Genomic DNA, 122,515 nt, shown 5'->3' on the forward strand with positions numbered 1-122,515 from the left:
AGTGGCTCAGTGGTAAAGAACCCACCTGCCAAGCAGGAGACGTGTGTTCAATCCTTGGGTCAGGAAGATCCCGTGGAGAAGGAAATGGCAACCCACTCCAGTATTCTTGCCTGGGAGATCCATGGACTGAGGAGGCTGGTGGGCTACAGTCCACGGGTCTCAAAGAGTTGAGCACGACTTAGCGATTAAAACAACAAAACCAAATTTCTTTTTAAAAAAGAAGCATTAGACACACACCTCTCAAACATTAGACCTGGATGCAAGTGAAGTGAATACACAAAGGCAAATCAAAGTAGTAAGTCCAGTGAATATGTAAGGCCAGAATACACAAAGAAAAAAGATGAAGACCTAGCCATGAAATTAACAAAATCCAGAGCAGTGATCCAATCTGAACTGTGACCACCATTCTCAGACCCCCAGTTGGGCCAACTCTTTCCTTCTTGGAAAAAGTGTTGAGAGGATGTGAGCAGGCAGGCGTTTATGACTCAACTAGCACCACCCAAGACTTTCTCCTGGAGAAGAAAACTGAGATGTGAATAGCTTTGGCCAGCTGGATTCCATGGTGTTTCATGCTGTGAGTGTAGAACTTAAAATCCCCCTTGGGGCCTCCCAGACATCTGGATGCCACACCTGGGGACCCATGGTGATGGTGGTAGAAAGCCTCTGGCTTGGGGAGCTGAGGCAAGGGGTCTGGATGGCGAATCTAGGTGTGTCCCAAGGTCCTTGACTCAGCAGAGCCCCCATCTGGTGGAACATCCTCTGTCCCTTAAAATCAGTAAGTCTCAAGAGGCCCCATCTGTATCAGGTAGGAGGTAACAGATGCCAGATTTGAAGATTGTCATTGAGTCCCCAGGTGTGTGCATGCTTGTGTGCTAAGTGTAGCCCTACCAGACTCCTCTGAACATGGCGTTTCCCAGGAAAGAATACTGGAGTGAGTTGCCATGCCCTCCTCCAGGGGATCTTCCTGACTCAAGGATCAAACCCAAGTCTCCTGCTTGGCAGGCAGCTTCTTTACCATCAAGCCAGCTGAGAAGCCCCACTAACTGTCTATAAGAGCTTAAATAGAGAATGGCTGGGTTTGGAGAGTTAGGGAAAGCAGCTTGTGTGGATAGGTGACAGTCGCACTGTTTAGCATAGCATTGTCTGTGGGCACCCAAAATAAAAAGCAACATCCACGTCCAGCCAGGGGGAATAGACAGAACTCACATGCCATCCTTCCGCCTCCCAATACGCTCCTTGGATAGCATTCTATTTTGAAATGGTTATAGGTTCCCAGGGCGTTGCAAAGACAGTACAAATAGGTCCATGCACCCTTTACCCAGGTCCCCCAAAGTGATCACATCTTCCATAATTACAAAACGTTTTCAAAATCAGGAAACTGACATTCTACAGTCCACTGATCTCTTCCATACTTTTCAGGTGTGTGTGTGTGTGTGTGTGTGTGTGTGTGTGTGTGTGTGTGTGGTGTGTGCATAGTCTTTACCATTTTATCACATGTTCAGGTTTGTGTGACCACAACCACCATCAAGATTCAGAACTTGTCACCACAAAGAGAAAAATGCCATTTTAAGAGAAGTATTTGAATAGCCCATCCATCCTACCACTTGTTTCTTTTGGATGGTCGTGGTAGCCTGGATTTATAGATGTGCAAATATATGCATTTGCTCATTTTAAATGAGCTCTTTTCAGCTTATTTCCTTATAAGCTGAAAACACAGAAGGTGGAACGTGATAATCAAAGCTCTCCACAGGCATTTATCAAGAACAAATTATCTTATAGATCCTTCCTCATGGGTCCATGCTACCTTTCCTTTTTCATTGCTGTATACTACTCCCAAGTTGGGTCATACCTGGTTAATTCATGCTTGTTCCCTTCTCTTGGATACTTGGATTCATTTCTTTATACTTCCCAAAATAATTATCTGTGACATGGCTTATTTGACCCTCACAGAAAGTCTGAGAGGGGTTGGTCTAATTATACCTGATTTCAGGGCAAAGAAACTGAGAATTACAAAGAGACACATGGTTTGCTTAGACTCACGTAAGTCAGGGGTGGCATAGCCGAGAGTTTGTTTAATGTCTTTTAAATTTTATTTAATTTAATTAATTAATTTATTTTGGTTGTACCTTGTGGCATGTGGGATCTTAGTTCCCAAACCCAGAATCAAACCTGTGCCCCTGCAGTTGAAGTGCAGAGTCTTAACCACTGGGCCACCAGGGAAGTCCCTAATGGTTTAATATTTTTATTTTATTTTTTAATATTTTAAAATTTTCATTTATTTTGGCTATGGTGAGTCTCAGTTGTGGCAATGGGATCTTCAGTCTTTGTTGCAGCACATGAGCGCTTTGGCTGTGGCATGTGGGATCTTAAGTTGCAGCATGTGAACTCTTAGTTGTGGCACGTGGGAACTCGTTCCCAGATCCAGGATCAAACACATGCCCCCTGCATTGGAAGTGCAGATTCTTAACCCCAAGACCACACTGTCTTGATGCCTATAACTTTGCAATAAGTTTTGAAACTGGGAAGTGTGAGCCCCTCAACTTTGTTCTTTGTCAAGAGTGTTTTGGCTATTCTGGGTCCCTCTAACTCCCATATGAATTTTAGAATCAGCTTGTCAATTTCTGCAAAGAAGTCAAATGGGATTTTGATAAGGATTGGGTTGAACCTATTTGGGGGAATATTGCCATTTTAGCAGTCCTAAGTCTTCCAATCCATGAACATGGGATGTCTTTTCATTTATTTAGGTCTTCTTTAATTTCTTCCAGCCACCGCCTTGTTGCTTTCATAGTATAAGTTTTGCATTTCTTAGTAAATGTATCTCTAAGTATTTTATTCTTTTTGATATGTTGCAAATGGAATTGGTTTCTTGATTTCATTTTTCTTGTTTATTACCACTGCTTAGGAAATACAATGGATTTAGTGTATTGATCATGTATGCTGTAGCCTTGTTGAACTTGTTTACTAATTTTAATAGTTTTTTTTTAAGTGAATTCCTTAGGATTTTCTATCTACAAAATGATGTGCAAATAGAGATTGTTTTAATTCTTTTGGATTAAATTCTTCTGGACACCCATCTGGATGCCTGTCCTCTTGCCTAACTATCTGGCTATAACCTCTGGTACAATGCTGAATAGGACTTGTGAGCAGGGACGTCACTGTCTCATTCTTGATCTTAGAGGGATTAGAGGAACATCATTCAGTCTTTCATTATTAAGTATGATGTTGCTGGTTGATGTCTTTTATCAGGTCAAGGAAGTATCCTCTATGCTTAGTTTGCTGAGTATTTTATCATGAAGGGATGTTGAATTTTAAATGTCACAGCCAGGATTTGAAGCCATGTCTCTCTGACTCCAGAGTCCTAATGATTACCTGATAAGCTAACTCAGGGGGACCCCTAAGGAAGCCGCACATTGAATGCAGAAAAGAGCAAGCTGTCAGCCAATGAGGTGTTTCCATCTGCCCCTTTTCTCTTTGGCATTTGAAGTGAACTTGGGTAGAGACAGAAAGGGAAATGTTTAACTTGAAGGAATGTACAAAGACAGTGGACTCTGGCATAGGGCAGAGTTGTGGGGGAGATGTTTTCAAAGTGGCTTTCAAGAATTCAAGGCTGGGTTCTGTGAACTTGGCAGGAGGAGTCCTGTACATGCAGTGATGGGCAGTTGATGGTTCCTCTGGAGTTGTCGCAATAAAAACAAAACAAAGCTGATTATCATGTTCTGGGAGATGCTGGATTGGAGACTGTGTTGGCAGAGAGGGAGGGGGAGGGAAAAATGGAGAAAGCCCACCACTCCCCTGCACAAGGTGGCGATGCTCAATGACTGAACAATTCACCCCACAAACCATGAGTCACCTCCACAGCTTGCCAGTCCCTGTGGTTGGCAGACACAAGAGACTCAGAACCTACCATGCCCCACCTCCCGATTCTAGTATTTTCCACCTTGTGGAGCTTTGAGGCTTAAACCATGCCCCAAGGGAGAATATTCTCTCCTATTTTCTCTTCAAGCTTTGGCTTGCAGAAGTCTTGGTTACTGGATCTTTAATGCCCTCTGACACTTGTCTATATTCCAGGGCTGGCAATAATATCAGACTAGAATGTTCTGTTCCCCTTGTATGGATTTTTATGATCACCTGGCTAGTCATCCTGGCTTTCCCATTTACAGTAGTCACATTTATCAAGCAATCCCTTCTAGAATCTAGATGAAGTAACTCATCTCACCCTCCCAAAACCTGAGGAGATAAGAGACTCTTACTATCCTGCATTGGCAGATGGGCAAACTGAGGCACAGATAAAGTGGGGAGACAGAAAACAAACAAACTGCCCCCAAATAGTAATCACTCCAAATCATAATAAATAATCTGGTACCAAGATGAAGATAAGCTTTGGCAGGATGGTCAGGGAGGGTCTCTCAGAGTTTTGAAGGATGAGGAGCCAGCCTTGGGAACAGCATTCTAGGAAAAGGGAACAGCCAGCACAGAGGCCCTGAGGCTGGACTGTGCCTGATCTTTGCAAGGAACAGTGAGGTGGCTGGCACAGGTGGAATGGAGTGAGCAAGGGTGGGGGGAGCAGATGGAGGAGGTGAGAGCAGGGAGGTGATGGTGGGTAGGCAGTGGAATACCTTGTGGGCTGCAAGGAAGGCTTGTGTTTTTACCCCAAGCGAGACATTGTCTATTTCCTCCCCTGGAATCAACTCCTAGAGGACAGGAATTTTTTAGCCTGTTTTGTTTCTTTCTGTGCCCCAGCCCTAGAAACAGCCTGGCACACAGATTGATGGCTTGAATGGTTTGGTGTCCTGAGCACACACTGTACCATGTTTTGCAACTGTTTTCCTTGCCTGCTCACAAGAACTCTCAGAAGTAGATGAGGTTGTACCCTTTCTGAAGATGGTAGCAGTGAGGCTCAGAGGGGCTTTTTCAAAGTCCTTCACCTAATAGGGGGCAGGGCTAAGTGTGGCTCATGCCATGTCCAGCCCCTCTAGAGCCAGAAGTCTACCTTGATCGAGTATAAGGGCTTGAGCACCTATTGTGTATTTCAGATCAGCTAAGCATTTGTGCACAGACCATCCCATTTGATTCTTCAAGATGCAGTGTGTCTCCATTGCTTGGATGAGAAAACCAAGGTCAGATTGTCAATGGCTAGGTCAGGGTCACACTGCCAGGAAGTAAGACAAATAAGTTCTGCAAACCTGCGCTGGCCGCTGGGGAACTCCAGGCTTAATTTAGGTTCCTTGTTTAATTATTCATCCTCTCCTCTCTTGTCTCCTATTTATGACTTCCGCCTTCTTGTTTTGTTCCCTGGGTTAATGCCTTTTGTTTATATCTGCATCTTTGGCCAGGAATGAATGAATCAATGATTTGGGAGGAAAAACCCCCCAAATTCTAAACTTGAGTCCTTTTATGGGCATGAGGCCCTCTTCAAACACATACCTTGATGAAATAAAATGCTTCCAACGGGTTCAAAACACAGTCATTTGATGTGCAATCTTGAGCCCTCCAGCCCTCCATGGTAATCTTTCCCTTTTTTCTTTCTTTTTTTCCTCACTGCTCCATTTCCAAGTGCCAACTATGGGCCCGGTGGGCAGCCTATCACACTTCATCCTTACACTCTCTTGTGAGCAACGGCCACCTTGCTCCATTTCACAGATGGGAAACTGAGACTCAAGAAGGCGGGGCAAACACATTTTGCAGGTGGAAAAGCTGAGATAGGGCCCCACACAGCAAGCCAGTGTTTGAGCTGGGGTTCCTACTGTGGTTTGCCCTGCCTCAAGGGCAGCAGGTGATGGTAATTAGGTGAGAGGTTTGGGAAGTGCTTACTCTGCAGGAAATGTTCCCTCATTCATGCAATCAATAAGTTAGGATCTCCAGGCCCCACGGAGGCACACCCTAGCATGATCAGAATAAAATCAGGATGATGGCATAGATAATGGAGCTTAATGTGGCTGATGGCCATGGTCAAGGAGGGCTTCAACCAGGTGTTGCCGGTTGAACAGAGACGGGAGACAAGAAATGGGGAAGATGTTGTGCTAAGTCGCTTCAGTCCTGTCCAACGCTTTGCCACCCTATGGAGTGTAGCCCACCAGACTCCTTTATCCAAGGGATTCTCCAGGCAAGAATACTGGAGTGGATTGCCATGTCCTCCTCCAGGAAATCTTCGCAACCCAGGGATCTAACCCTCATCTGTTTACATCTCCTGCATTGGCAGGCGGCTTTTTTTTTTTTTTTTTTTTTTACCATTAGTGCCACCTTGGAAGCCCCAGAAAGATCCCGGGGCGGGGGGTGGGGTAGGGGCGGGGTGTGCCGCGGGGAAGACTACGCCAGGTGAAGGAACAGCAGGAGCAAGATCTTGTTAGGAGTAGACTGGAAGAACTGTAAGATGCTGGTTTGGCTTAAGCATGGACACCTGGAATAGGGTGGTGGGTGCCAGTGAGAAGTGAGTCTCACAGAAGAGGTTGGATTTTATACAGAAGGCTCTGGGAAGCCAGGTCAGAGTCTAGATCAGGGGATGGCAAGCACCATGACCTTTGTGCCAAATGCCCTGGGGCTAACGGGGGGACCAGCGGCCAGAGGGGTCCCTGGTGCTGACGCCGCCACCCACGTGTCCCTCGAAGCCCCACACCCCCACGTGCTCCTACAGCCCTTTAAAACGCCCCGGGCCACGTGCCCCCACCAAGCCGCCTCATTGGCCGAGGGGCGTGGCGGCTGCGCGGCTGCGCAGTGACGCGCCATAGCGGGCCCCGCCCCCGGCCGGCGGCGGCGGCGGCGGCGGTGGCGGAAGGGATGACGTCACCGGCTGGGGGGGCGCGCGAGCCGGCGCGAGGGGAGCGCGAGCCGCAGTGAGTGTCCTCGCGCCGCCCGCCCGGCAGCCCGGCCGGCGCGCGCACGCCGCGAGCCGCTGGCGCTCGGGCTCCGCTCGAATCCCATGCAACAGCCAGGATGTGAAGCGGGGCAGAGCCGGGGGAGCCCAGCTCAGCCAGCCTCCAGGTAAAGGGGGGAAAATAATCATGAATTCGATTCAAAGAAATGCTGGCGCTCCAGTGGGGGACTTGGAGACGGCGGAGTGGGCAGCGCGCCGGCTTTGTGCCGGGGAAGCCTGTACGGCCATTGTGCTCGGAGGATGCTCCGCTGCAGCCGGCTGCACGCCCAGCCGCTGCGCCGGGCCGGCTGCGTCCGAACAATGCCCCTAAGGGGCTGGGCCGGGGCGGGAAGGGGCTGCGAGGGAGGGAGCTCGGCGGGCGGGGCTGGGGGCTTCGCGGCGGGGAGGGGGCTGGGCTGGACTCGCCCGGAGCGCGGCGTTGGAAGCTGCCCAGCGCCGCCGGCTGCACCACCCCGGTCTGCGGGCGGGGCAAAGGCGCGGAGGGAGGACGCGCGTGTGTGCGGAGGTGGTGCTGGCTCCGGCGGCGCCCAGCCAGGCTCCCCGGCCGGGTCCCGGAGGCAGGGGGCGCTGTGCTTGGGATTGGGGGCGCGCGGGCGCCCCGGAGTGGAGACTAGCCCGGGACAGGTGCCTCCAGGTGAGAGCGAGGGGGCCACCGACTGGACGGTGCGCCCAGGGCGGCTGCTGTGCCCGCCGCCTTCGCTCTTTAATCCCCCTCCCCTAGAGACCCCCCTACTCAATGCTGTCTCCCCCTAGCGCCCTCTCGGTCTCATCTATTCTTTGGTGGGGGGTGGCCCTCCGCTACCTCGTCTTGCCCCACCCTTTTGCGGACCCAGCGCCCCCTCTCAGATCCCCCAAGTGGGGCAAGACTCAGCTCCCAGCCCCAGGGACCCGGGCGGGCGGGCGCGCGTGCCGGGCGCCCGACCTCCCCTGGGAGCTGGGGGCCCCGTGGGGATCCCGGGAGAGGGGAAGCCGCCCCTTCAGCTGCCAGCCTCGCGGGTTCTGCACGCCCTGGGAGCCCCCTTGGGGGCTGGGAAGAAGGGTGGTGACGTCATCCCTGGGGGGCGGAGCCGTCGGAACCAGGTTGAAGGGGCGCCGGGCGCCCCTTACCCAGAGGGAAGCCCTCCCCCCCTAGTTAGAGCGCCGGTACTCTGGACGCGAGGGTTTCGACCGAGTTACGGCCAAGTTCACCGCTCCTTATGGAAACACTGCCACATTTAGGATTCCACCTGTCCACAAATCCTGGATGCTTACCCCTACGAAACTCCCCGTAAATCAGAGAAACCCCCCCCTCAACTGCTTTCTCTCTGAAATTCTCAAATCAGAGAATCCCCCCAACCCCAAGTGTAATATATATATATATTTTTTTTGTCAGCCACCCCCCCCCCCAATCTGGAATCTCCTCTTATGTGATCCTTCCCCCGATTTCAGACCTTCCTCTAGTAGCTCCGTAAATATGCAGCTTTTCGGAATGTCCTTTCCTCTGCAGTCTTTCCTCAAATTTAGCCCCCCACCTTGGGTCCTCATCCCCCAAACGTACGAACCTCCCCAGCGCTTCCATCTAGGGGGTGGTGCCTCCCTTCCCCTTCTCGGGCTCAGCTGGGATTCCCCTGTTCCCCCCATCTCCATCTGCGGGAGTCCTCATTCCGAGCGTGGGGCCCTTCTGTCTCCCGCCAGACCCCTGAAAAACCAGCCTGGCCAACAGCTCGTGAATTGGGGAGGGAGGTGTCTGAGGCGTCCAGGCTGGGCTTTAGGACTCTGAGAAGCAGGGACAAAGCCGAAGGGTCCTCGAGGGTGTTGAGGTCGGGGTCCCACCCGCTCTGGGCCCCCGGTGGTCTCCCGCGCTGGACTTTGGCGGTTGGGGTTCTGGCCTTCCATCAGTGTTCCCCACTGTTGCTGTTTCGAGGTGTGGGGCGAGGGTCCCTTTTGTTTGGGGTGCCCTGCTTCCCCCTCTTCCACGCGTGAGGAGAGCCAGCCAGCCCGTGCCTCTACCTCTGCCGATAGCAGCTGCTGCTGCTGCTGGAGCTTTTATTAATGGCCAGGGACTGGGTCGATTCTGCCATTTGCATAACGCCCCTCCCCCACCCAGGGTCCCCTTCCTTTGTGCCCCCTCCCCCTGCCAATCTCGCCTGCCTTCTGTCCCTCAGCTCTCTTCTTCCTCTGCCAGCTGATACTTTGGCTACGGAAGGAAGGCAGCTGGGGCTGGGGGCGGCTGCTTTCCGCCCCCGGTCAACCCCAGAGCCCACCAACTTGGGCCTGGGTCTCCGGCTGGATCCCCACCCCCACTCCCCCGCAATGCCCTTCGAGGGGGCATCTCCGGATGCCTGCTGTCCTGTCTCCCTTCCTCCCCCCACTTCAGAAGGCTTCATCTTGCCCCGTTCCCTGGGCCCGGGGGACACCTTCAACGTGACGGTGCACTTCTATGTGGGGCCCTGGTCCCCCCAGCCCCCTGGGGGCAGCCACCCGAGATTGTCCTGAGAGTTGGTATAATTGGGCTCAGGCAAACAAAACGTCGAGGGAGACCCAGCCTGCTTGGTGAGCTCATGTGCTTTTCTATTCCTGCCACCCAGTCGATGACATCGGCCCCCCAGGGGGTGAAGAGGGCTGGTGCAGTCAAGTCACTACCCTTCCCGCCAGGAGAGGCCAGGCCTGGCCCACTCCCCATTCTCTGCGGGAAGTCGGGGGCGGGGGAGGGGAGCGGAGGCATGGGTCATCCTGATGTGGCCGGGGTATGGCATTGGAGGGTGCTGCTGGGGTGCAGGCCGGCCTCCTTGGGGTGAGCCCTCCTCCCCCATAGTCCCGTGCCTTGAGGTGGGCACAGAGGGAGGGCGCTGCCAGCCAGGTGCCCGCTTGCCACCCGCACAGGAATCGTTATCCACTGACGGTGCCTCTGTTTCTAACTCCTTGAATCATTCCTAGCGCCTTTCTTTTTCCCCTGCTTCCCTGGGGGATCCCGGCCTTCTTTGCCTGTCTGGGGGCCCCATTCAGAGACCTGAGGCATTTTTGTCTGAGCACCAGAGTGGTGGCTCTGGGCTGAGTTGTCAGAGCAGGTGGAAGGGGAGAAGCTCCTGGACATCAGGAGTTTAGCGGTGGCATCTGGGGGGGACAATTCTGGAACCATGACTGTGTGTCCATTTTCTTTGGGCCACTGAGAGTGTGGGGGTCTGCCTGGCCTCCCCTAGATCAGGATCGGTCTAGGGGACAGCTCCACCTCTCCTCAGCAGACGGCTTTCCATGGATGACTCAGTTTCCCCTTCTGCCACCTGGGTGGGCACAGAACAGCCTGTCACAGGTGTTGGAGCACCTCGCATCTCCAACTGCCGCTCCCAGGAGCCAGGCGCTGGGAGACCTGTGGCTGTGCTGATTACTCCAGCCTGAAGGATGGTCAGAGAGGTGGCCGGGCAGGGAAGGATCGGGTAGGGCCTACGTGGCTCCGAGACTCGGCCCCCCAAGTTTCACCTGCTTCCTGTGACTTTAGTGCAGCCGCTGCTTGGAGGGGGCGGGCGGCGGGGGCGGGGGGCGCCGATAGAGTTCAGGATGGAGAGGAAAACCCTAAAAATAAAAACGGATATTTATAAACCTGGCGGGTTTGGGGGATAATTGACAAAGCTTAACGTTTTCAGCTGAAAGCAATTCCCACCCCCCACCCCGGCTTCACAGCCCCGACTGCATTAGGTTCCATTTGTAGAGGCATCCGGAGCCAGAGGAAGGTTCTTGGGAAGTGCAGTGGCCCGGCAGGCTCCTTGTGGGCCGTGGTGTCCTCTCTGGGGGGAGGGGGAAGGGCTTGTGCTTCTGGAGAGAGGCAGGGGGCCTGGCCAGGGGCTGGGAGACACCACCCCATTTTCCTCTGCACCCAGAACATTCTTCTGGCACACCCTCCGTGGGCAGGCGTCCCGTTTCCCAGAATTTACAAGGAGGAGGCGCCCCTGTCTTGCCCTTGCTCTGTCCTTCCCCGCTGCAAAAGATGCCCAGCGGGCAGCGGTCGGGGAGGGGGGATGTGGAGAGACCCCAGCTGCCCACCAGGCAGGGGCCTCACAGTGGGGACAGGCGACATGATCCAGGTGCCAAGCCAACAAAACCCCATGTGGGGCTATGGACAGAAGAAAAGTCACACCAGTGCGCTGGGGAGAACAAGCGCTTTTCAGATGGTTTTAAAAATTTGGTCTGACTTCTACCTGGAACCAGAAAGCCTCCTGGCTTGCGGCTGGAGAAGATGAAGTGCTGGACGGGGCAAGGGATGATTTCAAGTGCCTGTCACCCCATCACCAGGACAAATAGCCTGGACCCAGGCAGATCATAGCTTGAGATGTACAGAAAGTGGTGACATCTGGGTCTTTGAACCCCGCGGTTCAATTTGCCATCCCCTCTGGGCTTCTGGACTTTTACGGGATTTGAGTGTAGTATTCAGATTCCCCCCTGCTCCCTTCTCTCTTTTTTCTTTAAGGAAAGAAAAGGCGCACACACACACACACAAAGGAAGAAAAAACAAAGAACCCCACCGTACCAATTCTGTCTTGTCTCTGGCTGATATTTCAGAAGTGTTGGGGTGGGGGGTTGTGCGTGGGGAACATGAAAAATCCAATTGGCTTACACTTCTGCAAAGGCGAAAATTAACGAGCGGGTGGGAGTGACTCACGGACAGGCCCCGACTTTCTGTGTTGCTTTATTTTTGTCTCTCTTCCCGGCTCTGGGGAACTGCCCTCCCTCTCCCCCCACCCCTCCCCTGGGTCTGGCTAGGGTAGACCTAGAAAGAAAGAAGGAAAGTGAAGTCACTCAGTCGTGTCTGACTCTTTGCGACCCCATGGACTGTAGCCCACCAGGCTCCTCCATCCATGGAATTTTCTAGGCAAGAGTATTGGAGTGGGTTGCCATTTCCTTCTCCATGGGGTGGGCCTAGGGATTGGTGCTATTCTGGGCTGGCTATGGAATCCCATTTTGGTTCCCCCGGTCCTGCGGAGACCAAAAGGATTCCATACCTGAAAACACACCCAGGTTTTCTCTTTTTTTTTTTTTAGGATCCCTGCACTCTCATGTTCCCATGGATTCTCCCCTGATCCAGGGGCTTGGAACTCAGGTTTCTGGGTCACAGGACCCCGCTCCCATAAATATCCTGTTTTTGAAGGAACAGATTTTGTCCAGAACTCCCTGGATGGTCCCTGTGGCTTTTGAGGTTTTTTCGTTTTTGATTTTTTTTTTTTTGAAATCTTTACAGTTACATTAGTCCCTTGTTGGAAGGCCAGGCCCTAACCCTCCTAGGAAAACTGAAAACTCCCGATCTTTGGTTTCCCAGTCATCCCTTTTCTCCCTCTCCCTCTCTGTGTGGCCTCGGCTCTGTTCCTTAGCCTCTCCGTGTACGAGCCTCATCTCTTGCAAAAGGAGGACGTGCCTCCGGCTCAGGGGGTCCTGGGGCTTCCCTGGTGGCTTTCATGGCAAAGAGTCTGCCTGCAATACAGGAGACCCAGGTTTGATCCCTGAGTTGGGAAGATCCCCTGGAGCAGGGAATGGCAACCCACTCCAGCATTCTTGCCTGGAGAATTTCACGGAGAGAGGAGTCTGGCGGGCTACAGTCCGTGGAGTCGCAAAGTTGGACACGACTGAGCGACTGGCACTTTCAGGGGATCCTGACTTCCAGCACCCACCCTGCTGTGCATATTTGGGCAGGTTGGTTGACTTCTCTGTGCTCCTCCGTCCCTGAGATCAGAGAGCAATTGCAGCCTGCCTTATGGCGAGCCCCGACAGGAGACGCTGTTGGTAAACAGCCTGCCTCGGCTCTTGGACGTGGCCATTGCCATCTGCATTCATCCTATGACGGCCCCGGCCCCCGAGGGGTGTCTTGACCTCTGTCACAGAGGGCTGGGCCCCTCAGATGGAGGCGGGCCAGGTGGAGAGAAGCCAGGAAGATGCTCTATTGCTGTGCTGTTGCGTGGGTAATTGAGTGTTGGTGAAAATTCAGGGGTTCTGGGAAAGGGAGGTCGATGCGTCTGTGTGTGTATAATTTAACGCCACTTATAATTAACCCCATGATCAGCAAATGAGGGGATGTCGGGGAATAATAATAGCTGATCCGACTTATTTGGGGCTGGCGTACATTCCAGGTCCCGTGCTGAGTAAGCACCTGAGGCGCGTGCTGGGAGCCCCATTTCACAGACAGGAAAACTGAGGCACACAGAGAGGTCTTCACTGGCCTCGGGTCACACAGCCCACATGTGAGAGAACCGGAAATCTTACCCAGGACCAGCAGCTGCCAGAACCTGAAGTCTTAACTCCTGGGAAGGAGTAGGGGGGCTCTAGTTGCCCCATTGTCAGAGAAGGAGCTTTGATGACCGTTCCCCTGCAGGGTACCCTGGAGAGTCACTGTGGAGACCCTGGGGCCGCCAGCTGCCTTCCTCAGAGTGTGGACTCTGTTCTGAGGTGGCTTGAGTTCAAATTACGCCTCTGCCACTCGCTGGCTGTGTGACCTGGGGCAGTTTGCTCAGCCTGTCTGTGCTTTCTGTTTCACATCTGTAAAGTGGAGTAGTGATGCTCTCCACCCTGTAGGGTTGTTGGGAGAATCAAAGGAGTCAGTGTGTGTTAAGTGATGTGTCAATATGTAGCCAGACCTGCCTGGTGAGGGCTCCCCAGCAGCATCCCCCCCACCCCTGGAACCCTCAGCCCCTCATGGGGTCCAGCATGGGAACAATGTCAGGATGACTCAGCCACTGCAAACTGGGGCGTTCCCCGTCACTGGCTGCCTAATCAAGGCTGCCCCATATCTGCAGCAGGACTGGGCCAGGCGCCTTGCAGGATCTGAGCCATGGGAGGCCAGGTGAGGCAGGCAGGGAGGGCAGGTGGTTGCCTCGGGGATCTGGGTGCTCCTGAGACCCCAGGCAGTAGCCCCCTGACTTCCAGAGTCTGTGGTGAATCTAGGTGAGTGCCTAGGGGGAGGTCCCTGAGGATTCAGGGCTGTGCAGGCTCAGCTTTGGCTTCAGCTCTGCTGGGAGGTGCTCAAGTTTATCAGCTTGGTGTGCCAGCCTTCATTCATTCATTTGCCAGTTCATTCAATCGTTCATTCATTCAGTCAGTATTTGTTGAATACTGGTGGCCAGAGAACTTGAGAGCCAGACCCTAGGTTCAAATCCCAACTCTGCTGCTCACCAACTATGGAACCTCAGACTATTGATGTAGACCTGTTGGGGAGCCTTGAACTGGGTGTGAAGCCACCATGTGCCTCAGTGTCCTCATCTGTAAAATGGGACCTTTGCTTCACTTATGAGCATATATTGTGCCGGTAGACTGAAAGGGCTTGGTATGTTCTTTCACTTGCTTCCTTTTTGTAAATAAAAGCAAATGAAAATAGAATTCAGGAGATACAGCATTAAACAGGCTGGCTTGGCCCTCCATCCCTTGGACCCTGTAGTTTCTCGGGAGAGACAGTAAATAAGTACATAAATAAGCAGGAAAAAGACTGGCTGCAGTAGGGTTCTGTGGAGATTGGAAATCCAGTGGCCCCCAGCAGGTCACGGGGCCACTATTTTGTCTGGGAGTGGAGGGGGGCCTTCTGAGTTGAACAGGTATTAGGAACACCAAGTGCAAAGCTGAGAAGGCAGGCATGTGATGCTGTGTGGCGGGAGATGAGGGAAACAGAAAAGAGAGGTAGGTGACCTCGTGGGGTCCTGACCCTGAGGAGTTCGCATGGCATTTTCTACACATGCAGCTAGAGTTTGCTGAAAGCCCCCCAGAGCTTGGGTGCAAAGGTCGTTGCTAGTGGAAACCTGGGAACTCTGGAAGCACCTCCAGGAACAGCTCTCAGGCTGTGGCCCAGAGAGGCAGGGCGACTTGCCCAAAGCCACACAGCCGCACCAACCTTGCTTGTGTGCCTGCTGGGCTGAGCCTCCTACTAGAAGGTGGACTGGGTCTCTTCACATTGGTCTAGAGAAGAAGACTTGGCAGAAACTTGTCTTTTTTTTTTTTTTGCTGCACTGCATGGCATGTGGGATCTTCCCCAACCAGGGATCAAACCCATGCCCCCTGCAGTGAAAGCTCGGAGTCTTAACCCCTGGACTACCAGGGAAGTCCAAAAATGTCATTCTTAAGCCCTAGGGCCCATCATGGCTGGAGAGGTCGTGCCGAAGGGGCATTGGACAGACCCCCCGCCCCCAACCCTGGTCTTCCTGGTTCTCCAAGGAAAACCAGAAATCTAGATTTTTTTTTTTTTTACATGAAATTGCCCTATTTTTCCATTCTCGATTGTTCTTTTCCTTACAACACCTCCATTTGTTGCTTGCATGGGCTCAACCCCCTCGCTTGCCATCCCCAGGCCTCAGTCTCCTGGGCTGTGAAATGGGCTGAAGACTCGCAGCCACCTGCGAGGGGTTATTTGAAGGTAGGGGTGCTGTTCCTCCCGGGGAGGGCTGAAAACAGGGCCTGGGCCAGCGGGCCACGCTCAATAAACATTGGCTCTGATTATATTAATATTGGTCATAGTGATAAACTTGACTGAAATTAAATGCTGCGCTGGCTGGTCCAGCAGGGCAGTGCCGTGAATTCCTGCTGTCCGCAGGACCCGTTCCTCTCCTCTTGTCTTTTCTGGAACGTACCTATTTGTTCTCGGGGCTGGGTCACTGGGTCGCCAATGTTATCTGTGGAGTTCGCCGCAGTGGCTCTCAGCCTGGAGTGATTGTGCTCCCACCACCCCAGGGGGACACAGGGTGAAGTGTGGTGATATCTGTGGTCATCACAGCTAGGGGATGCTCCTGGCATCCAGTGGGCAGGGCAGGGATGCTGCTTCACACCCCATAGCGCCTGGGAGGCCCTCCACCACCACCCCCTGCAACAGAGAATGACTGGGTTCTAGATGTCAGTCATGTTGAGCTGTCAAAAACCTGCTATGCGCTCCACAGGCCAGGCGGTGAGAGAAACCAGGCAGCTGGGGTATTATGGGCTTATCTGTGAATGTCCGCCTCCCTCGCCCTGGACTGCCTTCCTGGACTCGAACGCTGAGATCCCAAATGTTCCCGCGGCCCACCTGTCCTGGCCCCCATGGCCCAGTTGATCATCGCAAGCGGGAAACTGCCCCTGACGCATGGGTTCCTGGGGTTTTCCGGAGATAGTGGTGGATCTGGGATGCCAAGGGGCTGCCATGGCCAGATCTTTCCTCTTCCCTACCTAGTCTTTGGAGGCCAGAGTGCTAAGTTCGAATCCTGATACAGGCCCTCCCTGGCCGTGTGAGGTCACCCCTTCTTCCTTCCCCCAGCCTCGCTTTTCTTATCCAGGAAATGGGGACATGTCCTGCCTGCTGCATCAGGAATTAAACACCATCATGTGGATATGGGGTCTGGCACCCAGGGTACACGTGTGTGTGTGTGCTTCTGTTACGTCCGACTCTTTCCAACTCCACGGACTGTGGCCCACCAGGCTCCTCTGTCCGTGGGATTTTTCCAGGCAAGAATACTGGAGTGGGCTGCTATTTCCTCCTCCAGGGCTTCTTCCCAACCAGAGATCAAACCCGAGTCTCTTGCGTGTCCTGCATAGGCAAGCGGATTCTTCTTTACCACTAGCGCCACCTGGGAACACAAGCAGGGACTAAATGACTGTGGCTTCACCTCCCCTCCCCACCCCCTCACCCCCACCTGTCTTCACATACCACTGGGGGAGACGTGGATGGAACCCCACATCCACAATTTTCCAAACAGTTACAACAGTGGGGAGATAAACCAGTATTACATGAGGTCCCTGGTTGTGGAGTCTACACTGCGTGTCTGACCCAGGGCTCAAGCTTCGCTGAAATTTGTCCTTTCATCCTTAGAACAGCTCCGAGAGGTGGCAGATGGGGGCAACTGAGGCACAGAGTAAGGACGAGGAACTGGCTCGCTGGAGCCTTTTCCAGGGTTGCCTGTGTGCGTTTTTGTGCTCACAGAGGGTCTGAACTTGGTTGAATGATCTGCTGTTGCTTTCTTGAAATGGTTAATAATTTTTGCGAAAGAAGGCTCTGCGGTTTCATTTCGCAGGTAGCAATCTTGTAGTCAGAAGGTCAGTCGCAGATGAAGAGGTGTCATTGTCAGCCGGTCTGGGTTCAAGGTCCGTCTTTGCCTCTCACGAGCTGTGTGGCTTCAGGCAAGTTGCTTTGCCTCTCTGGATGGTGCGCCCAAACCCTTCTTGCCATCCGCTCCCCTGCCGGCTTCTCTACCCTTTCCCTCCTCGCTCATTCTGCATCGGCCACGCTGACCTTTCATCTCTTTCCACCTCCAGGCCTTTGTCCTTGCTGTTTCCTCTGCTGGGTATTCCATTTCTGGCTGGGCCAACCCTATCCGGCCAGTGTTCCCCAGTAGTCTTTTTATTGGCCTGGCCAAAAAAGGTTCATTCAGGTTTTTCTGTAATACCTTATGAAAAAAACCTGAACAAACTTTTTGGTCAATATCTCACTTTCTTAGCTGCTGTTTTACAGCCTGTCTGACCCCCTTTTCAGGATGGGAGCTCCACCAGGCTCCCTCCCCCAAGACCATCCTGCCAAGCTTTTGAAAGCTGCCCTCCTGCACTAGAACCAGCATGTCTAATTGTCCAGATTAGACAGGTCGTGGCTGGGAAAACCCCACATCAGCAGCTCAAATGCCCTGGCTCAGCTCCCTCTGTCCTGGGCAGGGCTGCTAGGACACCCACGACCCCAGTGGAGGTGCTGTGTGACTTCAGCCACTCGCTTGCCCTCTCTGAATCGCCTCATGCCTGAGCTGTCTGTTGCAGAAGCTATGATGAATGGCTATTGAGAGCCAGAGCCTCAGAGGACAAGTGCCATGGGGTCAGGGAACCCTGAAACAGTCCAGGAGGTTTCTTATCTCTTGAAAAGCTGAGAAAACCAGAGGAACACAGGGGATCCCCAGAGGGCATAGTAGCTGGGCCAGGAGATTTTAAGACTCCGCTAACTCTGCTGTCCACTGACACCCTGTACATTTAGCCGGAGCAAACTCCAAGGAGAGGGTGAAGGACAGGGAAGCCTGTTGTGCTGCAGTTCATGGGGTTGCAAAGAGTCAGATAGGACTAAGCAACTGAACAACAACATTCAGCCAGAGAGGTAGAGAAGTCACTGAGATGCCCCTAGGAATGGGCCAAGCTTTCTATGGGGGATCACATTTGGCATTTGAAGAATCCACGTTCGAGCCTTGGCTTTCTGCAAAGCATGACTCTGGGCCCCTGGAGTCTCCTGACTGAACCTCAGTCTCCTTGTCTGTAAAAGGGGAACAAGACTGTTTTGAACGATTAGAATGGTCTGTACCGAGTCTGCTTGGAACGCGCTGGCACGGTGAAGATGTAACAGGCTAAACGTCGTAAGACACAGTATGGTGATGAATGCCTTCTCCGGGCACATCAGGGGACCTACAAATGGAGCTTTGGAGCGGGGGCAAAAGGTTTGGGAGTCCTGGGAGCAATTGGGCTCAAGTCTGGCTTCTCCCAGCAGGGTTGAGTCTCCTGCTGCAGTGCCGCCAGGAGCTGGGGACCAGCCCCAGGCAGATAGAACCACAGGCCATGCCGGTGCTGTGATCCATGGTGACAGGAGGCCCACCTCAGGACCACTGAGCCATGATGGGGAAACCAAGTAACGCTTGTGTGGCCAGAGCCCTAGGCAGGTTTTGGGAGGGGGATCAGTTCTGTGCCACAATCACCCGATGAGGTGCAGTGACCTCTCTAGATTCCCCATCCAGAGCTCTTCTGAGACACCACCCAGACATGTGCCTTTTGTTAGTTGCCCAGTCATGTCCGGCTCTTTATGAGCCATGGACTGTAACCTGCCAGGCTCCTCTGTCCATGGGATTTCCCAGGCAAGAATACTGGAGTGGGTTGCCATTTCCTTTTGCAGGGGATCTTCCCAACCCAGGCATCGAACCCGGGTCACCTGCATTGCAGACAGATTCTTTACCATCTGAGCCACCTGGGAAGCCCCATCAGGGAAGACTTGGTAGTTTTCTTAAAAACCCATTCTCTCTGAAAACTTAAAAAAACAAAACTTGATTTATTTAGCTTCACCAGGTCTTGGTTATGGCATGTGGGATCTTTGTTAAAGCATGTGGAATCTAGTTCCCTGACCGGGGATCGAACCCGGCTTACCCCCTGCATTGGGAGCATGGAGTCCCACCCATTGGACCACTGGGGAAGTCCCTCTTTGAAAACTTAGAGGGGAAAAATTTTACTCTCATCATTGGGCAACCTGGTATGTCCTTGACATAAGAACCTTTAAAATAAATGTAATGAGAGCAAAAAAAAAAGAGAGAGAAAGAAAATGACATTAAATCATCCTGCTGCTGCCACAGGCTTAGAGCAGAGGCCAAGGGCTACTGAAGCGTTAAAGCCCAGTTAGCACCCACCGGAGACTTCCAGCCTTGAGGATGCTGGAAAAAGCCCGGGAGGGGAAGGGTCCCCTTACTGGTGGATTCCATGTTGCTGCACACAGCTATGACTGTCTGGGGGGTCTCTACCTTCACACCAGGGTCCTGGGACTCTCCTGTGTATCTGAGTGTTCCTTCTCAACAGCCTCGGGAGAAGGTTATTTCTCCCTGAATTCAATTAATGAGCCTATTAAAAACTATTTATTTTCCCTGACAGTTGTTTACTGAGGAGAAGGAGATAAATTGGCTGGGCAGCCTCACCAGGCAGGCACGAAGTGGGATGGGAAATGCCTGGCGCCTTGGGCCCGGGTGCTTAGCGAGGGTGGACCACAGGTGGAGCCCTGCCTTCCGGACGGCCCCTGAAACAGAGCCTGAACTTGAGCTGCAGCCGCAGTTTGCAACCTTGGAGTCTTTGGGGAAGCAGAGCCTGGGATGAGTGAAAAGCATGCTGGAGTGGAGGGTTTCATGTTTGTGGTGGGGGAGAGTCTCTCAAAACCCCTTCTTTCTCCTCCACAGCAGTTGGACCCTTTGACTTTTGGGGGTACATAGCTACCTAGTGGAAAAAAAAAAAACCCCAAACGTTTCTGAGTATACCTTGCAGCTGTCTGTGCTACATGATTCAGTTCTGACCAGTGGGATAAATGAACAGAATTTCCTGGAAATGCCTTCAAAGGGAGGTAGCACATGCTTCTTTCTACCCTACTCCCCTCCCCAACTGGAATATGGAGGTGATGGTAGGCAGTGAAGCAGTCATTTTGAACTGTGAGGCAGGTTCATGGCTAAGAATGGGAGATGAAAGATGGAAGGAGCCTGGACCCTGATGATCAGAGGTGGGCAAAATAGCCCTGAGAGGCCCACCTGGGAGCTTCCTTTATGTGAAGAGAGAAATTATGCCTCTCCAGTGAGTTTTGTTTTGTTTTTGTTTTTTGGACATCTACAGCCCAATTTGATCCTAATAACATCAGTAGGTGAGCCTTGGGACAAAGCACTTTTCTTCTTTCTCTCCTTAGGTCTCTGCTCATTTTTAAGTGAGGCCTCCTCCCCATCTCTATTGAGGTTTGCAAAGTTATTATTTGTGAAATAACTTGTAAGGTTGTTAATTGCAAAATTCGCCTCTCCACCTGGCTCCCCATCTTTCCTGCTCTGGCTCTGCTTTTACTAGAAGCACTGTTGCCATCTCTACTTCACTCTCCTCTTACTTACCATCTACCCCCTTTCTTCCTGTCTTCTCCACTGTGTCCACAGCAGCACCTGCGCACAGCAGGACTCCCTGAGAGTGTTGCATACACAGGTCTCCATTCACAAGGCACGAATGGGGCTCTGAGACGCCTCAGGTCTTCAGCTGGCTGGAGGCAGTGCCTGCATTGGTAGCAACTGAGCAGGTGGCTCCCGAGTCCTTCCTTTCCACTTGTTTGTGGCCCGCCCCACAGTCGGCCAGTTCAGGCCGTTCAGCGGCTGCTCCTGATCCTTCCTCTCGCCCCCGCGTTCTCACCTCAGCCTCCAGAAATAGCCCCTTTAAAATAGCCACGTCCTTGCGTTCTGGGTTTCTGCATGCCCACGGATGTGACGCCGTGCTGACGGGCCAACCTCCTTATTGCTGTGGGATTTTTAAAAATACAGTTGGTGTTAGGTATCCTCCCCCCGCTCATTTTTACGCCTGAAGCAGCCCAGCCACGCACAAGGCTGTTTCCATCCCAACACTTGTCATTTGGGGTTTCGCAGTGTTTGTCCCCGTGGATACTCCATCACGGCCATGGGGCGTCTGGTTTGCAGAGCTGGGAGCTTCCATTGCAGGCTCATGCCAGCCCACAGTTCCAAGTCTGGTTGGGAAGCCCTGAGTTTGAGTCCCGGTGCCGCCTCTTGCTGGCTGTGTGGCCTTGGGCACATAGAGGAACATCTCTGAGCCTCAATTCACCAGTCAGTAAACATCTCAAGACCTCAGGTACATGCCTCAAATTCTTGAAGCCTCAGTTTACCCACCTAAAAATGATACCCCTGAGGGTTTTCCACTTGGGGCCCGGATCACACAGTGGGTATTCTTGAGGTATGAGCCAGCCTCATTATAGCAAGTGAGTCATCTCTGAAACAGTCTCCGTGACCCATCCCAGGGAAGGATGGAGTGAATTTAGCACCAGCTTTGGGCACTGCCATTTCTGGGAACCTTCAGGAAATCACTTCCTCCTTTGTGGACTCAGTTTTCCTCATCCATAGAATGGGCCCATATCAACAGATTCTGGGCAGGTGACCAGGAGATGAGGCACCCACGCTGTTATCCCTCTTCCACCTTGGGCTGAGGACACAGCAAATGCTCTGTAGATGTTGCTGATGTTTTCCTGCCGTGTTTTATACTTTGAGACCATGTCGATTAGTGGTTCACAACCAGACGGGCCTGGGTTTGAATTCCAGCTTGTTGCCCCCTGCTGTGATGTCACCTCCCGGCCTCAGTGTCCTTACTTGTATAATAGGGGAAATGATGACGCTCATCTTCCCGGGATCCTTGGGAGGATCTGATGAGTTAGTAAGTGCGAAGCCTCACTTTTGGGCTCGGAGTAAGGGTGACATGGTGGCCGTCATTAATACATCTAGGACTTTACTGGTGGTCCAGTGGTTAAAACTGGGGTTCTAGTGCAGGGGGTGCAGGTTTGATTCCTGGTTGGGGAACTAAGATCCCACTTGCCGTGTGGCCGAAATAATAATAATAATAATGTATCTGTTCCCTAAATAGTTATCAGGCACCTTCTAACATGGCACTTCTTCCTGGGAGCAGGATCAGGGAGATGGTCTGTTTCTTTGGCTGGAAGACCCTGGCTCCTCTGGGGCCTCCCTCCCACCCTGGCAGGGATTAAGCTGTCCAGAGGAACATGCCTGGCCCAGGCCACAGGCACCACGGAGGCCGCCCCTGCTTCCTGCGTTTTCTCAGCAGGTGTTGGCTGGAGACTCAGGAAAGGGGGCAGAGGGCAGAGTCCAGGGATGGCTCAGAAATGGGGACAGGAAGGGCCCTGGAGGAGGCGTGGGGCTTCCGCTCCCAGCCAGCCCCAGAGGCCCGATGGATGGCTGGTTCAGCTGTGGCTACCACCCCCACATCTGTGCCTTGTCATCCGGGCACCTACTGTGTGCCGGGCTCTCCGCTGGGGCCCTGCCGAGAGGAAGTGCGTGCTTCTGTGGTGCTCAGGTTGTGATCAGGAAGAGATAATAAGCAAATGATGTGTCATGTCAGGTGGTGATAAGAGAACAGAATGAAAGAGGAAAAGGGATACGTGAGTGAAGGGATGAAGGCTGTCATTATTTTATTTTTTAAATTTATTTATTTTTGACTGCCCTGTGTAGCAAGCAGGATCTTAATATCCCAACCACAGATCGAACCTGTGCCCCCTGCAGTGGAAGGGGCACTTAACCACTATGAGGGTCTTAACCACTGGACCACTAGGGAAGTCCCAGGGCTGTCATTTTAAATGAAGTCATTGGGATGGCTTTTTATTGAGGAGTTGACAACTTGAGTAAAGCCCTGATGGAGCTAAGGGAGGGGGCCCAGTGGGTATGTGGGGGAGAGTATGTTGTGGGGAGTGAGCGCAGCCTGTGCAAAGTACCCGGGACAGGAATGTGCCTGGGGTGTTGGAGGAACAGTGAGGAGGCCCGTGTGTCTGGAGCAGAGTGAGCCAGGGGGCCAGAGAGAGGAGGGGAGGGCAGGGAAGGACAGGTGGGGGCAGGGTGGGCAGGACCTTTGGGCAGGGCAGACGTGGGCTTTCACCCAGAGGAGGGAGGTGGGTGCCTGACTTAGATGCCATGGGAGCCTTCTGGGTTTCTGGGTGCTGCGGGGAGGCTACATCATGGGGGTGGGGTGGGGGGAGCAGGGCAGAGGAGATCGTACTGGTGGTCCAGGCAGGGTAATGGGGTGAACCATGTGGAGACTGAGGATAGGGGAGAAGTGGGGAGAGCAGGCAGGGTAATGGGGTGAACCATGTGGAGACTGAGGATAGGGGAGAAGTGGGGAGATTTGGGATAGAGTCTGAAGGCAGACTTGTCATGGGCGACTGTGATACCCATTTGGCAGGCAGAGAAGCTGAGACCTTGGGAGGCTGGGTCTTCTGCCCAGTGTCACAGAGCTAGATGTTGCGCAGTGGCTGGAGGACCTGGCTGGGGTGCAGCTTGCTCCCTAAGCACGCCATGGCCGTCACTTCTTCCTAATTTATGTGTGTGCTGTGCTTAGTCACTCGGTCGTGTCTGACTCTTTGTGACTCCATGGATTATAGCCCGCCAGGCTCCTCTGTCCATGGGGATTCTCCAGGCAAGAATACTGAAGTGGGTTGCCGTTCCCTTCTCCAGGGGATCTTCCCAACCCAGGGATTGAACCCAGGTCTTCCACATTGCAGGCAGATTCTTTACTGTCTGAGCCACCAGGGAAACCCATATATAAATTGACCCAATTTATTATAATTAAAAAAACAGAGACATTACTTTGTCGACAAAGGTCTATCTAGTCAAAGCTATTGTTTTTTCAGTAGTCACGTGTGGATGTGAGACTTGGACCATAAAGAAAGCTGAGTGCTGAAGAATTGATGCTTTTGAACTGTGTGGTGTTGGAGAAGACTCTTGAGAGGCCCTTGGACTGCAAGGAGATCAAACCAGTCCATCCTAAAGGAAATCAGTTCTGAATATTCATTGGAGGGACTGATGCTGAATCTCCAATACTTTGGCCACCTGATGAGAAGAACTGACTCATTGGAAAAGACCCTGATGCTGGGAAAGATTGAGGGCAGGAGGAGAAGGGGACGACAGAGGATGAGATGGTTGGATGGCATCACTGACTCGATGGACATGAGTTTGAGCAATCTCCTGGAGTTGGTAATGGACAGAGAAGCCTAGCTTGCTGCAGTCCATGGAGTTGCAAAGAGTCGGACACAACTGAGCGACTGAACTGTATAATTTATATTTTTACATGTATATTTAAATTATAATAAATTTTATTGGAGTATAGTTGGAGTATACTGTTAGTTTCAAGTGTACAGTAAAGTGATTCAGTTACACATATTGTTGTTCAGTCACTAAGTCATGTCTGACTCTGCGACCCCATGAACTGCATCTTGCCAGGCTTCCCTGTCCTTCACCATCTCCCAGAGTTTGTTCAAATTCACGTCCCTTGAGTCAGAGATGCCATCCAACCATCTCATCCTCTGTGCCCTCTTCTCCTCCTGCCTTCAGTCTTTTCCAGCATCAGGGTCTTTCCCAATGAATTGGCTCATCTTATCAGGGGGCAAAAGTATTGGAGCTTCAGCTTCAGCGTCAGTCCTTCCAATGAATATTCAGGGTTAATTTCCTTTAGGATTGACTCGTTTGATACGTATACATATATTCATTCTTTTTCAGATTCTTTTCTCATATAGGGGATTAAAGAACATATAGTGCCCTGTACTATACAGTTGGTTGTCTATCTTATGTATAGTAGTGTCTGTTACGTTCTTTCTAAACTCTTGCTTTATCCCTCTGTGCCCTGTTTCCTCTTTGGTAAGGCTATGGTTTTTTCAGTGGTCATGTATGGATGTGAGAGTTGGACTGTGAAGAAAGCTGAGCGCCGAAGAATTGATGCTTTTTTTTTCATTTATTTTTATTAGTTGGAGGCTAATTACTCTACAATACTGTAGTGGGTTTTGTCATACATTGACATGAATCAGCCATGGATTTACATGTATTCCCCATCCCGATCCCCCCTCCCACCTCTCTCTCTACCCAATCCCTCTGGGTCTTCCCAGTGCACCAGGCCCGAGCACTTATCTCATGCATAGAATTGATGCTTTTGAACTGTGGTGTTGGAGAAGACTCTTGAGAGTCCCTTGGACTGCAAGGAGATCCAACCAATCCATCCTAAAGGAGATCAGTCCTGGGTGTTCACTGGAAGGACTGATGCTGAGGCTGAAACGCCAGTACTTTGGCCACCTCATGTGAAGAGTTGACTCACTGGAAAAGACCCTGATGCTGGGAGGGATTGGGGGCAGGAGGAGAAGGGGATGACAGAAGATGAGATGGTTGGATGGCATCACCAACTTGATGGACATGAATTTGGGTAAACTCCAGGAGTTGGTGATAGACAGGGAGGCCTGGCATGCTCCGATTCATGGGGTCGCAAAGAGTCGGACCGGACTGAGCGACTGAACTGACTGAACCATAAGTTCCTTTTCAATATCGTAAGTCTGTTTCTCTTTTATGAATAAGTTCATTTGTATCTTTTTTTCCCCCATGCATGTAAAAGCTTGGGTGAGTTTGCATTCTCTTAGTCAAGAAGTTGGTTGGAATCCCCACTATACCCCATTTTAGGAAAGTTCATTGTCAATACTGTCGGCAGATATACCAGGACAAAACCAAGGATCCTGGATTTGAATTTGTATGATGTTATTTAGCTGTGTGACATTATGGCTTACTTAGCTGTGTGACGTTATGGCTTTTGCCCAACCTCTCTGAACTCCCCATTTCCGGTGGAATCAGACTCAGCTCTTTCCTTGTCATCCCAATAATATTTTTTTAGCTCCTGCTGTGTGCCAGGCCATTTTAGGCAGACTGGTTATCCCTGTCTTGACCACTATGACCCCCAAAACGTTAGTTGACCAACTACAGTGCTTGGGCCACGTGAGAGTGGATGGGAGCCTTCCATGGATTGTCAGCGTCTTTCGTGGATCCCTTAGTACGGATGTCAGAAGCCCGGAGGGAAGTCTTGAGGCAGCCAACCATGGGAAATTCTAGTTGTCTGGAGCCTAGCCACATAGGGCCAGGTGCCATGCGCAAAACCCTGAGTCAGCAACACTGGGATGAAAAGCAGTTCAGAAGACCTGGGCTTGGAACCAGAGATGTTTTCGGAAAACTTGTACATATATTTTACTTACACTTTCCACTTATGTTCAGGAGAGAAAGGTGATCAAAGTCTGTGTCCAAAGAAGTCTAAAAAACCCTTTCTTTCGGTTGCTGTCAAATGATAATTCTGTGTGATAAGAAAGTTGTGTCTAGGGACTGCCCTAGTGGCCCAGTGGTTAAGACCGTGCTTCCTCTGCAGGGGACATAGGTTCGATCCCTGGTTGGAGAACTAAGATCCCGCATGCTGCCTGGTGTGGCCAAAAAAAAAATGGCAAGCAGTCATGTTCAGTTTAATTGGCAGCATTTTTTCTTTCTTACTGACACATAAAATAATGATGCAGCTTAAATTCAATGCAATACAGAAATTGTCAGATCTGGAATTTGGATGAGGACGAGGGAGAGAAGATAAAAGTCTCCAAGAATGAGCAGTGGGAGGGGAGGTCAGGAAAGACTTCCTGGAGGGAGTGGCAGCTAATCTGAGATGTGGTGGTTGAGTAGGAGTTACCTGGGCAAAGACAGGAGGGGATCCAGGCATAGAGAACAGCGTGGGCGAAGACTCCTCACATGGTCACTGTGAGCCCTCAAGGTGGAGCAGTTAAATCCTGTGTCTTGCGTGAGGCCCAGCACATTTTAGGTGCTCACTAAATGGATCGTGGTAGATGTTAGACCAGTGGATCCATGATAGGCAGCCAGTTAGCGGACGCGAGGTAGGTGCTGGTGCTCAGTAAACAGGCACTGCCCTCTGTCCACGATCTGGATGATGCCTTGTGGGTATTGCATTCCAGCATCTGCATTCTGAGAGACCTGAGACCCAGAGGTTTGAGTCTCTTTGAAGTTCATCAGCAGGTTGACTATTGAGCAGAGATAACCTTGAAGGTTATCCTCAGCTTCCTGTCCTGCTTCTAAGGAGGCTCCATCCTCAGATACACAATGGGCAGGCAGCTTGAAAAGAGGAGAAACCCAAATCAAACTGACTTCAGTTTAAACAAAAAAAAAGCAGATGAATTGATTTGGAATATACAAGCTTCAGGCATGGCTTGATCCAGGAGCTCAGACAAGGACTCTTTAACTCCTTGGTAAAGATGAAGAAAAGCAGACTGGTGATAGTTTAGTTGCTAAGTTGTATCTGACTCTTGCGATCCCATGGACTGTAACTTGCCAGGCTCCTCTGTTCATGAGATTTCCCAGACAAAAATGCTGGACTGGGTTGCCTTTACATTCTCCAGGGGATCTTCCCAAGACAGGGATCAAACCCACATCTCCTGCATTGCAGATGGAATCTTTACTGACTGAGCCCCCAGGGAAGCTGAACAGCAGACTGGCATGGGTTGCCATTTTCCTAGTCCAGGAAAGATAAAAACAAACCCAGATTGCTTAAACTGCTTGCCCAAGGCCACCTAGCAAGGAGGTTAAGCCTTGATTCAGACTTGGGTTGCTCTGAATCTGAAGCCCATGGCTTAGGGTGGTTGTGCCAGGCCAGGTGGTGATGACTCCACTTTACAGACAGGGAAACAAGATTCATAGAAGGAAAATGACTTACTTAAGGTCACAGAGTAAGCAAGGAGCAGAGCCTGGACCAAACTCATGTCAAACTCATGGTCTCAGATCTCCTGCCGTATGGTTCTCCGTAAGCATGGGTTGGATGGTGAGTTGGTCCAGCTGAGACAGAGAGGAGGAAATGTTTACCAGGAGCCACACTGACTTTGGACCAGGCGCTCCCCTCCCCACCCAAAAGGGGTCCTCCAGCCTCCACTCTGGATGGTTATGACTTTCCCCTCGCTCTTGATGAACACATCACGGGTGACAGGTGGGGAGGTCCCCACTGGCCCTGGCTTTGTGCCAGCCGTGAGTCCTGGCCAGGCCTGCCCATCCCTGTCACAGGAGGAAATGAGATTGGCAGCCAATTGTTCTCTTCAGAGCCAGCCATCTAACTCCCCGATGCCCAGCTCCCAGCATCAAAGGAATTGATTGCTCAAGCCCTCGTCCCTTCTCCCTAGCAAACACCTGATCCGCTGCTCAGAAATTCACTGTTTCTGCCTGAGCATAGTCTCTGCCTGTGTTCCCTTTGCCCTTGGGCATCCCCGTGGCATTTATGGGACACTTACTGTATACTCGGTGTTGAGCTGAGCTGCAGGCCAGCTTTGTCACCTCAGCCTCAGCCAGGCTCTGGGGCTACTAGGTGACCTGCAGTCATATCCTCCCTCTGCCACCTCCAAGCTGTGTGACTTTGAGGAAGTGGGCTGACCTCTCTGAGACTCAGTTTCCTCCCTGGTAAAAGGGAGAGAATTAGGTGAGATGTGTGTCTTAAAACATTAACAAGTGTTGTTATTACTGTTACTCTTTCCTCCTTTTATGGCTGCTCTGGGTCTCTGCTGCACGTGGGCTTTCTCTAGTTGTGGCGAGCAAGGACTACCCCTACTTGCGGCGCACAGGCTTCTCTCGTTGTGGGGCCTGGGCTCTAGGGCGTGTGGGCTCAGTAGTTGTGGTACGTGGACGTAGTTGCCCTGCAGCATGTGGAATCTTCTTGCACCAGGGATAGAACTCATGTCCCCTGCATTGGCAGGTGGACTCGTAACCCCTGGACCGGCAGGGAAGTCCTGTTACTTCAACATTAGCAAATCTAGGTCTCTCGGTCTCTTCCACCCGTATTCACACATCCTATGCCCACTGTTCCGTGCTCTTCTTTTTCACACAGATGCAGTATGTATGAAGCCTTCACCTGCTTTTTTCTTGGCTGTGTACTATGCTATTGGCATGCCCGCTCCCCTCCTGATGATCATGCCTGCTTCCCTCCTGAGGATCATGCCCATCCATCCCTCTCTTTCACTTTCCCGTGAGATAAGCCACAGTGCTTTTCATGCACAGGTTTCAAGCACAAGTAACAGATTCTATGGGGATTCATATTTTTAAAAATAATTATTTACATTTATTTATTTGGCTGCGTCGGGTCTTCCTTAGTTGTGGCATGTGGGCTCTCTGATTGTGGCACATGGACTCAGTAGTTGCAGAATGCAGACTTAGTTGCTCACATGGCATGTGGAATCTTAGTTCCCTGACCAGGAATCGAACCTGTGTCCCCTGCATTGGAATCTGTCTGTGCACGCACTCAGTTTCATCCAACTCTGCGATGCCATGGACTGTAGTCCACCAGGCTCCTATGTCCATGGAATTTCCCAGTCAAGGATACTGGAGTAGTTTGTCATTTCCTTCACCAAGAGACTTTTCCATCCCCAGGGATCAACTCCCCGGCTCTTGCATCTCCTGCACTGGCAGGCAGATCTTTACCACTCTACCACCTGGGAAGTCCCCTGCATTGGAAGGTGGATTTTTAACCACTGGGCCACCAGGGAAGTCCTGTGACATGCACATCTTAGCATTTGCTGGATCTCACCTGGTCACCCTACGAGTGCCTCAGCCACTAGCAAGTGTGTACCAGCTTCTGAATGGTTTGGTAGGATGGATGTTTTTATTCTTTAGCTGCTGCCACTGGACTAGTTGCAGAAGCCCCTCATAGTTTCAGATCTAAAATTTTCTTTCAGACCCCAGGAAAAGCTTCTGGGTGTTGAGTAAACAATCAGTGCCTCCTCTGGGTTCAAAATCCTGCTGCAGGGCGGGGTAGGGGGTGGTCTAGAGATTCTTCTATTTATTGAACATCTACTGTGTGCTGGGCCCTGCCAAGGTGCTGGGAATAGAGTGGTGAAGAACACAGAAGACAAAGCCCTGCCTCTGTCAAGTGTAGCAGGGAGAAGACCTATACACAAATGAATAGATTATTTAAGGGCTTCAGGTTGCTTTTAAGAAATACAGAGCCAGGGAGAGGGGTGGGTGATAAGGAAGGAACTATTTTAGCTATGGAATCAAGGCAGGGCCTCTCTGAGGAGGTGATCTTTCAGTGAAGACCAGCAGGAAATGAGAGTGAATTATGTGAAGATCTGGGGTAAAGTTGTTCCCTGGAGGAGTGGGAGAGAATTGCTGTGCAAAGGCCGTGGGGCAGGACCATGCCTGGTGTGTTGAAGGAACAGAGAGGAGGAGGCCCGAGTGGCTGGAGCCGAGGGAGGGAGGGAGGGGAGGGGGGAGGGGAGGACAGGGAGGGGACAGGGCAGTGCTTGCCCAGGTGAGCGATGATGGGGCTGGACCAGATGGAGGCAGAGAAGCGGGGAGAAGTGGGTGGATTCTGGAGAGTTGTTTGTTTTTTTTGGTAAGAGCTGGTAGATTGGCCAAGCAGTGGGTGCAGGGTGGGGTTGAGAGGAATTGAAGATAGCTCGCAGATCTCTGGCCTGAGTGTCTGCAAGGAGGGAGAGGCATGGGGACCCCTGTGTTAACAGAACATCCACTAAAGTTTCCAGAAGCAAAGGAAGTGCTTCTCTGCAGGTGTTGGAGGGGGCCTCCTGGAGCTGGTGGCTCCAAAGTCTGCCTGTGGGTGTGATGTGGGGCTGGTGTCCCCTGCCACCAACAAGCCAGTGGCACATCCTTTTCTCAGCCTCAGTTTCCCCATCTGTATAATGGGGATGGTAAGAGAAGGCAGCAGTGATATGAGTTAATGTGTACAAAGCATTTAGAGCACAGCCAGCTATACATTTGGGCTTAGATGGGGCTGGGGCTTTGCCCAGCTCCAAGCTCCACTGGGGCTCTTAGGGCAGAAATGCAGATATTCACTAAAAGCCTCCAGTTCAAGATACAAAGGAGGTCTGGTTCACACACCAGGAGGCTGAAGCCCAGAGTGGTTAGGGCACTTGATTCAGGCTGCACAGGCTTTGGCTCAACATTCCTGGGCCCACACATCCTCCCCACCTTGCTCCTCCCTCTCCTCTGGGCGTTTTCCACCCCCCTGGGGGCTGCCAGCTTTGGTTCTTGGTGGTTTCCAGACTCCCCTTGGCTCCAGCTTGGCACTCATCTCCCACCTCCACGGGCGCTGAGTCCAGGGCCTGGTGCCAGGCAAGCCCGGGGAGGGGAGGGGCGCCTTGATGAGCACCCTCTGCTTTTACATCCAGGGTTCCCTCTGCTCCCTCTCCTCACCCCTCCCCCGATGCTTCCACTAATGATGGAAGTGGGACTGGAGGGAGTGAGCGAAATTATATACACACGAACATATAAAAATTAGTTTAGGATCTGGGCCAAGAACCACTTGCGCTTGGCCAGGCATTGTGGGTAATTCATCGCCGATTACCATAAAAGCCAGAGCCTGCTGACAGGCGGCCGTGGGGCTTTTGTTTAAGATTCTGATGAATATATAATCTCTCTCCTGCCTGGAGCCCAAGGTTCCCCCCGCACCATCCCCGGGAAGGGTGTCCCCAGGCTCCTGCCCATAGGGCCGCCGGCTCTGGCCTGCTTGGGAGCCAGCCTAGGCCTGCCCTAGGTCCATTGGTGAGCCTGCCTTGGAGGAGCTAGGCTTGGTGTTCGATGCCCACTGCTGTCCCCAGTGATCCCCAGCCTGTAATACAGCCCCAGCCCTGGGCCCTGTTCCCTCAGGCCCTCATTCATCCACTTGGCACACATTTATTGGGCTCCAGCTGTTTGGCTGGCCCCGCGCGGGTGCTGGGATGCCGTGGTGACTGAGATCAACAGAATCCCTGGCTTTTTAGAGTTGGAGGTCTGATGGATGAGTAGATAAGCATGTATTCGTATTTAAAGATTCCTCATCTCTTGCCCAGGAGATGCAGATTAAAACAACAAGATCCATTTCTTGCCCATCCGCTTGGCAAAAATGTATGAAGCTTGATGATTTCCAGATTGGAAATGGGAGGGGGACCCCTGGGCGTCATCAGTGGGAGAATAAATCAGCATGGCTACTTCTCACCATCTTTTATTTTTATTTTCTGGCCAGCTAACACATACATGTGAGCTATAATGGAGGATGTACAGAAGAATACACAGGGGAGAGTCTCTCTACCAGCACGCCCCTCCTATCCGCAGCTCTCCTCCCCTCTCCTTCACCAGAAGCAGCCACCAGTCTCCTGCTAGGACAGCAGTTGGTAGACTTTTTCTGTAAAGGACTAGATAGTAAATCTTTTCAGCAGTCTTCATCAATACTGTTCAGTGCCACTGTTGTAGCATGAAAGCAGCCAGAGACAATACGTGAATGAATGGCAGTGGCTGGATGCCAATAAAGCTTTATTGACACAAACAGCCAGGGGGCCAGATTTGGTCCTTGGGCTGTAGCTTATTGGCCCCTGCTCTGTATTAGCACTGTCTAGCAGAACTTTTGTACAATTTTAGAAACACTCTCTGGTGATAGCTTTCTAATAAAATAGCCTCTGGCCACATGTGCTGTTGAGCATTGGAAATGTGACTGGTGCAATGAAGACTCAACTTTTAAATTTTATCCCATTTTATTGCATTTAAATGTAAACAGCCACATGTGGCCCATGGCCACAGCTTTGGACAGCACAGTTATCTAGACATGTTCAGTGAACACTCAGTAGGCGGGTAGATTTATGTTCCCTGGTTTAACCAAATGGTAGCATCTTTTAAAAGCCGTTCCATACTTTAGGTTGTTTTTCCTCTCTCTCAAAAAAATGTATCTTAAGAGTGATTTCATAATTATACATCTGGCTCTATCTTCCTTTTCACAGCTGTGATACTAGTCTCATAATACTAAAAGATGGTAATCTTTTGTGGCATTATTTGGTCCCTTGCACCATTATTTATTTAACCAATCCCCTATTGTTGGGCACTTAGGTTGTTTCAAGTCTTTTGCCATGAGGATTTTCTACACATGCCATTTCACGGGGATGTGTCTTTCAGAAAAACTCCTAAGAGTGATGTTAGCAGCCCCAAAGGGAAGGTGCAGACCCTCCAACTGCCCATCTCTCTGCCCTGAGATATGGAAGATGTGGACGCAAAGATTCACAGGCATTGGTCGAGACTGAGGAAAAAAATAAAAAGTGGAGCCAACCTAGGTGTCCATCAACAGGGGATTGTAATAACCTTGTCATGGAAGATTATACACAGCAGGGGAAGTGTCTAGGGATGAGTGTGCTCACTAGGTACAGTGTCTTTTGAAAGAAGGAGGAATGCTGGGAAATGATACAGACAAGATGATACAATTTCACAAAGAAAAAAGCCACTCTGTATTCTGGTGTTACTTTTGGTCTGTAACTGCTCGGGAGAGATATGCAGAGATTGACACAAACCAGCAATGGAGGTTGCTTCTAGGAGCAGATAAGAGGGGCTCTCCTGTCCACAAAGCTTTGCATCTGCCACACACCAGCTGCTTCCTGTCCTCAGCAGGAGGAATTTGAAAGAACAAATCTCCTGCCCTCTTGCAGCTAGCACTCCAGTTGGGGAGCCCGAGAATTAACAAAGCACAGATAAAACCCACAGAATTTTCAGACATTTGTCTGAGAGAGTGGTAGTTTGCTTTAAGGGGGAAAAATTCCAAGGGACTGGGGAGGGCCCAGAGGGGGAGGCAGAATTTTCAAGAGGGTGTCCCAGAAGACCTCACTGAATAAGTGACATTTGAGGGGGACTTCCCTGGTGGTCCAGTGGTTAAGGCTCTGCATTTCTAACGCAGGGGGCGGGTTTGATCCCTGGCCTGGGAACTAAGAGTCCACGTGCCTGCCAAAAAAAAAGTGAGATTTGAACAGAGGTGGTGAGGGAGGGAGACATGTGGATTTTACAGGAAAGAGTGTTCCCAGCAGGCGAATGGAGAGTGCAAAGGCCCGGAGGTGCGATCTCCTAGGACAGTTGCTGAGTCCAAACCCCTGCCCTCACCCAAACCTGCATTCCCTCCATCATGGCTCCCAGAAGAGCACTGCTTACTGGGGAATAATTATTTTTAAAAAACATTTCTTTGGCTGCATAGGAATCTTAGTTGTCACACCTAAGGATTTTTAGCTGTGGCGTGTGGGATCTAGTTCCCTAACTGAGGATTGAATCTGGGCCCCCTGCATGGGGAGTACAGATTCTTAGCCACTGGACCCCCAAGGAAGTCCTGGAATAATTAATTATTAGTCATAATACCTGATATATCTGGGAGCCAGAGGTCGATCTTTATGCCTCCAGGAGGCCATCAGTCCCTGCCCACATGTGAGCTACAAAGTCACAGTTGGGCTAGGTTCAAGATGCTTCAAATTCCAGGACAGGGTGACCTCCAGTCAGGCAGGAAGAAGGGAAGCCAAGGCCTGGATGGGGGGAAAGGAAGGAGGTGAGAACCAGTCTGTGTTCAAGTCCTAGTTCTGCCACTTTCTAGTGGTGAGACTATGAGCCCAACCTCCAGGCCTTAGTTTCTCCAACTGAAAAATGGGGAGAATAGTAAGCCCAGTCTTTGAGGTGATTCAGTGAGCTGCTTTGTGGATGCCTGGCCCACAGGAAGAGCCAGGAATAAGAGCCGGAGTGCTCACTGAGTGCCTCCTCTGCGCCTCGCTTGGTTTAGAGCACTTTCCCCCATTGTTTGGTGTTCAGTCACTCAGCCGTGTCTGACTCTGTGACCCCATGGACTGCAGCACGCCAGGCTTCCCTGTGTTTCACCGTCTCCCAGAGTTTGCTCAAACTCATGTCCATTGAGTCAGTGATACCATCCAACCATCTCATCCTCTGTCGTCTCGTTCTCCTCTTGCCCTCAATCTTGCCCAGCATGAGGGTCTTTTCCAGTGATTCGGCTCTTTGCATCAGGTAGCCAAATTATCAGAACTTCAGCTTTGCCCCCTACTAAGCCTTAAAGAGCATTCTGAAGTCTTGGAGGAGGGTGGGGTTGGGACCTGGACCCAACCCTGTCTAAAGATGTCACCTTGCCCCGCCTCCCAGTCACCCAGGACTTGAGAACTTGGGGCACTGCCCAGAGAGGTCATGCCCACACCTGAGCTCATAGCTGGATCAACAGGGACACCAGCTCTGCTGTCCCATCGCCCTCAGCAGCGCCCTGGCTCCTCAGGCTTCTCACCTGTGAGGTGGGACTTAGCCCCAGGTTCCTGTTTCCACTTCTTCCCATTCAGTCTAGCACTACTTAGATTTCTTCTCCCGGTTCCCCTCTTCCTTCACATCTTAGATATCACCTCCTCCCAGAAGCCCTCCCCACCCCCATGCCAGAGGCATTCCTCATCATACCTCTGGTCTCTTAACTGCCAGAGCCCTGCTGTCTGCCTCCCCGGCAGCCTGTGAACTTCCTGACACTGGACCAGGACTGCCTGGGTCATCTTATGTCTCTGGTGCTCAGCCTGGAGCCTGGTATACAGCAGGTGCTCTTTAAATGCATGTGTGAAAGAATTGTTACGGAAGTATGATAATTGTTCATGCCTCAATATGTTCATTCTTCACATCACATCCCCCCACCTTACTCCTCTAATCCCATCTCCCTCTCTTTCCCCAGAGCATAGTGTATTCATTCCTACCACAGGACCTTTGTATGTGCTGTGTCCTCTACCCAGAATTCCCTCCCCACCCCCATCTTTGCATGGCTGCCTCCATCTGTCTCCCTCCCTAGAAGAGAAACCCTGGGAAGTTGTCTGCCCTGGTTCCTGCTGCATCCCCAAAACTCAGAATAGGGTCTGGTACAGGATAGCTGGCTAACATTTCAGCAGTGACCAAGGCTGGGTCCCACCCTCATGAGGCAAGTCAGTCAAATGCTGCATGAAGCCCTGTCTCGGGCATCTCTCTGGCCAGTGCCTCAGTTTCTCTGATCATCAAAGGCCTTGACCCCACCAAAATCAGTCCCAGGCACCAAAAACCCAATTGTCCTCTGCACAGGTGAGGACACAGAGACCCAGACAGGGGCAAGAACTTGCTAAAGGCCACATAGCTCCCTGGGGACTGAAATGGGACAAGAACCAAGGGACCTGCCACCAGGATGGGTCTTCTTGGGGGTGACCCATGGAGGAAGCATCTGGCAGCACAGAGCTACATGGACCAGCAGCGACTCTGTTCAGTCGGTAACAGGTCAAGAAGAAAGTCTCAGTCGGGAACAGGGTGATCTTTAAAACCAACACCTGCCAATCTCTCCATAACCAAATCCCATTGTGCTGCTGGGTTTAGCAACAGTATCCAGGGAAAATGGAAGAAGTCGACTCATAGTTTCATTGTAATAATTTTTCTGGTGACTTTCAAGGCTAGGCAGTTAGAGCTGTGCATTAGAGACTTAGTTTCTAAAGTAAATTAGTTTAAGAGAACTGCATGAGCCAGTTGAATGAAAGATTTAATGAGGGTTATTGGGATGTGGCAGAAGTCGGGAACAAGATAGGGAGGATTTGAGAGGGAAATGCCACACACATCCCCACTGGGGACCTGGCGGGTACAGAGGCATCTTACGGAGAGGATGTGGCCAGATATATTAAAGCGGCCACAGGTGGTTCAAGGTGGGCGCTGGCAGAGGCGCTACCCTTGCCACCCCCACCTCTGACTGAGTCAGCACATTGGCACCCGGCCTACAGAGTGGAGTCTGGCTGTGGTTGGAGCAGATTTTCACAAATTTCTGCCCTTGGGGCCAGAGCAGCAGCCCCCAGAGGGTGCCTGGGTTGGAAGCCAAGTAGACCCAAGTTCAAATTGAGCTGTGTGGATTTGTGGCTGCAGATGGTACCTGCTGACCTCTGCCAGTGTTGTACATCAGCCCCTCCAGACTTTGCAAGGCCTCTTAGCCATTAGTTTATTCTTTCATTCAGAAACATTTTATTGAGTGTCTACTGCATGCCAGGTGCTAGGACCCAGCAGTGGCTGAAACTGACCTGGCCTCACCCTCCCAGTTCCTACCACTTCCAGCAGAGCTATCCACAGAACTTTTTGTGCTGAGAGAAATATGTGATGTCTGTGCCAGTCCTGTGGCCACAAACCACACTGGAAACACAGTTGGTGTGACCGAGGAACTGGTTTTTGAATTTTGTTTAATTTTTTAAAATTTTAATTTAGTCACATATGACTGTGGTTCCTTATCAGACAGCACGAATCTAGACAGTAAATGAGAAGTAATTTCAGATGAAAATAAGTGCCCCCTCCCAAGAAAAAAAAATCTAGAGAATGAATATGTGATAAAGGCTGACGGAGGTGGTACCTGAGTTGCAGTGATCAACCATGGTGATCAGTTCTTCTCTGAGGATGCAATGTTTGAGGGAGACCTGAGTCGACAGAAGGAAATAGCCGTGAAAATGTGGGGGAAGGGTGGTTCATACAGAGGAAACCAGTATGTGCAAAGGCCCTGGGGCAGGACTGTGCCTGGGGAGTTAGAGGAACAGTGAGGAGGCCCGTGGCTGGAGAAGAGTGAGAGAGGGGGCAGGAGGGAGAAGGGGGGAGAGCAGGGAGGGGACGGGCAGGTCCTGAAGGGCCTTGCAGGCAGCAGGGCAGGGCTTGGGCTTTTGCTGGAGGGAGGTGGGAGCCTAAAGGGTTGGGGGCAGAGGAAGGATGGGAACTGATTCAGGTACTTCCTGGCGCCCTCTTGCCACTGTGGAGGGGGACAGATTGTGTGGAGCAACGGGCAGAGCTGGGGAACCAGGACAGGGGTGACTGGTCCAGGTGGGTACTGTTGGGGGCTAGACAGGATGGGAAGGGCATCTGGAGAGAGACTTGAGAGCATTTCCAGACCAGCAGCATGTGGTGGGGGTGAGGGAAGGAGAGGAGTCAGGATCAGTCCCCAGGTTCTAGCCCGAGCCTCTGGAAGGACAGAGCTCCCATCCGCTGAGCAGGGGAAGACACAGGGAAGAGTAGGTCTGCTGGATCCAGCTGCACCTGAAAGCACCCCGGCTTTTTCCAGGAGAGAGTGGTAGCTAAGGCCTGGGGGAACCAGAAGATGAAAAAGGCAGATGAGGAGGTGCTGCGTGCCTGTGGCAGGTAGCGTGCTCACTGCGGTGTGACTGGCAGGCAGACACGGCGCCAGGGCCATGGTGCCAATGTGGGCGAGGCGGACACTGGGCTGGTCGACACACGCTTGCTGCCCCAGGGCATGAATGCTGAGCTGGGTGGGGAGGGGCCCATTGGGCAACCTGGGGCCCCGGAGCCCCAGAGCCTGAGAAAGCAGGAAGCTGCCCAACCAGTTTCTCTCTTGCTCCCAAAGCCAAGTGTGTGGAGTTTGGTGGTTGCCCTTAAATGAAATTTTCAGAAATTTTGGTCCAAAATGTGAAGTCAGGGAAATGATTGGGAGTGGGGGGTCCTGCCTGAGAATGTCCAGGGTGCAGTTTTTTTTTTATTTTGTTTTTAACATTTATTTATATGGCTACATTGGGTTTGGCAACCCAATCCAGTATTCTTGCCTGGAGAATCCCATGGATAGAGGAGCCTGGTGGGCTACAGTCCAGGGGATCACAAAGAGTCAGACACGACTGAGGTGACTTAGCACAGCACATCAGGTCTTAGTTGCAGCACACCGGGTCTTCGTTGCATCATGTAGGATCTTTAGTTGTGGTGCACGGACTCCTCTAGTGTCTTGAGGGTTCAGTAGTTGAAGTGAGTCCCGCTAAGTAAGTGGGACTTCGTTGCTCCCAGTATATTTGGGATCATCCCAGACCAGGGGTTGAACCTGCATCCTCTGCATTGCAATGTAGATTCTTAACCACTGGACCACCAGGGAAGTCCCCAGGGTGCAGCTTTACCTGGGTGGGCACATCAGGGCAGGTCTCAAAGGTTTTTGACCATCCTGAGGGAATCACCCTCTTCTTGGAAGTGAGGGGTGTCACAGCTTGGTCTGACGATGTCCTTTTCTGTTGTTTATACTGGAGAGCAAGTGAAGACTCGTTAAACTCTGTGGACCGGACCCTGGCAGATGGTTTCATAATGGTCTCTGTGTACCCATCTGAGAAAGACCAGAAAGAGGCAATCAGCCTCAGGGCCTTTGTACTTGCTGCTCCTCTTGCCTGAAACTCCTTTCCCATGGCAGTTTGTCAAGGTCTTTCTGAGAGGTTCCCCCAGACCCCTCTATCCCTCTAGAGCCTTACAGTTTGTTTTGTTTCCTTTTTGCAACCTCTTAGTACTTCTGGCCTTATGTTAGTGATGATGTTTGTTTCTCGGTGCGTATCCGTCTCGTCCTCTTATCTGCGAGCCATGGGAGTGGGGTGGGGTAAAAGGGTGGGGGGGGCGCTTTTTGTGCCACAGCTGTGTCCTCAGTGACCCACACACAGTAGGTGCTCAGTGTTTCTGGAAAGAATGAATGAAAATGACCACATGCTAACTGTTCTTCTCCAGGAGAGGGGTGGATTGTGGGCAATTTTTATTTTCTTCTTCATGCTGATTTCCCCTAATTTTCTGCTGCACGAGCCTATTTTATAATTAGAAGAAAAGTTATTTTGAAAAAAAATTACCCCCCAAATGTCCCAGCTGCAGGAGCTGACGTGATTTAGCCCCAGGCTGCATCCCAAGGACAGCCGCCTCCTGTGTGTTTAGAGAGGATGTAGCAACTGATTTGTGGGCTCCCGCCTGGGGTCAGCCCTCAGGAGCACTGGGTGGGCTGAGCAGTCAAGGAGGGCTTCCCAGAGGTGGCAGCTCTAGCCTTCAGCATGTGCAGGCCAGAGTGCTCAAAGTAATCATCCTGAGTCCCTTCATTAACTTGCACCCCACAACCAATCCTTCAGAAAACTTCCTTGGCTCTGCCTTCATGATCTATCCAAAATGTGCCCACGCCCCTCCGTGCCCCACCCTGCTGCCCTGGGTCTCTGCCTCCACCTGATCAGTTCCCTCTTTGCTTGCCTGAACTAGTGCAGCCACCTCTGCCCTGGTTCTCCAGCTCCCCCCACCCACAGTCTGTCCTCCATACAGTAGCCACAGGGTATCTGGGAATACCTGAGTCACACCCCACCTTTCCTCTGCCTGCAGCCCTCCAGTATGCCCACCTCCTTCAGGATAGCCTAAGGCCCTGCCTCGACCTGCCCTGTTCCCTCACTGCCTCCTTCTCTTCTCCTTACTCACTCTGCTCCAGCCACAGGGGTCTCTTTACTGTTCCTCCACCACACCAGAGACTGTTCTGCCCCAGGGCCTTTGCATGTGCTGTACCCACTGCCTGGATCACTCCTCTTAAACATCGATTATCTTAAACACCTCCTTCAGGTCTTACTCAGATGTTACTTCCCCACTCCCTTCCTTGTCGTTCCCTCCCTCAGTCCTGTCCGGCTTCTTTGCAACCCCATGGGCTGCAGCACACCAGGCTTCCTTGTCCTTCACTATCTCCCCGAGTTTGCTCAGATTCATGTCCTTTGAGTCAGTGATGCTATCTAATCATCTCATCCTCTGTTGCCCGCTTCTCCTCCTGCCCTCAGTTTTTCACAGCATTAGGGTCTTTTCCAGTGAGTTGGCCCTTCGCATCAAGTGGCCAAAGTATTGGAGCTTCAGCATCAGTCCCTCCAGTGAATATTCACAGTTGATTTCTTTTAGACTATTCAATGTTGATTTCCCACTCCCTGACCCTCCTATTTAATACTGCATCCCACACCACATATCCCCTCTTCCCTCACTTTGTCCATCTTTTTTTTTTTTTTCCCCACTTGGCCACACCATGAGGCAAATGTAGGATCTTAGTTCCCAAAACAGGGAACTAGACCCAGGCCCCCTGCATTGGAAGCATGGAGACTTAACCCCTGGACCACCAGGAAAGTCCCTACTTTGTTCATCTTCATAGCACTTAGCACCAACTACCCTGGTGTATTTTCTTGCTTTCCTGTCTCATCCACTGCCTGCCCTGGAGCATCAGGATCATGAGGGCAGAGACCCTGCTCAATCTTGGTCACTGCTCCATCTCCAGTGCCTCCAGCCAGGCCTGGCACATCGTAGGAACTTCCCTGGTGGTCCAGTGGCTAAGACTCCATGCTCCCAATACAGGGGGCCTGGGTTCGATTCCTGGTCAGGGAACTAAGATCCCATGTGCTGCAACTTAAGACCTGGTGCAAATTAATTCATTAAATAAATAAAAAGAAACATTTTTAAAAAGAGGGCAGATAGGGAGTTCCCTGGTGATTCAGTGGCTCAGACACCACGTTCCCAATGCAAGGGGCCCAGGTTCCATCCATGGTCAGGGAATTGGATTCCACATGCTGCAACTAAAGATTCCACATAATGCAACTAAGATTTGGCACAGCCAAATAAATTTAAAACTGGATAAATTTAAAAAAGGGTGAATGAAGACCCCTGCTTTGGGATGAGGGCACCGCACAGTGTAGCATCTTGGCGAGAATGTAGAACTTGGAGGGGGGGCTCTTCTGGGTAAGAACCCAGCCTGGCTGTTGCAGAAATGTTTGCTGAGAACCTGCTGGGTGCTGGGGACCCGACTCGGGGCACACACTCTGATCGAGACAGAGACAAACCCAGCCCTGTCCTCTGAGGTCACAGTCTGATGGGAGAGACAGACCCGTGTCCAGACAGTTAACATATGGGATGATCAGAGCTGTGATGGGGGCAGAGGGGGAGGCTTGTTCAGGGCATTGAGCAGACAGGGCCTCCCAGCTGAGGGAGGCCAGACGCAGAGCTTGTCTGGCTCCACCTTTACCTAGGGGGTGGCTGTGTTCCCACCCCACTGTGGTCACCTCCTTCACCTGGAAGCAAGAGGTCATCTCCAGGGAGACACGGGCAAGGGTGTAGACAGGGTAGGGCCTGCCTGGGAGGGGGTGGCACATCCCCAGCCACCATCCCCTGGGGCTTGGGCAGCCCAGAGACAGGCATTTCTGCCCCAGGTCACCCAGCCTGATGACATGGATTCATCGGGTGCCTGTTGTGTGCCTGCTTTGTATTTCGGACGGGGAAACCAGGGCCCCAAATGGTGCAGGTTCTTGCTTGAAGTCACGTGGGATGTACCTGGATTCAAACCAGGGTCTGCACGAGCCCTTGGCCTGGACCATCAGCCTGTAGATGCAAGCAAAGCATGCTCCTGGGGGCATTCTCTGAGGGCCCACTGTGTGTCCTACCACACCAGGGTAGGGGGGAGGTTCTGCTGCTTGATTCCACACACATATTGACCCAGAGCACCTCCTGTGTGCTTCCCACAAGGTGCTGGGTTTCCAGGTGTCTGTCCCACCTCTATGAAGCATCAGCTGTGGGCCTCCCAGGGTTATGGGGAGAGGAGGTGTCAGAGCATTTCTCATTTAGCAGCACCTACTGTATGTTCCATGTAGAAGGGGCAGGTGGAGAGTTTGCCTGTAGATGTTCAGAGTACTTGCCATGTGCCCTGTGTTTTGAAGACTCCAGTGCATGGCTCTCCAATGAATGGCTCCCCAGTGCCAGGGGAAGTGGAATTATGTGCTCTGTTTTGCAAAAGCAGGGCCCGAAAACGGGCAGATCTCCCAGGGAGGGTGCATTCGGTGCTGGGGAGAGATGGGGGTAGACCTAGCAGGGCATGGATGGGCAACCTTGGGAAGTGAGTAGTCAGGCCCCTAGCAGAAGGGCTCACAGTGGGGCCCTCAGGGGCTCCCACAGCTGTCTGTGCACACACACACACCCGTGTCCCCCCACCCCAGTCACAGCCCATGTTCTTTGTCCCACTGGGCGGTGAGCTTCTAGAGGCTGGGACCTGTCTGTTTCAGCTCTGCTGTTTACCCCTGGGCTTTACCTTGATAGTGATTTGTCATTTTCTGGCCCCAGGCCTTCTGTAGCATCATGGGTAAGGGAGCTTAGCTGCTGGACCCAAACTTTGGTTCGAATCCTTGCTCTTCCTGACCTTGGTCATTTCTCTTTGTTTCTCTCACTAACCCCTTCGGAAAATGGGGGTGATTGACAGTGGGGTGATGTGAGCCGTCACAAGGCCTGGAGTATACTTAGATCTCGATACACGCTGGCTGTGGGAGTCGTCCTGAGCCATTGGGATCAGTGGTGGAATTCGCCTGGAATGGGATCAGCCGGGGGAACCGCCCCCCTGCAGCGGCCCATGGTCTCTGTCAGACTTCTTTCCCCTCCCTGACCGCGTCCCCAAGCTCCCACGACCTACCGGGCCTCCGAATTGCCGGCCTCTCCCTCGGAGTTTTCAAACCCGCACCGGGGCAGCAGCGTCGGCCGGGATTGGCTGCCTGGGTGGGGCCACCCCTCCTTCCCCACCCCCCTGCTCTGTCCTCCCCTCCCCCTCCGGATCGGGTGTCTCGGGCTTGGCACGAAGGCCCCATCTGTTTCCAATCTGGCCCTATGCTCTCCGCCCCCTCCCCAGGGTTGTGGCTCGGGTGGGGGCCCGTGCCATAGGGTTCCCGTTCGCCCCCTACCCCCCCCCCACAAACGCCTCTAGCCCCCTACTGGACTCCCAGCAGGAGGGAAACCTCTTTGTGCCTGCGCCCCTCCCCCACCCTGTGGGCTTCTGTGTTCGCAGGGGGCGCGGCCTCTGCCATCCAACCCAGACTGGGAGGGGATTTTCTGCCCCTTCTTCGACCTCCTGTATTTGGGTCTGTTTGGGGCGCCCCCTCTGACGCCCTGTCCAGCATCCAGTCCCTTTATCCGTTGCCATGACCACGATCAGAGCCTGGAAGGGAGAGAGGAGCAGGGTAGGGGGCGCCCTCTAGCATCTGGCCTTCAAAAGGGAGGTTCTTGGGCTGTGTCCCTTGGGGCACCCCCTCGGGTATCTGCACACTGCGGGAAGGGGGCACACAGTGCCCTCCGTGGGGGCCTCCTGGGCACAGGACCCCCATCCACGTAGGCTTCCAGTGTCCACAGATCTGGCTCCCAACTGGTCCCCCCGCCCTACTTCCGGCTGGGCCCCGCCCGAGGTTTGCTCTGGAGCCCCCTCCCCGGGCCTGCCCCCTGCCGGCTCCGCCCATGGTCCCGCCCCGCCCCGCCCCCAGGCCGAGCTCGCTGGGCCTCGGCCTCTGAGTACTCGCAGCGCGCGCGGCGCTCCGGGCGGACCCAGGGAAGGGCTGCAGCCGGCCCGGCCGAGGCAGCGCGGGCCCGGGCCCCGATCTCTGAGCCTCAGGGTGAGTGCGTCCGGACCCCCTTCCACCTCGAGGCTCAGTCTGCGTTAGGCTTTGTCTCTTTCTTCGCCCCTACTCAGGCTTCCGAGACCGGGGCGGGGGGGTACCCGCCGGGTTCCCTCCACACCCCCGCTGCGTGCGGTCTGGCCTGGGTACCCACCAGGGACATCTCGAGCCCACCGCTGCCTGGCGCGCCTCCCCCATTCAGACAGGTCGGTCTGTTACTTTGGAAAACTCCAGACCGTTATGCTCCGTGGGGTCCCCTCCCCCGCCTGGCCCCCAGCCCGACCTCCTCTCCCACCTCCTGGGGGTGGAGCCAGGCCCCGGCAGCCTTCGCTCCCAGCCCGGGCGGAGGGGGTGCTTTGATAGCGGGCTTCTGATAGGGGGCTTTGGCATCCTTCCCGCTGGGGACCCGCTCTGCAGAGGAGGGGACAGAACTCGGGGTGGGATGGAGGTGGGGGCGTAAGTGGCTGGAATCCCTGCTCTTAGCCACTCCCCAAAACTCCCAGAAAGTTTTCCTCTGTTTGTCCCAGCGCCCCTCAGGCCTATGAACTCCAGATTTATTCTCTGCGTCTTGGTGGCTTTAATAAACTGAGGGGTCAGGCATGTATATCAGCTCCCACCGACCCTCTCTCCATTCCTGTCTTCTTGTCCCTAAGTTCCCATGCCTCTGGATCCTACCTCCCCCCCATTTTGTTTTAATTTTTAAGTTTTATTATTGAAGTATAGTTGCTTTATGGGGGCTTCCCAGGTGGCTCAGTGGTAAAGAATCCACCTGCCAAACAGGAGACTTGGGTTTGAGCCCTGGGTTGGGCAGATCCCCCGGAGACGGAAATGGCTACCCACTCAAGTATTCTTACCCGAGAATTTTCCTGGACAGAGAAGCCTGGTGGGCTATAGTCCATGCATCGCCGAGTTGGACATGACTGACTGACTAAAACAACAAACATAGTTGCTTTGCACTGCTGTGTTGGACACCCACCCCCCCTTATTGCCTAGAGAGTCCCGCTTCCCAGATTCCTACCCCAGAGGGGCTTCCTGGGGGAGGGGGCACCCCTGTGGGGGGCTGGTGCAGCCCTCCAAGCCCTGCCAGCCCCTCGTTGAGCCTCACCTCCATCTCTTAATGCTTGAGCAGTTTCCTTACACTCGAGCAGACGTCAGGGCTGGGCCCGTGCCTGCTGACCTGGTGGCTGCTTCTGGCCTCAGTTTCCCTCTCTGAAAAGGACGTAAACACAGGAATGGCATGGATCAAATGGGGCCAGGCATGAAGTAGGCATCTAATAAATGCACATTCCTAGAGTCGGGGAGAAGACTCCCATCCTGGAGGCTGATAGGTCTGTGACAGGAGTAGAGCTATGATGGGAGACACTGGCATTGGGACAGTCCAGAGGGGGCCATGATCCTGCCTGAGGTGTCCAGGAGGGCTTCCTGGAGGAGGTGACAACTCCACTGAGACCCGAGGATGAGTGTGAAGTTTGAGGTTGGATGGAGAATGAGGAAAAGGTGTGCTGGGTGGAGGGAACATTGTGCACAGATATCCCTGTGTGAGCCAGAAGGTGATGAGTAGGGACACCCATGGGGCAAACAGCTCTTGTAGTTGGCTCTTCTGGGTGGCTGAGGTTAGGAGTCTAGATTTGAATGGACTTTGATGGAAACCAATGAAGGTTTTAGAACAGAGGAGGGGCAGAGTCCAACACAGCTACTTCCAGCCCCAGGATCGAGGGTCAGGACTGGGCAGAGGATGGGTCCCCAGACAAGTCCACTCAGCCTGGGATAGGGAGGTCTGTGGCTATGGCATGAAGGATGAGTTGACAGGTGGGCCTCCTGGAAGGAAGACCTGTATTAGGAAAGGCCCAGAGGCCCAAGGCAGAGCAGTGCGTTCTGAGAACCATGCAAAGAGAGAACAGGACAGGCCCAGGACACCGATTAGAGGTGCTGGGGAGCCCGGCAGGTGTGAGCAGGGCAGGGGTGCCCCCAGATCTTGGTGTTCCAGGCTCCCGCGTGAAGCTGGTGTAGGGGACATGCTGGCAGGAGCCATCCTGGCAATGTGGCCCCGCAGGGAGTGTGGACTCTGAGCTTGATTGAGAGCTGGTCTCTGGCCTCAAATCTTAACCCAGCCCTTAACCTTGGTGTGTGACCCTCAAGGTGCAGCTAGCACTCTCTGAGCCTCAATTTCCTCCTCTGTCAAACAGAAGGAAGCACAGTGAGCACTTGAAAGGGCTGGGCATGTGGAAGGGACACTCATTACTCCCTCTGGGACTGGGCCTGGCTCCCCAGATGCCCTGCCCGTCCATTCCTGGCTGTGGGGACCTTTGGGGACAGCTTTCAATACAAACTGATGGTCAATTAAAGGCAGAACCCTGGGCCCTGGTCCTGGCCCATTCCTGGAAGGTAGCGAGCCTCACCTGGCCCCACCCTGAGCCTGTTTTCCCATGGGAGGCCATTGAGGCCCCAAAAAGGGAGGAGGCCTCAGCCAGAGCCACATGGGGCCCACCAGGGGCTGCAGAGGCAGAGCTTGGACCCTGCTTCACCCTTTGGGGACACAGCAACCTAGGGAGGCAGGAAGGCCCACCCTCAAGGGGATCTGAGGCCCTGGGAAAGGGGGTCCAGGCTGCAGGAAAGTCTCCGGACCCAGAAAGGAGGCAACTGAGCCAGAAAGGTATGGGGGCGGGGTGGGTGTGACAACCATGAGATGTGCATCTCTGAGGGACTTTTCCATAACAGGGACAGGCTACCCAGCTTTCCCTCTGCCTGGCCTTGGGAAATCCTTGAGGGTCAGGGTTGCACAGATGAGCCCCCTGGTCCCCAGGACAGCCCAGACCCAGCGGGGGGCAGGGAGAGGCAGCAGGGAGCCCTCAGGCCCCCAGGAGACCTTGCCCCATGAGGGTGACACAAAGCCTCCTTGCTGCCCAGTCCTGGTCATAATCGCCCTTTTATGCTCCCTGCTGTGCGTGGGTACACGAAGCTGACTCCAGGATCGCGTGACCTGCGCCCTGGCGCCCGACTGGAATGGGTGCCCGCTCACCCACTCTGAGCAAGGCCTGGGAGCCCCTAGGGACCGTCCAGCAGCACCAGGCCCAGAGAGGGTCATCCACTTTCCTGAGATCACACAGCAACTAGGGAAGGACACAGTCCTGTGTCGACATGGACTGTGGAACCAAGGCTCCGCCCAGCTGAGGGGCTTCAGCAGAGTCTCCATTCCTCTGCGGGCCTCAGTTTCCCCATCTGTGCAGGTTGAGCACCCACTGGTGCCCAGTTGCTGGGCGTGGATGGTGGACAGCTCGGCGCCTGGCACAGATGCAGGCAGGGATCCGCCCTGGGCCCTGGGTTCCTTGTCCAGAGGCCGCTTCCTCCCCTCCTCTACATGCTGTGCCCAGCCTCATTGACCACACAGGTTATTTCCTGTGACTCTCATGGGTGGCTGTTCCCTTCTTAATGGCCACGCCATGCTCCAAGACCTTGGGGATCTAGCTGTATCATGCTGCCCCAAAGCTCCACCTGTTTCTCTTTCTCAGCCGTGGCGGGGCTGGTGACCCAGGCTGCTTTATGTGTGATGGCCATAGAGGAGGCTTGGTGTGGTGCTAGTCTGGCCACGTCCCCTCCCCCCTGCTCAGAGCCCCTGAGGCCTCTTTGCCCCCACTCTGCCCTAATCTCTCCCCATCTGCTCCTTGCCCTTCCTCATGCTGTTCCCTTCTGTGGAGACACCCACCCCCATCCTGCTTCCCCCTTTAATTCTCAGCCAAGTAATCACATGTGTGTGCGTGGTAAGTCACTTCAGTTGTGTCTGAGTCTTTGCAACTCCATGGACTGTAGCCCGCCAGACTTCTCTGTCCATGGGATTCTCCAGGCAAGGGTACTGGAGTGGGTTGCCATGCCCTCCTCTGGGGGATCTTCCCGACCCAGGGATTGAACCCACATGGCTTACGTCTCTTGCATTGGAAGGCGAGTTCATATTAACATTAAATCTGGAGGTAGTAAGGTCCAGGCAGTGGGCATAGCACATGCAAAGGTCCTGGGGCAGATGTGTTGGAGGAACTGTGCCAGGGGGCCCCTGTGGCTGGAGCAGAGTGAGTGGGGTGGGTGGGTGGAGGGGGTCCTGCAGGGCCTTGTGAGTGGTGGGGAGGACTTGGACTTTTACCCTCAAAGGAAGGGGCGTGGGACCTGACGGGTGCTCACTGGCGCCCTCTGGCCTTGAGGGGAGGACAGGCAGTGCAGGAGACCTGGCGGGTGATGACAGCATTGGTCCAGGTGAGCAGTGATGGGACTGGACCAGATAGAGACAGAAAAAAGGGTAAGAAGTAGACCGACTCAGACTAGACTTTGAAGGCAGAGCTGATAGGATTTGTTTATCTTCTCCCCTGACTCCTTGTAGAAGACCCCCACACCCGGGTCTTGCAGGAAGCCAGAGGAGGGGGAGAGCCAGGGGCTTTGCTATAGCAAGATCCTTCAGGGAGGTTGGGGGCCTGAGAGACCTGGAACTTGGAACCTTGGATCCTCTCCTACCCCCATTCCTGCCCCAGGCCTTGAAAGCCCCTAGTGCTCTGTCCTCCCCACGCCCAGCAGGCTGGACTGGCCTCTTTGGGGGAGTCAGGAGCTGATGGCCGGGCCCCGCCTGTGCCTGGATCAGCCCCATCCTGCCCAGTCATTGAGAAGGCGTTGGCCCAGTGGGTAATTAGGGGCCTCCCAGTTTAGAAGGCGGCTGCCCTTGGCTCCCATGGGGCATGGGGGGGCGGGGGATGCATCGTGGCCAGGCCCCTTCATGCCGGTGACCCCTGCCCATGCCAACTTGTATTGGAGGTGAGTAGACAGGAACTAGGTCACCCCCACCTTACCCCCACGCCAGGGGGACCTGGCGACCCTGGGCTTGGTAGTCTGTGTTGCTCTGCTGCCTCGGTTTCCCTGAGTCTCTGTACAGGCCTGACCTGCCGATCCAAGTGGTCTGGGCCAGAGCCCCACCCTGTCCTCCAGATGGGGCTGAGCCTATGTGCATCTGTGGGTGGCGTCAGCTGCTGTGGTCACCCTGGCCGCAGCTGGCTGTGGGCCATTTCTCCAGCTAGGACCTTCACCGTCCCCATCAGCCACTTTTGCTCTTAAAGGGCCTATAGAGGGATTGCCAGGGGAGGTGGCTGGCTCCAGGCTTCCGTTTCCCCATCTGTGCATCCCAGACTAGTTGGGTCCCAGTGTGTGTCTGTGGTCTGTCTGTGTGTGTACACGTGGATGAGAGGGGTCTGACTGTGTGTTTCTGGGTGTATATTGTCTGGATGGGTGCAAGCTCAGTCTGCTGACTGCCTGTCTCTGTCACCCCACTGAATGCCCACATCCGAGTCTGGAGGCTGTGTGTTTTCACCTGCCATGCCCCATGGAGCTTGCATCTGCCTCCATATTCATGTTTGCCCACAACCCAGCTGTGTGTGTGTATTGCCTACATAACTGTGATCTTGTGTGTACGTGTCTCACCTGGCTGTGGGTCTGTGATCTTGGCGTGGACCTGTGTCTGCCTCTGATCTGACTGTTTACATGTGCTGTCAGCCCCATTGCAACCCTGTGTCTGGGGCCTGATTTTGTGCCTGTCCGTGTGCCTGTGAGTGTTATTGGCCTGACTATGAAGAATTGATGCTTTTGAACTGTGGTGTTGGAGAAGACTCTTGAGAGTCCCTTGGACTACAAGGATATCAAACCAGTCGATCCTGAAAGAAATCAATCCTGAATGTTCATTGGAAGGACTGATGCTGAAGCTCCAATACTTTGGCCACCTGATGCAAAGAACTGACTCATTAGAAAAGACCCTGATGCTGGGAAAGATTGAGGGCAGGAGGAGAAGGGGACAACAGAGGATGAGATGGTTGAATGGCATCACCGACTTGATGGACGTGAGTTTGAGCAAACTCCGGGAGTTGGTGATGGACAGGAAGAGTCAGACAGGACTGAGCGACTGAACTGATACATGTGGACCCATCTCTGTCACCTCACTGTACATCTGTGATGGTGTCTGTTCCCCCTGTCTGTGATCTGACTGTGTGTCCAGGTCTGTCTGTGACCTGTGTGCAAGCAACCCCCATCTCTGTCTGGTCTCACTGTGGTCTAACTGTGTGCCTGTTGAGCCCCCCAGCCCCCACTCTTCTCATCCTGACTTCTCCACTCTCCACCCTGGACCATGACCCGGCCACCACCAGCCCAGCCTTCCCCTGGGGCTGGGCGAGGTGACCGCAGCTGGGTATTTTGGGAGCCAGAATCACGGGGACCGCCCCATCATTACGTGGCACCCATCCTTGTGGCCATGGCCTGGACCCACCCAGGGCATGGCCTCTCCCTGTCCCTCCATTGTGCCCTGGCTAGGGAGGGCAGTGGGGAAGGGGCTGTCCCAGGGTTTGGGTCCTGAGAAGGACCCTTCTGCCTTAGCAAGGGTTGAATTCCCGTGGGAGAAACAGACCCTGGTGATACACATTCACATTTGACTTGCAAACTGGGATAAATGCCGTGGAGGATGAGCTCAGTCGTTTCTGAAGCCGTGGGATGTGACATGGGGGTGGGGGCTGACCTATGAGAGGCAGGGAGGGCTTCCAGAGGAAGCGACAGTGGAACTGAGACCTGTCACGCAGCAGTTGGGGTTGGGGGGAACAGCATTCCCAGCAGGGAACGTAGTAGGTTCAAAGGCTCGGAGGTGGGGTTGAGCTGGGGCTGTGTGGCCACACCTCCCGAGGGAGGGGGCAGGAGATCAGCAGGAATGGCTTCCTCTGGGGGTCACAGGAGCCATAGGTGTTAGAACAGGGCAGGAACCAGCAGGTGTGTTTGGGAGGGAGGATCCATCTGGTGGCCAAAGAGTCCTGGTTGTAGGGACAATCGGCAGTGTCACCCGGAACTTTGGCTTTCAACAGGCTCAGCCTGGGAGGGGGAGGAATTGGATGTTCAGAGTGACTTCTGGGGGATGAGGAGCTCAGTCTGGGGTCGGGGGGCTCAGCCAAGGTCTGGGGTCTGGGCTCCATTGGAGCTGAGGCTTAAGTGGGATCAGGACCCAGCCAGGGTGGGGGTGTCTCTGTCCATCAGGCTGACATTAAAAAATATCATAGACTGAGTGGATTATAAACAACTCTCATTTCTCACGGTTCTGGAGGCCGAAAGCCGAAGATCAAGATGCTGGCAGATCTAGTGTCTGGTGAGAACCCGCTTCCTGATTCATAGATGATCCTCTTCTAGCTGTGTCCTCATGGTGAGGGTAGTGAGGGAGCTCTCTGGGTCCCTTTGAAAGTGTTAGTCACTCAGTCGTGTCTGACTCTTTGCAACTCCATGGACTGTAGCCCACCAGGTTCCTCTATCCATGGGATTCTCCAGGCAAGAATACTGGAGTGGGTAACCATTCCCTTCTCCAGGGGAATTGAAGGGATCGAACCTGGGTCTCCCACATTGCAGGCAGATTTCCTACTGTCTGAACCACCCAGGAAGCCCCATTATAAGGGCACTAATCCCATTCATGAGGGCTCCACCACATGACCGGATTGCCTCCCAAAGACCTTTAATACCATCCACATGAAGGGTTAGATTTCAACATCGTAATTTTGTTGGGGGCGGAACACAAACATTTTGTTCATCCAGGGGCTCAGTGCTCTCTTTCTGCCCCATCATCGCCCCATGATCCTGAACCCCATGACTCTCTGCCCCTCTGTGCTCCTCCAGCTGCCTCTCCCACGAAGGCCCCCTGGATTGCTGCTCCCCTCTCACAGTCCCTTCGTTTATCTCTGCAGACGCTGCCCCATCTGACGCTTGGCTCGAGGCCTCTCTGTGAGGGACCTGGGGGGCTATCCCCCCCTCCAGGGTGGAGGTCGGAGGTCGAAGGTTGCAGGTCACGGCTGAGCATGGCGCCTGCCTGGGGCCATGGTGTAGCGTCTGTTATCAGGCCTGTGGGCCTCCTCGTGGTCCTGCTGATTGGAGGCTGTGTTGCAGAAGGTAAGTGTGGGCATCTGAGTTTGCATGTGCACATGTGAACAGGTGTCCCCACCTCTCCCTGGGGACCTGTGCTTTTGCCAAGCAGAGCCTCTGTGCTCCGTGAACGAGGCCAAGTAGAATGCTTGCTTTGTGCTGGGTCCTATGAGATGCAGAGGCAGATTGTAAGGATGGTATCAAAAAGCAGTCATAGTAACAGTGGTGACCATGTGGGTTTCCAAAGCATCGACTCTGCACCCAGACCAGTGCTAAATGCAGATTTTATCTGTCTCCTCTCCCTCTACCTCTTAGAACCCAGCTAGCTTCATTACTATCTCCATTTTTGGATCAGAGAAACCAAGGCTTAGAGGAGGAGGCAAGGACTTGCTTAAAGTCACTCCTGAAGAAGCCACAGAGTTCACTTTCCCTTGCCACAAGTAGAAACACCAGTGACCAGTTGGTTGACACACAAGCAGTCAAACCTTCCCAGGAGGAGCCAGGGGAGGCTTCTTGGGAGAAAGGGCGTTGCAGCTGGGGTTTTGTGGGTGTGTAGGAGCTTGCCTATAGAAAGGGCATTACTGGTCAAGGTGTTATCACATGGAAAGGCCTGGAGTTTAAAAAAAAAAAATTTGGTGTAGTTTGGGGATGGGCAAGGCTGTTTGTGGAAGTAACTTGGGAAGGATAAGGGTTGGTCCTGGGCCCCATGGCAAGGTCTGTCTCACAACTAAAGGCCTGGAGGAGTGCCATTCAGGGTCTGTCTCACCACTCAGGGCCTGCTGCTGCTGCTAAGTCGCTTCAGTCGTGTCTGACTCTGTGCGACCCCATAGACGGCAGCCCACCAGGCTCCCCCGTCCTTGGGATTCTCCAGGCAAGAAGAGGAGTATTATTCAGGCCCATGGGGACATTAACTGTCGAGTCAGCAGAAAAACTGGGATCTGGTGTTAGGCTGGATTTGAATCCTGACTTTGCTGTCAACTTGCTTTATGACCTTGGGCCAATGAGTCAGTCTCTCAGTGGCTGTTTCCACCATGATTGAATGAGACTCAGCATCATCCACCTCCCGGCATTCCCAGGACATGGACATGCCATAACCCCTGCATGCTGCCTACACATAGAAGGCCTACAATCCTGGGTTATCGTGAGCCTGATAATTATTGTTCCTGGGTGAGAACACCAGAGAGACATACACACCTGCTTTGTACATTTGTGCTTTTTCTTGTTTTCATATTGTTTTACAATAAATGCCTAACCCATTCAGATCAACCTCTACCATCTAATGAGATGGATGCTGTTTTCCCCATCCGCATTGTACAGATGGGGAAGCTGAGGCACAGTGAGGTTACATTACAGCCAGGAAGCAGCCTGACTGCCTGGTGCCAGAGCCCAGGTTCCTACCCATCACCCCACATTGCCTCTGGGTCAGCGGCCACACATAACTGGGCCATGTTCTGGCCAGTCACCTTCTAGGGCCTGTGTCTTCTGGGCTATATTCCTCATAGTGGGAATGGCAGGCTGAGGGTGCTGAGCATTTTTAGTTAATTCAGGGTCTCCCTTGCCCTTGGTACTGCTTACATCAGGGCCAGAGCATTCTCTGGGGGGAGGGTGTCCTGGGCACTGTGGGATATGGAGCACCCCTGGCCCCATCTTCTTGATGGCACCCCCACATGAGAACCACTAATTTAACATACACTAGTGGAATAAGTCATAAATCTGTGACTTTGACATCTTGCCACTGACAATTACCAGCCTCAGGCAGAATGGAGCTGAGATTCTTCCCATTTACAGATGAGGAAAGTGAGGCCACAGAGTGTCTATGATGAGGACGGGGGTGGAAATCACAGTCTGGAGACTCATTCTGACCCGGGTTCAAATCCTAGCTCTGTTGTTGGACTATGGCTGCTTCTGTGCTCTCATTCATTCGGTGGGTTTTTAATAAGCACCTGCTTATTAAACCTGCCAGGCACTGGTTTGGACCTAGGGGACAAACCAGATATCCTACCCCCTTTTGGAGCTGATCATCTCATGAGGAAGAGACCCCAAGTATGCAGTATGGTAGACACGCCCAGGAGCAAGACAAATAGGGAGATGCGCTTGTGAGTGGAGGGTTGGGGGCTGCATTTTAAATGGGTGAGAGGGTGTTATGCTGCACCAAGAAGATGGCATCTGAACAGAGTCCTAAAGGAGCTGAGAGAGTGCCCCATTCATGTTGGGGGAGGGTGGAAAGTGTCCTGGGCAGAGGGCATAGCCTGTGCAAAGGCCCTGGGGTAGGACCCTGCCTGGCATGTTGGAGGAAGGGAGGAGGCCTGTGTGTCTGGAGCAGAGTGAGTGAAGGGGAGAGCAAGGAGGGGGTGGGGCAGGTTGTGCAGGGTCTTGTGGGCTACTGGAAGACATGGGTTTTTGCTCCCTGGGAGATGGGAGACCCAGAGGGCCATGGGCAGAATGAGTGGGCAAGATCTGACTCAGATACTCACAGGTCCCCTCTGGCTGCCAAGGGAGGACAGATGGAGGTGGGGTGAGGGAACCAGAGCAGAGGGTGACCCACGCAGGGAGAGTGACCCAGGGTATCAGCACCAGGCATGTAGCCAAGCTACTTCAGTGGGTGCTCCCTCAGTGAGTCCTGCACTTACTGATTATTTATATTTATTTATTTGGCCATGCAGCTTGTGGGATCTTAGTTCCCTGACTGAGGATCGAACCCATGCCCCCCGCACTGAAAGTGTGGAGTCTTAACCACTGGACCCCCAGAGAAGTCCCTGCAGTTGTTATTACTATATCCCTATAGGTATTGGTAGTGGCCTAGACTCAAACCCAGGTCTCCGTCTCCAAAGCTGGGGCATCTTGACCCCAAGAGGTGGTCTGTTTAGCAGGAGCCCTGACACCTGGGTGGTCAGTGGAGGGGCTGTGGGCACTATGATTGGCATTGCTGGCTTCAAGGAGTAGCCCAGGTCCTCAGCGAGCGGGAGTGAGCCCAGCCAGGCAGCTGGGATGTCCACCACCCAGCACCAAGAGGAGTGGTTTCTGCCCCAGAAACAGTTCTTGGTCCTGTGGGACCTTCCCAGGATGCTGTGTGGCTGGCCCAGACTGGATTGGAAGGGATGGGAGGGCGGCTGGGACTCTACCTCTGGCACCAGATTTTCCTCTGCAGAATCTGAAATGGAAAAACAGAAATCGATCCAAGCCCTTCCCAACCTCCCCGTGCTGTTGGCATCACCACTCTGAACCTCACTCTCTTCATCTAAGAAATGGGAACACCCAGGGTTCTGTCTGTCACCAAAAACCCACAACCCTGTGTATCAAGTATACAGTGTGCAAGGCTTTGGGAACCAAATGGAACCAGGTTGGAATCTTAGCTCTCGCCCATCACAAGCTGGGTGAGCAGGGGCCAGTCAATCACCCTCTCTGAGCCTCGGAATAGAGCTGGTGTGAGAACAGGCCCAGCACAAAAGGAATGCTTGCTTCCATAAGCTGCAGCCATACCCCAGTGTCTTTCTTGTGTCTGGAGCCCCTTTGCCAAGAAGAGGAGGGGAGGGTTGTCCAAATAAGAGACTTTAAGCATCCACAAGAATTAGTCTAATGGGAGATGCAGCAGGCGGAGAAAGCTTTTCTGGGCTGGCTGGACTCCCAGAGCTGCCTGGACGTAGGCTGAGGCGCGTCTGCCCTGAAGAGAGAGGGAGCCAGGGAGCGAGTGGGCAGCTTCATTACTCAGTATTTGGCAAACATCAGGGTTCAAGTGCTTCCCAGGTGGCATTAATGGTAAAGCACCCACCTGTCAATGCAGAAGACATAGGAGATGTGGGTTTGATCCCTGAGTGGGGAAGGTCCCCTGGAGGAGGGCATGGCAACCCACTCTAGTATTCTTGCCTGGAGAATCCCATGGACGGAGGAGCCTGGTGGGCTACAGTCCATAGGGTTGCAAGGAGTCAGACATGACTGAAGCAAATTAGCACACATGCATGCACAGGGTTCAAAGCCCCAGTTTTTCAAGTGTCACCGGGCTCAGAGAGGTGATGTGAGGGAGTCCCCGGGAGTGGGGTTCATTTCACACCCACCCTGCCAGGTGGCATGGAACCAAGTATTTCAGCCCAGTGTAATCAGGGCTGTGATGGAGGGGGGCATCCAGGGAAGGATGGGGACAGAGGCGGTCCTGACCCAGCCAGTGGTAATCCAAGAAGGCTCCCTGGGGGAGGTGCTGGCCGAGCAGAGGTTGAAGCTGCCAGATGCAAGGAGGAGGAAGGATAGTGCAGGCTCTCATCAGGTCTCGTTCCCTGGATTGGAGGGTCCTCGGGGTGTGTCTCTGGCCCCGAGTGGTAAACAGGCAGCTGGATGCTTTTCCGTCCTTGCAGCTGGCTTCTGCCCTTCCTTCCAGCAGCTCCCAAGGGAGGGTTTTTCCCAGAAGCAAGATTCCTGACCCAACTGCAGTGACTTTCCCCCCCTGACCTTGGCTGGGGACGCATATGGCCCCAGTCACCGTTCCAGGAGGAGGGGCAGGCCCAGCCCAGGGCTACTTAGCAGGGAGCAGCAAAAACATGTCAGTCAGGCTCTGGGCCTGGGGGTGAGAGGAGCAGAAGATGCGGGCGTAGGGTCAGAGAGACCCAGGTTCAAACCCCGGTGCTGACACGTCTGAGCTGTGTGAACTCGCACAAGCTCGTTAACCTCTCTCAAGCTGCACAGTCCTCTCTGTAATGGGATGAACAGTCACCTCCACAGTGGACTACACAGGAGCTAAAGGAGGCCACACATGCCTGCACACAGTGGGTCTACTGATTTTCCAGAGAGATGGCCAGTGTAGACTCACAGAGTCATATCAATGGGAACACAGCCTGAAACGAGGGAGGTGCGGCCAGTCAAGCCACAGGAATAGGGACGCTGTATTTTGTTCAAGGCCTGGCCTGAGTTACAGATGGTAAAAATTGGGGTTGTGGCACCCAGATTTGGAACCTGAGGTCTTCTTGAACTTCTTGGCACTCCTGAGTAGCCAAAACTTTCTACATGAACCTATGAGGCCTAGTTGTTGCTTAAGCTGGAGTTGTTCATCCTCTGTGCCACAGATCCCAAACTTTTACTTAATATATTTCTTCAATCTACTCACCTTTCTATTCAAACCTTACAGAAATAATAATTGCAATTTATCTGCAAATAGTTCTCAGTCTAATGAAAGTACCAGGCTGTGAAGCCTCCCTTCCCCTGAGTCTGGCTACCTGCTTTCTCCTCTGAGAGGCAGGTGTTGTTTCTATACACACACACACACACTCACACACACACTTTACCCATTTTCAGTTTTCTCATCACACAAATAACACTCACTACACATTTTACCCCGTATTTTTGGTCCATTTTGTATGGTACCTTATGTTCCTTCCCTAGTAGCTCATTACAGAAGTATCCTTGTCCCTTTTTACAGCTGCATAGTATTCCACTTCATGTGTGGCCGTATTCATTTAATAATTCCCTTTTGTTGGATACATGGGTTGTTTCCTTCAGGACTTTCTAAGCACGTTGCAGCCCTTAAGTCTGTTGGCAAAACTCTCAGAAACAGCTGAATTCATTTTACGGGATATCTTGTAGCTTTACTGTGGCTGGAAATCCAGGATACCTTTGGGCGATTCAAAGGTTACTGTGAAAAGTCCATAAAAAAGAGAACAATGTTAATGAGCTCTCACCAGGTACCAAAGCCTGAGTGAGGTCCAGACTTGAGGCTGTCTAGGTGTAAAAGACATCTAACTCCCACTTGAGACTTACCTGGGGAGGTTTTAGCACATCACATCATCATGAGGGACAGAGGATGTGGGCACAGGACCAGCCCCATTCAAATCCCTGCTCAGCCCCTGGCTGGCTGTGTGTTCAGGCAGATGGCTTGCTTCACTTTTCCTGTGTGTGAAATAAGGATTATGGTGGCTCTGCCCACCCAGCGCTGGCAGAAGAATCCTTTTTTGAGGGGGGCTACACTACATAGCTTGTGGGATACTAGTTCCCCATCCAGGGTGTTTGGACACCTCCCATGGATGAAGAGGCTGGGGTCTTGGGTTCGAGCGCTGGTTCTGACCTCAGGTCCCTTGGTCAATGCCCACTCCCCCGCTTCCCTGTTCAGTGCCTCGGTTTCCCCATGTGTGCCATTGGGGGATTAGACCAAGTTATCTCTTCCCAAGCCATTTTAGGACCAAGGACCCTCCAGGGTTTGGCTGGTCACTACTGAGGGCTGAATTTGGGAACCCTAGAGTCTCAGGGGTCTCCCCTCCCACCTTCCTTTATGGCACTGCATCTGAGTGGGTATGCACACGAGGCTGTGTCTGTGTGTGAGTGTGTGTGGCTATTGTGTCCAGAAGCAGGGAGGTGGGGGTGCTGGGCAGGCCCCGGGGTGCCCATGGAGGGTGAACTGTGGTACCATCTCTCCTTCCTCCCCTGCAGCCCTCGTGTTGGGCCCACGTGGTACCTCTGTGGCCGGGCGGGCTGGAGGGCACGTTTACCTGGCCCCCTGGGATCCTGATCACATGCCCAGGCCCACCAGAGCTCCTCTTCCTCTCTCCCCAGAGCCCCCCAGGTTCATCAAGGAACCCAAGGACCAGATTGGAGTGTCGGGGGGCGTGGCCTCCTTCGTGTGTCAGGCCACAGGTGACCCGAAGCCACGGGTGACCTGGAACAAGAAGGGCAAGAAGGTCAATTCACAGCGCTTTGAGGTGAGTGGCCAGGGAAAGGAGGGGAGACAGCCCAGGGCCAGCCCCTGCCACCCCCGCACCCCACCACACCCCCCGCCATGGGGCCTGGCCGCTCAGCCACAGAAGCCGTCCCAGGAACATTCCCACGTGGAGCTGGCTCCCTCCCCATCTGGGACCCTTCTCTCCTTCCACCACCTCCCTGGCAGGTGCACCCTGACATGTGCTCCGTGAGGGCCATGCCAGGCTCACTTATTCTGCCACCTTTGTGCTGTGTGGCCTCAAGCAATGCTCTGCCTCTCTGGACCTTTATCTCACAGAAGGGAATTCGCAACCCTGTGCCCATGTCCATGGTCAGACATATATGTTTCCACATCCAGCATGCCTTTGCATGCCTATCCCCAGACTTACGTGCGTGTATCACGAACCCATGTACGCACAATACCCTTTACTCATACAGACCCAGTTTTCTGCCTCCAGTGTCTATACAGGGCCTACACACACATGTGTGTATAGCCCCCAGGTCCTCTCCTGGTCACCCCTGGGACTCCAGCCTCATCCTGACCTTTCTCCCCTCCCCACCACAGACGATCGAGTTCGATGGGAGTGCAGGTGCTGTGCTGAGGATCCAGCCACTTCGGACACCCCGAGATGAGAATGTGTATGAGTGTGTGGCCCAGAACTCAGTCGGGGAGATCACCGTCCACGCCAAGCTCACTGTCCTCCGAGGTATCGGGTTCCCCAGGGTGTGTGGAGGAGGCCCTGGGGCCTGGTTTTGGGGACAGATACCAAAGGGATCCATGAAAGTCTTGCTTTGGATTTTCACTTCTGGGGGACTTTGATCTCCTTTTTTTAGCCCATAATACCACTGGGTGTTAAAGCCTTCTGGTAGTAATTTATTGAGCCTTTGCAGAAAAGAAGAGCAGCCTGTTAAGGGATTAGTACAAAAGGTGCATCCAACTCAAACTGAGAATTCATTTGTTCATGTAATTAAAATGTTTGTGGATTATACGGCTTCAGGTTCAGCTGGATCGAGGAACTCATACCATGTTCTCAGGGTTCATCTTCTGACTCTGGGTGTTCTCTTCCCCATCAACTGTATTCTCAGTGAGATCTCCCCATTAGCTCCAGACTCTGGGGCCTGTACACAAGAGGACTAAGTGACCCAGGACTGTTCATTGACCCACCTTGGGTCAGATGACCATCCCTGAGCTTGTCACCGTGGTTGGAGGAAGAAATACTCTGATTGGCAGAGTTTCCCCTGAAGTCAAGGGTGGGTCAGCCCATGTAGACAGGGTCAATAAAGGGTGGTCTCCCCAAAGAAACAGAGGAGAAATAGCAGCTGGCTAGGCAGAAGCAGCTAACCACACCTCCCCACACATTCCCATGGATCCTTCCTGTGGACTGCCTGCTGGCCTCGGTGGGCTGGGGCACCAGGAAATGGCTTCCATATTGTAATACAGCATCATTCAGACAGTCTTGCCACAAACCCGCCTCCCACCTGCCCACGAGCTGCTCCTGACTGCCTTCTCCCTTGCAAGGTGATTAATTTAACCCAGGGGCCTGCAACTTGGGTTCACATCCTGGCACTGCCATTCTGTAGCTTCATGACCTTGGGCAAGTTAATGAACCTCTCTGAGTTGCAGTTCCCTCACCTCCAAAGTGGGATAATGATGATGTTCACCACAAGGGATTGTTACATGAACCACAGAAGTAGACAAAACAAGTCAGGGACCAACAGGGTGCCATGTGGGGAACAAACATTTGGTTGGTGCTACCCATCTGGTATTATTGCCATCGTTGCTGCTATTCTGGTTGTGACAGGACAGCTACCATCAGCCATTGTGCAGCTGTGGGGTGGGTTCTGCCTGTTGGCTGCAGCGCCACCCTAACCCTCTCTGATCTCTAAGTATAAGCCACCCAGGACTTCCCTGGCAGTCTGGTGGTTAAGACTTTGCACTTCAGCTGTAGGGGGCACAGGTTCGATTCCTGGTCAGGGAACTAAGATCCTGGTAAGCAACGTGGCCCAAAGAAAAAAAAAGTACAAGTCAGTGCCAGCCATTGGGGGCAGGTGGTCCCCACATGTGGCTCCCAGGTTGGGAGTCACCCAGTGTCCTCCCTGGCAGCTTGGAGCCCCCGGAGGAGCCTTCATGTTGGCCACAGGGTCACTTGATCCCAGACCCTGGTGTGTGCCCGCCCTCGTCTGTTACTGCCTGGAAATTCCTAGTAATTTTCAAACAAGGGGCCCCATAGTTGCATTGTGTGTGGGGCCTGGAGCTGGTCCTGCTAGGGGATGGAGGAAGGAGGAGGGGAGGGGAGGAGTCCGCCTGCCCCAGCCCGCCCCGCCTCTTCCCAGCAGATATTTTTGCCCTGACCTTTCCCCGGGCACAGACGGAACAGCGCGCCTCCCGCTGTATACAAACCGCCCGCCCCCCCCAGCTCCCCCCGTGCCAGCCTCCATTGTAAGCGCTCAGAGAGTTAAAAGGACACGCTGTGAATCTATTAACTGCCCAGTCTCTGGGAGTCTGGGAAAGACACATCTCCGCTCCCTGCCCCCCATCTCGGCCCTCAGCATCTCTCTGTTCTCAGGCCGCTTCAACAGACGTGGTGCTTGGGCTGGGCGCTCAGCCCAGAGCATTTGACCTGGAGCGCCTGTCCCCCTGCCTCCTTTGAGTCCCAGGGATCCCCCAGCTGAGCGGGAAGGTCTGGGCTGCTGGGCCCAGCCCTCCCCCACCCCACCTCTTTTTCCCCCGATGCCATCTGATTGTGGACGCTGCGCACGCCTCTCACGCTGTTGTTTTAATTAAACTCCGAGGAATCCAGCACAATGTGGTACTCGATGAACATTTTTGTTTAATTAGGAGCTCTTGGTAACGTCAGGCGGCCGCAGCCTACCCCCTACCCTGGCTGGCTGCCGCCCACAGGCATGCACGCCCCTCCCCCGCGGGGCTGCACGCACCCAGGAAGTGCTCACGTGTGGACACACGTGGGGTGTGGGTGAGCGCACATGCACACCCGTACGCGCACACGCAGGAAACGTCAGCACAGAGGGACCCTGGCAGCCCCAGCCTCCAGCATGTCTAGACCAGCTTTGAGCACCTAGAATTGAGGCCCGGTTATCTTGGCCCGAACCTCCAGTGACGTCATCAGTAGCCAATCAGGACCGTGCAGTGAGTTGGTCCAGGCCTCCGGGCCCAGGAAGAACGAACTGGGTGTGAAGCAGCTTAGCCAGGATCCCGCCGCTCTGACCCGACAAGCCCAGGCCCGGCTGGGGGGTTCTGCAGTCACTGGCCCCATCCAGCTTCCTCCAGATCTAGCACAGCCTGGATTCGAATTCCAGTCTTGCTGAGACCGGACTGTATGACTCGGGGCAGGTGTGCCCTGTGTTTGAACCTCAGCCTTCCCCTCTGTGAAATGGATCCCTTCTCAGAGGCGGATACAGGAAATTACCTAACTTTGCCTGGTACATACTTGGTGCTCAGGATTTGGGACTCATGCTGTTTTCCTCTGTGACTCCTGCCTGGACAGGAACCACAGCGCTGTTGTTTTAACTGCGGACATGGGGTGATGGTGCCCCTGCTCACCTCTCCCTTACCCGGTCTTGGCTTCCTGCACCCTCCAGGTACTTGGGTCTCTATTCTCTCCCCACATGGTGTCTTCTTGCCTACCTCTTCCCCAGTTCCCCATCCCCCAATAGCCCCGCCATGCCTTGTTTCCCTCCTGGGCATCTGTAATCAAATAAGTGAGTGTTATTTCCTTTTTACGCAAATAGCAGCTTTGTCTATACCAGGAAGTGGCAAGCTTCTCCTGTAAAATGCCAGAGAGTAAATATTTTTGACCCTGCAGGCCAGAGAGTCTTTGTTGCAACTTCTCAGTTCAGCCCAGTGGCTGGGGATGGTGAGGAAACCAGTGGGTGTGGCTGTGTGCCAATAAAACTTTATCAACAATAATAAGCAGGGGGCCGGACTTGGCTCAAGGGCCATAGTTTTCAATCCTTGGTCTACACATCTTTCACTTTGTCCAGTTAGCAGCGCATCTTGGACTTTGTTCTGGATCTGTAAGGTGATTCCTTCTGTTTTGGGGACCTGCCCTGTGGCTGGACCAGCCTGTGTATAATGAGGCTCTGTTGACAGACATTTAGATTGTTGCCAGCCTTTTGCTGTTAGTGTTGGCACCTTGGGAATACCTCTGCCTTCCTCCTTGATGTACAGGCTCAGGGGTCTCAGGTGGATGATGTCAAGTCACCCCTACCCCTGGTTCCACTGGACCAACACACATTCCTGCCTGCCACAGACAAGCAGGCCTGCGTCTTCTGTCTCATCAGCCCTGTATGCAGTCACTTTCTTGTCCCTTGTGACTCTATCACTTGTTCATCGGGATGGGATGGGGACTGTGTTAGTTTTCTAGGGCTGCTCTAACGAAGTACCACCATCTAGGTGGCTTATGTCACATGCTTTTGTTCGTAGTCCTGGGCTGCAGGTCCGAGATCAAGGTGTCAGCAGGGTTGGTTCCTTCCAAGGCCTCTTTCCTTGGCTCAAAGACAGCCGTCTTATCCTCCGTCTTTATATGATCTCTGCTCTGTGTGTGCCTGGGTTTTAATCTCCTCTTCTTAGGAGGACACCAGTCCTGTTGGATTAGGGTCACACTAGTGCCGCCTTTGACTTAATGATCTCTGTAAACGCCTTCTCTCTAAATATAGTCTAATTCTGAGGTCCCAGGGGTTAGGGTTTCAACCTATGAATTGTTGTTCGGTCGCTAAGTGGTATCTGACTCTTGGCGACCCCATGGACTGCAGCATGCCAGGCTTCCCTGTCCTTCACCAACTCCTGGAGCTTGCTCAAACTCACGTCCATTGAGTCGGTGATGCCATCCAGCCTATTCATAGGGTTTCAACCTTTGAATGCGGGTGGGGTGCCTTTCAACCCATAACAAGGGGATGGTGGCTGTTCTAACTGTAGCTGAGGAGGTATGCCCCACCCCAGGGAACCCTTTGTCCATTGTGGATGCGAGGCCAGACTGGAGCTGCGATGTTAGGGATCAGAGCAAAAGGTCCCAGGGGTCCAGGTGCTGAAGGGGGGAGGACAAAGTGTACAGGACGGGGAGGGACCTGCCAGGAGACCCTGAAGCCGCGTCCCCCCTCCCTGGTGCCAGCTCCAGCTGAGTCAGGCACGGAGCCCATGGTGCGACATGCAGATTACACTAACGGAGGCCACCCGACTTGTCACCTTGGTTGTGTTAGTTTCAGGTGGCTCAGCAGTAAAGAATTCTCCTGCCAACACAGGAAGCACAGGTTAAATCCCTGGGTCGGGAAGATCCCCTTGAGGAGGGTATGGCAACCCACTCCAGTATTCTTGCCTGGAGAATCCCATGAATGGAAGAGCCTGGTGGGCTGCAGTCCATGGGGTTGCGAAGAGTCAGACATGACTAAACATGCATGCACGCTAAAAACCGGCAAAGTGAATCTGTTATACAAATGCATATATCTACTCTTCTTCAGATTCTTTCCCCATATAGGCCATTATAGAGTATTGAGTTGCGTTTCCCTGTACTGTCCAATAGGTCCTTATTCGTTATATGTTTTATATGTAGTAGTGTGTATGTGTCAAGAGAACCACATTCTTATCCATCACTAGAACATGGGGACCAAGTCTCCTGGGAGAAGTATTTTCTCCCCCCACCACTTTTATCTGGAGGCTAACTAGTGAATAGGGAGACCAAGGCCAGGAGGCGTGCCTCTCACAGGTTGGCAGTAACTGAGGCTGAGTCGTTTGCTCATTTATTGAGCACCTACTATGTGCCAGGACCTACATGGGGTGGTAAGGACACGGCAGAGACACAGATGCATTGTGATCTATGGAGTTTGATGTTTGGATGTTCTAGAGTACGGGAGGGTTTTACTTTTTGTTATTAATTTTTGACCACACCTCCAGCACGTGGGATCTTAGTTCCCCAACCAGGGATGGAACCCACACTCCTTGCAGTGGAAGCACAGAGCCTTAACCTCTGGACCACTGGGGGATTTCCCAGGGTGTTTATAACTTGTGACTGCGAGCTTTGCCCAAGGTGATGTGGATGCATCACCAAGGAGTGATGCTGGAGGGGGCCTGATGACTTTGGGGGACCAAAGTGGCTGGCATGGCTAGATGGAGAGACTGAGAAGAGTGGGGCTGGCCCAAGATGGGGCTGCCGAGGCCACTGGTGGCCAGTGCCAGGCAAGGAGCCTGGGTTCCTCCGGAGGGTGGAGGAGACTACAGCGAAACGGGCCACACGGGGTGGTGTGGCCCTGTTTACATTTTGAAAAGCTCCCTCGGGCTGCTGTGAAGTAACCCAAGGGCTCTGTAAGTTCAGCACTGCTGACATCAGGGCCGTTCTGGGCACTGTGAGGGGTGGAGCAGCATCCCTGGCCCCCACCCACTTGATGCCGAGAGTGACAACCATGGACATCCCCAGTCGTGGCCCAGTGTCCCCTGGGGGCAGGATCGGCCCAGATCAGAGACACTGGTCTAGCCTGATGTCCTCCCAACAGTTAGCACAGTTTCCCACAGACAGAAGAGGAAACAGGCTACAGGAGATCACCCAGCCAGGCAAGGGCTGCCCCTAGGGCCCATCCCCAAGCCCCACCCTGGAGGGACAGCTGTGCAATAACTGAATCTCTGCCATTTTCCCCATCCCCCGCTCCCCCCGCCCCCAGAGGACCAGCTGCCCCCCGGTTTCCCCAACATCGACATGGGCCCCCAGCTGAAGGTGGTGGAGCGGACACGGACGGCCACGATGCTCTGTGCTGCCAGTGGTAACCCTGACCCCGAGATCACCTGGTTCAAGGACTTCCTGCCTGTGGACCCCAGTGCCAGCAATGGGCGCATCAAGCAGCTGCGATCGGGTGAGCGCAGGGGGCCAGGAGGATGTGGGAGCTGCAAAGGGTGGGAGGGGGAGGGCAGCATCTCAGGGCCCGAGCCCTGGGGACTGAAGGAGGACAGAAAGGCAGAGCTGATGTGCAGCCGTGGAAGAGAGAAGGGTGTCTTTGGAGCCGAATCAGTGGGGATGTAATAAGGTGGAGGCTGACAGGGGTAATGGAGAGCTATGGTGGGTGCTGGGGGCAAGTTTTTCAGTGCCTGAGTGGAGCCATAGCTGACTCAGATATGCACAGTGATGGTGGCTGCTGAGGCCGTGGGGGCAGAGTGTCCCCAGTACCCAAGCAGTGGGGTCCTAATGGGGTACAGAGAGTTGCAGGTAATGGAAAGCCAGAGGAGGATAGGTATCTCTGGTGCCCCTGCGTTGGGGACACAGTGGGAGACAGGCAGAGGAGATGGGGAGCTGTGGAGGGTGTTGAAGGAAGGCCGTCTTCAGCATCTGAGCACTGGCTGTTTAACGGCACGGTCGAGGTACTGGGGAGCCATGGAAGCTGGCAGGGGGAGAGTGTGTTCTGAGCGGAAACAGTGGACTTGTCCTGTGAGGATGTAATGAGGTCCAGGCAGGTAGGAGTAGAGGGGAGCATAAAGCAAAGGCTGGAGAGTGTTTCCAGTGCTGAAGCAGTGAGTGTCTCCAGAGGAGATAAAGGCATAGACAGGGAGTGTAATGGGGAGCCAAGAGGGCTTCAGGGAGCGAGCATCTCCAAGACAGTGAAGATGTGATGGGGCACCGGTAGTTGGTCCACCCAGGCTAAGGGGGCCTTGGGACAGAGCACACGGCCTGGGCCACCTTGGGGCTGGGCACTGCTACAACTGTGTCTCAGCGCAGCAGCCTCATGCCCCCATCTGTGAGTCCATCTGTCTGCGGAGCTGTGTGCACTATGTCTGTCATCACACTGCTTCACGAACCTCTGTGTGTGTGTGTCCAGGCTCCCCATGTGTCCTGACTTAACACACAGGCCATGCCATCGGCACACAGGTCACCCTCCCCCTCCCAGAGCAAAACTCGTCCGCGTGCATCTCAGCCACACGTGTGTCCACGTGACAGTCCCTCCCGTGTGCACGTCTCAGCCTGGTCCTTGTGTACACAGACACATGTGTGATCAGGGTGTGCCCCCGGGCACTCCTGCGTGCTCTGGTCCATTCTGAAGACACGTGTGGGTGTGTCCCCTTTTTCCCTTTCCCTCTTCTCTGAGGGCCCCCACCTGGAGCCAGTCTTGCCTGAAAGCCCCTCCATCAGTCTCACCGTACCTCCTCCGCCACCCACTGCCCAGCCTCGTCTTCCAAGGAGTCCCGCTTGCCCATTTCCTACTTTCTGCTCCCCCCAACAAAGACCGAAAACCTGAAAAGGGGCAGATGTTAAGCCCAGAATTTCTTCCCTGGAGAGACGTAGCCTTCCCGGTGCCGACCTGTCTGAGGATATTTGCAGCTTGCTCAGCTGGAGGAGTGGTGGCAGCCTTGGGAACCCAGTTGCTTCTCTGCTGGTTTCCACCATTGCCACATCAGAATAATGACGTGATTGAGTGTGGACCCAGGTGCCCGGTCACCTGGGTGTGTCCTCCTCTCTGGGTCTCAGTGTCCTCATGAAACGTGCCTACTCCCTAGCGTCACTGTCCGGGGCCCCTGACAGGCTGCTTGGCCCTACCAGGAACTCAGTGAACATCGGCTGCTTTAAAAATCATAATCAAGGGACTCGCCTGGTGGTCCAGTAGTTAAGACTCTGAGCTTCTACTGCAGGGGAGACAAGTTTGATCCCTGGTTGGGAAACTGAGATCCCACAAGCCACGTGGCGCAGCCAGAAAAAAAACATTGTAATCAATCTAATTATTATTCCAACATCCCCTCCCATCCCCAGAGGATACAGGCTTGTGTATAACCACCCGTTAACGTTCCTGTTCTCTTTTCTTGTCCCTCTGTTGTAAACGTTCAGAAACTTTTGGTAAGTTTAATTTCTTCACCATGTCAACAACTAACGCCTTCCTCGTGTCCCCTACCCCACTCCCTGTCCTCAGACTAACGGCCACCGTGACAGTAACTGTGACCCGTTCCACGTGGCATGTCTACTAACGTCCCCCCGCCCCCGCCCCTCCTGCCCCCTCCCCCCCGCCCCCGGCCACCTGGCCTTCCCCATCTGGGCTCCAGGGGGCTACAGAGAGAAGGGCCTAAAAGGAAAAGAGGAAAAAAAGACAAGACCACAGGGGACTTACTGGAGCTTCATACATAACATACCCACCCCCCATCCCCTTTGCCAGCCCCTTCTGGGCCTTGACGCTGCTGGAAAATGTGAAGTTACAGAAAGTTAGGGGCTAGATGTAGGGGGAATGTTCCATCTGGGCTAGTACTGGGTGCATCTTTTTCTCTTCTCCTAGCATCCAACCTGAAGCCCCTGAATCCAACTGCTGGGCTAATTCTTACTAAGCTGAGAATGACTGATAGTGACCCACAATAGTAACTTCTTATCTTCCTCGGAGTAGAAGGCAAAACAACCTTTAATACCCACTCTCCATGTGTGGTCTTCCTCTCAATATAGTGACCATGGGCTATTATGGCCGTCTTGGAAAGCTCTGTCCTTTACTCTCTGGGTTCTGTCACCACAGTCTTAGTAAAACAGCCTGAGCAGGAGCTGACCTAGTTTCCCACTGACCCGAATTTTTACTCTCCACAGTACAGCCTCAGGCAAATTTCCCTTCCCCCTCCTCTCCCCTCCTCTCCCCTCCTCCTCCTATATGAAGAGGGGGAGTGGCCCCATTAGATTGGGAATTTTCTAAGAGATAATATAGGACCCTCCTAAAAGTTCTTGAAGGGCCCCAGCCTGGGAGGCTGAAGAGCTGAGTTCAAGGCCCGCCCCTGCCTCTGACTCATGGCGGGACAATCCTTGGAACTTGTGGGCCTCGGTTTGCCTCTCTGCAAAATGGGCTGGGGCCAGATGGAGAGGGGTTTGTTTTCTTTGCTGTGGCATTGGCGGTTATCAGCTGTCATCAGCACAGAGAGACGGGGCAGGGGGGGTCCATATCACTCCTGAGGATGCAGAATTCTAACCAGGGGCCACTATGTCTGGTTTCCTGAGCTGTCCTAGCCCCCAGAATCCATAGAGACACACAGTCCTTTTCCTCTTTTCCTTTTGGAAATTAGAGAGGCTGCAAGGCTCTCCTTCTTCCCTCCATCCCCTTTCACCACCCTCCTCTGCCCTCCTACTTGGCCTGTCTGTACCATCTTCCAGTTTGCTTTATGAATGCCCAACCCTGGGGCACTAACCCCTCTCCCGCCCTATCTCTAACAAGATTCCCAAGACCCCCCATTGTTCCCTGTCCCTCCCGAGAAGGAATCTAGGAGGGGAGGTCACCGACCTCCCTCCCTCGGCCCAGAAGGAAGGCAGCCAGGCCAGGCCAGGCCATGTACCCCCCTGAGGCAGAGTCACGCCCCTCCAGCCAGTCCACAGGGTCTTCTAGACTCAGCCCCCCCTTCCCCAAGAGATTCCCGCCTTCTATGGGAAGCCCTCCTGATTGGCAAGCCCTGAGTGCCCATCTCCTCCTGGGGGCCTTGCCTCGTCTTCCTGGACAGCGCCTGAAGGGTCCATAGACCCAGGGCTGCCTACCTCAGCCCCCTCCCAGCCCTGGGGGCAGAGTGGACAGGCCTGGCTGGCGGCCCGGCCCCGTCTCCCTGGGGCCCCACGGCCCCCCAGGACTGCCTTTTGACATTCACCTGACTCTCTCTGCTTCCCTTACAGAAAGCACTCCGATCCGAGGTAAGAGGCTCTTTCCTCACCCACCCACCCACTCACGGTCTCTCTCACTGCCCGCCCAGCCCCCCAGGCTCCACAGGGGGCTGCCCTAGGCCCCCCTCCACATGTCTCCTCCTCACCCTGCCCGGTGTCCATACAGTCTGTGTCTATGTCACCGTCTGTGGCTCGGGGCTGAGGGTGGCCGTGTTGGCCCCTCAGGTCACCTGGCCACAGGGGGTTATGTCCTCCAGAAGGTGCAGTGCCTCCCATGCCCGCCCAGAGCGCTGATGACTGCTCTGTGTGCAGCCCTCATCTGTCTCTAGCCTTAGTTTTCACATCTGTATAATGGGTATGCAGAGGGGGGCCTTCCAGCTGTGAAGCTTTGATCTGGGTGATGTGGTGGGGGTGTGGGAATCCAGCTCTCTGAAGGAGCAGAGAGTCTCAAAGGCAGCCCCATGGAGCTGCCCCAAAGAATAGACTAGAACAGGCCTGGGTGGGAGCCCTAGGGAAGAGTCCGAGTCTGGTCCTGACTTTGCCATGAGTTGCTGTGTGACCTGCAGCAGGTTCCATGCCCTCTCTGGGCCCCCATAGTGGTATCTGCCTGCCTGCTTCCCTGGAGCCTTGAGGTTGGTAGGAAGTGTTATATAGGGACAGAACCCTAATCCACAGCTCCTAGAGAAAACTTCCCCATCTGTGGATTCCCCCCCACTTGTGTGGGACAACCACAAATGAAGCTGAGAAGGGGGCTTTATTTGGGACCATGGACTGGATTTTTGGATTCCTGGTGCCAGGGACTCTAATCATAAAGCCTGTAATCAGAAAAAGAAAAAAAAAAAAAGTTTAAAAAACAAAAACAAGCACCTGTGATTGATATTGGAGGTATTCCCTCATCTTCATGTTACTCATAAGCAACAAGTTACAGGGTCTAGGCCTGTGATTCTAACAAACTTACAGATAGCCACACAGTTTAATTAACTTATGAAAATGAAAACTTTGGTCCAGGCCTTTGGTTTCAAACATACCGTGGAAATCTCTGCCTCATTTTTATTTGTTCATGGGTGCTCAAGCATTTGATCGAGGCCCATGATTTCAAACATACTTAGAGGTGTTCGCTGGACTTCATTTACTTGTGAAAATGAAGATTTCTCCCAGACCTGTGATTTCAGGTAACTTTGGGGAAATCTTGGCCACATTTTCATTTACTCGTGAACACTGTAGTGTCCATGGCCTTGTGCTTTCAAACACTGTTAAGAAGATTCATTCATTTTCACACATTCATGGGAAATGAAGTCTTTATCTGGACCTGTGATTTCAGACATATTGAAGGAGGTAGTCTGCCCTAGTTTCATTTACTTGTGGGCACCAAGGCCCTTTATTTGGGCCTGTGATTTTAAATATGCTTAAGATGGAATTTCTCTGTTGGTCCAGTGGTTGAGACTTCACCTTCCAATGCAGGGGGTGCGGGTCTGATCCCTGGTTGGGGAGCTACAATTCCACATGCCTCATGACCAAAAAGGGAAAACAGAAACAATATTGTAACAAATTCAATGAAGACTTTAAAAATGGTCCACATTTAAAAAAAAAAAAAAAAACTTTAAAATATCTGCTTAAGAAAATTGACCGCTTCTTCAAATTCGTTATTGACTCATGACCAATAAATTCTTTAATCCAGTTTTAGGATTTCAAACACATTGGAGGCATTTCAGCCTCAACTTTATTTGTGCAGATTAGAGGTTTTCCTTTAGACCTCCGATTTCAAACACTTGAAAATTCTCCCCATTAACCTCTGAGCACCATGGACTTGGGTCTCCGTCTATGATTGCAAACACACTTAGACAATTCATTTACTTATGGATCCTGAATCTAGGGCCGTGGTTTTGAAACAGATCCATGAATTTAGACTAATTGACATAGATGACTATAAGTCTCTGGGGAAATTCATTCTTCAGTTCGTTTCAGGTACAGAAAGCTTGGATCCAACCCTCTGATTTCAAACTTACTTGATGTATAGCATTGGACAAAAAGTTTGCTCTGGTTTTTCTGTTCCACTGTATGGAAAAAGTCCAATCGAACTTTTTGGCCAGCTCAATATATCACTCTCAGCATCCTTTGCTTTCGCTCCTGTGGAGATGGTAACCCAGTTCTGAAGTCTAAACAAGCTTGAAGAAATACAGCCCTGTCTCCATTTTCAAGCACCATGGGCTTTGAGGCCTGTGATTCCAAACATACTTGAAGAACCCAGACCCCGTTCACGTACACACTGGTTGAAACAAACAAGCGACTACCAGCTCCCTAAATTGGCAGCTTGTTTGTTTTTATTTAATTTTATTCTGTATTGGAGTATAGCAAATTAAAGTGTTGTGATGGTTCCAGGTGGACAGCAAAGGGCCTCACCCATATACATATACATGTATCCGTTCTCCCCCAAACCTCCTCCCCCGCTTGGTACATCATTGGAGGTGACCCCTTCAGTGTCAGGGCTTTGGAGCAGCTGCTGTGGGTTGGGACTGCCAACCTGCCCTCTACCTCCCCCTGGTGAGCATCATTTGGCACTTTCCTAAATGCCCCTCAGTTGGCACATATTCCCCCTACCCCCCAGATTTGTCCTTCAACGTGGCAGTCATTTACAAGGTCCTAGCTGAGGGTGGAGGATTGGCTAGGCAGGCAGTGTGTTCAGGATGGGCCAGAATTGGGGTGGGGAAAGGCAGGCAGCCAGGGAGGCCCTGACCCAGTGGGGGCTTCTAGAGTGACTCAACTTTTCTGTCTGCCTCTCTGGCCCAGCCCAACCAAAAGATAGGCCGGACGGGACTCTGGGACAGCCCTCCCGCCATTCCCCCAAGCCAGGGTTCCCCCTGATGGGCCAGGCCTTGTCCCCTTTTCCCACAGGAGCCCTGCAGATCGAGAGCAGCGAGGAGACGGACCAGGGCAAGTATGAGTGCGTGGCCACCAACAGTGCCGGCGTGCGTTACTCCTCACCCGCCAACCTCTACGTGCGAGGTAGGGCCCCCCGCCCCCACCGGTCCCTCTTCCTCCTCGGGCTCACAGCCTCCGGGCTCCCCTGTCCCCTGCAGACCCCAGCAGGCAGGCCCACCCCGGGTGGTGGCTGCGGGACCTTGGGTGAGGTGGTGTCCCTCTCTGGACCTCAGTTTCCTTGCCTGTAAAATAGGGGCAGCTTCAATTCCCCCACCCCCGTGCCTGGTGACGGCCGTCACGTGAGCTGCAGGACGTTGGGGTGGGGGCAGCAGGAGGGAATGGGGCAGGGCCGGAAGGAGGGGGTCTCTCGTGGGCCTACAGGGCCGGGGGAGCCTGCAGGCCTCTGCCCCCCACCCCCGCCCACCTGCCCGCCCATCCGAGTCGGCTTCTGTGGTGTGTCGTGCGGTGCTTCCCTTGCTGTGTGCTCGCTTCGCTTCTCCAGACTCGTGGCCTCGTACCCGCTTCACCGCCCCGTCCTCCAGCGCCCTCAATCTGAGAGTTGGGGAGGGGTCTTCAAGGCTGCCCCTGCCGGCCCCACAGCCTCAGTTGTCCCCAGAGCCTGGGTGCTCTCCTGGTCACCCTCAGAGGAGGATTCCTGTAGGCAGGTGTCCCAGGGTTTGGGTTGAGGCTTGTCAGTTTCCCACTCGGTCACGCCTGGAAGCACGGGGGGTCCTTGCCCCGGCACCACCCCCACCCCCACCCCAAGGAGGGCCTGAGAGTAGCCCCTGGGTATCTCCTCAAAGGTGCCAAGTGGGGGTACTACCCCTGCTCCTAGATGCCTCTGTGGACCCCCATCTCATCTGTGGGTTGGTTCTCTTCTATCCTCTCGGAAATATTCATTTGCCACCTCCTCCATCTCCTGTGTCCCCGTGTTTCTGGTCAGATCTGTGGTGGAAAGAGCTTCCACCTGCCAGCAAATGGGGTCCAGTCCATCCCCCGGGGCTGCCCCCAGGAGGCTCCATATCCTTGATCCCAAGCCACCCTTCTTTGAACCTCCCTTCCCTGATTTGACACACCAGGCCCCCCACCGTTCTCCACCTGGGAGGTCATGCAGCTCCTCCCTCACTGGGAGACCCTCAGGCCCTCAGTTCCGCTCCTGCCAGACAGCCCCCACCAGCCCTGAAGCAGCACCTTGGCCACCCTTGGGTTCTGCATCTCTCCTCTGAGGAGGAGGTGGCATGGGGGGCGGGGCTGGGGCCCCGGGGGCGCGGGTGGGCAGGGGCCACACCTCCGGTCTGCTACCATGGCATCTCTGGTGAGTTATAGCGTGTCCACGACTCCAACTGACTGGTCTTCGTCTAACCTGCTTTATTTCTCTGCCAACATCTGGGAAGGGGGTTTGTAAGTCTGGCAGGGCTCAGGAGGACAGTATGGGGCAGGGTGGGGGCGGGCCCTCTAAGCAGGGTGCAGCCAGGGAGGGGGGCCAGCCTTTGAGTCCTCAGTGCCCCTCCCCCTGGAGGGGTGGTCCTTTCTGTAGGGGGTCCGGCCTCCCATCCTTTGCCTGGGCCTCAGACGCTCCAAAATTGAATTTAAAAAAAAAAATTGTGGAAGGCAAATGTAGATCGTGTATGTCAAGGAAAGACGAAAAGGTCGTTGCTGTTCTTTTTGTTTTTTAATTTTAATTTTTTTTTTTGGTTTAAAGAAAAAAATCAACAAACTATTGCAGCTTTTAGCCTTGGGAAGTCCTCTTTTTACTCTCTGTATCTCCCCTATTTTTTCTCTTCTCCCCATGTCATTGTGTTCTGCATCAAACCCCCTTTACATCCCTCAGAGCTTCGAGAAGGTTGGTGTGTTTTTTTCTTTTTTACTTTCTTTACCCACATTTTTACATTCTGAAAGTCACACACACACACACACACACACACATACACACACACACATACACACATGAAAACACACACAGACAGGAACACGGACACACGCAGACATGCACACAGAAAATGATAGAAAAATGACAGAATGCGAACAATGAGCTGAAAGCCAACAAAACAAAAAACCGCCAAGCGAGAGCCAAAAAAAAAAAACCCAGAAAGACACGAAAATCTCAGCCGCGCCCAGCCCGGCCTAGGGCCGGCCGCACACATGCGATGCTTGCATTGTGGTCGCCTATATGCATCCTTTGGTAATGTTGTTGCTAAGTTTTTTGCACTCCTCGTCGTCATGGTAACTTGGGCCTGATGCATGCTGGGAGAATGTAAAAATTTCTCTGCATGCCACTCTTGTCGATTCGGTTTGGTGAATTCCCAACGCCTTCTGTTGGAGTGTTTCTCGTCTTCCGTTCCGTTTTTCTCCTTTGGTTTCCTTCGTTTGTTTTTTTTCTTTCTTTCTTTCTTCTTTTTATTTAGTTATTAATTTTTTGTTTTGTTTTGGGGGAAAAAACCGATCAGTTCGTATTTTTTTCCCCCTCCCAGCCCCTTTACCCTGCTCCCTCCCCCCATCAAAGCGTTTGGTCTTTGGGTCTGTCTTGTGTTTCCGTGCTCTTTGGTTTCGATTTCTTGGGCTGAGCTGTTGTGTGGTTGTTCTCCAAACGCATTGTGATTTAAAAGCCAGTGTTCCTGTCCCAACTACCATCCAGGAAGGTGGAAGGGTCCCACAGCTGGGATGCTGGGGCAGAAAGTGACCACCCGGGCTCAAGAGCACAAAGGAGGTGGCTTAGACAGATGGTGGGAGGTCAGAGCTTGGGTGAGGTGTGTGAGGAGAGAAGCCCAGTTTGTCTGACCTGACTGGACAGCTGTGTCTCTTACCCAGAGCTGATGCCTCAGCGCTTCAGGGCGGCCATGTTGGAAGGGAGCTTAAGCAGGCACATTCCCTTCCTTCTGTCTCAGCATGAGACCACCTCCCACCTTCCCAGACAACCCAGAAACAGGCATGGGAAGCACAGCTGAATGGACAGCTGGCATGTTGAGTTCTTGTTCAGTAGACTAACACGTCTAAATATGAGAAGTGGCCACCTATAAATGGACCATCCTCCCAAAATGCTTGGCACATAGTCAGTGCTCAGAATGATAGCTGTTGTGATGACTTTTTGCATCCTGACTGGGTACCAGTATGGATCCACCCATCGGAAAATGTAGCATGATAGACTTTAGCCAACTACTTGGCCGGTCATTCTGCCTTAGTGCTATGCCTCCGCCTCATAGATGATGTTGGCTGCTTCCCTCACCACCTCCCAGACTCTCAGCCTAGTCACAGGCATCTTTTGTCCAGCAATGCAGCATGGTCACTTTCTGAGTACCTAAGCATCAGAACTGTGGAATTCTGGAGAAAACCCTGGGGAACTTTGGGCACAGCCCCTCCCTCCCTCTCTCTGCCTCCCTAGCTCTCCCTCTGCCTCTCTCTCTCTCTCTCTCTCTCTCTCTCTCTCTCTCTCTCTCTCTCTCTGTCAGCTCTCCTTCTGGCTGTCTGTTTCTCTCACTTTTGAAACCTTTAGAGAAGCTCGCTCCCATCTCCTCTTCCCTCCCTGAGGAAAGGCAAACCTTTGAAAGCCCCATTCTAACCCCAAAAAGAAAACAAGCCCCCTATAAAATATCTATTTAGATTTATAGCCACTAGCTCCCAGCTGACTACCCAACATAGATGACAGTTGAGAGCTGAGACCAGCCTGTTTGGGGTAACCTCTCCCTTGTCCCTCACCTGCCTTCTCTAAACTCCCAATGATTAAGTTCAGGGCTGGAGTTGGCAAGAAGATTTTAGATGCAATAATAGGAGATTTATTTTTCCTGTCTCCTTTTGAATCCAGAGTAAGAGCTGCTAGGCAGAACTCTCCAAAAGATGCAGGAAAGAGGTCTCTCAGCTCCGTAATGAAAGCTGGATTCCAGTGAATGGAAACTGAGGGTCTCTGAAGACCATTGGACTTTGGGGGCAGTATAGACTGGTGGTGAGAGCACAGACTTTGGACTTGAGACCCAGATTCAAGTCCTGCCTCTGCCCCTCTTTGGCTGTATGACCTTGGGCTGGTCACTTGGTTGCTTGGAGTCCCTATTTTCTCATCTGAACAATAGGAAGAGGCATCAGTACGCCAAGCTCACAGGATAGTTGGGAGGAGTCCATGGAGGAAATTCATATTCATCTGTCTGGTGCCCTGTGTCATGTGTGGCACATAAGAAATCACAAGGAAGATTGTTGTAAAAATAGGGAAATAGAGTTCAAATAAATGGTTTGGGCAAGTCATTTCCCTTTGGGGGCCTCAGTTTCCCCATCATTTATTTCACAGATACGGCTTTTGAATAAGATGGCTTACGGGAAACTGCTTGGGAAGAATTGAAGGGCAAAAATTAATTCATTTGCTCAGAGCTCAAGTTTTGCTAATGCTTTTCAGAGCTCAGCCCATGGTCTCATTTTTTCCTGGCTCCAGCCTCAATCCCGTGAGATCAGTGGTCTCTCCAGATTCACATCTTTCCTCTTACTCCCTGTCACTCCCACAGGAAGTTCCGTGGCCAGAGTGTCAAAAGGGGACAAAAAAAAAAAAAAAAATGGAGGGAGTGCCAGTGACCCAGTTTGGGTGTTAGGCTACCCTTGCAGATACATACCAGCTCAGCAGAAGAGAAGAGCCACCTAGCATGTTCTGCCCTGAAAGCTATAAGCGTTTACACTGTTGCCAGAGCAACCATTCCTGGGAATTAGTTGCAAGGAATCCCCACCTTCAACCTAACTCTTCCTTCAATTCACAATCTCCAGCTTCTACTGACCCTGGGTGATCCAGGGGGTGAAGTATTCAGATATACCGTTCTCCTGAAGTCAACTGCTGAGATTCAAAGGACCCAAAGTCAAAGCCAGGTCCATTTTTTTAAATGCAGCTGGCAGCTCTAATCCCAGAACTTCCCTAAGGAAGATGTAGCTCAGAATTACATTCTCCCTGGCTGTTAATTTTCTTTAAAAGCATCAGCCTTTAAGGTGTGAATGAGTGGCTGAAGATGGTGTCTTTACCATTTAGTCTAGCAACATAGCATCAATGAACCCTGGTGCAGAGGACCCAGTGAAATGGTGTGCCACCCACCTGATGACACAGGAAGATACTAGAGCTAGAGATGTGGGGGAGAACCTTCCACCTTCAAGGGACTTAGGATGTTGTCAGGATTTTAGAAGGAGCCTGATGGGGATAATGTAATGCTAGTTCTCAAATGCTGAACTAAGAGATCAGGACTCAGTATCTGATGCCAGAGGGAGCTCTAGATTGCCCCAGTTTCCAGGTGTTCTTCAGAACCCTTTATCTGCAACCCATCCCCAGGCCTCTTCAGATCAATTCACAGCATGGCATTTTGTGGGGCAAATTGTTTTTAAAATTAAATCTCTAGCATCCAAGCCTATAATTGGTAGATATGATCTCCAGGTGTTCCCCTTTCCCCGCTGGCAGCCCCCAGACAGTAGATAGATAGATACTGGGCCTGGAATCACCCCATGTGATTCCATGACCTCCTGTATCTCCACGGAGACTACCACTGGGGAGTGTTGGCAAGCTCCCCCAGTTCCTGCTGGTCACACCTAGCCATGCCCCCCCCACCTCCTCCACCCCCCAAAGTCCCTGACATCACCTTGGTGGTAGGCAGTGGCAGATCAGAACCCAGCCCTTCTCCTCATCCCACCGTCACCCCGAGGGGAGAGGGGCTCCAGGGGTGGGGAGGCAGGCTTCTTCTCTGTTCGGGCATGGTGGATGGGGGTGGGGGTGGGGCCGTTCCGCAGGAACACTGAGCTCTATAGACACCTCTCGCCTGCTGCCTGCCTCACACCCTTTGCATTGCTGTTTCCTCTGTTTTTTGGGGGTGAGGGTTACATTAGATTACACCTCGTCATTCAGAGAGCCCTGTGTCTCCGGCGGCCGCAGCGAGGGGGCAAGGGGAGTCAGTCAATTGGCAAGACACCATGCCCCTTTTTGCTAGAACTGGAAAAAAAAAAAAAGAATATTGGGAGACAGAGAGTACAAAAAAAAAAAAACCCCAATAAAAAGGTATCTGTGGGGCAGTAAAATGTCCAGCTCAAAAGGCCGCTGGCCAGCCTGTGGGCCAGGGGTCCAGCCAGGTCTCTCCAGGCCTTGCACTATCTGAGCAGCAGAGGGAGCTGGCAGTGGGAGAGGGGAGGCAGGATGGTGCAGGAGGGGAAGAAAGATCACAGGGCAGGCCATGGAGTGGTACCCACCCTCCCTGGGCCACGGGCTGGGGTTCAATGGAGGGGCTTTGGAGTTAGCCCTCGGACACCCCTCCCCCTCCCCTGACAGGTGTAATCTAAGCCTGAGTAAACCCCATGGAGGCTGCAGAACTTCTTGGCACCTTCCCCGCCCTTCCCCGTCCTCATTTTGGAGTCCGGAGGAGCACCCAGCAGCTTCTCCCACCCCAAAATGCCCAGCAGAGCCCCGCCCCGCCCCCTCCCCACCCCCTCGGAGCTGCGGCTTGCTGACTCGTTGAGATGTCTGACACTGTTGAGTTCCCTACCCAGTGCTTCAATCAGATCACCTCACTTTTGAGTTCCCCCCCCCACCCTTCCCATCCCCTTCTCCCCTGAACCCCGCCTTCCGCCCCCCCCTACTTTTTTTGGTTTTTGAGTTTCTGCCTCTTCCTGCCTGGGGGAGGGGTCGTCTCCCGGTTGCTTTGATGGTTTTTGAGTTGTTTTTCCATGTGAATCGGGGTTTGAAGCGACCCATCCCCTCAACCTGCCACCCCCCCACCACCGCCCACCCTCCTGATCCCCGCACCCACACGGGTCCCCCCCACTGGGACCCCCCCGGCTACTCGGTGACGAGAAGAGCTGGAAACAAGAACCAGCTGGAGCGTGCTGAGGACCAAGGCTGGTGTGGTCCCCTTATAACCTGCCTGGACCCTCCACTCAGGTCGGTAATTGGGGGCGGGGTCCCGCGGGGCCACTCCGTCCCGTGGGTTCCGCGCCCACCTTACTCTCTAACCTGCACCTCAAGCTTGCAGCCAGGGGTGGAAAAATGATGTGGGTGGGAGTCAGCACCAAACTGGGCAGAACACAGCGTCAGCCACCCGCCCTTGCCAATTGGGAGGATACCCAGAGGCCTTATAAGGACCCTCCCCAGCGGGAGGGGGGGCGGGTGTTAAGCCACCTAGTGCTCATGGGCACAGTCCTCCCCTAAGTCATGGCAAACCAGCCCTCTTCTTGCAGCATACCCTTAGAAATCAACGGGGTAGGCGAGAAAGCAAGTGGGCAAAGTGTCTTAGGTGTCAGCCTTTACAGCATATTGGCAGATCCATTTAATTGATGGCTGCCGGCCATGCTGGGGATTTGTGAGCACCAAAATTACATTTGTTGATAAATGCCCTCCCACACTTAACTGACTTATAATTAACAACCCTGTGTGGCAAGTCTTTTACATGTTCAAGATGTTTGCCTTGTGTCTACTTCAGAAATGTGTTAGAGGTACCTTCCAAATTATGACACTCCTAAAGGAAGGTATTTTAAGATAAGATCAGACGTGAGCAGGGTCTTTGGGGTGTGATGTTGAGTTTTACACAGGGATAAATCTGGCTGCTATTTAATCTTTAAATCCTAAAGCTAGCTCTTACTCCCTTTAATGTTTCAGTAATCCCTTTTGGTATAAACCTTTTACTGATGGCTCCTGGACATTTATTTTGATGGCTGCTGGATATTCAACTGGTGATTATTTAGTTGACAGATGTATATAGGTGAGGTACTTTTGCCCTTTTTGGTGTCCCCAGAGGGTAAGGATGTAAGTGTGAAAGAACCAAGAAGGGACATGTGGCTATATAATTCTTGCTAATTACCATGGTAAGAGAAGGCTCACTTTATCTAGGAGGTAGGGATCAGGCATACTGGGCTTTGAGCTCTGGCCCTATCACTTTCTTTGTGTCTTCCAGCTAGCCCTGGTTCCTCTCTGGGACTCCACTGCCTCATCCACAAAATGGGTACAAGGTCATTGGCCTCTCAGTTGGGAGGGATTCAATAGATATTCTTCCTATTGCTTTCTTTAAAAAACAAAAAACAACTCTGATTCACGCTGAAACCTCCTTAATGTTAAGCATCTCATTGATCTTTCCAGCACCCTGGAAGACCAGAGGGAACTTCACCAGCCTCATGCCCAGGCTGAGCACCTACTATGTGCTGGGCACTGCCCCAGTCAGCTTAATGACCTCAGCGTATCACTGATGACCTCCATTTCACAGAGGAGGAAACAGGCTCCCAGAGGATGAGGGGCCCTTCCCAAGGCCACAGGGCTATGCAGTCTCATCAGCCCCCCACCCCAGCCTGGGCAGGTTTTCCTGAGGTCTTGAGGGGAGCACCTTGAACTGTGTGATTAGACTGATGTGGTCTCCATTTGTTCCACTCTAAACAAGCAGCAGGAGAGTATCACTGAGAAGTGGGGCTCCCTGTGGCTGGGTTGTTTGGTTCCGAAGGTTCTTTTGCCTGTGAGACTCTCACCTCTGAGGCTGTCCTGAGCCTCTGCCAGGGCCCTTGGGTGCTGGGTGGGGAGGCCAGATGCTGTGTTCTGCCAGGGTTGGGGGGTACCTCCCTGGGGAAGCCACAGCCCTTCTCCTTTCAGACCCCGATTTTCAGCCCCACACCCATTCCATGTTTTTTTTTTTTTCTTCTTGCTTTTTGGGTATTTTGTTTTAGAGGGTTTTTGTTTGGTGTTGTGAATTATCCCCCCCACCCCACTTTGGTTTTGCATTTGTTTCTCCTGGTTTTGTTTTGGACGTCAGTGCCGTTTTCTGTCCTTGATTAATTAGCTTCCCCACGCTCATCCCCCATCGTGTTCCGTTTCCATGACAACGCAGCGTTTGGGCATCCCACTCGTGCCTCGCTGTGGATGCCGGCGGCTGGCCTGGACCGCGTCCGCTGGCTGGCCGGACCCCCCATTCTCCTCCCAACTCCCCCCGCCCTCCTCCCAGCCCTGCCAGAAAGCTGCCCCCCCCATCTCAGCGCCCTACCCCACCACCCCTCATTCCCCAGTCTGTCTGCATGGCCCCTCTGTCTCCCGTCCCTGCCCCTCCCCCCATTCCTCTCCTCTGCTGACACCTTCCAGCTCCTCCATCCTGTCTCCAACGTGACTCTGGACTTTTCGTGGGGCTTCTTTTTCTGAAGGGCTGCCAGCTTTCTTGGTCCTCCCTCCTGCCCCCACGGAGCTCCCCTTCTTCTTCACTTCCTGCTGGAATTCAGGGAACAAGGCTTGAGATTTTTCAGCTTGGAACCCATGCCAAGAGAGAGGAAACGGGGCTGCCTCCCTTTGCCCCTGGAGCCCCCTCCTCTGTAGGGCAGGCCAGACCCCTCCACCACGAGCACCCCAGTTTCATGTAAAAGTTACTTTGTGGTCCTGTTTAGCCTTGCTGAGCCTCCAGGCGGTCATCCCTACAGTTTGAGACAAGATTCCTTGACCTGCCCGAAGCTGGGGCATGTCCATGTGGTTTCCTGAAGCCTGGGACAACCTTGATCTGGCTAGAAGGGTTTACCAGTTGGCCCAAGTCCTTTCCCCCACAGAGCAACATTTCCCATGGGGCAGCTGTGCCCCTTGGCACTTTAGATGCCCATTAGTGCCTATCCCTTCTTTCCCCGCACACCCAACCCAGAAACCCACCCAGCTTCCGAAAATGGAGCCCCCCGAAATGCATCCTGCCGCCTTCATGGTCTGCGAGATTGGGACAGAAGGCTGCATTTGCTTTCCCGCTAAGAAATGCACAGGACATGTCCCTGTTTCTCAGCGTTCAAGTTCATTCCCTCGTTTATGATTATTATTAATATCCTACTTATTATTCTGCCAGGGCTGTGATGTGACAATGTGACGTGTCACATTGGGTCACATCCGCTAGAATTAATATGCAGCATTGAAGTGGGTCCCTTCCCCCTCCTTTCTCTCTCTCTCCCTCCCTGTCTGTTCCGTTTTCTCTCTTTCTCTCTTCTCTCTGATTCCCCCCATGACTGTGCACTAAAGGCCCCTGAGATCCAGGCCTCTTTGCATTAACCTTCTCTCTCTTCCACTTTCTGCCTTTTCCTTCCTCTCTCTCTCTCTCTGTCTCTTTCTCTTTCAACCTCTCTCAACCAACCAACCTATTTTGCATGCTGTTTGTGATTCTGAGAGCTGCATCTATCAATGGAAACTTGTCAGATCCGACAGAAGCTTTTAGAAGGGTTTCTATACCCCAAAACCACAAAAATTTCATTAGAGTTTCTCATCTTTTCCTGGAGGGCCCCCCTGGGGAAGTGGGCGGGGACCCCAGGTCACCAGAGCCAGTGGGGATGGGAGGGCCCAACATCCTGGCCCCCTCTGCCTGCTGCTCCCAACTCTTCCCATGACCTTCTGTGCCCTCACCCCTCCCATCTGACCTTCCCAGAGCATCCCCCTCCCCTGGCCCCCACAGCCCCAATCTTCGGAAGTTCCTCTGAGCCGGCAGAGGGGCTGCGCCCTGAAGCCACATCTGTCAGCAAAGATGAGAAACCACTGATAAATTTTTGTGTTCTAACTGTGCTGTGGACCAGCCACTTTGGTCTCTGAAACCCTGTTGCTATGGAATAATGCTTCATGTCTCTTTTATTATATATCGATATCTCTCTCTATATATTGTTTGTGAAATTACCTTCCTTTGAAGTTTTGGTTTCTTTTTGTTGGAATTTGGTTTTTTAATTTGTTTCTTTTTTTGTTGTTGTTATTTTCTTTCATTTGGAAGAAAACAAATTTTGACTGGGGGGAAGGAAACAGCCCTGTTTATATTTAAATTGTTTTCCACTTTTTTTTTTCTTTTTTCTTTCTTTCCTTCTTCCTTTCTTTCTTTCCTCCTGCTTTTCTTTCTTTTCTCCTCTGCATTCCGTCTCCCCATCCCCCCCAACCCCGTGCATCTCCCTCCCACCACCACCCCACCCCCGCATCTCCCACCCACCCCACTCCCCCAGTCCGCCGCGTGGCGCCACGGTTCTCCATCTTGCCCATGAGCCACGAGATCATGCCAGGTGGCAACGTGAACATCACCTGCGTGGCCGTGGGCTCACCCATGCCATACGTCAAGTGGATGCAGGGGGCCGAGGACCTGACGCCCGAGGATGACATGCCTGTGGGCCGGAACGTGCTGGAACTCACAGATGTGAAGGACTCTGCCAACTACACATGCGTGGCCATGTCCAGCCTGGGCGTCATCGAGGCTGTGGCCCAGATCACAGTGAAATGTAAGCAGAGGCCATGGGGGAGGCAAGTCATCCCTGTACCTCAGGTGTAGGTGGGGCATAATGGTAGAAAAACTTCTGAGTTACTCTTCTGGCTTCAGTCACTCCTGGCTGTGAACAGGAGAGTCAACAGGTATTTACTGATGACAAATTATTGTAGGCCTGGCCCCATGGAATGAGACCCTGTCTTGTTCTACTGAGCTCCCAGTCCAAAGTGGGTGATACCATGTAGCCTAGCAGTTATGATGCAGGCTGATTAGGGCAGTGATAGGGGCCACGGAGCACCACTCAGACCCCCAGAATAAAGGTGCCAATTCCCAGGAAAGCTAAATAAGGGGAAGACTAAAAGCTGAACAGGAATGAGCCAAAACAGATGGAGAACGTATCTAAGAAAAGGAAACAGCCTGTGCAAAACTCGGAGAGATGGAGCACTGGGGAGTAGGGAGGGATTACTGACTCTTGATGTCTCAGTTTGTGGTGAAACTCAGAGGAGGATGCCCCCAGATATTTTTTCTAGCTTTGGAACAGGAGCCAGCAGATTACAGCCCATGGACTGAATCTGGCCCTCCACTTGTTTTTATAAATAAAGTTTTATTGACACCTGCCCATTTGCTCACAACTGGCTTGTGGCAGCTTTGGGCTACCCTGACAGAGCTGAGTAATTCCTAGCACAGAAGCAGCCACCAGCAATACATAAGCCGTATACCTTGCCAATACTTGCTATAGATGGTAGGCTAGGGGTCATTAAGACAGGGGTTACCACCAAAGAAATGATGGCTCTGAGAGGGCAGTCACGTGACTAAAAGTTACACAGCCTTGAGGGTTCACAGCCAGTATGCCTGACATGTGACCTTGCCTCCCACCCACAGCTCTCCCCAAAGCCCCCGGGACTCCCGTGGTGACAGAGAACACAGCCACTAGCATCACCATCACGTGGGACTCAGGCAACCCAGACCCTGTGTCCTACTACGTCATCGAATATAAATCCAAGAGCCAAGACGGGCCGTACCAGATCAAAGAGGACATCACCACCACGCGTTACAGCATCGGCGGCCTGAGCCCCAACTCAGAGTACGAGATCTGGGTGTCGGCTGTCAACTCCATCGGCCAGGGTCCGCCCAGCGAGTCGGTGGTCACACGCACCGGCGAGCAGGCCCCCGCCAGCGCGCCGAGGAACGTGCAGGCCCGCATGCTCAGTGCCACCACCATGATCATCCAGTGGGAGGAGCCAGTGGAACCCAATGGCTTGATTCGGGGCTACCGGATCTATTACACCATGGAACCCGAGCACCCCGTGGGCAACTGGCAGAAGCACAACGTGGACGACAGCCTGCTGACCACCGTGGGCAGCCTTCTGGAGGACGAAACGTACACAGTGCGCGTACTGGCCTTCACCTCCGTGGGCGACGGGCCCCTCTCAGACCCTATCCAGGTCAAGACTCAGCAGGGAGGTGAGTTGCCCACGTGATGCATGGCTTCTCGGGGGGGTGGGAGGACAGAAGGATTTGGGACCCACACCCCACCAGGCAGTAGGAGGCGGCCATGCGGTGATGTGCCTCCCAGCGCACCGAGGGGTCCATCTTACCTGAAAGCCACCACGTGGTTTATTTGGCCTTTTTCAAGTATTTTCATGCTAGCGTCGCAATGCAGGAGGGTGTCCTAGAAAACCCAGATTTCTGGCTACCCTCGGGAAAGCCGATCTGGCAAGCCCACACACAGGGCTACAGTTGGTAGCGATGCGTCTGAGAAAAGGGGTGTGGCCTCCGCTGGCCTCCCTTCCTTTGTTATGCCCCTCCCCCATCCATCTCTGAGTTTGGGAACGTGGGTTTGCTGCTCTCACTAGAGCGATCCATGCCCACTGGATCACTGAAATAACAAAGTATGTTAACCCAAAGTCCCGAAGGCAGGTCTCTCACAGTGCAGACGAAGGACTGGGTGTGGAACATGTAGGTGCATGGGCCCCAGCTCTCTATGGGTTTCTGGGCTTGGGAACCTCGAGTCCAGGAAGAGTCAAGCCACTGCTTTAGCAAAGGGAAAGCAGGTTTGGAATTCTGCTGCCGTAGAGCAGACACAGGGTGGATCTATATTTCCAGTTATGGGCCCCACCATTGAGTGGAGAGGGTGGATGCTGGGGTGCGTTGTAAAGGGGATGTTTTAAAAATGTTTTCCCATTGGCAGCAGAGAGGATGGGGGAGTTGGGGCGGGCAGCTGACAACAAGAGGCCACAGGGGGGTGTCCCTGGAAAAAGAAGAGAAATGAGAACAGTGGAGAACATTGTGGGAGCATCCAGAACCTCATAACCCTTCTTTTTAGGGCAGTGCTAAGCTTTAGGGAGCTCTTTTGGGGGAGAAGGGGAACCTCGAAGGTTGGGTACCCTATGCTGGTAGAGCCCCTCCCCAGCCTCTCCTCGATACCAGCCCTCTCGCCTCTCACCCGCAGTGCCCGGCCAGCCCATGAACTTCCGGGCCGAGGCTAAGTCAGAGACGAGCATCGGGCTCTCCTGGAGCCCCCCGCGGCAGGAGAGCATCATCAAATACGAGCTCCTCTACCGGGAAGGCGACCACGGCAGAGAGGTGCGTGGGTGGCGTGGCGGAGGGGATGGCACTCGCCCCCTCTCCCCTCCCCAAGCACCTGCTCTGGGCGGCTCTCCTGCCTTGCCGACTCGGTACCTGAATATCTATCTTCCTCCTCCTCCTCTTTGCCCCTGTCCCTTGCTAACTTTTCCACCTCTCTTTTCTCCATCTCCATCACTCTGTGGTGGGTCTGTGTCTGTCTGTCTCTCGCCCCCCCGCCGGCTCTCTCTCCATCCGGGTCTCTCTCCTCGCCCCTCCCCCAGGTCGCGAGGACCTTCGACCCGGCCACGGCCTTTGTGGTGGATGACCTGAAACCCAACACGGAGTACGCCTTTCGCCTGGCGGCGCGCTCCCCGCAGGGCCTGGGCGCCTTCACCTCGGTGGTGCGGCAGCGCACGCTGCAGTCCAGTAGGTGTCTCTCGGACCCCGCCCTGACCTGCGGGGGGGACCTGGCCGGCGCCTGTGCACTGACCCGGGCGGGGCCTGCGCAAGGGTGGGGGGCGCCTTGGCCCATCCCACCTCGCTCCTCCGCCTCCGGCGCACGAGAATCCTTGCTGAACCCCAGTTCCCCCGCCACTGCAGTGAGGGGCTCGTCCATGGACCCTACAGGCCCCAGATTCTCTGTCTCCCCTGGGGACAGCCATGGCCGGTTTGATTGATGGCACCTTCTCTCTCCCCGCTGTCTCTCCTGGGTTTGGGGCTTGTGGAATAATGGCCACATTGCGCCCATTTCACAGGCGTTTGGAGGGGTCCATGAGACAGTCACAGCGTGCACCCCATCCTTCCCAGAGAGCAGAGGATGCAGAGAAGATCCCACCTCCCCAAATGGCCCTTCTTGGCCCCCAAACAGGGGTCCCCATTGGCGGGGGGCCAGGGTGGGGGGAGTCAGAACTGATGCCTGGTCCTGGGGGGAGTGCAAGGCTGTCCAAAACATAGGGCTCTGGAATTCCTGGAGTTCTTCGCTGTGCCCGCCCGGCCTCCCTGTCACAGAAAGTCACCTTTTGGACAGAACACTGCAGCTGGCTCTGGGCCACACTGTGGCCCTTGCCACACTCCTCACTCCCTCCCCACCTGCTGAGCTCAGGGCCGAGGCCGGCCCCTCCTCCGCTGCCTCCCTGCCTCCCCCTCCTCCCTCTGCTCCCTCCTCTCTGCTGAGTCTGGCCCAGGTGGCCCCCTCCTTCTCCTCCCCCTGTTCAGTCAATCACAGGGGTAGCTACCCCAAGCCTATGTTCCGGAAGCCGTCTTGGTGTTCAAACCTTCAGGCACCCCCTAGGCATGTGCGCACAGCGGCTCACGAGTCAGTCGAGAGATGGCAACTCCGGCCAGAGTGTCTGAGCCGCTGGAATCAGGGGCCTCGGAGACAGCACCCCGCCCCTCCTACGTCACCCCCGGCCCCCTGCCCTCCTCCCCGCCCCGCTGGGGCCCAGCCAAGTGCTCCGCAACTCACAGGCGTGTTTGTGCGTGAGGCGATCAGTGAGGGTGTCCTGTGGCTTGGGCAGCCACGTGAGAGATCGGCACAGGTGCCGCGAAGGTGAGTACACGCTGGTCTCCAGCGAGTTCACAAAAACGGCCCACCCTGCGTGCACCCGCTAGCCTGTGCCCAGTGTGCTGGGCTGTGCAGACAGTCCAGAGCCCAAATTCAGCTCCCTAAACTCTTCACCCCGCTGCCGCTGCTGAGAGGCACACCTGTCAAGGACCTGGGGACCCGGAACCATGCCCCTCCCCCACGCGCATCCGTGTGCGCATCCACGCCACCCCGCCCCCTCCCGAGAAGTCACGCAGGTTGGGCCGGATTGTGAAGGAGGCGGCCGCCGAGGTCGTCAAGAAAGCGCTTTGGCCCATCCACGCAAACCTCCGGGGCGGCCCAGGGCAGGGAGTGGGGGAGAAGGGACTCCCCACTTTGCACCCCAATACGGTTGGGGCGCAAGAGAACCGGCAGCCAAGACGCAGGGCCAGGCGTATGCCCCCCCTCCCCGGGGAGTGCGGGCTTCTTAGGCTGAACTCAAGGGTAGGTGGAGGCCAGACCACTCAGCCGTGGGTCTCCCCAGACACCGTCCCACCTTCCTGCCTCGTCGGCACCAGCCTGGAACTGCAGCGTGCCCCACACTGGGGCCGGAGCAGGGCTGCACGCCCCACTTGCGGCCGGAGACCCACCCAGAGCTCGGTCTGGCCTTGTAGGTCAGCACTCCGCCATTCCCTCCCTCGTAAGAAAGTCTTTTAAGTTAGCAGTTGAAGAGTGGAAGGTAGGTAACCAGACTGGGAGTTTTCTGGAAGGCGTCTTTCTTTCTTTTATTATGGTTTTTCTCATCATCATCACCATTATGGTTGTTTCTTCTTTTGTTACGGTTTTGGTTTTGTTTTTCCTCCCCCTTTCTCAGCGAATCCATTCCTTCCAGCACATTCCTCAGTTGTTTTTTCTACTCCTGCCTGACTCCCCCCTCCCCTGGGCACTTGGGGTGGCTGGTCAAGAAATGGGGGAAGGGACCCCAAGGGTCTAGCTCTGGAGGAAGGAACTCCAGTGTTTCTCTTTTAAGTGAGTCCAGAGAGTCATTCTGGCTGCAATAAGTCATTTGAGTGGCCTCTGGGGTCTCAGGTGGTCTGATTGATGGCTTTGAGGACAGAGGCCTCTGATTCATCTCTGTGTCCCAGATCTTGGCAGGGGGTATGCACAGAGTAAGTGGTCTATAAACACACATGATGAATAGTTGGGGCTGGCTATGTACCTTGACCTCAAGCAAGGCCAGTGACCTCTCTGAGCTGCCCACGAGGGGAGGCAGACTCTAGAGTCATGAGCATTTGAGGGAGTGTGACTGCAGGCATCCTTAACTGGCCCGAGCTGATAAACACACTGGCTGAGTTCTGAATTCCCAGCTGCAACCAAAACAGCCTGTGGACAGCTGTTGAGCCTGTTTTCAAGTCCTGGCTCTTAACCGCATGCCCTAAGGGCAGGCCACTTGCCTTTTCTGGGCCTCAGTTTCCTCACCTGTAAAATGGGGCCTGGCACCCAGTGGGTACACAATCAATGATAATGCCAGGCAGCCCGGTGGGCTTTGAAACCCATTTCCTGGGAACGTGGGGTGGGAGTGGAGGGGGGCTACTTCTGGCCACCTAAGAGGTTGTGAGAATTAAATGAGGCACAATCAGTGGGCCACATTTTGAGTCTGTAAAAGGTCTAGGCTGCTAGGTGAGCAGAAAATACTTAGAATGTGAGATTTATTATTAGTAATGGTCTTAACACAGGGCCTGGCCCCTAGTGGGTGCTTAGCACGTGGAGATTATTACTGACATTCCATAAAGCCCTGAACACACACAGTTGGTGCTTAATGTGTGAGAAGTATCACACATTATTTATTTATTATCTAGTTTTATATATATATATATATATATATATATATATAGTTGTTTATGAAAGCCCTTAACAAGCTGCCTGGCACACAGTAGGTGCTCCATAAATGCAGCAGTTATTTTCAATCTAAATATGATTGACAAGGTGCTGGGCCCAGAGTTGGCACTCCATGAATGGAGACTATTAATAGTTTGTTACAGGCCCAGCCTGGTCCCAGGTGCACAGTAGGTCCTCAGAACATGGGGGCTACAATGATCACTCTGCAAAACCCTTGGCCCAATGGCTGGCATTAAGTGCTCGATAAATGGCCTGGTCCTGGGCACGCAGTAGGTGCTCAGATGGAAACTATTGTCAGTCTGGAAGGGCCTAGCATGGTGTCAGGCAGTTTTTGGGGCCTAGCATGGTGTCAGGCAGTTTTTGCCCCATACATGAAGAGCCGTTGTCTGCAGGTTCTTGGCTCTGTGTGTGTAAACAGTAGGTCTTCAATAAATAAGAACTATACCATTTTTATATAGAGGGCCATCAACACAGTGCTTGACACATAGTAGGTGCTTAAATTGTGGAAATTATTACTGTGATCCAGTAGTAACAGGGCCTGACACATAGTAGGTGCCTAAGAGATGAGAACTATAAATGTTCTACAAGGCCCTTCATACAGTACCTAGCACATAGTAGGTACTAATATGTGGGAACTGTTTTTTTCTCCATAAAGGCCTTAGCACAGGGCTTGGCATGCAGTAGGCACTGCCTAAATGGCAACAGCTACATTTATCATCAGAGGGCTGTTAAAAGACCAACCTACAGTAGGTGCTCAGTAAATGAGACATATTGTTGATCAGTAATGGGCTTAGGGTAGCATCAGGTGCACAGTAGGGGCTCAGAACAGAAGAATCATGAGTTATTAAAAATCTGGCACACAGTAGGTGGTAAATGTGGCACACAGTAAATGCTAAATATGAGCTGTGTTAACTTGTAAAGCTCTGGCCCTGGGGCCATCACAGTAGGCATCTAATACACAGGGGCTTTTGTTATTACTCTGCATATCCCCTGGCATGCTAACTGGCACACAGTAGGTACTCAAGACTCGGGCATTGTTTTCTTTGCAAGTGAGGCCAAGGAGTAACCATTGGGGTGCCCTCCAGGGTCTCTGGCAGTACAGGTTTTCAGTAAATGGATCCTCCTCTTATTAACCTATGAAGCTTTTAGAGACACTCCTAGCACATAGTAGGTGCCCAATAAGTGGGGCTTTTCCTGCTGTTTCCTGGGCACATAGTAGGTGTTCAATAAACTATTGTTAACTGCAATTCCATTGTTGGTGCTGTGCCCAGCATATAAGTAAGTGGAGCTTTTGCTATTCCCCGGGCACGGTACCTGGCACACAGCAGGTGTGCAATAAACATTTTATTCTATAAAAGCCCTTGGTATGCTGCTTGGCACATAGTAGGACTTCAATAAGTACATGTTTTAACTGTTGTTGGTGAAACCCTTGGCACTGTGCCTAGAATGTAGTGTGAACGTGCTAGGTCTCAGTCGGGTTCGACTCTTTGTGACCCCCTGGACTGTAGTCCACCAGGCTCCTCTGTCCATGGGATTTTCCCGGCAAGAATACTGGAGTGGGTTACCATGCCATCCCTCAGAGGATCTTCCCAACCCAGGGAGAGAACCCACGTCTCTTATGTCTCCTGTATTGGCAGGCAGGTTCTCTACCACTAGCACCACCTGGGAAGCCCTGCCATAGTAGTGACTGAATTAACAGGGCTTTTATTGCTTTGGCAGCTGGCACATGGTGAGTGCCCGGTAAATGAAGCTTTTATTGCTATTCCTTTGTCACAGTGCTCAACATACAGTGGGTGTTCAGTAGATAAGTACATTTACTGTTACTCTATCCCTGTGCTATGCCTGGCATACAGTAGGTGTTCAGTAAATAAGTACACTTACTTTTAACTCTGCGAAGCCCTTGACATTGTGCCTAGCATGTAGCAGGGGCTCAGTAAATAGATGTTCTTACTGTTACTCTGCAGAGCCCTTGGCACTGAGCCTGGCATATAGTAAGTGCTCAGTAAATGAAGCTTTTGTTTTTCTACTGACACAGTCCCCAGCACACAGTAGGCCTTCAATAGATAAGTACCTTTACGGTCATTCCATCCCTGGTGCTCTCCCTGGCACACAGTAGGTGTTGAATAAATAAGTGCAGAGTCGCTGTTATTTTGTGACGGGCAGAGAGTTGGTGCCCAGTAAATGGGGCTTTTATTGCTATGTCAGTTGTCACCGTGCCTGGCACATAGGAGGTGCCCAGTAAATAGGACTTTGACTGCTGTTGCCCTTGGCCTAGTGCATGGCACCCATGTGTGCTCCGTGGGGACTGTGGGCCCCCTCTCCCTAAGACCTACTGTGTGCCGAGCACAGCCCCTTATGCTGAACGCAGCCTTCTTGGCCAGCCCTCCCGGCCCCCTGCCCCGCCCACCCGCCCATCTCACCTTTGGTTGACACCCACTTCTTTTGGGTTCGACTTTTTTCTTTGGTTTGCTTCTGTTTTGTTTGTTATCATCTTCTTTTTTATTTTCTCTTTCCCATCTTTTGTTTCCCCACCCCCCCCCCCCCACCCATCCCGCCTCCCTTCCCCGCCCCCCACGTTCTCCCCCCCCCCCCAATAGAACCGTCAGCCCCCCCTCAAGATGTTAAGTGCGTCAGCACGCGCTCCACGGCCATTTTGGTAAGTTGGCGCCCGCCGCCGCCGGACACGCACAACGGGGCCCTGGTGAGCTATAGCGTCCGCTACCGACCGCTGGGCTCGGAGGACCCGCAACCCAAGGAGGTGAACGGCATCCCCCCGACCACCACCCAGATCCTGCTGGAGGCGTTGGACAAGTGGACGGAGTACCGCATCACGGCCGTCGCTCACACAGAGGTGGGACCAGGGCCTGAGAGCTCGCCCGTGGTCGTCCGCACCGACGAGGACGGTAAGCACCGGCCCCGGCCCACGACCCCCAGGCCCCAGCCCGGCCCCTCGCTGCAGAGCCTTCGGTCCCTGGAGAACTGGGCTGGCTGGTGGTCAGACGGTACGAGACAGGCAGGAGAGGGCTGCGTGACAAGTCATCCCAGGCTCCTTGCTCTTGGGATTCTCCGCACTGGGCCTTCTGGGCTGCGTTTTCTCTGAGCCTTGAGCCTGGAACATTAAGCGGACAGTGTCCTGTATTTTGGTCTGGTGGTGGAAACCATGGCAGTGGAAACAGCAAGCAACGCTGGGGGTAAAATTACGAGGTCCGTGGGACCCCAGAAACCCTGTTTTTAAAGTCTTGAGATAACCTGGGATTTGGAGCTCCTTGGATCTGAGCCATCCTACCTAGAAAGTAAGGAGATGGCATGCTGAGGATGGTTAACCACCACCTCCCCATGGTGGGAGACTGATTTGCAGTGCTGGCCAATTTCTGTGGTGTAAATATCTCCACTGCTGCCACGCTAGAAAGTTGTAAGGCGCTAGTCACATAGTAGAAGCTGAGGTTCCTGGGGGGAAATGAAGCAGGCAGCTCCCCCAGTAAAACTGCAGGAAACTGGGACAAGTTGCTTTCTGGGCCATTGGCCTGGAAGTTTCGGTTGGCAGCCCCACATTTTGTCCCAAACATGGGGAAGAGATGAAGCCATTCTTCATGCCAGATCTTGGGGTCCGGGGCGAGGTGAATGGCAAGGGCTCTGAGCTTGGGGGCTGGCTGAGAGAGTGCCCCAGTGTGGAGTAGGCTGGCTGCACCCTGGAGTGTAATTTAATGGAGCCTGCAGCTGAACTGCCTGGGTTCCCATCCCGGCATTGTCTCTTAATAACCCTGCTCTCCTGGAGTCAACTCTCTGTGCCTCAGTTTCCCTATCTGGCAGGAGTGATCTGAGGGTGGAGTCAGTGTGTGTAAACCTCTTAGGATGGGACATGCAGGACCCGGTCATGTCTGGTGGCCCTGGGCACGTGGTCTAGGCTCTGGGAGCCGCAGTTGCCAATCTGTAAAGGGGGTGCACCGTCAGGGCTCGCTCCCCCGGGCTGTGGGAGGTGTGCGGGAGGTATTCCCTCCTCGCCAGTGGGGAGCGCTCAGAGCGCCCGGTTAACCGGCAGTCACTCGTCACCCTGGCCTCGGGTAGTGGTGCTGCCCGGGGCGGGGCTGGGCACCCCAGTAACGGCCCCGCCCGCCCCCCTCCCCTCCTCCCGCCAGTGCCCAGCGCGCCGCCGCGGAAGGTGGAGGCGGAGGCGCTCAACGCCACGGCCATTCGCGTGCTGTGGCGCTCGCCCGCGCCCGGCCGCCAGCATGGCCAGATCCGCGGCTACCAGGTCCACTACGTGCGCATGGAGGGCGCAGAGGCCCGAGGGCCGCCGCGCCTCAAGGACATCATGCTGGCCGATGCCCAGGTGGGCGGGGCTCCGGGCGGGGCCTGGGGGCGGGGCGGGGCGGGGCGGGGGTCCCTGCGCTCCTGCCTTCTCGCTGCTTCTCTCTTTTTCTCTCTGGCTACCTCGCTCACCTCCTCCTCTCTCTCCTGCCGCCTCCTCCCCGCTCAGTGGGAGATGGACGACACGGCTGAATATGTAAGTAGTGCCACCCCCCCCCCCCCCCCCAGCCACTGTCAGTGCTGTGAGTCCACACCTCCCTGCACGCCCCTTGTAAAAGGGTCTCCTCCCCTGGGCCCCCGATGCACACCCAGTTTACCTCTTGGAGCTACAGCCTCGGTTTTGCGTCAGATAAATGGACACCTCCTGGGGACCCCGGAGGTATCCATTAGCCTTCTTACCTGAGTGACCCTTGGACTCTTCTGGGCTTTTGCCTCCCCATCCCTGTCCCCCAGGCTGGCTCCCCGCTGTGGTCTCCCACACATCTTCCCTCCAACTGTTGCCACAGCCTTACCCACCCTCCTCCACCTTACAGCCTCCCTTAATGGACCCAGGCCTGGGAAGTTAGAACAGTCACTTTCCCACCCAGCCTGACTCTTTATTGTCATTTGGCTTAGCCTTCCCTGACCTTGAAATTTCTCTCAGGCCAAAGTGTCCCACCCCATCGTTTTGGCTCTGAGGGAGTGGTCCTTGGGCCCCAGGTGGGACAAGAGGCCTGTAGAACAACTGTTTCTACCCGTCCAGGCTTTCTCTGGAGGCCCTGAACCAGAGTTGGGATGACTGTTTGGCTCTAGGCAAACCGCTGCCTCTTTCTGGGCTGTCTTTCTGCCCTAAGATGGCGGCCACAGGCTCTTCTGAGAGCCCAGAGCCCGATGTTAGATTGACACAGCTTCACCCATTCCTGTGGCTCTGCCTCATGCTCCCCACCCCCGTCCCAGTTTTTCGGGGACGTTCCCACGTGGCCCCAGGTTATCCTGCCCCTCCAACCCACGAAGACCCTGGGAAGGACTGAATGTCTGAGGCTCACGGGCAGGAGACCCCCTGTTCATGCATCTGACCCCGCTCCTTGTGCTGCTGGGGCCACCCCACAGCTCCCAGGCATGCCTGACGTGTTGGTGGGTGTGCATGCATGGAAACATGGGCACACGTGTGACTGGGGGAGGTCAGGGTGCTCTGTCAGCCACTGAAGGAGTAGTGATTAAGTGAGCACCTAATCTAATGTAGACCTGTGCTAGGTGCCATGGACATAGCGGTGACCAGGACAGCCTTGAGCCCACCTTCCTGGGGGGTCATGGTCCAGGGGAGAGGGATATTACTTGGAACACGCACAAACGCATGTCTAGTTACAGCTCTGGTGGGGACAGAGTGTAGACAGTGGTGTAAAGGCTTGAACGGTCAGCTGTCCAGGCAGGCGGGCGGGTGGGCACAGTCCTGACTGGTGTGGCATTTGCCCTTCTCCATGGTGTAAACATTCCAACTACGTCAATTGCAAGCTACCGACCAGGTTTGCGGTAGCCCATCATTATAGAGTATTTCTGTTATACAATATGAGAGATGGAACGTGGGTGAACAACAGGGTCATAAATGTGTAGCACAGGCATCTATTCAATATCCTGTGATGTTGTTACCTCTTGAAGCTTGTAGCCTCCGTTTTGCGTCAGATAAATGGGCACCTGCTGAGGACCCTGGAGGTATCCACTAGCCCTCTTACCTGAGTGGCTCCTGGACCATAGTAGAAAAGAATATAAAAATGTATAAAAATGTGTATACTGCTGAAAATCTTTTTACAATTTCAGATATAATTTTAAAAAAAGAATAACCTTGAAGACATAAGTATTAGTTAACACAGTGAAATAATTAGGAAGGAATGGGTTTCGAGTATCTACTCCCTTTGCTTTTACTGTTTATTTGCTCGTATGTTTATATAGCTTCATTTTTTATAGTTTGTTAAAAAGTGTATTGGTTTTGGCTGTGCCGGGACTTCATTGCTGTGCCGGCTTTTCTCCTGTTGCAGTGAGCATGGGCTTCTCCTTGCGGTGGCTTCTCTTGCTGCATAGCACAGGCTCTAGGGCACCCGGGCTTAAACAGCTGTGGCACGTGGACCCTTGTAGTTCCTGGGCTCTAGAGTACAGGCTTGGTAGTTGTGCATGGGCTTCGTTGCTCCACAGCATATAGGATCTTCCCTGACCGGGCATTGAACCCATGTCTCCTGCCTTGGCAGGCAGATTCTTTACCACTGAGCCAACAGGGAAGCCTCGATAATTCATTTTCCACCATTACCGTGTTTTAAGAACTGGCTTGCAGATTTTCTGCAAGTCTGACTGTTGACTTTTGAGAGCTGTAGTAAGGAGTCTCCAGCACTCCAAGGGACATAGTGGAGGCAGGTGGGACAGCCAGTGCAAAGGCCTCGGGGCAGGACCATGTCCGGTGTGTAGGAGGAGCAGCCAGGAGGCCCATGTGGCTAGAGCAGAGTGAGCGAGGGAGGGGACAGGGCAGGTCAGTCAGGGCCTTGTGGGCAGCAGGCGGTGGGAGGGACTTGGGCTTTTGCCCCTAGGGAACTGGGAGTCCTGGTCGGAAGAGTGGGACCTGACTCAGGTGCTCACACATGCCCTCTGGAGGCCGCTGCAGGGAGGACAGACTGGGTGGCAAAGAGTGGTAACGGCACCAGAGCAGAGGGGTTGGCATTGCACTGGTCCAGGTGGGCCATGACAGGTGTCATGAGGCCACGTGTGCCCATCTCAGCATGGACATGCTACGTGTTGAGGTCTGTGGCATGAGCTCAGGTGCACGTCTCTGCCTGCAGACCGGGCCTTGCGTCAGCCTGGCTTGTCCCTAGCATGGGGAGGAGGGTGGGCAGCCCAGGTTGCATCACTGATCGCCACCCCTGCCCACAGGAGATGGTCATCACAAACCTGCAGCCTGAGACTGCCTATTCCATCACGGTAGCCGCCTACACCATGAAAGGCGATGGCGCTCGCAGCAAACCCAAGGTGGTAGTGACCAAAGGAGCAGGTACAAGACTGTCACAGACCCCTTTTGCCCTCAGAGCATCCTTGCAGAGTTCTTGAGCCCATGGTGCTGGGGAGGGCGGAAGGGTGCACCAGGAGGGAGGAACAGAGTGAAGTATGGGCGTTGTTCAAGAGGACACTCAGACTCAGCGTGGTCCAGCCCCATTCAGCTCCAGCCATATGGAAACCTTCAACACCCTACTCTTTTTGGTTTTTTTAATGTATTTATTTGGCTGCGCTGGGTCGTCTTTGCGGCATGTGAACGCTTAGTTGCAGCTCATGAACTCTTACATGCTGCATGTGGGATGTAGTTCCCCCGCCATGGATTAAACCTGGGCCCACTGCATTGGGTGTGCAGAATCTTAGCCACTGGATCACCAGGGACATCCCTAAACAGGCAGTTCCTAACTTCTTACCCTCAGCCTCCTGTTCCCCCTGTGCTGATAGCCTTGTCCCAGCTGGCTGTCTCCTCCACATCCTTTAGGTCTTTGATTAGATTCCCTCCTCGGGAAGCCTTCTCCAGCCGCCCGCCCTACCCCTCTTTCAGCCAACAATTGTGGCCAGCTCTGCTATCTGCACCCCGTGCCTCCCCCTTCCCAGCTCTGATCCCCCAAGCAGGTTGCCATTTCGGGTGGTGTCTCCATCTCCCCTGTGGTACCATGAAGCCTTCTCTCCTGGCAGCCCTGCCTTAGTTTCCCCTCTGGCTCCTCCTGTCTGTCCTGAGAGGCTGGTTTTTCACCAGCCAGGATTAGCTGAGTGAGGAGAGCGGCAGCTGTGAAAACATAAGGGGAAGGGCATTGCAGGCAGAGAGCATAACCCAGGCAAAGTCTCAGAGAGGGGAACAAGCTCTCTGTACTCCAGGAACAGAGAGGGGCTCCCATGGCCTCCATCTTTCTTCTCACCACAGACCCTGACATTCAAGGCCTCCCAGCTGGAAACAGCATGCCTTCACACTGTTGCTGGCCCATGCCCCCTACTGTGCTCTTCACCCGCCTAGTATCTTTGTCATCCAGCATCCAGCTCCCATGTTACCACCTCCAGAAAGCTTCCCATCTCTCTCCTGCCTCTCTCAGGGATGTTATATTAGAGCCCTGCTTGCTAAGCAGAACGTGCTGCATATACTGTGACTGTTCATACCACCTTCCTTTAAAGGCCCTGATAAGTCCCAACAGCAGAGAAGCCTGGTTTCACGGGTAGTGCTTCAGCACGGCAGGACTTCTCAGGACTTTGCTGCATTGAGTACTACCCAGACTGAGAACCACGGGGGCAGAGACAGAGTTTTAGACACTCCTTCTCCATTCCACTGATGCTAATGAGGTGCTGGCAGGAGGCAAGAGATGAGTGACTTACTAATTTGAGGTACATAGATGAGAGCCTGCCGTGACTTCTGTGGATGTTTTCCTTTCTTGGGTCCTCTGAGTCCCCTGCTTCCTTACTGTTCCTCAGTGGCTGTTCCCTCTGCCTGAAGCACTGTTCCCCCCAGACTTCCTTGTTGCTCCCTCTTTCACCTCCTTCAAGTCTTTGCTTTTGAGCACGGCCTTCCCAAATGGCTTTTAAAAACTGCAGTTCCTTGGGACTTCTCTGGTGTTTCGGTGGTTAGGACTCTGTGCTTTCACTGCCGAGGGCCCAAGTTCAATACCTGGTTGGGGAACTGAGATCCCACAAATGGCCGAAAAATTGCAACCCCACGCTGTGCTCCGGAGCTGGGGGTTGATCACGTGGCCTTGATGCCTGCCTGTATCCCCCCACAGTGCTGGGCCGCCCCACCCTGTCGGTGCAGCAGATCCCCGAGGGCAGCCTGCTGGCACGCTGGGAGCCCCCGGCCGGCGCCACCGAGGACGAGGTGCTGGGCTATCGCCTGCAGTTCGGCCGCGAGGACTCGTCCCCCCTGGCCACGCTGGAGTTCCCGCCCACTGAGGACCACTACACCGCATCGGGCGTGCACAAGGGGGCCACGTATGTGTTCCGGCTGGCGGCCCGGAGCCGAGGCGGCCTGGGCGAGGAGGCGGCCGAGGTCTTGAGCATCCCTGAGGACACACCCTGTGGCCACCCGCAGATCCTAGAGGCAGCCGGCAACGCCACGGCGGGCACCGTCCTGCTCCGCTGGCTGCCGCCCGTGCCCGCCGAGCGCAACGGGGCCATTGTCAAGTACACAGTGGCCGTGCGGGAGGCTGGCACCCTGGGCCCTGCCCGAGAGACCGAGCTGCCAGCGGCGGCCGAGCCGGGCGCCGAGAACGTGCTCACGCTGCAGGGCCTCAAGCCCGACACAGCCTATGACCTCCAAGTGCGGGCCCACACGCGCCGGGGCCCCGGCCCCTACAGCCCCCCCGTCCGCTACCGGACATTCCTGCGGGACCAAGGTAGGCGCGCGGTGATCCCCGCACCAGAGCCGGACTGGGCCTCGTGCCTACCCCCACCCCAGCCCCCTCCCTCTCCCCTGCCCAGGTAAGTAAGTCACTTTTCTGCTTCCACGTGGACGCTCAAGGCGAGTCCGGACCCCGAGGCTCCGGCGTTTGGCAAAGGTGGGACATGCCGAGGTGGCATCGCCGCCCCCACCGCCGCCCCCCTTCCTACCCACCCACCCCGTCCCCCCTCCCCTCCTCCGCCTCCGCCTTCTCTCTGCAGCTGCGCCGTTTCCCGCAGCAGGGACATGGGACAGGGCCAGGCAGGGCCGGGCCAGGGCCAGGCAGTAAGGCCACGGGCACAGCGGACGACAGGGAGCGCCTGGGCCGCCCCACCCCCACCCCATACCCCGGCCCAGTCGCCCGGCACTCATGGGAATCTCTCCTCTGCTCTCTCCCACCTGCTGCTGTGTGGCACAGTCTCGCCCAAGAACTTCAAGGTGAAGATGATCATGAAGACATCGGTCCTGCTCAGCTGGGAATTCCCAGACAACTACAACTCACCCACCCCATACAAGGTGCGCAGCCTCCTGTCGCATCTAGGATGGGGGTGGTTAGGGTGTGTGTGGGGCGGGGCTCAGCTGGGGTTAGAGTGTATTTGGGGTGGGGCTTGACCAGGGTGAGGGTGCTGTCTGGAGTCAGGGTAGGGGGTCAGTTGGACTGGCAACTGGGTGGGATATTGAAGCTCAGCCTGGGTTCGGGGCTCAGTCAGGATTGGGATGCACAGTTGGGATTCAGCAGGGGTCGTGGTTCAGTGGGGGAATTAGGGTTCGATCAGAACTGGGGCTTAGCCTGGGATCAGCTAGGATTTGAGGCTCAGTCTCTAGTCAAGCCTAAGTGTGGAATCAGGACTTTTTAAGGATTGGAACTTTGAGTTGAGACTCGGCTGGAATTGAGAAGCAGCTGGGTTTGGAACTCAATCTGGGGTCGAGATTGAGTCTTGGGGTCAAGGCTTGGAATTAGGGCTACAGCTGTGATCGAGGTTCAGTCTGGGGTCACAGACCATAGGATCCGGGCTAAGTCTGGGATCCAGGCTCGATGAGGACCAGAGCTCAGCCCAGAGCTCTGCTGAGCCGGCCCGCCCTACAGATCCAATACAATGGGCTCACGTTGGACGTGGATGGCCGCACCACCAAGAAGCTCATCACTCACCTCAAGCCCAACACCTTCTACAACTTCGTGCTGACCAACCGCGGCAGCAGCCTGGGCGGCCTCCAGCAGACAGTCACGGCCTGGACCGCCTTCAACCTTCTCAGCTCAAAGCCCAGCGTGACCCCCAAGCCCGACTCCGATGGCTTCATCGTGGTGTATCTGCCAGATGGCCAGAGCCCCGTGCCTGTCCAGTAAGCTCAACCCACCCCCTCCAGGATTTTACACCCTCCCCCAGTCAGCTGTGTGACTGAGGACCGCCGCTGGACCTCTCAGTTCAGTTCCTCGCTGGTCTGTGAACAGAGATGACATAGGCCCCTTTTCAGGCTGCCCTGAAGGTCCAGTGCCTCTCATAGATGTCACCACCAAGTGTGGCCTCCAGCATTCTTTCATGCCCCTACAGGCCTGACCTGCTGCTAGTTCTAGGTTCTCAAACTGATGGGGAGACAATCTCGGTCCCATGGTATGGCAGTGAGACGCACAAAGGCTGAGTGTCCCAAGTAAGGACAGGAGTTTCTCTGAGAAGCAGGGGGAAATTGAGAGTTACAAGACTGCGTGGGTGTGGAAGCTGGGGTTTTGAAGGATGTATGGGCATTTGAGAAGTATACAGTTAACCCTCGAACAGCACAGGCTTGAATTGCAGGGGCCCACCCATATGCATATTTTTTTAATTCAACAAGTACACACTATAGTACTACACAATCCACAGTTGGTTGAATTCATAGATGGAAAACCATGGATACAGAAGGCCAACTGTACTTACATGTGGATTTCCCACTGTGCGGGGGCGGGGTTGGCACCCCCTAATCTCCATGTTGTTGACGGGTCACCTGTAATTGCACAGGGTAGGCTTTCTAGGCAAAAGGTACAACATGATCAAAACCCTGGAGGCTTGAGTCAGAAATTATAGTCCTGCGTGACCTGGGCCATATACCCATGGTATGAGTGGAAGGGAAGATTCAGAGAGGGGTGGTGCCCTCACTCAGCCCAGTAGCATCCCTTGCTCATGATTGTAGACAGCCCCCTGTGACTCTTATCTCCTGCCAGGAACTACTTCATTGTGATGGTGCCACTGCGCAAATCTCGTGGTGGTCAGTTCCTGACGCCACTGGGCAGCCCAGAGGATATGGACCTGGAGGAGGTAAGGGATGGGGGCCTAGACATGTGCCGGCTTTCAGGAGCCTAGTGGCTCCCAGCTGGGTTCTGAGCAGCCCACACCTCTGTTCCCACAGCTGATCCAGGACATCGCACGGCTGCAGAGGCGCAGCCTGCGGCACTCGCGTCAGCTGGAGGTCCCCCGACCCTACATTGCGGCTCGCTTCTCAGTGCTGCCACACACCTTCCATCCTGGGGACCAGAAACAGTATGGAGGCTTTGACAACAGGGGCCTGGAGCCTGGCCACCGATATGTCCTCTTTGTGCTTGCTGTGCTGCAGAAGAGTGAGCCCGTAAGTCCCGAGTGGTGTCTGCACACATCCAGAATGCCCAGAGTGGCTTCAGTCCCCAGAGCCCTGACCTCGGAGCCAGACGCAGATCCTCCCAAGCAGAAGGATTTTTAGAGGAAAGGACTTTGGAACTAGGGCTTTGATGGATGTATAGGAGTTCAGTAAAGAAGAGGCATCCTGGAATTTGCATGTGCAAAGGTCTGGGGTGCAAGAGGAACAAAAAGGACCTAAGAATGTCTGAAAGAGTAGAGGAGGGGAAGAGTGAAGATTGGCCAGGGCCAGACCACTATGGGCAGTGTTCTTGGAAGCCATAGGACGGTTTAGAGTAGGGGATGGACACAGATTTGTGTTTGAGGAAGACCCATTTGGCCACCATGAGGGCAGTGGGCACTGATGGAAGTCCCCCCCACCCCATTTCTGCAGACATTTGCGGCCAGCCCCTTCTCAGACCCCTTCCAGCTGGACAACCCAGATCCCCAGCCCATCGTAGACGGCGAGGAGGGGCTCATCTGGGTGATCGGGCCCGTGCTGGCTGTGGTCTTCATTATCTGCATAGTGATTGCCATCTTGCTCTACAAGAAGTGAGCCCCTTGCATGTCCCCACTTGACAGGAGGGAGGCCTTCCTAAGGGTCGGAGGTTTGGAAAGATCCAGGGAAAGGATGTCTCAGAGAATGATCACAGAAGCCATCTGTGGTCCAGACAGGGAAAACAGGGCTCAGAGAGGTTAAGCCATTTGATCAAAGTCACACAGCCTGGGAAATGGCAGGGCTGGCATTCCAACCTGGCCAGTGATCTGACTCCTGTTAAGTCCCGTGCAAGATTGGGGTGGGGTGGAGGGGACGCTCCCTTTGTCCTATTAAATGAAGTCACGTGGGACATGTCCCAGCTTAGAAGGCTGAGACCCAAGCTGGAAGGGCCTAGCCCCATTTTCTGGAGACCAAGGTTCAGAGTGGGGAAGAAAGCCATCCACAGTCATAGAACAGGCTCTTGATGGCCAGCCTGCCCTCACCTGCCTTCTTTCCCTCCTTCTCACCTGTCTGCTTCCGGGAGCAGTAAGCCTGATAGGTAAGAACTGGTCCTGCCCTTTGGAGGCTGAGGACAGGGGCTGGGGTGGCACCTTGCCCACGGGATGAGCAGGAACCTAGTTGTTCCAACCTTTGCACATGTGTCTGTGCGTGGTTATGGGAAGCTGAGTCACATACAGCTGGGTCACACATCTCTATCTGTCTGCTCACACAAAGCAAACGAAAGGACTCTGAACCCCGTACCAAATGCCTCCTGAACAACGCCGACCTCGCCCCCCACCACCCCAAGGACCCCGTGGAAATGAGACGCATTAACTTCCAGACGCCAGGTATGTGCTTATCCCGGGCGCCAGGGACAACACCCGTGGGAGGGAGGTAGCACAGTGGGAGATGAAGTGGCCGCCTCGATGGATCCTTGTCAGTGCCTGGTGCAGTTCTTCAGTCCCAGATTCCCACGTGGCTCTGGGCTTGGAAGTGTCCTGGGGTTGATTGTGCTTACAATCTAGGGAAATTTTTGAGAAGCTGCATTCAACTGGTGGCTGCTATCTTCTCCAGGAGCTTAAAGGACATCTTCAAAGACAGAAGCAAACATTTTCTAAGTCCTCATTCCTTCTGGCAGAAAAAGCTGTGCCTCTGTTCACACCTCTAGTCTTAAGTCCACTCAGTGGTGGGTGTTCGGGTTTTTTCCACCCTCCCCGGGGAAGCGCCTCTAACAAGGAGCAAAAATTCCACTTCCACCACACTCACTCTCTCCCCGCTCTGTGGCCACATATGCTCATGCTCTCCCGGTTTCATTATAGTTCCCTGTAGATTAAGAGGATTCTGCTGAGTCCCCTGCCACGTGTGGTGGGAGAACTGAATCAGGACCCTGCCCTTGATCATCTTCATGTGCAATGCTCCCCTCAGTTCCCGCCCCCCCCTCCTCCTCAATGGGCTCATGCCAGCTGCTTCTAACCAAATTAAGGGATTTTCAGTTTAACTGAGGGCTGCTGTTCTTTCCTTGGGAGCTCATAGCATGGTCACATCTGCTGTTCTCTACCTACAGCCTGATCTTCACTTTCTGTCTCTGAACTGCTTCCTGTTAACTTTTGTTTCCAACCAAATGGAGATTTTTAAACATTTAACTGATGGCTGCAGTCCTCCATAATAAGAGATCATGGGGGCTTTGATGGGCTCATGTATAGTCTTGCATGCTACTCCTAATATATTTCTTTCTCTTTTCTATTTCTGGACTGTGTCATGTTAGTTCCATGTTTCTCCAAATGCGGGTTTTGATCATTTATATTTACCTGATGGCTGCAGCCCTCCACAGGCGATCATGAAAAGTCTCATGGCATCGCTTGTATTCTCTTCTCTCTTCTGTCTCTGGACTAGCTTATGTCAATTCCGTTTCCATCCAGATGAGAATTTTAAATATGTGTGTTTAACTGATGGCCTCTGTCCGTCTTACAGCTCATGGCATGGGCCCGTATGTTCTCCTGTCCCCAAGTTTCTCCCTCACCATCCTGCTTCTCCTCTAAAATCCCCTCTGCTGACCCCCAACAAGGGATCCAAGGCCAGGTTGGTCAGGGGTGGCGGGGTGTGGGGACGACAGGTTGACAGAAGAACCTAAAAGCTTTGAGATCTTTCCAAAGTCATAGCGGAAAATCAGGACTCGCCAGTATCCAGCTGAAGTGATGCCCAGCCGCTGTCGCGGGCTCTCTGGTTGGGGCCCTGACGGCCATGTGTCCCTCACTTGTTGAAGTTGCTCTGCCCTTTGCATCTATCTGTCCGTCGACCACTGTGCGCGCACCCAGCGAGGGGTGGGGGGAGGTGGGCCCCCTCCCCCGCGTGTTTTCATTTATTTATTGTTTGCTGTTTCTGCAGATTCAGGCCTCAGCAGCCCCCTCAGGGAGCCGGGGTTTCACTTTGAAAGTTAGTTCCGGTGTCTCTCTGTTCTTGGCTTCCTTTCGCTCCTGTTTGTTTTCATCCTTGGTTTCTCCATCCGGCTTCCTCTCTCTCCGCCCACCTGTCCTGCGCTGGCTTCTCGAAGGGGGTGGGGGTCTGGTCCCCTGGGCCCTAAGGTGGCAGGTTGTGACTGCGTGCGTGTGTGTGAGAGGGAGAGAACGGAGGAGAGAGAACGGGGCTGGGAGCAGGGGTGTAGGGCACAGGTCTGTGTCAGAATACACGCAAGAGGCAGGGGGACCCACCAGTCAAATAGACACCAGCCTCCGACCCCTTAGACGCGGGCCCTGGGGCAGCACCCGGGGATGGCGGGCAGCACACGGGGGCTGTGGACAACAGCTCTTCAGCAGTCGACTTGGCAAATCCCTATAGGTTTAACACCGGTGCTTGGGTGCTGGTGCGCAGCTGTCAATCTCCCTCCCAGTAACTGCTGAGTGAGTGTGTGTGCGTGTGCATGGCCGCTGGGCCCCAGGAGAGAAGCGTCTGGCAGGCCTAAAGATGGGGAACAAACACCCACGCCCACCCCATCATCCTACACACACATACCCCGTGTCTCCCCTCCCCAGCCCCTCAGCTCCACCTGGCAGAGGACTTTTTGGTCCCTCCGACCCCCAAGGGGGCAGACAGGGGTGTGGGCCCCCCGCCCTCACCAGGGGGACGATATTCCAGAAGGTTCAGCCAGCCACATCTGCTTCTTCATCTCTGTGTCACTTGCCTGCTTCTTGCCACAAGGCACTAGGAGCTTGAAGTCCTGCGGGGCAACCCTCCCCCAGCACCTGCCTCCCCAGCTGGTTGTCAGGGGGCCTGGGGAGGGTGGGGGAGACTCCACCTAGTGCTCCTCCTCCAGGCCTGGGTTCCTCACCCCCAGGGGGCCCACCCCAGACCTTCCTCTTCCCCGCCACCCCCTCTAACCTGCAGCTCGTCCATCGCAGACTCACTCCGTAGAGCACCCCCTGCCCCCTCCCCTCCCCGGCCTGGCCCCCCGAGTGACTGGCCGCATGGGCGGGTCTGCTCTCCCTGCAGGCATGCTCAGCCACCCGCCCATTCCCATTGGGGACATGGCGGAGCACACGGAACGACTCAAGGCCAATGACAGCCTCAAGCTTTCCCAGGAGTATGAGGTGAGCCAGCCCCCCCCTCACCTTCCACCCTCCTGCGGCCCACAGATGCCCACCGTGACATCTCCTGCCTCCCATTTCCCACAGTCCATCGACCCGGGCCAGCAGTTTACGTGGGAGCACTCCAACCTGGAAGTGAACAAGCCCAAGAACCGCTATGCCAATGTCATCGCCTACGACCACTCCCGCGTAATCCTCCAACCCATCGAAGGTAGCATGCGGGGTCCCAGGCTCCTCCCCAACAACCTTGGCCTGTCCTCATTCCATGGAGAACACGTAGACCCCATGTCTTCTCTTGGCCGGGGGGCCAGACCAGAGTGGACTAGCTAGGAGATAGGCAGGGAAACTGAGGCCTGGCCCAACCCTACCCAAAGCCATTGAGAAGTTTTGGATCTGCATTTAACTGATGGATACTGTCCTCTACAGATTTCCATCCATCCTTTACATCTGTAGCTTTTTTCAGGGCAGCTTCACCGCAAAGGACATTTGGCAATGTCTGAGGACATTTTTGTTGTCACAGCTTGTGGGGCGGGGGGTGGTGTTGACGTCTTGAGGGTAGAGGCCAGGGATGCTACTCAGTACCTTGCAATGTAAAGGACAGCTCCCAACATAGAACAGTCTATCTTCAAACGGCAGTAATGTTGAGGCAGAGAAACCATGGAGTATATGCACCATGATTTCCTTGGGGATAGACTGGGGCAGTCTCGGAGGGCTTCCTTTAAGCAGTGGACCAGGTGGAGCCAGCCTAGAAGGATAGAGCACCCCCACTGAACTCTGACTTCTCCCCTACCCCCGGCCTAGGCATTGTGGGCAGTGATTATATCAACGCCAACTATGTGGACGGCTACCGGCGGCAGAATGCGTACATTGCCACGCAGGGGCCACTGCCAGAGACCTTTGGCGACTTCTGGCGTATGGTGTGGGAGCAGCGCTCAGCCACCATTGTTATGATGACGCGGCTAGAGGAGAAATCACGGGTGAGGCCTGGACCCTGTGGCCCCCAAGCCCTGAGCTGGCCCCGGCCCACACTCACCTGTGTTCCCTCACCTGGTGCAGATCAAATGCGACCAGTACTGGCCCAACAGGGGCACGGAGACCTACGGCTTCATTCAGGTCACGCTCCTGGACACCATCGAGCTGGCTACCTTCTGCGTGAGGACGTTCTCCCTACACAAGGTAGGGCCTGGACTGAGACTGGGGGGCTGTGGGAGGGGGCGATGGTGGGTGCAGAAGGAAGATGAGCTTCTGCCCTGGGAACTCCCCATTGGACGGAAGAAAAACCACATTGACCCAGGCTGGGCACATTCTCAAGTGGTCACTTTATGGATGGGGACACTGAGACTCAGGGAAACAGCTCTTGTCTCCAGCCACAGCAGGACAAACCAGCAGAATCCAACTTAGCAATGAACCTCTGCTCCCCTCACCAGCAATCACCCTGCCCACCCCCCACACCAAGGTCAGTCTTGACCCCTTCCCTCACCCAGCCTGGGTTTGTGGCAGGGTCTTGGCCATGCAGTCGAGGGGCCTCCAGTCTTGGACGGAGGACAGAGCAGGCAGTCGGGGCTGAGGTGGAGGGAATCTTTGTATTTAACTGATGGCTGCTGTCTGTCACGATTCCCCGTGTCCTACTCAAGTGATTCTCGGTTGCAGCATTTTGCCGCTCGGGACATTTGGCAATGTCTGGGGGCACTTTGAATATTTTTATTGAAGTGTAGTTGATTTACAATGTTAACTTCTGCTGTACAGTAAAGTGATTCAGGTATGTGTATACATAACTTTTTAATACTCTTTTCCATTATAGTTTATCATAGGATATTGAATGTAGTTCTCTGTGCTTAGTAGGACCTTGTTGTTCATCCCGTCTGTATATGTAAGAGCTTACATCCGCTAACCCCTACCTCCCACTCCAGCCCTGCCTCAACCTCTGGTTTCTATATCCACGAGTCTGTTTCTGTTCTGTAGATAAGTTCATTTGTGTCATAGTTTAGATTCTGCATGTGTTCTCATATGTGATATCATATATCATAAGTGTTCTGATACTTTTTATCATGTGATATCATGGCATTTTTTATCATATGATAATCTCTAGGCCTATACATATTGCTTCAAATGGTATTGTATCATTCTTTTTTGTGGCTGAGTAGTACATTGTATATATGTATCACATCTTTATCCGTTCATCTGTCAACAGACATTTAGATTGTTTCCATGTCCTGCCTGTTGTAAATAGTGCTGCTATGGAATAGGGGTACCTGTATCTTATTGGAGTTTTGTTTCCAGATATATGACGAGGAGTGGGAGTGTTCGATCATATGTAGTTCTATTTTTAGTTTTTTGAAGAACCTCCATACTGTTCTCCACCATGGCTGCACCAATTAATATTCCTACCGAAAGTGTTGGAGGGCTCCCTTTTCTCTGCATCCTCTCCATCCCTTGGAATTTGTAGAGTTTTTGATGTATTTCTTTGGAGAAATGTCTACATCTTCTGACCATTATTCAATGAGGTTGTTTGTTTTTTGTTGAGCTGTATTAGTTCTTCATCTGTTTTGGAGATTAAGCCCCTCAGTTGCATCGTTGGCAAATATTTTCTCCCATTCTGTAGGCTGTCTTTTCGTTGTGTTTATGGTTTCCTTTGCTATGCAAAGGCTTGTAAGTTTCATTACGGTGCCATTTATTTTTATTTCTAGTGCCTTGGAAGACTGGGGACACTTTTTATTGTCATGTAGGAAGAGAGAGATGCTCTAGCACCACTGTGTTTCCCTGGCAGCCAGCCACGTGCCCTAACATAGAACATGTACCTGGCACAGGTGCCCGAAACCTGAGCAGAAAGACAGGAGTGAGGGTTTTCAGTTGATTGACACATTAAGCAGACACTGTGTCAGGTACCGCCCTTGTGGGGCTTACAGTCTAGTAGACAACACGTGGACAGCAAATATGTAAAACAACCAGAGATCTTACACATAAGAGAAAAGTAAAACAGGGAAGAATGGAGCATGTAGTGGAGGACCTGGAGTTGGTGAGGAAGGTTTTGCAGAGGTCTGGGGGCAGCATTCCAGGCAGAGGGCACAGCACATGCACAGGCCCTGGGTGTTTTGGGAATCGTGAGGAGTCCTGTGTGGCTGGAGCAGAGGGAGGGCAGGGGGGAGGTGCAGAACCTTGTGGGGAGCAGGGGCAACTCTGGCTTTTAGCCCAGGGAGGGCTGTGGGCAGAGGAGCAGCGGGACCTGACTCAGGTGCTCACCAGCACTCTCTGGCTGCTGTGGAGGGAATAGATGGTGGGGACACCCAGGGGGAACAGGTGACTGCTCTGGTCTGGATGGATGACAGTGAGCTGGACTAAGGTGATCACCGTGGAGGGGGCAAGTGAGGAGTGAGAGGTGGGTGGGCTTGGGATAGACTTTGAAAGCCTAGCGGGCAGTGCTGACTGATGCTGCGTGTGGACACGCAGGGGAAGGGAGTCAAGAACTACTCCTGCTACATTTTGGCCAGAGACAGTGCCACCATCAGCTGAGATGGGGGAGCAGGTTTAGGGAGAAATGGGGAGGAGTGCACGAAGATGATGGGGGCACTGAGCTGGAGACACGCCCACTCCCCGGAGCAGCTGGGCGCCCAAATCAGGTGCTCAGGGACATGGTGGTCTGGAGGTGTGAACTTGGGCCCCCAGCACGCGGGTGGTGGGCCGCATTGACCAACAGTGTCTCCGGCACCCCCAGAACGGCTCCAGCGAGAAACGGGAGGTCCGGCAGTTCCAGTTCACGGCGTGGCCAGACCACGGAGTGCCTGAGTACCCGACACCATTCCTGGCTTTCCTGCGGAGAGTCAAGACCTGCAACCCGCCAGACGCGGGCCCCATCGTGGTCCACTGCAGGTACCAGGCCCCCGCCCCTTCACTCCAGGCTCCCTTCTGTGCCCTGTCCCCCATTCTCCCCTGGCCCTCGGGTGCCCCCTGACAGCCCACTCCATCTCCACAGCGCGGGTGTGGGCCGCACAGGCTGCTTTATCGTCATTGATGCCATGCTGGAGCGGATCAAGCCGGAGAAGACGGTGGACGTGTACGGCCACGTGACGCTCATGAGGTCCCAGCGCAACTACATGGTGCAGACGGAGGACCAGTACAGCTTCATCCACGAGGCTCTGCTGGAGGCCGTGGGCTGCGGCAACACGGAGGTGCCTGCCCGCAGCCTCTACGCCTACATCCAGAAGTTGACGCAGGTGGAGCCGGGCGAGCACGTCACTGGCATGGAACTCGAGTTCAAGGTGGGTGCGGAGGAAGGGGGAGAGGATGCTGTGGTTGGGTGGGGGAGAGGGGGCTAAGCAGGAGACCAGAGTTCTCTCCCTCCAACCTCCCCCCCTTTAAGGGGACCAGAGGGTAGGAGGGCTGGTGTTCCCCTGCCCACCATGGCCCTGCTAGCCCTCTGGCTGAGAACACACAGCCTGCTCCCACCCCAGGGAAATTGGGTCCCCACATGGAGGCTGTCCTGATGGCGTCCCCTCATCTCCACAGCGGCTGGCCAACTCCAAAGCCCACACATCCCGCTTCATCAGTGCCAATCTGCCTTGTAACAAGTTCAAGAACCGCCTGGTTAATATCATGCCCTACGAGAGCACCCGGGTCTGCCTACAACCCATCCGGGGCGTGGAGGGCTCCGACTACATTAATGCCAGCTTCATTGATGGTTACAGGTAAACCTGGCCCTGGCTGCTACCGGGGCTCCAGTCCTGCATGGGAGACAGCTCAACAGACCCTGCCAGCCCCATGCAGTCACAGCTGAGGTGGAGGGACTCTTTAGATATGCATTTAACTGATGGCTGCTGGCTGGAACTTGATTCCATCTGTCCCTCTCTCTCAGAGAAGAGCAGCGATCTGGGCAGTTCTGCCCTCCAGGGGAAACTTGATAGCATCTGGGATGTTGTTGGTGGCTAAAATGGGAGTTGAGAGAGGAGGGTTACTACTGGCATCTAGGGCTTCCCTGGTGGCTCAGATGTTAATGAATCTGCCTGCGATGCAACAGACCCAGGTTCAATTCCTGGATCGGGAAGATCCCCTGGAGGAGGAAGTGGCAATCCGCTCTGGTATTCCTGTCTGGGGAATCCCCACGAACAGAGGAGCCTTGTGGGCTACAGTGCATGGGGTCACAAAGACACACGACTGAGCAACTAACACTTTCTAGGGGGCAGAGGCCAGGGATGCACTGGCTACAGGTCAGGGGCCCATTGCAGTCGTCCAGTCCCGAACGTCAATAGTGCCAGGGTTGAGAAGCCCTGAGCAAAGGAGGGTGTTCTAGGCATGGGCAGCTATGCATAGCCCTGGAGGGGCTGGAGAATGAAAGCAGAGATGCCTGCAGACAGTCCCACAGCTTCCTCGCGAAGCTAGAGTGATTCTGAGGCTGGTGGTTTCTCCAGGTGCAGAACAGGATTCTTTGTGGGGGGTTGAACCAGATAGGGAGGGAGATGATGCTTGGGCCTGGGTCTCCCTGGGGCCCTAGACTCACCGCTGCCACCACCCCCCTCCCCCCTCACAGGCAGCAGAAGGCCTACATAGCCACACAGGGCCCGCTGGCGGAAACCACGGAGGACTTCTGGCGCATGCTCTGGGAGAACAACTCGACCATCGTGGTGATGCTGACCAAGCTGAGGGAGATGGGCCGGGTGAGCCGGGGACCGTACGGGGCAGGGCAGGGTAGGGAGTGACCGGGGACCGGTGGAGGGGTTGGGGGCAGGGCTGACCACAGCACCCACCCCCTCAACAGGAGAAGTGTCACCAGTACTGGCCAGCCGAGCGCTCCGCCCGCTACCAGTACTTCGTGGTGGATCCTATGGCGGAATACAACATGCCTCAGTACATCCTGCGGGAGTTCAAGGTCACAGACGCCCGGGTAAGCACGGGGACAGACCCTCCAGGCAGCTCACCATTCCCCTGCTGGTCTGGAGAGGGCTTTCCTAGTTGGGGGGTGGAAGCAAAGGCCCAGGGGTTGGGTGGAAGAGGAGTGAGCGGGCCAGCTGGACAATCACCCCCACCACCGAGCAGGTGGAAGAGAGGACCACGACCCCATGGTGTTCCCCATCAGAGCACATGTCACGCTACTCACTGGGGACATAGTCCATGGTGATCACGTCAAAGGGAGTGAGTGGGGCATTAGCTGGGAAGCAGCAACCATGGAGGGCAGCATTAGAGGGCTGAAGGCAGGCTGGGGGAAAGGTGATGGGTTGATGGTGTCAAGTAGTGGCCACTGCAGATGGGAAAAGAGTGGTAGACAGTGAGGAGGCCAGGTGCTAGGAATTGGAACCATTGTATGGAGAGAGAGGAGAAAGGAGAGAGTAGACGGTATTGACTGGAGAAGACCCAGTGGAGGCGGGTGGTGCTGGGTGATAGGAGAGGGCATGTATTATAGATGGGGTCTGATGAAGACTGTTAGGTGACAGAGGATGGAAGTTAGCGCCAAAATTGGAGAATCCATGGGTAGAATGATGGGGCATGGAAATGTCAGTCCAGATGTTACCAGTGGATAGTGAACCCTGATGGACAAAGCATTGTCGGTCATTGTGCATGGGTAGCTCAGGATGGCACCATTGAATTGGTTGAATGGGGATTGGAGACTCAGTGAACGATGTCACTGTTGGGTGACAGAGGAGGGTGGTAAACAGGATGGTCTTAGATGAGAGGAAGGTGAGATTGGAGACTAGAATGTCTGGATAGAAGTGGATGGAGAATGACAGTAGAACATGGAACCATGGCTTGGTGAAGGGTGATGTGTTACCAGCAATGGATGGAGAGAGGTGAGATTAGAAAGGGCAAATGTTTGGCCAGTGGCAGATGGAATAAAATGGAGAGGAAGTGATCTGAAGAGTAAAAAGAATGATGAACACTCAGTGATAGGCAGTACTGTTGATGGTCCAAGAGAGAGGAAGGTGGGATTGGAGAAAGTGTTAGGTGGTGGAGGATGGAGACCATCTAAATCAGATGGCATTACTGGACTGCAACATTTTGATGTAGAGACTGTGAATGGAAAAGGTAAGTGATCAGTGAGGGAGGGTGGAGAATGTCAGTGGTCTGACATAGTGGAATGTCTAATGGTCCTTAGATGGGGAAGAATGATGGATTGCTAAGGATGAATTATGGAAAATGGTACCATTGGGTCATGATAAATGAAAGGTGGAAGAGAGCCATGATGATGGATGGCACTGCTTGGTAGTGGGAAGCGAGTGTTGGTGAGATTAGGTGGTTGAGTGGTGGGGATGAAGATTTGAATGATGGATGGTTGAGTAGTGGAGATGAGTACTGGATAGATGGAAGGTTGAGTTTTGGGGATGAGTATTGGAGAAAGGGATGGTTGAGTATTGGGGATTAAGATTGAAGAGGTTGAGTAGTGGTGATGAGGATTAGAGACATGGATGGTTGAGTGATGAGTTGAGAATTGGAGAGATGACTGGTTTAGTGGTGGGAATGAGGATAGGAGAGATGGAAGGTGATTGTTGGGGCTGAAGATTGGAGAAATGGATAGTTGAGTGGTGGAGATGAGGATCCAAGAGGTTGAGTGGTGCAATAAGGATTAGAGAGATGAATGGTTGAGAACTGGAGAGATGAGTGATTTATTGGTGGGCATGAGGATTGGAGAGATGAGTGGTTGAGATTTAGATGGTGGAGATGGAGAAAGTTAATGGGAGGTGGCATCACCAGATGGATTATGAGCTACCATAAGTGGATAATGAAAGTTAAGAGGCAGAGGTATTGGGTATACAGGTAGAAGATGATAAATTTACAATGGTGGCTGGTGGAAGATGGCACCCTTGAGTGGTGAAGGATAGGAGATTATAGGGCTGGTGAGTGGCTGAAGATGACGTCCATGGTGGAAGATGGAAGGTGGTGCTGTTGGAACATGACACTATGGGGACAGTGCTCTTTTACTGTAAGACAATGAGAGAGAAGGTTGCCAGGGAGATGGAGAATGGGTCAAGAAGGGCAGATGTTAGGTGTACCGTGGACAGTGCAGAATGGAGGATAACAGACAACAATGATGTTGGTGTCACTTTGGTTGTGGTGGATGGGTTTGGAGCTGTGCAGAGAGCAGCAGTCAGGGGATGGGGGTGAACGATTGCCATGTGAGATGGTGTTGCTGGATGATGAAGTGAAATGGTGAGGAGGATGGACTTGGCAGCCTTGGGTGGTAAAGACGAAACCGGAGCATCTCAACGAAAGATGGTGTGGGATAAGGAGGGTGGGTGGCAGAGGGTGAGGAGGATGGAGAGTGCTGTTGGTGCAGCTTGTGGTTGGCGAGGGTGACTGCCACTGACCTTGCTAACAGGACCCAGCTCACTCTCTCTCCGTTCCAGGATGGCCAGTCCCGGACGGTCCGGCAGTTCCAGTTCACGGACTGGCCGGAGCAGGGCGTGCCAAAGTCGGGGGAAGGCTTCATCGACTTCATCGGCCAAGTGCACAAGACCAAGGAGCAGTTCGGCCAGGACGGCCCCATCTCTGTCCACTGCAGGTGAGCTGCCCGTGGCGCGAAGCGGGAGTCTCTGCGAGCACAGCCTCGGGCACTCCCGCTGGGGCTCCTTTCATCCCTGGGGCAGGGGGCTTCAGAGCAGGCAGGACAGGAATTGGGCAGCTGAGCCAGGCTCCCCCACACGCCCACCCCCTGAACTCACCTGCACACTCGCCCTGACAGTGCTGGCGTGGGCAGGACGGGCGTCTTCATCACGCTCAGCATCGTGCTGGAGCGGATGCGGTACGAGGGTGTGGTGGACATCTTCCAGACAGTGAAGATGCTGCGGACCCAGAGGCCAGCCATGGTGCAGATGGAGGTGAGGTGGGGGGACTGGGGGGAGGAGAGGGCCCCCCAGCCTCACGTTGACGCCACCACCAGACTCTGTTCTCGCCTCTGTGCAGTGGGCACAGCCACCCCCCACTCCCAGGGTTGTCGAGGGTAAAAGGTCCTCAGCCCCTCCTGCTTTGGGCTGATCCAAGAGTAAGCCAAAGGCCAGAGCTGAGAAGCATCCCTCGGAGTGAACGGAGATGGGTCCCCCCTCCCGGCCCCAGGGCCTCAGCGAGGTCCAGCTCAGCCAGGACCCTGGCAGGGGTCATGGATCCTGAAGCCAGGCCCAGAGTCCCACCATCATGCCGACAGTGGGCACCTTTGCTTTGACCACACAGTGTCTCCAAGTCACATAGCAGTTTGAAGTGGAGCTGGGATTCATACCCCAGTCAGTCTCATCCACAGCCCTCAGAAGGGCCAGCAGTAGAACTGAGTCCATGGAGGGAACAGTTAGGTTGGGAGCACTGTACTTGCCCATGCTCTAGGCCACCTCATGAGCAGACCCGACTCTAAGCCAGAGTCAGACCCCCGGCAGGTGGAGGGGGAGCCGGTCTGTGTCGGCACCCATTCCTGGGTCCGTTCCGCATCTGGCTTGAGACCCAGAAGTGGGTAAAAGATCCCCCCTGTTGTCACAGAGATGCTCCAGGAATGAGAAGAGGGTCTGAGGGCAGGGGCCAGCCTAGGAAAGAGTGGGGTCACTGCTTTTAGAAGCCACCAGATCCAGAAGCTAGGTTAAATGCATCCATAAGCTCCCCCGTCTCCAGGCAGTCAGAGCTGGAGTGGCAATCTCCCAGCCCACAGGGGAGTGTCACAAGAGGCAGGGATGGCCACGTGGCTGCGTCCAGAGAGACAGGTAGGATACTGCGGGCCAGCTGAGGACAGGGAGAGCCCAGCATAGGCACAGGGTCGAGGGGCACAGCTCTGCAGTGTGATGGGGAGCCCTGGGCGGCTGCAGAGGCACTGACGGGGGCCCTCCCCCACTCCCCCCACCCCGCAGGATGAATACCAGTTCTGCTACCAGGCGGCGCTGGAGTACCTCGGGAGCTTTGACCACTATGCAACCTAGAGCCAGGTTGGCCTGGCCCAACTCCACCGGCCCCCTCGCCTCCTGTGCCGGGTGGGCCCCCCGAGGCCTGGACCCCCTCCGGCGGCCAGGGCAGGAGGCGGCAACCACGTTTCCACAGCCGAGGGGTCTCCGGGGATGACAACGCAGCCCCTGAAGCCCCCCCGCACGGCCCCAGCCCCCTCCCTGGGCCGGGCCGCCGCCTTCAATACTTGGCACATTCCTCATTCCCTTCTAAAACCAGATTCCACGAGGAGAGGTTCCGGGGTGGGGGGAGGGGGGCGGTGAGCAAAGCAGGGGCTGCTCCCCAGAACCAGAGGGGGGCGGGGGCTGGGAACTGGGCCCCTTGTCCTCCCCACCAGGCAGCCTTCCTGCCCCGCAGCCTGGGGGTCACCGGGCTGGGGGGGCAGGAGTGGGGTGGGGACAGGAGTCAGCTTTCTTTCAAAACTCAGTGTAACTGTATCCGGTGACATTTCGTTTTGTTTTTGTTTTTTTTTAATAGTGTATTTTTTTTTTTTTTCATTTTTTTTTTAAAGAAGAAACAAATAGGGGGGAAACAAGAGAGACTTGACAGTCGACGAATTTAAAAAGAAAAACTTGGCTTATTCCTACTCTGTTCACAGACAGTCTGTTTTTTTGCAGCGTAACAGACGTTCTTGCGTGCCGGTCATGTTCGCGGGCCTGCGCAGGCTCAGGCTGCCCCTTGGCTTGCTTTTTTTCCCCCCTTTACCTACTCCGAAGGTGTGCCTCGCTCAAGAATAGGGCCTTTGCCTCCTGATTTTTCTTTTTTTTTAATTTTTTGCTTTTTCTTTTTTAATTAAATTCTCAAGACATATCAAGGAGGGTGAGGGTGGGGCAGTCGGGGGACTCGGGCCCACCAGCGTCGGTTGTCAGGCCCACAGGGTGGGCACTACCACGGAGGAGGTCGCAGCGACCCCCGCCCCCAGCAGCCCGAGCACCCCTCGCCAATCTCCCACCTCGAGGAGAAGGACTGAACACAGTGGGAGGTTCCCACTTCTCTGGGGAGAGAGAGGCCATGAGCTGCCCCAATCAGGGGCCCCTCCCCGCACCCCCGGGACCATGGCGCTGTTCTGGGGCAGAAGGATGGGGCTCTGCCCCACCCCCACCCCTGAGCAAGTGGGTTTTTCTCTTTGTACAAGAGCAGAGCTGCTGTTGCTTTCAACACTGTTTATTCAAACGGAAGCAGCTGGGTGGTTTTCCCACCTCTGTGTATGTAGATATATCGACTTTGTATTAAAGGAAGATCGTCTGACCCCGGCCACTGGTGGAGTCTTTATCACCCCACCCCCTGTCCATCCCGTCTCCTTGGGGAAGCCAGGAGCCTGGAGAACTTGAACACAGAATCCAAGCTCCCTGCCGGGGCTGCCCCAATAATTATAGTAGTTACTCATGTTGATAATCGTGACCATCTCTGAGTATCTACCATGGGCCAGCCTGCTGAGGTGGGAATCAACCCAATTTATAGATGAGGAAACTGAGGTTCAGAGAGGGGCAGGCACAGTGGTTTGAAGTGGAGCTGGGATTCGTACCCCAGTCGGTCTCATCCACAGCCCCCAGAAGGGTCACAAGGGTCGGCAGTAGAGCCGAGTCCACGGAGGGAAGAACTGGGTTGGGAGCACTATTCCTGCCCACGCCGTAGGCCATCTCACGAGCGGGCCCTGCTCTAAGCCACAGTCAGACCCTGTGGAGGGTGAGCCATTCTGTCTCTACCCTTGCCTGGGTCCCTTCTCCACCATCTGGCTTGAGACCCAGAAGTGGGTGAAAGATCCCCCTGTTCTCACAGAGATGCTCCAGGGATGAGAAGAGGGTCTGAGGGCAGGGGCCCAGCCTAGGAAAAAGTGGGGTCACTGCTTTTAGAAGCCACCAGATCCAATATCAGTAAGTATGTAAGTCGATGACGTGATCACCACCATGAATACACTTAGTCAAATAGATTTACCAAACCCTAAATCCCCTATCCTTAAAATTCTCAAACACACATGGAACATTTATGAAAATCAGCACTTATTTTAAAAAAAACCCAGCAGTGGAGATCTTCATAAATTTCAAGAAACAAGTGTTAGATAACCTGATCTTGACCACAGCAGTAGATTTGGCAATACTTAGCCTCCCCTGAAAAGGCCTTCAATGAGAAATTTTAAAACACGTTTTTAAATGAGGCATGAGTTAAAGAAGGAATCAACATAGAAGTGACATGTTGAAACTGAACGACAACTCAAATAGTACAAAATGTAACAAAACCCGTGGGATGCAGCCAAAGGGATGCATGAGGGAAATTTTACAGCCTTGAACATGTTGATAAGAAAACAAATTCTGGAAACAAGTCAACCTTTTAAATATGTGAACCAAGTTTTCAATTCACATAACGAATTGGGTGTTATTGAGGTGGTTCTTGCATTGACAAAACTTTTCTTTAAAAACACCAATATAGCCAAATCTTTGGCAAGTACAATCAAGAAAACATCCAAATCCAGGGATATGGGGGAATGCACATTAACTACAGATTGAGGCTTTTTTTAAAATTGGGAGATGAGTATCAGGGGAGAAAAAACAGGAAAGAGACTGCAGACAGGAATAGTGGGAGCTCTGGCACAGCTGGCATGGAGGAGATCCTCCACTATCCTGGGCTGAGATGGTGGGAAGATGGAAAGATGAAGAAATAGCAGAGGACTACATTTAGTAGCTCCTGAGTTTTGAATTCAAGAAGTAGTGGGAAGGTATCTTCTTAGTAATAGACATAGGACCCAAGGGGTAGAAGTCAGACTCTAACCCAAGTCTGGTCCTACCTAAATTATCTAAGACTTTATCACAGGCTACTCTGCCCACAGAACTTCTACTCAATCCTCAAAGCCCGGTTCTAAAAGCTCCTCTAAGAAATCTGTTTCCTGTTTACCCAAGCCCATTGAGACTAAAGTGTCTGAATAGGATCTACCTTTCCCTCCTTGGAAACCAGACAGAACATCTTCAGGGAAAGTCAATGAGCATGTGACCCTCAGCTCTATGATTCCACCCTTGAGATGTTCATGGCTATAGTTGGAGGGTAGGTGGTGGCACACAGATTTATCTGAAGACTTGCTGGAAGAGGGCCATAAAGAATTGCCTCAACTCACGGACAGAAGCACCAAGACTAAGCATCTCCAGTTGTCTTGGCCCTGCTATAGGACTCCATAACATCCACCCTCATTTATTGAGCACTGACTCTATGCTTGGCTTATGCAGTCCATTTAACTCTTCTGGCAATGCACCAGTGGACAGAAAACTGAGGCTCAGATAGGTCAGGTCTCTTACCCAAGATCTCACAGGTTGTAAGTAGTGTAACCTGGACATGGGCCCAGACCTAGCCAGTTCCCATTGTGATAGTGCCAAAGTTCAAGGCATCTATGAGCTCCACCTGACCACAGCGTCAGCCCCAAGCTGGGAGGGACAGAGCCCTACAACAGAGTCCCACTTTCCACCAAGGGTCTCTCGGGGACCAAAGTATTTGAGTGCTCTGTGGTGGTGGTGGTGGTGTAGTCGCTCAGTCATGTCCAACTCTGGGCCCGCCAGCCTCCTCTCTCAATGGGATTCTCCCAGCAAGAATACTGGAGTGGGTTGTCATTTTCTTCTCCAGGGAATCTTCCCAACCCAGGGGTTGAACCTGGGTCTCCTGCATTGCAGGCGGATTTTTTTTTTTTTTTTTAAGCAACTGAGCCACCAGGGAAATGCATTCTAGTGCTCTAGAAAGTGTAAATACCCTGAACACACACTCTGTCCCTTAATATCACTTTGAAACATTTAAAGCTAAAATACCTGTGAGGAGCAATGAACAGAACTACAGTGGTGCTGGATGCTAAACCCAACTCAGGAACGGAAAGACCAAGCTGACAAGAAGGATCTTGAGATGCACAATGCAGTAGCAAACTTTAGCAAATAGATCCGTGCAGGGCTCTGTACCCACAAATGAAAAATGTACATTCTGTCTAAATACATCACCAAAAAAGGACCACGAATTAGACCAGAGATAGAAGCTCAACATTCAGACTTTACTCCCTAGCCACCTGTAATAAAATTATCAATCAGTGATATCTAACTTTTCTAATGCACATAGGTGGAAGGGTTCAAACAAATGAGTTAAAGATAAATCACACATGAACAACAAAGTATTTAGAACTGAATGATAAGACCACTGCAAATGAAAGCCTTTGGGATGCAACCAAAAATGTACTCAGAGGTAAATTCAAAGTCTAAGTGCATTTATGGAGGGAAGGAAAACACTCATAAGTGAAATAAGTAGCCAAAGAAAGTACTCAAGGGTATATGTAGCCTTATATAAATTTATGAGAAAAATAACTGAAAACAAACTAAAGCTTTCAACTCAGGCACCCACAAAAGGACAAATAGATCCAAGGAGCATTAAGGGGAAATATTTTTAGGACAATCAGGTATTAGTCAAATGGTCAACTACAGCAGTAACAACAAAATAATACAAAAATCTGGATTTTTTTAAAAACATCCATAAAAGAAGAAAACCTTTGGCACAAGATAGCACAGATAAACATTACGGATGACAGAAGAATCAAGAGCGCTCACAAAGAATTTATCTTAATGGCTGAGCATATACTGCATATATATGACTTCATACCAGTACATGTTGGACTTCCCAGGTGGTGCAGTGGTAAAAGAATCCACCTGCCAATGCAGAGGATGCAAGAGATGTGGATCCAACCCCTGGGTCGGGAAGATCCCCTGGAGGAGGAAATGGCAACCCGCTCCAGTATTCTTGCCTGGGAAATCCCGTGGACAGAGGAGCCTGGTGGGCTACAGTCCATGGGGTCGAAAAGAGTCGGTCATGACTTGAGCACACCACTAACTGTTTCAAATGATAAAATATGGGGTGGGGGGGCGATCTAAGAAAGCAAAACCAAACCATTAAAAAAGTTATTAAAAAGTGAATAAAGTTCAAAAACACGGAAATGATGGCCAAAGATCTATTCCCCATACAAGGCACTTTCTCAGATCTTCAAGAGAAAGATAATTGGCATCTTTTATAAGCTATGTCAGCTTGCAGGGAGAAAAAAGAGATAATATTCAAAGCGTATAGGATAACTCAAGGTGGGCAGGGGGGAAATACATCTCACTCGTGTGCCTAGATTCAAAAATGCTAAGAAAATACTAGTAATGCAAATCTTGTTGTTATTTAGTTGTCCGGTCATGTCCGATTTCTTTTGCGACCCTATGGACTATAACCCACCAGGCTCCTCTGTCCTTGGGATTCTCCAGGCAAGAACACTGAAGTGGGTTGTCATTGCCCTCTTCCAGGGGATCTTCCTGACCCAGGGATTGAACCTGTGTCTCCTGCATCACAGGTGGATTCTTTACCACTGAGCCACCAGGGAAGTTCAATGCAAATCTAGCATCTCATTAGAAGAATAGGATGTTATGACTCAACAGGGAAGGATTTATGGAATGCAAGGATGCTTTAACATTAGAAAACCCACTCAAATAGAAGTTAGAATAAGTTGCTACCTCAGAGAGCAAATCTACAGTATCTAATAAATTGAAGATACTGAGTCAAGATATCTTGACTCAATAATTCCAGTCTTAACACATCTTACAGAGACTTCTTGGGCAGATGTGCCCAAGGAGACATGCAGAGGTTTGTCTGTCATAGAATTATTTGTAAAAACTGAAAAATGAACACTGTATAATATTTTTCTTATAAACAAAAAATAACAAAATCTGGAAACTGATTTTATAAAAGATTAGCATTGACTTAAAAATACCCACCAACAGGAAGTAGGCGTGAAGATGGAGAGAAACCCTCCTACACCATTGGTGGGAATGTAAGCTGGTGCAGCCACTATGGAGAACAGTAGAGAGGTTTCTTTAAAAACTAAAAATAGAGTTGCCATATGATCCAGTAATCCCACTTCGGGGCATATACCCAAACAAAACTATAATTCAAAAAGATACATGCACACCTATGTGCACAGCAGAACTATTTACATAGCCAAGACGTAGAAACCACCTAAATGTCCGTCAACAGATGAAAGGATAAAAAGGATGTTATACACAATAGAATTGGGGCTTCCCTGGTAGCTCAGCTGGTAAAGAATCTGCCTGCAATGCAGGAGACCCCGGTTCGATTCCTGGATCGGGAAGATCCCCTGGAGGCGGGCATGGGAACCCACTCCAGTATTCTTGCCTGGAGAATCCCCATGGACAGAGGAGCCTGGCAGGCTACAGTCCATGCGGTTGCAGAGTCGGACACGACTGAGCAACTAAGCACATGGCACATATAATAGAATATTAGTCATAAAAAAAATGAAATAATGTCACTTGCAGCAACAGGGATGGACCTAGAGATGATCATATTAAGTGAAGCAAGTTCAGAAAGAGAAAGACAAATACCGTATGATACCACTTATATGTAGAATCTAAAGTATGACACAAACGAACATATCTATGAAACAGAAACAGACTCACTGAACAGATTTGTAGTTGCCAAGGAGGAGGGATGGATTGGGAGTCGGATTAGCAAATACAAACTATGACGTATAGGATGGATAAACAGCAAGGTCCTACTGCATAGCACAGGGAATTATACTCAATATCCTGTGATAAACCACAATGGAAAAGAATATGAAAAGGAATATGTATATATAACTGAACCATTTTGTTGTACAGCAGAAATTAATTCAACATTTGAATCAACTGTACTTCAATAACATTTAAAAAAAATAGCCAGCAGCAATAGAAGTGCATGCATGCTCAGTCGCTCAGCTGTGTCTGACTCTTTGTGACTCCGTGATGCCCACTCAGTTCCTCTGTCCATGGAATTTTCCAGGTAAGAATACTGGAGCAGGTTGCCATTTCCTCCTCCAGTGGATCTTCCTGACCCTAGGCTTTAACCCATGTCTCCAGCACTGGTAGGCAGATTTTTTACCACTATGCCACCTGGGAAGCCCAGCCACTAGCAGAAGAATGTCTAAAGAACTCTGTATGGTCACACAATGAAATACTACACAACAATGAATACAAAGCAATTGGAACTGCACCACAATATAAACAAATCTCTAATACACTCAACAAAAAACAAGCAAATCACAGGAAGAAAAGTTAGTGTAACTCT

General features: G+C 53.3%; 1 protein-coding gene across 20 annotated transcripts; it reads left to right on the forward strand.

The window, feature by feature from the left end:
* Positions 1 to 6,769: 6,769 nt before the first annotated feature.
* Positions 6,770 to 116,656, forward strand: PTPRS (protein tyrosine phosphatase receptor type S). 20 transcript variants are annotated; one of them, XM_070464915.1, is made up of 38 exons: positions 6,770 to 6,978; positions 51,584 to 51,785; positions 58,290 to 58,435; positions 58,999 to 59,140; positions 65,103 to 65,291; positions 67,250 to 67,258; positions 69,047 to 69,064; positions 71,927 to 72,037; positions 73,785 to 73,796; positions 82,868 to 83,137; positions 84,004 to 84,585; positions 85,574 to 85,707; positions 85,971 to 86,115; positions 91,708 to 92,013; positions 93,247 to 93,440; positions 93,588 to 93,614; positions 96,311 to 96,428; positions 98,176 to 98,784; positions 99,247 to 99,344; positions 99,916 to 100,169; positions 101,023 to 101,116; positions 101,208 to 101,423; positions 101,844 to 102,001; positions 102,475 to 102,486; positions 102,663 to 102,775; positions 104,313 to 104,360; positions 105,414 to 105,511; positions 105,596 to 105,719; positions 106,310 to 106,485; positions 106,565 to 106,684; positions 109,221 to 109,375; positions 109,479 to 109,764; positions 110,012 to 110,190; positions 111,030 to 111,156; positions 111,258 to 111,383; positions 113,839 to 113,993; positions 114,174 to 114,309; positions 115,318 to 116,656. In XM_070464915.1, the coding sequence occupies exons 2-38, from the start codon at positions 51,695 to 51,697 to the stop codon at positions 115,384 to 115,386; spliced, it is 5,847 nt and encodes a 1,948-aa protein (XP_070321016.1). In that variant the 5' UTR covers positions 6,770 to 6,978; positions 51,584 to 51,694; the 3' UTR covers positions 115,387 to 116,656. The 20 variants fall into 20 exon arrangements, with proteins under 20 accessions (XP_070321016.1, XP_070321008.1, XP_070320996.1 ...); XM_070464907.1 differs by lacking the exons at positions 67,250 to 67,258; positions 69,047 to 69,064 and having other exon boundaries at positions 91,708 to 91,766; positions 91,899 to 92,013; XM_070464895.1 differs by lacking the exons at positions 67,250 to 67,258; positions 69,047 to 69,064.
* The last annotated feature ends 5,859 nt before the right edge of the window (positions 116,657 to 122,515 follow it).

The sequence above is a fragment of the Odocoileus virginianus genome, chromosome 3 (assembly GCF_023699985.2).
Source record: "Odocoileus virginianus isolate 20LAN1187 ecotype Illinois chromosome 3, Ovbor_1.2, whole genome shotgun sequence".
In the NCBI taxonomy this organism is placed as follows: Eukaryota; Metazoa; Chordata; class Mammalia; order Artiodactyla; family Cervidae; genus Odocoileus; species Odocoileus virginianus.

What these genes read in the sequence shown, in the direction of transcription:
- PTPRS (XM_070464915.1), top strand. Translation starts at nt 51,695, where the DNA reads ATGGCGCCTGCCTGGGGCCATGGTGTAGCGTCTGTTATCAGGCCTGTG. An exon ending in GGCCCAGATCACAGTGAAAT is followed by an intron (nt 83,138 to 84,003) that starts GTAAGCAGAGGC and finishes TCCCACCCACAG; the next exon opens with CTCTCCCCAAAGCCCCCGGG. An exon ending in GGTAGTGACCAAAGGAGCAG is followed by an intron (nt 96,429 to 98,175) that starts GTACAAGACTGT and finishes ATCCCCCCACAG; the next exon opens with TGCTGGGCCGCCCCACCCTG.